The sequence below is a fragment of the Loxodonta africana genome, chromosome 26 (genome assembly GCF_030014295.1).
Source record: "Loxodonta africana isolate mLoxAfr1 chromosome 26, mLoxAfr1.hap2, whole genome shotgun sequence".
NCBI lineage: Eukaryota > Metazoa > Chordata > Mammalia > Proboscidea > Elephantidae > Loxodonta > Loxodonta africana.
The window spans coordinates 6,146,176-6,290,354 of NC_087367.1; the positions used below are offsets into that span (position 1 = coordinate 6,146,176).

General features: G+C 41.9%; 1 protein-coding gene across 1 annotated transcript; it reads left to right on the forward strand.

Annotated features, from left to right (window-relative positions):
• The first annotated feature begins 22,387 nt into the window (after nucleotides 1-22,387).
• Nucleotides 22,388-91,820, forward strand: EFEMP1 (EGF containing fibulin extracellular matrix protein 1). Its single transcript, XM_003417594.3, has 10 exons — nucleotides 22,388-22,523; nucleotides 26,822-26,870; nucleotides 27,040-27,444; nucleotides 70,095-70,217; nucleotides 74,807-74,926; nucleotides 75,929-76,048; nucleotides 77,539-77,658; nucleotides 83,129-83,252; nucleotides 83,338-83,533; nucleotides 91,095-91,820. Exons 1-10 carry the CDS (start codon nucleotides 22,443-22,445, stop codon nucleotides 91,254-91,256), a joined length of 1,500 nt encoding a protein of 499 aa, XP_003417642.1. The 5' UTR covers nucleotides 22,388-22,442; the 3' UTR covers nucleotides 91,257-91,820.
• The last annotated feature ends 52,359 nt before the right edge of the window (nucleotides 91,821-144,179 follow it).

Sequence of the window (144,179 nt, forward strand, 5' to 3'; positions counted from 1 at the left end):
TTACTCTCAGTGTAGGCCTGCTGTGGTCTGGAGCAAGTTCTGCAACAAAGAAACTAACAGACCAGTCCTGCCCTCTGGGTAAAGAGGCTCAGGCTGGCTAATCCTGCTCTCCCAGCAGCGGGGCTAAACACTCTGCACTCCTGGACCACTAACTTACTGTGCCTAGGCCTCTACTTCTTCACTTCTCTTTAATAAACATACAGAGCACCAACCAGAGCCACTCTCCTGAGTGCTGGGGATTTACATGTTAATATGACCTGGTCCCCAAAGGACTTTTGTTGGTTCCATCGGGTAAACAGACACACAAATGTGCACACCCGTGGAAAACATAGGCTGTAGGTACATGTAACGATAAAGGAAATCCACATGGTGCTGCTGCAGAGTAGACAAGCATCTACCCCCATCCGGAAGGGTCAGAAGCGAGAAGGATAATTTTCCTATGAAAGTCAGATTTTCAATTAAAGGAAAGTATGATTATTCTCCAGGAAAGCAGAACAGTCCAGTTCATAATGATCAGAACCCAGGGCTGGAAGTTGTTCATAGAGAAGATCAAACACAAGCATTATAAGACCATTACACAAGATGGGGAAATGCTTAAGAAGCAATGTTGAGCAAAAAATCAAACAATATACAGATGTTGTGTATATATAAATGTATAAGCTCCAAAATAACATCATTGCATCTATATCTGTATATATATTTATAATAAATATGGAGAGAAAGAGCATCCACATAAAGTCTGGAAAGAAATATGACAAAATGCTAACAGCAATTACCACTTACCCAACCCACTTAGGAAGTGGTAATATTTAAGTCATTTTCATTATGGATGATTTTAATTACATCTTCATATTTTTCTATATTTTATAAAATGTCCACATTGGACATGGATTACTTTTATAATCAGGAAAAACAAACATTATTGTTAAAAAGAGTCACTAGGAAGAAGGAAGCTACAGACTGTTTAGAAACATAAATTCATTTTTAAATGTTAGCAAGCCACTGAAAATAAGCCTTCTAATCAAGATTGTCATTTTTAACCTATTCTTACACTCTTTAAATATACTTCTGCAGAAGAAAAATAACTACTATTTCGTCTAAAATACAGCTATTCACACATTTTTAAATTGCTCCTTATTAGTTAGTAATTAACTCCAGCCCAGAATTTCTGAAAGTGTTTAAAAGAAGACTAAGTAAGAGAAACTTAGCATGTGTATATAGCACAACCCTATTTTCTTCACACTGATTAAATATTTCCTTGGAGAGAAGAGAAAATAGTCCCTTAATATATTCAGACTAAGCTTCCACTATAGAGAGAGGAGAAACATAACCAGGTTTTCATAGAATTTGCCTCTTATTTAAACCACCCTTCGGGAGGTTCAAGGCTAAGAGTAGGTTATATTCATGTATCCGATTGTGATCAATTGAACCATGAGCTACTGTACAATCACGTGGCATTTAACGTATTTCCAAGCTGAACATTCAATGAAAAGATGGGGAGGACGAGATGATACTTTCAAGTGTCTTTACTACTCATTCCACAAACATCTGTTGATCATGCACCAACTGCCATGTTATATACTCGTCCAAGGCAATACAATGATGGTCGTTGTTAGCTGCCATTGAGTTTGCCCCTACTCGTGCAACCTCATGTACAACAGAACAAAACTGTTGTGGTCCAAAGGGTGTTCACTGGCAGATTTTCGGAAACATCCTAGCAACACACAAGCTTCCACTGACAGAAAGGTTGTGGTTGCCCATGAAGTACACTGGCCGGGAATCAAGCCCAGGTCTCCTGCATGGGAGCTGAGAATTCTACCACTAAACCACTAGTGCCCTCAATACAAAGATGAGACTGTCAATTTCAGCTCTCAGGCAGGTGAGATCCTGGGGCATTAGTGTGGACTGGGGGCAGTGTCCTGGACGCTTGCAGGAGGGGCAGACACGAGTCACTTGCCAAGGGCTGTAGGGCATGGTGTTGAGGAGAAATAATGTAAAAGATCATCTCTAGGAAAGACACCAACATCAGAGCCAAGCTGACCAAGTTAATCGTCGGTTCAAAGGAGTTATAGGCCAAGAGGACTCCTAGTAGGAAGCAATAGGACAAAAATTAGAACAGACAAGAGCATTTAAAGTATAGGAGAGGTGGAGAAATTTTGTGAAGCAAGTGCATTTTGCATAAGGCTTGGTAGAGCATATTGTGCAACGTGGGCAGGATGGGAGGTGAACAAACACAGTCCCTGCCCTAGGGAAGACCATCGCCTGGCAGAAGAGGGGGAAAATCCATTTCGTTCTGCACATTTACACTTTGGCCTCACCCAACAGCTCCCTGAGAGCTGGGAACTTGCCTTGGTCAAGTTCTATGCTTGGAAGATGGTAATAAAGATTAGTTACATTAAATTAAAAAAGGAGGTTGTATGTAAAGAGACAGGACAGGGAAGTGGAACATTCCAAAGACAGGGAGTCAAGACAACTGGTTCTCGTCCTTGGTTCTGCCACCAGTTACGCAGTGGTGTTAAGTTGGACAAGTCATCTAACTCCAAGTTTCATGAAGGAACTGGAGCAGATGATTGCTAAGACCTCCTCTTTGCCTTCTTTTTCCTTTTTACCATTAAATAACTTCATCTATTCTTAAATCAGATTGGAAAGTCCTTTCTGACGCTACCATTTTTCCAACTGAATTGAACAAATTCAACAATGTTTTATAACTCTTGGCCCTTTTAGAGATTAATTACAATTGAAGCATCTGCTTGAACAGTTATTAAAAAGAAAAAAAAAGGTAAAAACACGAAATCCAAGCAATATCCTTTCAATATCTCCTTTCTGGATACGTAAACTTTCAACCTCTTACCTTAGAGTTTCCACATTTGCTCTGTTTAATCAGCAATGAAAGTCAGATATGTCATTCCTTATATTTTAACAACATACTGCAAATTCCAAGTAGACAGTTTTTTTCAGCCTTTCCACATTCTATAGTGAGAAAGTCAGTGTTACTTTATTAAAATAATTTATGCTTTAAAATTCCTCTAAGTGTAGAAAGAAAATAATGTCCATTCCATTTTAGGCTTTGGTTTCAGCAATTCTTTTGATGTAGAATGTGACATAAAAATCATAAATTAGTCCTACTAATGCTATTACATATTCTTTAAATTCTAGACTTCAATATACACAAAGTCGCTACGATTTTGTTTAAAGATTGTTCCCTAAAAAAATGAATTCAAATTTTTCAAAGAGATTTTAAAACCTGTTTTATTATCTATCATCAGTATCAAAATACAAGTTTAAGTTTTCACAAAAGGGCAGATGAGTAGCATTTCTATTTTAATAAAAAGAAGGAAAAGTTGTTTTGTCTTTTCATTAAGTTGTAAACATTTTACATATTTGTTGGATATATGGGTTCCTGAAGATTTTGTCCGAATCTGTAGGTTGTCTCTTCGCTTTTTTGATAAAGTCCTTTGATCAACAAAGGTATTTAATTTTTATGAGGTCCCGTTTCTCTATTTTGTCTTTTGCTGCTCATACTTTCACTATAATTAAAATTAAAAATTATAATTAAAAATGGTCAAAGGACTTGAACAGATATTTCATCAAAGAGGATATTCAGATGGGCAACAGGCACATGAACAATGCTCAATGTCAATTAAAAAAAAAAAAAAGAGAGATGCAAATCAAAACCACAATGAGATAACAGGTTACTCCCACTAGAATGACTAAGATTAAACACACACACACACACACACACAAAAAAAAAAATAACAAATGTTGGCAAGGATATGGAGAAATTGAAAACCTTATCCATTCCTGGCGGGAATGCAAAATGATACAGCCGCTGTGGAAGACAGTTTGGCAGTTCCTCAAAAAGTTAAACATAGCTACCATTTTCTTTTTTTTTTTTTTAATATGACCCCGCAATTCCACTCCTAGGTGTATACCCAAGAGACTTGAAAGCAGCAACATGAACAGACGCAGGTACGCCAGTGTTCACTGCAGCACTCTTCACAATAGCCATCAACAAACAAATGAATAGAATGTAGTATAGACATACAGTGGAATACTATTTAGCCATAAAGAGAAATGAAGTCCTGAGCCATGCTACAACACGGATGAACCTTGAAAACCTCATGCCCAGTGAAATAAGTCAATCACAATAAGGATAAATATTGTATGATCTCATTTATATGAAATAACGAGAACAGGCAAATGAATACAGACCAAAGTTTATTAGTGACTACCAGGGTCAGGAGGAAGGAGGAAAGGGAGAACCATTGTTTAGAATGAAGTGTGAGTGTTTGTTTATGGTGATGGGAAGTTAGGCAATAATTATTCGTGGTGGTTGCATAATATAATTAATACAATTGATATCACTAAATTGTACACCTGAAAAATGTTGAATGGGCAAATGTTGTTTTATAAATATTTTTACACCAATAAAAAAAGGAGGAAAGATCTCAGATAAGGTAAAGTTCATAAGAGGAACATAAAAAATTCTAAATGTCAATAAAATATTATGGAAATGTTTCAAATGGGCAGAAGTGGAAGAGTGATGACCCAGTTTTTTAAATTACATATTGAAATAAAATTACTAACTTTCAAAGGGTATTATTTATAATTTCATACTCCATAATACAATCATCTTGAAACCCCATCATCCCTGATTAGCCAAATAAAGTTTCCAGAAAAGCTAAGTTTGAAAGAGAAAAGAAAGGAACTTGTAGTCAAAAACAAAATAAAGCTCCACATCTGTGTCCACGTCTGAAGTTGCTCTGTAGGATCTGATAACTTGTTAGTGAGCAGTCTTTTTTCCAAGGCAGTGAATTTACATCATACATTTTATCTCTCCAAGGAAATTATAATTACTGGGTCCAATCATTTCTGATTGATTGGCTTTTTATTTATCCAAGGTATTCTCTACTCTATGATGAAATCAAGCCTCCAAGAAAATTCCTAAAATTTCAGAACAATTTACAGGCTCCAGATGACTGAAAGTTTGTTCACGTCCATTTAGCATTCAGGAAAAGAGTTTCACCAATATATTCTAAAGAAGAATACATCTGGCACTCACTCACCAACAATATATGTTCAGCAAATGAATGTCATATAATGCAAATTTGCCAGTATTCTTTGAGGCTAAAGCTGCAATCCAAAATGAATATACTTTACTTCTTCTAAAGCACATGGGTTAATGTTGGGGTGGGGGGCTGTATTTTAACAATGAATATTATCTTCCATGTACAAGTTTATAATTACATTTATAGATGTGTGTGTATATGTGTGTACATACGTATGTGGGTTTTTTTGTTTGTTTTTTTAAGAAAGACAGTACCTCCCAAAGTTCAGTTAAGTTCATCTTTTCTCTTGGCCTGATGTTGATTCCAATTCAGTGATGGATGAAACAATGAAAGACAACATAGAATCAAAGAATTTTAGCACTGAAAAGAACATAAGGAACTATCTCTTCCACATGTACACAACTGTGTTCCAGTAATGGCAAGTGTATCAGAAAAAAAAAGCCATATGTGTATTCACCACAAGAATGTTTTCACAGACAGTAATGGTAAACTTAACTATTCAAAAATGTTGAATTTTTAAGCATCAGGAGGAAATTGTTCGAGAAAATAATTTAATTGGCATTATTCTTGCAGTAGTACATACAGGGATATCAGTAGTCAACAATCAATTTTTACCATGTCATCAAGAATGCTGGTATTTAACAAATAAACTCTTTGTATAAAAGAGAGTAATTTCTTCCATCAACTCTGGCTCCAGCCTTGTCTTCTCTTTCAACAGCTTCATAACAGAATATTTACAAGCTTAGCGGACCCAAATGTTGCCTGAAGCTTGGCCACATGACCAGAAATTGTGGATTAATTGTGCAATTTGTATCTTGGTCTCTAGAATGCCAGGGATACTCTTGGGTCCCTGTTAGGCATAGTTGGCCTACACTTCAATCAGTTGCTCTTAGAATTAAGCCACACTGAAGGGACGCTCTTGGCTCAGACACACACACCAAAGGATACAAACACTTAAAAGCACAATTCACGGTCATTGATATCCGTGAATCTCTTCTGAAATTGTGAACTGTTTACCACCAAACAGATCTTCAAGTCTTTAAAATCTCAGATCCCGCTGAGCTCAGAGAAATTTAGCAAGAAAAATTTAGTGCAGTCTCCAGTTGTAGTTTGTTAATCTATGTACCCAGTTTGAATCTCCAATTATGCAATACCTTGAGGAAATTATCCATGTTCTTCCCTAACCAAAAAAAAAAAAAAAAAACTCTTTGCCATCAAGTCAATTCCGACTCATAGTAACCCTATAAGACAGAGTAGAACTGCCGCATAGGGTTTCCAAAGAGCTGCTGGTGGATTTGAACTGCTGACCTTCTGGTTAGCAGCTGAGCTCTTAGCCATTGAGCCATCAGGGCTCTGTTCTTTCCCTACAACTCTACATTCAATTGGGGGTGAGGATGGAATAGCTTAAAGAAACATTTTTTATTTGTTTTTATTTTTATTGTACTTTAAGTGAAAGTTTACAAATCAAGTCAGTCTCTCATACAAAAATTTATATACACCTTGTAATATACTCCTACTTGCTTTCCCCCTAATGAAACAGCACACTCCTTCTCTCCACCCTGTATTCCTGTGTCCATTCATCCAGCTTCTGTCCCCCTCTGCCTTCTCATCTCCCCTCCAGACAGGAGCTGTCCACATACTCTCATATGTCTGCTTGAGCCAAGAAGCTCACTCCTCACCATTATCATTTTCTGTCTTATAATCCAGTCCAATCCCTGTCTGAAGAGTTTGCTCTGGGAATGGTTCCAGTCTTGGGCTAACAGAAGGTCTGGGGACCACGACCTCTGGGGTCCTTCTAGTCTCAGTCAGGCCATTAAGTCTGGTCTTTTTACAAGAATTTGAGGTCTGCATCCCACTGCTCTCCAGCTCCCTCAGAGGTTCTCTGTTGTGTTCCCTGTCAGGACAGTCATTGGTTGTGGCCGGGTACCATCTAGTTCTTTTGATCTGAGGCTGATGTAGTCTCTGATTTATGTGGCCCTTTCTGTCACTTGGGCTCATAATTACCTTGTGTCTTTGGTGTTCTTCATTCTCCTTTGCTCCAGGTGGGTTGAGACCAACTAATGCATCTTAGATGGCCGCTTGCTAGCATTTAAGATCCCAGACGACACTCACCAAAGTGGGTTGCAGAATGTTTTCTTGATAGATTTTATTATGCCAATTGACCTAGATGGCCCCTGAAACCGTGGCCCCCAAACCCCTGACCCTGCTACACTGGCCTTTGAAGTGTTTGGCTTATTCAGGAAACTTCTTTGTTTTGGCTTAGTCCAGTGGTGCTGACCTCTCCTGTATTGTGTTGTCTATCCCTTCACCTAAATTAGTTCTTGTCTACTATCTAATTAGTGTATACCCCTCTTCCTCCCTCCCTCCCCACCCTTGTAACCATCAAAGGATATTTTCTTCTGTTTAAACTATTTCTTGAGTTTTTATAATAGGGGTCTCACACAATATTTGTTCTTTTGCAACTGACTAATTTCACTCAGTGTAAAACCTTCCAGTATCATAATGACATGTGCAAAGGGCTGGAGATGGAAAACCAAAAGGGAAGAACACGCTCAGCATTTCTCAAGCTGAAAGAACTGAAGAAAAAGTTCAAATCTCAAGTTGCAATACTGAAAGATTCCATGGGGAAAATATTAAACAACGCAGGAAGCATCAAAAGAAGATGGAAGGAATACACAGAGTCATTATACCAAAAAGAATTAGTCGATGTTCAACCATTTCAAGAGGTGGCATATGATCAGGAACTGATGGTACTGAAGGAAGAAGTCCAAGCTGCTCTAAAGGCGTTGGCAAAAAACAAGGCTCCAGGAGTTCATGGAATTTCAGTTGAGATGTTTCAACAAACAGATGCAGTGCTGGAGATGCTCACTCATCTATGCCAAGAAATATGGAAGACAGCTCCCTGGCCAACTGACTGGAAGACATCCATATTTATGCCTATTCCCAAGAAAGGTGATCCAACCAAATGTGGAAATTATTGAACAATATCATTAATATCACATGCAAGCAAAATTTTGCTGAAGATCATTCAAAAATGGCTACAGCAGTATATTGACAAGGAACTGCCAGAAATTCAGGCCGGTTTCAGAAGAGGACATGGAACCAGGGATATCATTGCTGATGTCAGATGGATCCTGGCTGAAAGCAGAGAATACCAGAAGGATGTTTACCTGTGTTTTATTGACTATACAAGGGCATTTAACTGTGTGGATCATAACAAATTATGGATAACATTGCAGTAATGCTTTACTTATCTGGGCCTCTTTCCTTCTATTTGAAGTTGGTGATTTGTTTCTCCATCTCATTAAAAATAGAGGAACATTTTCAGCAGGTGTTCTGGTACCAGACCCCTGCTTTAGAGCCCCCACTCTGCTGCTCCTTAGCTAAGTGACTTGGAGCAAGTTACTTCACTGCTCTGTGCCTCAATTTCCTTTTTAGTAAAATGTGAATAATAATAGCGCTATTCAGTTAACACATGTAAAATGCCTACTACAGTTTCTGGCACAGTGTAAGTGCTATGTAAGTATTAACTATTACTATTTACTATCAGTAAGGAAGCATAATTCCATAAGCCACTTGAAATTCAGAAAGATCTCTGAGAGCCATTTTTTCCAAAAATACTTTCGTTTCAGAACGCTGCTAAGTCTGAGGCCACATGTTACCATGACCCAGCCACCATGACTACAGGAGGCAAAGTTCTGAGACCTTGTTCCATCTAAATATCCCATAAACTAGAGATGGTTAGGAACAAAAATGCAGACACTTTTTTTCAACGATGACAACTTTTTTTATCCTATCATACAATAAATCTGATTTACTAAGCTCATGGCACAGACTGATGAATGATGGGCCTCCATGAGCAATTACCATAACAACACCACCAATAGCTCCGTGCACAGATCTCTACTTACGGCTTTATATGTTTTCCTTTGTTTAATCCTCATAAAAATTCTATGAGATAAGAATTATTGTTATCCCCATTTTACATACATAACTACAGGTAAGTACAATATCATAACTACAGTTAAGTACAATACCAGAATTACAGGTAAGCACAAGATCACAACTACAGGTAAGTACAGTATGATACCTACAGGTAAGTACAGCATCATCACAACTACAGGTAAGTACAATATCATAACTACAGGCAAGTACAGTATCACAGCTACAGGTAAGTACAGTATCACAAGTACAGGAAGTACAATATGATAATTATAGAAAAGTACAATGTGATAACTACAGGTAAGAAGAGTATCACAACTATGGGTAAGTACAATATCATAATTACAGGTAAGTACAGTATCACAACTACAGGTAAATACAGTATAACAACTACAGGTAAGAACAGTATCACAACTATAAAAAAAGGAAGTACAATATGATAATTACAGGTCAGTACAATATGATAACTATAGGTAAGTACAGTATCATAACTACAGGTAAGTGCTATTACATGGGCTAAAATCTGTGCAAATCTGACTCAAAGAAATGGAGTGACTGCCACGGCTATCCGGCCAGAGCTTGGCAAAGTCCAGATAAGAACTCCGACTACCTGTCTCATTTTCTTTCCACAACACCTTTAAGGTGAAAAACTGTCCCAGTTTGCCTGGAACCGAGGCATTTCTCAGGACATCAGACTTTCAGCACAAAAACTGAGACAGTCCCAGGCAAACCAGGACGAGTCAGCCACCCTACTATTAACCCCCATGTAACTGTCCCATCTTCACTGCCTTCTCTCTGAATTCGCTTTTGCACGGACCTCATTTTCCAATCCACTAAATACCAATGAATATTCTCAGCCAAGTTTTAACCACAGGACTGACTGGCTCCATGACTCAATTAACTAAAGATCCAGACTTTTAATGATTTTCAGGGAATTTTTAACAAAGGAAATAGTAAAGAAAACATAATAATATATTTTTTTAACTTGTGATACATATTGTTACGGATTGAATTGTGTACCTCCCAAAATACATCTTGGAATCCTAACCCCTACACTTGTGGATGTAATCTAATCTAACATAATGTAATTACCTTCAGTAATTCAATCTGATGTAATACAATAAATCAATTAAGGTTATACCAGTGCAGGGTGGATCCTAACCCTGATCACTTCTGACTCAGGAGGAAGAGGAAGACAGACAGGGGCAGGCTCACTGACGAGCCCAGCAACTCCAAGGACTGTCGGAAGCTATAAGAAGCTGAAATGTTGTTGTTGTTGTTAGGGTGCTATTGAGTTGCTTCTGACTCAGAGCGACCCTACCTACAACAGAACGAAACACCGCCAGGTCCTGTGCCATCCTCACAATCCTTGTTACGCTTGACACCGTTATTGCAGCCACTGTGTCAATCCATCTCTTTGAGGGTCTTTCTTTCTTTTGCTGATCGTCTATTTTACCAAGAAGCTGAAATAGGCAAGGAAAGACTTCCTCCTAGAGCTAAGGCCTGGATTTGAATTTCTAGCCTTCTAAACTCTGAGAAAATAAAATTCTGTTTTTTAAAGCCACCTACTGGTTTTACTGGTGGCTTTTCTGAAAGGCAGCATTAGGAAACTAAGACACACATAATATCTCAAACTGAGTTGCAGAGGGCTCCTTATAAAAGCCGTTCCCTCGTTACTTTCCAGGCACATGAAGAGAAGCCGAGGCTGTTTTCTACAGGCAGTGACTATTCAGGACAGAATTCACATCTTACGTCTTCGAAAATCACACGTACACACAAAACCTGGCCTCAAAGTTGATCAGAGTAGGAGTAGCTGGAACACTCAGCTCACCCAGGGACGGAAGCATTGGGAATTTCTCACACAGCCTCTCCTGAGAAAAACTACAGGTAAGTACAATATCATAACTACAGGTAAGTACAGTAAGTGTACTTTAGCCCTTTCATTACTTTTTAATTTTATTTTTAAAAAATTTTTAACGGCATGTGTTTGCAGTATTGGAATGCATGCTTACTAATTCAGTGTGTTAAAATTTTTTTGCTAGTAATAAGGATTTCTGGAAATATGATCTGGTAATGCTTGCCACCAATAAGGCGAGTGGCACTCTGGCGCCACTGATCTGTGGTATGACAATATACCAATAAGAACTAAATAGGGAGTTTATTGCAGGTACCTGTCCATTAAGTTACATGGGTGACCTGTGGTTTTCCAAACATGAGACAGAAAAACCAAAATAAACCCATCAGGGCTCCCTAACTATCACACAGGAAAGTCATAATTATGTTTATAAGCCTTATCTCATTTTTTTTAATCTCACAGAAATAAAGGGGAAAAAGGCAAAAGTTTACAAAACTAACCCATCCAGGAAGCATCACCTAATAGAATGCTCAGCCTACACAATAATGAGGCTCCAACTCCAGACTACTGAGTTTCACGCATTTCAAAAGGGACCCACCTAGACACCAAATGCATTGTTGTGTTGGCAGGTGCCACGTGAGTTGGTTTGGACTCATCTCGACCCTATAAGACAGAGTAGAACTACCCCATAGAGTGTCCAAGGAGCAACTGGTGGATTTGAACTGCTGACCTTCTGGTTTAGCAGCTGAGCTCTTAACCACTGCTCCACGAGGGCTCTGCTAAATGCATTAGAACCAGAATAACATACTACCTACAAGGTCCAGGGCATAAAACGTGGCTGATATACCATTAAACCAGCACCAGGGCAGAGCTCCCAGCACAGGAGGCTGCCTCATGCCATCACTGAATGTCTCCTCTGATGCAAGCAAGTGAAAACATGACTCAGCCTAGCTTGAGCCACAAGCAAATATACTATCTCACAAAACTGGACTGCAGAGGTAGGACGGGGTGCAGGTTTGGTTGATTCAGAAGCTCAATGATCAGGCCCACACTATGACTTCCATGGGCCCTAAACCCTCTTGTCTTCATGGGCCCCTTCTTCCTCCACAAAAAATAACAACAAAATGATATTTTATAACTACAATAGTACAGAGGTAAATATAACTCAGGCTGGATGATACTTACTCTTTTCTTCTGATTTTCTGAAATTAAAACATTTGGAGGGCCTAAAAGTATCCCAAGCTCCAGGCATGGAATGTCTAGTGTGCCTACCGCACCTAGTGGATCAGTCAGCCTGTGAATAATACCATCAAGGTTCCCCCTTGGCCATGGACAGTGTGTATCACCTGTGTGCTCAGACCAGCTACCCTCCCTCTGTGACATGGCTGCCAGCAGCAAGTGGGGCAACGGGAGTCACTGTTCTCTCCAGCATAAGCCTTTCTCTAACTATAGAAAACAGATTCTTCCTTTCGGTTCCAATTTGTCCCAAATGGGACAATTACCTACCCCAAAGCAATAGCATTGCTGTAGACTAGTTAGGAGACACCCCTAGAGCTAGGAATCGGGAAAACAAAAGGTGGCCCTCAAGTCAATTCCAACTCACGACAGCCCCATGTGTGTTAGCAGAACTGCGCTTCACAGGGTTTTCGATGACTTATTTTTTGGAAGTAGATCCCAGGCCTTTCTTCCTAGATACCTCTCAAACCACCAACTTTTTGGTTAGCATCTGAGCACGTTAACTGTTCGCACTACCCAAGGACCCCGAGGAATGGACAGCCTGCCTAAGTAACATTGGTTTATGCTAAAAAAATTGCCTACTATACCCACCTAGGCAATGCCTTCTAATAGCTGATATCATTTAAAAACATTTACGATTTTCCTGCTGGTGTAGTGGTTAACTGCTACAGCTGCGGTTCAAATCCACCAGGTGCTCCTTGGAAACTCTGTGGGGCAGTTCTACTCTGTCCTATGGGGTCGCTATGAGTCGGAATTGACTCGACGGCAGTGGGTTTGGTTTGGCATTTGCCTTGGGTCTTTCATTCAATTCTTACAACAGCCTTAAGAAGTAGAGTCTGTATTATCCTGCCCAGAACCAGTCACTGAGGTTGACAGATCTTACAGGATTTGCTTGACAGAAGACTTCTTAGATGGGACATAAGAAGCAAAAACCATAAAAGAAAACAATTAATAAATTAGACTTCATCAAAATTTTCAATGTTTTCAAAAGACAGCATTAAGAAAATAAAAAAGCAAGCCAAAAACCGGGAGATAATATTCAAAACATATATACCTGACAAAAGACTTGTACCAGTACCAGAACATACTGAGTCAAGTCGATTCCAACTCATAGCAACCTTATAAGACAGAGTAGAACTGCCCCATAGGGTTTCCAAGGAGTGCCTAGTGGATTCGAACAGCTCACCTTTAGTTAACAGCCATAGCTCTTTACCACTACACCACCAGGGTTTCCAAAGAACTTGTAGGAAGAATATAAATTAAAAAAAAAAAAAAACCCTTACAACTAATAATAAGACAAAAAATGACAACAAAGAAATGGGCAAAAGATTTGAACAGGCATGTAACAAAAGAAGAGATGTGGATGGACAATAAGCATAATAAAAAAATGCTCAACATCACTAGACATCAGAGAAATGTAAGTTAAAACCACAATGAGATACCACGTGCACACCCACCACAATGGCTAACATTAAAAGTGACTGATGATACCAGGCCTTGGCTAGGATGTGGAATAACCAGGATCTCATATTGCTGTGGGAATGTAAAATGGTACAGTCACTTTGGGAAACAGATTGATACTTTCTTATAAAGTTAAATGTACCCCTACCATAAGACCCAGCAATTCTACCCCTAAGTATTTATCTAAAAGAAATTAAGACATGTACCTGCACAAAGATTTTTACTCATATGTTCATGACAGCTTTGTGCATGTTGTTGCTGTTAGGTGCCGACGAGTCGGTTCCCACTCATAGCGACCCTATGCACAACAGAACAAAACACTGCCCGGTCCTGAGCCATCCTTACAATCACTGTTATGCTTGAGCTCATTGTTGCACCCACTGTGTCAATCCACCTTGTTGAGGGTCTTCTCTTTTCTGCTGAACCTGTACTCTGCCAAGCATGATGTCCTTCTCCAGGGACTGATCCCTCCTGACATGTCCGAAGTATGTAAGATGCAGCCTCGCCATCCTTGCCTCTAAGGAGCAAACTGGCCACACTTCTTCCAAGACAGATTTGTTCGTTCTATTGCCAGTCCATGGTATATTCAATATTCTTCGCCAACACCACAATTCAAAGGCGTCAACTCTTCTTCGGTCTTCCTTATTCATTGTCCACTTTTCACATGCATATGGTGTGATTGAAAATACCATGGCTTGGGTCAGGCTCACCTTAGTCTTCAGGGTGACATCTTTGCTCTTCAACACTTTGAAGAGGCCCTTTGCAGCAGATTTATCCAATGCAATGCGTCTTTTCATTTCTTGACTGCCGCTTCCATGGCTGTTGGTTGTGGATCCAAGTCAAATGAAATCCTTGACAACTTCAGTCTTTTCTCCATTTATCATGATGTTGCTCACTGGTCCAGTTGTGAGGATTTTTGTTGTTTTTATTCGGAGGTGTAATCCATACTGAAGGCTGTGGTCTTTGATCTTCATTAGTAAGTGCTTCAAGTCCTCTTCACTTTCAGCAAGCAGGGTTGTGTCATCTGCATAACACAGGTTGTTAATGAATCTTCCTCCAATCCTGATGCCCCGTTCTTCTTCATATAGTCCAGCTTCTCAGGTTATTTGCTCAGCATACAGATTAAATAGGTATGGTGAAAGAATACAGTCCTGAAGCACACCTTTCCTGACTTTAAACCAATCAGTATTCCCTTGTTCTGTCCGAACAACTGCCTCTTGATCTATGTAAAGGTTCCTCATGAGCACAATTAAGTGTTCTGGAATTCACATTCTTCGCAGTGTTATCCATAATTTGTTATGATCCACACAGTCAAATGCCTTTGCATAGTCAATAAAGCACAAGTAAACATCCTTCTGGTATTCTCTGCTTTCAGCCAAGATCCGTCTGACTTCAGCAATGATAACCCTGGTTCCAAGTCCTCTTCTGAAACTGGCCTGAATTTCTGGCAGTTCCCTGTCAATATACTGCTGCAGCCGTTTTTGAATGATCTTCAGCAAAATTTTGCTTGCGTGTGATATTAATGATATCGTTCTATAATTTCCACATTCGGTTGGATCACCTTTCTTGGGAATAGGCATAAATATGGATGTCTTCCAGTCAGTTGGCCAGGAAACTGTCTTCCATACTTCTTGGCACAGATGAGTGAGCACCTCCAGCGCTGCATCTGTTTGTTGAAACATCTCAATTGATATTCCATCAAGTCCTGGAGCCTTGTTTTTTGCCAATGCCTTCAGAGCAGCTTGGACTTCTTCCTTCAGTACCATCGGTTCCTGATCATATGCCACCTCTTGAAATGGTTGAATATCAACTAATTCTTTTTGGTATAATGACTTTGTGTATTCCTTCCATCTTCTTTTGATGCTTCCCGCATCATTTAATATTTTCCCCATGGAATCCTTCACTATTGCAACTTGAGGCTTGAATTTTTTCTTCAGTTCTTTCAGCTTGAGAAACACCAAGCATGTTCTTCCCTTTTGGTTTTCCATCTCCAGCTCTTTGCACATGTTATTATAATACTTTACTTTGTCTTCTCGAGAGGCCCTTTGAAATCTTCTGTTCAGGTCTTTTACTTCATCAATTCTTCCTTTTGCTTTAGCTGCTCGATGCTCAAGAGCAAGTTTCAGAGTTTCCTCTGACATCCATCTTGGTCTTTTCTTTCTTTCCTATCTTTTCAGTGACCTCTTGCTTTCTTCATGGATGATGTCCTTGATGTCATTCCACAACTCATCTGGTCTGCGGTCACTAGTGTTCAATGCATCAAATCTATTCTTCAGATGGTCTCTAAATTCAGGTGGGATATATTCAAGGTCATATTTTGGCTCTCGTGGACTTGCTCTGATTTTCTTCAGTTTCAGCTTGAACCTGCATATGAGCAACTGATGGCCTGTTCCACAGTCGGCCCCTGGCCTTGTTCTGACTGATGATATTGAGCTTTTCCATCATCTCTTTCCACAGATGTAGTCAATTTGATTTCTGTGTGTTCCATCTGGCGGGGTCCATGTGTATAGTCGCAGGTTATGTTGGTGAGAGAAGGTATTTGCAATGAAGAAGTCGTTGGTCTTGCAAAATTCTATCATTCGATCTCTGGCATTGTTTCTATCACCAAGGCCATATTTTCCAACTACTGATCCTTCTTCTTTGTTTCCAACTTTCGCATTCCAATCACCAGTAATTATCAATGCATCTTGATTGCATGTTGGATCAATTTCAGACTACAACAGCTGATAAAAATCTTCTATTTCTTCATCTTTGGCCCTAGTGGTTGGTGGGTAAATTTGAATAATAGTTAAATAATAGTCGTATTAACTCTTCTTCCTTGTAGGCGTATGGATATTATCCTATCACTGACAGCATTATACTTCAGGATAGATCTTGAAATGTTCTTTTTGATGATGAATGCAACACCATTCCTCTTCAAGTTGTCATTCCCAGCATAGTTGACTATATGATTGTCCAATTGAAAATGGCTAATACCAGTCCATTTCAGCTCACTAATGCCTAGGATATTGATGTTTATGTGTTCCATTTCATTTTTGATGATTTCCAATTTTCCTAGACTCATACTTTGTACATTCCAGGTTCCGATTATTAATGGATGTTTGCAGCTCTTTCTTCTCATTTTGAGTCATGCCACATCAGCAAATGAAGGTCCTGAAAGCTTTACTCCATCCACGTCATTAAGGTCGGCTCTACTTTGAGGAGGCAGCTCTTCCCCAGTCATCTTTTGATTGCCTTCCAACCTGGGGGGCTCATCATCCAGCACTATATCAGACAATGTTCTGCTGCTATTCATAAGGTTTTCACTGGCTAATGCTTTTCACAAGTAGACTGCTGGGTCATTCTTCCTAGTCTGTCTTAGTCTGGAAGCTCAGCTAAAACCTATCCTCCATGGGTGACCCTGCTGGTATCTGAATACTGGTGGCATAGCTTTCAGCATCACAGCAACACACAAGCCCCCACAGTACGACAAACTGACAGACATAAATAATCCAAATACCCATCTCCACACAATGGAATACTGCTTAGCAATAAAAAGGAATGAACTCCTGATCTATCTAAGAACAAGGATGAATCTCAAAGGCTGAGTGAAGAAAGCCAGACACAAAAGAGTACACATCCATGTACTTCTAGAAAAGACAAAAAAATTCTCTAGCGAAAGAAAGCAAATAAATGGTTGCCTGGGGCGGGGGACAGACAGGAAGGAGGTTGACAGCAAAGGCACATGAGGAAATTTTGAGGGGGAACTAGAAATACCCTCTACCTTGATTGTGGTGGTGGCTATAAAGGTAAATCCATTTGTCAAAACATGTGAGATTCTAGACTTTAAATGGATACAATTTATTGCACATAAATTATACCTCAGTGAAATTTATTTAAAATAACCAAGATTTGCTCAAGGTACATTGCTAGTAAGTGCAGAAGTCAGGATTCAAATGCAGGTAGTGCAACTCCTCAGCCACCACTGGTAACCACACCCCTGCGCAGTCTCCCAAATCCCTCAGCTCCATCCATCACGAAACCCTCCAGAGGACCTAGCCTCCTTTTCTCTGTCATTGCTGGTGGTTTTGCACTTAATTTAGAGACAAAATATCTTAGTGTTCACTGACGTTAACATTTGAAACAGAAACTCAGAGGAGCCAACTTAGCCCACTTCACCTGGCTGATTAACATCAAGACCAAGACCCAAGCCATGTCTCCGGGCTGCACATTGGGTCTCCCTCCGCTGTGCTAGACAACCAAAGGTCTTTCCTCACTTACAAACTGCACATTAAAGATACTCCATGCATTTGTAATGTGCCATCATGGAAGGACCTTGGGCCTTCAAGAGCTGCCATTACAGGTGTTTTCCTTAACTGTAAAATGTGGCTGCTAATAGTTGGTACCACATGGGGTTACTGTGAGGGTTAGATGAGATAATGAACAACAGCACTTAGCAAAGGGCCTGGGCTGTGGGAAGTGTATAATTACCAGTTCCTTGCTAATAAAGGAACTAACACATGTAGAAATACCTATTGTTTGTGAGGGAATCCATGTACCATGTCTTATTTAGTCTTCAGAGCTCATTATTATCCTCTCTTTAGAGATGAGAAAGCTGGGAGGGGAAGCAGCCTACACCAGGTCACACAGGTGGTAAATGACAGAGCTGGGGCAGGAGCTCTTTCTACTCCGCTCCATGCAGCCTACTACACTGATTGATTCAACACTATGTAGTAATGGCCCTCCATACTCTACACAATGTCTAGGTGCTAGGGCTACACAGGTGAGCAGAATAGGCAAAACTCCCTGCCCCTATAAAGAAAATTAACAGAATAATTTATAGAGGCCATTAAAGAGTGATGTGTGATGTGTGCTAGGCAGAAAAACAAAGTAGAGAAGGTGATTAGGGGGTGCTAAAGGGTGGGGTCACAGTTTTGAATGGAAGGTTAAGGAACCCATTGCTGTCCAGCTGATTCTGACTCACACCAACCCTACAGGACAGAGTCCTGGGGGCACAGAACGGCCCCCAAGGGGTTTCCAAGGCTATAATCTTTATGGAAGTAGACTGCCACAATGTTCTCCTGCAGAGTGGCTGGTGGGTTCCAACCACCAACCTTTTGGTTAGCAGCTGGGTGATATAACCACTGTGCCACCAGGGCTTCTGGTTAAGGAAAGCTTCCCTGAAAAGGTGACATCTGAGCAAAGACTTGAAGGAGGTGAAGGAGGAAGCCATGCAGTAAAGGGGACAGAAGATGAGGGAGACAGGAAGTGATCCAAGAAAAGACCATGGCAACCGTAGAGGCCTGGTGTATTCAAGGAAGCAAGAATGGATGGCTGGATAACAGAGAAGGAGAGGGAAAGAGAGATGAGGTTAGAAGGGTAATGACTGGGGCCTTCTAGATTGTTCTGAGGACTTTGGCTTCTACTCTGAGTGAGCTGGGGAGCCACTAGAAGCTTTGAGCTGAGGAGTAACAAGATCTGACTGAGGTCTGGAAAGGATTGCTGGGACTTTTCTGCTGAGAAAACCTAAGGGGAGCAAGGGTATAAGCTAGGAGACCAATTAGGAGGCTGCTGCAATAATTCAAGTGGAAGATGGTGGAGCAGGGTGGTTGCAAAGGAGGTGATGAGAAGTGGTCCGATGGATATATTTTGAAGGTAGAGCAAACAGGATTTTCTGAAGGATTGAATGCAGATGTGTGAGAAAAAGAGAAATCAAGAATGACTCCATGACCTTGGACCTGAGCAACTGGTAAGATGCAATTGCTGTTAACTCCATGACCTTGGACCTGAGCAACTGGTAAGATGCAATTGCTGTTAACTGAGCTGGTGAAGCTGGTGGGTGGGGTAGGTTTGTGGAGAGGAGAGAATGAGCATTTAAGTTTGAAATCCCCAGTAGACATCCAGATGGAGATACCAAGTCAACAGTTGGATATATAGGAAGAATTCCAGGCTGGAGAAAGAAACGTGGGAATTCTTACCCCACTTTTTCTGGGGAAAAGGCTGAGGACAAACAGAAAGGGTTAAAAGGAAGAAAGGAAAACATTTGAACAGATCTTTTTACTGTAAAAAAACAAAGATCCATTTATTAATTTTTTTAAAGTTTGGACTCACTAGAATTTTGATAGTAAAAATCTTCAATACAATTAGCAAAACTGATATACTCAAGTAAGGTTCAGGGTCATGGGACACCTCTGATCCAATATTCTGTGGCTTGCTACCATCTTGCCAAGTTCAGGCTGCCCGGCTGGCTGTCCCCAGAAATAAGGAGAAAGTCTTCCACCTGACCACCCTCTCTCTTCTACAGTCTACACAGTTCATCTGGGAAAGGTAAGGAAGGAAGCCATTCCTCTTCCTCCTGCTCTCTGCCTCTATTATCATGGACAGAGGCAGGCCTTAGCCTCTTCACTTTGCGGGATGCCTCATTAGTGAAATTGTATTTGGCTGTTGGCTGGCTTCTTAGAAGATATGGCTGCCTTGGATGCAAGCTATTTATCTAACTTCAGAGTGGGAGCCTTCAGAGATACCCACAATCTGTGTGGTATGATTTGACTGAGTATGGTTTCTTTTCTCTCCAGATTCCTGAAATTCCACCATTAGCAAGAAAGGTGAAAGTGAAATGCTCAGCTTTGAATGCTTAGTATTGGGGACCTCAGCAAGTCAACCAGTGGAAAGAAGAGAAGCAACAGATGAGAAAAAATAAATAAACAAACCTGTTGCCGTTGAGTTGATTCTGACTTATAGTGACCCTACAGGACAGAGCAGAACTGCCCCATAGGGTTTCCAAGGAGTGCCTGGTGAATATGAAGGGCTGACTCTTAACCCCTATGCCAGCAGGGTTCCCAAAAGGGGCTTTTAAAAGGAGGCTAGAAAGAGCAAAAACAAACACCAGCCTCACAATTTTGTTAACTGTGAGTTCTTCTTGACCCATTCACAGTAGCTAGCACATAGTAGGCTCACAAATATTTGTTCAATGAATGAATGGATGGATGGATGAATTCTCATTTCTCCCCATTTGAGGAAGGAGACTTCCCTCCCCCCAGGAAGCATCTGAAAGAAAAGGCATAAGGACGGGTTCTGCGAATGGGGTTGATTTCCGCTCCCAGGACTCGCCGGGAAAAAATAAAAATATAAAGCAATTTTTTAGGAACCTCAGAAGCTCTCCAAAAGAGAAGTTTCCCTCTCCACGGGGCACAAGTAAGCGCCCCAGAGGCTAGGGAATCTTCAAGGTTGATTCCAAATCCAGAACATCCCATGCCAAAAGTACCATTTTCAGCTTATCTTTCCTGGCGCCTCAAAAAAAAAAGCGAAGCCCTGTGGGGGTCGCGGCGAGACTGAGAACTGGGGGCGAGAGGGCTAGCAGGAGCCGGCAGGACAGGGACAGCGGAGGGGCCCTTTGCCTCTGGAGGAGGGGGTGCGGAGCCAGCTGCGCCGCGCGCTCTCCTGCCGGGCTTGCTGCGCTTGGCTCAGGCCTCGCGCCTCCCACGGTTCCCTCCTCCGCCCCCCTTCGCCCTCCCTCTTCCCTCCCTTTCTCCTCCCCCTCCTGCGGCTGCAGCCGCTGCCAGACCTCACCAGTTCAGACCCACGGGGCTGCTCTCCCCTGCGCACTCCCCTCGCCGCCCGGGCCCAGAGCGCAGCGCGGCCGCGCAGGTAGGAGCCCCCTGCGCAGGGGGTGTACTGAGCACGCCCAGTGTCCGCGAATCTGCGCGCCGGGGGGTAAGGTGGGGTAGCCTGGAGGGGTCCTGGAGCGCGTGTACCCGAGAACGAGGACCTGCCCTGGGTTGTGCCGGGTCTCTGGCTGAGAGGGAGGAAAAGGTGCGCAGTCTCGGAATGCAATCTGTCAGCTTGTGCGAGTACCGGGGTGACATCTGTTGGGATGGCATGTGTGTGCGCGCCGATAACCAGCTGGCATGGCTTTGACCAGAAACCTGGTTTAGGAAGTTTCAGGAGACCAATGTGATTTAAGACTTAAGACTCACCTGGATTCCGCAGGAGCGGGTTAGAAGCTGGAGCGCTAAGCAGCTCCCGGGTAGTGCTGCCTGTTAATTTACTTTTGAAAAAGGGGACCTCACCTCCCCGCGGACGCCAGGCCGGCCGCCCCGAAACTGGTACCCGGGGCTGCGGTGCGATCCCCCGATTCCAGCTGCAGGCAGCCCCTATCCTAGAGGGTAGCATGTGAGGGGACCGAGGGGCTGATAAAGCATAAGAGAATCGGGCACTGTGAGCTACTCCTCCGAGCGACATGGGATATTTAAACAAAGCTGCGCTCGGAGAACAGCCGGGAAATGCCCCTGTGTGAGCTTGTGCTGGGGGCTGTGAGAAGGTGCTCCAGGGGGGCTGGTATTCCACTTAACCCGGGAGAAGACTGCACTTCAAGTTTTGTTTGGGTGTTTGAACAAAAAGTCTGAGGCCAAGGTAATGCATGTTGGTTCGCAGGTATTTCTGCTGAGCTGTGCGAAGAACTTTAGCTGGAGTGAGGACGTAGGGAGAGCCTTAACTTCCAGGGAAGTACAAGATTTGCGGCCCCACATCCACTCCTGCAAAAAAAAAAAAAAAAAAAAGGCACCGACTCCTTTGAAATTGATCACCTTCCAGCCTTCGCCTTCCACCCGCTTTCTGGAGCCTGCTGTGTAGGCGCAAAATAAAATGCACGCGCGAGCGTCCTTTGTATATGCAGAGCGCGCCCGGATGCAGTCCAATGAAATGCAATTCCGCAGCATTTTACAGTCTCCAGCCTGCTTTGGCAACAGGGAAGGGTCAACAGGGGGAGGGGACGTGGGTACAAGGAGCCGCAGCCTCTCCGGTTCTCCCTCCCTTGCCGGTTCCTTCACAGCTAAAGCTTTGTTCTGACCCCCGCAGCAGACACTAAGCATCGTTCTGTCCTGTTTTCTTTGAGATTCACGATGTTGAGAACCCTTTTCCTGACTATGCTGACTCTGGCGCTGGCCAAGTCACAGGAGACCGAAGAAACCATCACGTACACGGTAAGGGGTGATGGAATTTGAGATAAGTGCGTTCAGCGGGATTCCGTGACACAGGAGAGCCTCTACCCACCCCTGCCAGGGTATGTGGGCTGTCCTCTGCGAAGGGTCATAAATTAAAGGACGCTTGAGCATGGTTCTTGTTTAGAATCCATTGCAAATTGCCCGTGGTCCTTTCAAAAGTTCATTTAGATCACCAATTGAGATAGGTGCCAAAATGCCATGATTTGTCCAAAAAAAAAAAAAGGCAACGCTTTTAAAACTACAACTAAAGTAAGCTACATGTCCCCAACACATTCAATAAACTCATGGATGTGAGAAACCCGAAAGCCTAGGCTCCTACATGCGTCCAGATGAAACCAAAACTTGGAGAATAAGACTCAAGTAAAATAAAAACATTAGACATCATAAAAGCCCATTACCTCATGGCTATGTTCTCATGTAAGTGGCTTTATTGCATTTTTTATAAAGACTGTGTGTTCATTCACAGTGTAGCTGATGACTCTCTAAATGCCCCTCAAATAGACTATGTGTTACTAGGACACAGCATTTGCTTAAAAAAAAAAAAAAAAAGCAGTCTTAAAATGCAGTGTGTGGAGTTTGGTTTTGCATTTTTCTAAGTAGCATATGTGACATTTCCAAGTAGCATCTGATTAATCGGTCAATTGCATGGGCAAAGCTAATGTTTAATAAAATATTGGCAGTATCCTCTGCCACCTCCCTCTGCCAGGAATGGATATGGTGAGAACAGAGGAGGGCAGGACTTACCTCACTGCTGCTGAGTTTGTTTACACCTCTGTTTTGTGTTTTCTAGCCCTTAATCAGTGCTGTGAGGCAAATGACATTTGTCCTGCATTGGAATATGAAAAACACATTTTTCTCCTTGCTCCCAATTTAAAATTAAGTAATCCTAGTTGAAAGAATGTGAAAAAAAAAAAAGGTTTTAAATGAAATTCTTACAAGTGAGCTAATGTCAGTTACTGATAGTAAACATTATCTCACGTTGTGATAGCACATTGTCCCTGGGATGTTCGTGTTCGTCTGGCAAGCACCCCTCCATGTTATTCAGATGATCTACGAATTAAATAGAGTTTAATATAAATATTTTTGTTAACTTAATGTTAAATGTGGTCGCTGCCTCTGCTGAAGATAAATAAAGCCAGAGAAATAAATGCATGAGCTGTTGGTCTTCGAATGGAAATGGTCTGCTGTTCAGGATAAACTGAGCTACCTTCTTCAGGGAGCTCAAATTAAATGAGCCAACCACTTTTATAATCATGTACTATAAGGTTTTATTGCTTTTACAATGCTAATCTCATTCCTCCTTCCCTTTGCTTATCACCTAGATTTTACTCATCTTGAGCAGAGAAAGTTCCCTCAGGTTTAAACACTATAATTTTAAGACCGTAGGCAGGTTCACTCATTGTAATGGATTTTCCAGACATGATACCCCTTTTGTGCTAAGATTAGATGTATTCTTTCTCGAATTGGGTGTGCCTGATAATTCACGGGCAAAGGACAAGAGGTAACTATCTTCGAGTACCCAGCTGTGGAGACAGTACCTCCTGGTAGCCCCACAGCACAGTCTGAGGTAAGTGGCATCATTTGCCTTCTGCTAGTGGTAGAACTGGAAACCCTGGTGGCATAGTGGTTAAGAGCAGCTGCTAACCAAAAGGTCAGCAGTTTGAATCCACCAGACACTCCTTGGAAACTCTATGAGGCAGTTCTACTCTGTGCTATAGGGTCGCTATGAGTCGGAATCGACTCCACGGCAACGAGTTTGTTTTTTGTTTTTGTTTGTTAGTAGAACTGAAGATCAGAGAGGTTGTCTAACTTGCTTAAGGCTACCCAGCTAACAAGCAGCATAGCTAAACACCTAAATTCAGCCCAGGCTTATTTAATAGTCAATCCACATTGAACGTACTTGGAACTAAATACCGAAAACTAACTGCAAGTCTTTTTGATTTACCATACAAATTATTCAAGGGAACTGCCATTTTTCCTGTTTTGAAAGCTAATTTTCAGAAGGATGGCTCATGTCCACAAGATAGCCCCATATTCCCCGTCCTCATTAAAGACAGGATCCATTCAGCTTCTTACTCGCCAAGTATCTGCGGTGTGCATGAGCAACTCTCAGCACTGTCAAAAGAATTCATGCTTATTTGTTTACTGAGAAAATTGGGCTCTAACCTCAGGGAATTTACCCTGGAAAGGCACTGTGGAGAAGGACAAAGTTCCTAAGCAAGTACAGATCATATTATTATTCAGATTATACAAGTTGCTGAAGAAATAGAAAAGCAAGGAGGTGATCAATGTCAGTGCCGGCACACTGGAGGAGCTGGAACTCCATGCTGGTTTCTTAAAGGAAGTGATGACCTTGGATTGACCTAGAAGAGCTGAGGAGGCACCTGAATCACAGAAGTAGCATATGAAAGGGAGGAGGTGGAAACAACTAAGGCAAAGTCTAGGAGATGATAAGGCCAGTCGACTGGAGCTAGGTATTGGGGAGAACCCAGAGATGGTGATCATAGGAGATGAGATGTCTACAGGCCACTGTGAGTTCTTAGATGAAAAGGGACACAAACAAGAGAGGAAGAAAGATCATCATGGAGGCTGTGTATAGAATGCAGAGATGTGGAGACAGCAAAGAAGACTTGTCTAGTCTGGAGCCCAGGAGAACTTACACCAAAGTGGTTGATGTAGAAGTGAACCCAAGGTCAGCAGAACTTGAAGGAAAATAATTGGAAAATTCAGTGCTAATTATAATCGTAAGTCCTGAGAAAGATGGTCTTGGTATTGTTGAGAAAACAAGAAAGAACTAGTTTGGGAGAGAAAGTGAGTTGAGTTTTCACCATGTGAAATGTCAGGTATCAGTAGGACATGTAAACTGATCCCACTGCCTCCGCCTAGCTCCTTACTGGCCATGCATCTGTGGAGTGCATAAGCAACTCTTGGCTCTATTGAAAGAATTTAAGTTTGTTTACTTGTTTATCCCACTTTTACCCAGTCCTTCCAAAGCATCTTCCTTACAGTGACTTTCTCAAATGCACATCTGATCAAGTTTTTTTCTTGAGCTTAAAAATTCTTCAATGGCCTCTCATCAGCTACAGCGAGATTTCTCAAAAGGCTGCCCACAGACCACCTGAATCGAAATCACCTGGGACTTTTTTTTTAGGAATTCGGATTATCAGGTCCCCTACCGACCTACAGAATCAGATCCTTTGGGTAGGCCCAGGAATCTGCATTTTAACAAGCACCCTGGGTGATTCTTAGGCGTAATAAAGCTTTGGAATCACTGTTCTTCAGGGTAGTCCTTCCTTGTTCCAAAGAAAGACTTCCTAGGTTTGGCCCTGCCCACTCCTCTAACCTCATCCCCCACCTCACACTGAACTACCAGCAGCTCCTTCTCCCTTTAATAATTTCATGCCTGTACTCACTATGGTCCCTCTTCCTACCATTCCCACATCTACCTGGAGAAATCCTACTCATCCTGTAAGACCCAGTTCACTTGTCATCTCCTTCCCCTCCACCATGTCAGGCCCACCCAGTCCTAGACAGAGTCCGTAACTCCATCACTACACATACTTCCGACACATGGTGTCTTGTTCAACTTGTCTACCTGCCTGTCTCCTTTCCTGGCCCGTGCTTGAGGACAGAGACAAGGTCTTCGATCATCTGGGTATCCCCAGAGCCTAGTGCTAAGCCTGGCATGAGCAGATACTCAGTAGATGGTTCATTCAGTGGGCAAACCAGACAAGATCTGTAGGAACTGAAGCTAGGAGGAAGGCCAGGGTGTGAGAGAGAAGCGTGGGACTCAGCTGAATAGCAATGGTAAGGAAAGCCATGCGCTTGAATGCTCTAAGAGGATTTAGAAAGAGGGGGAACAGCCAAGGGCTACAAAAAAGAACTTAGTGTAATTTTTTTGGGTAAAATTTACCATGTGGAAGAAAGGGCAAATAAAACAAAACAAAACAAAACAAAAAGCAGCGAGAGGTCGGAGAAGATTAGTAGTAAGACAGAGAAACAAATTCCAAGAAAGTGGTGATGGGCAACCACACCAACCACAAGCCAGAGGAGAGCTGAGGCAGCTGTGATTGGGAAGGGACCCTTGAGACTATCCAGGGCACAGACATGGCGTTAAAAAATAGCCAGAATATGCTAAACTGCCAATCTCATCATATATCTAGGGCTCAAGCTCAAGGATTTGTGCCACAAGAATGCAGCTCTTTAAATTGACTTGTTAGAGAAAGAATTCACCAATTAACTGTTTCCTGGCCCCATCTTTGATGTTTTCTTCACAGCAATGTACGGACGGATACGAGTGGGACCCTGTTAGACAGCAGTGCAAAGGTGAGCTACTTCAAAGTCTTCCCGTTTGAGCCTGGCTCTCAGGCTCCATCCCATGCGCCACTTTTCCTGTCCCGTTTGCAATGTGCCAAAAAGGCATGAGTGTATATTTATTTGCATGCTCGGTTTTCCTTCTGAGAAGATGCCTGACTTATCTTATTACTGACCCCAGATATTGATGAATGCGACATCGTCCCAGACGCTTGCAAAGGCGGAATGAAATGTGTCAACCACTACGGAGGATACCTCTGTCTTCCTAAAACAGCCCAGATTATTGTCAACAATGAACAACCCCAGCAAGAAACACCAGCCCCCTCTGAGACCGTAGGTGCAGCTGCAAATGCAGCCGCCAGCGGTGGAGGGCTCAGTGCCGCGGGCATGGCCGCCAGTGGAGTGGTGCCCGGGGGTGGCTTTATCGCCAGTGCTGCCGCAGTGGCCGGCCCTGAAATGCAGACTGGCCGAAATAACTTTGTCATCCGGAGGAACCCAGCTGACCCTCAACGCATTTCCTCCAGCCCCCCTCACCGCATCCAGTGTGCAGCCGGCTACGAGCAGAGTGAACACAACGTGTGCCAAGGTAAGCGCACTTCTGCTGACAAGAAAGTTTTCACCCAGGCGCGCTTCGTGGCGAGAAGGATAATAGCTTGGGTTCATTGTGGTCTTCCCACGTGCCTGCCATCGTGCTAAGTGCTTTGTCCGCATTGTCATACTTCATCATCACAGTCATCCCAAAAGGTAGTTGTTGGTATGGGCAACATTTTGCAGATGAGGATACTGGCTCGGAGAGTTCGTCCAGGGTTCTCACCCTTAGCTGCACATACTGAGGGGCACCTGGGAAACCCTGGTGGCGCAGTGGTTAAGAGCTCAGCTGCTAACCAAAAGGTCAACAGTTCAAATCCACCAGGTGCTCCTTGGAAACCCTAGAGAGCAGTTCTGCTCTGTCCTATAGGGTTGCTATGAGTTGGAACCAACTCGACGGCAACGATTTGGTTTTGAGGGGAACCTTTAAACTTCCGAATGCCCAAGTCAAATCCCAAGGCAGTTAAATAACAATGTCTTAGGATGGGATCCAGGCAACCGTGGGTTTTTTTTTAAGCTTCTCCCATGGTTCCAGTGTGCAGCCAAATGGGGAACCAGAGGTTGCACAGGTGAGAAGGGCAGGACCTGCCTCCAAGCCCAGGCAGGCGGGCGGGGGCCAGGGTACAGCTGTCAGGAGGAGCCGTCAGGTTATTCACTTGGCATGTGAAACCGTGTCGTCAAGCCACTCCACAAATTGGCCCCTTTGGTTACTCTAGCTTTCTTTTCACTGAACTTGCCACTGACTTATTTTCCTCATTCAGGAATAAAGAAGTGGGGCCCCTGCCTCTTGCTACCTTTTGAGGGAGTCTCCTCTGCTCACTTTGGTCTCTCTTTTAAGGCTCTCATTTGACCATATTTCCCCTGTATCAGTACACCATGGCACTGTCTGCCTGGGCTTTTCTGTTTATTTTCACAAAGAGTACACATCACTGTGTATTCCAGCAACAGCTGTAGACTCTTGCTAGCAAAGTGATAAGAATCTCAGGCTTTGAAGACATGTAGGATATTGGCTAACTGGACTGTGTTAAGGGATTTTGTTTTCATTTTTCTTCTTAGCAAACCCTTGCAGAGTGGCCTGGTGCAGAGATTGTGTTACAGAGATGGGGCCCTAGGAGCCCCAGCTTCCTCTGTTAACTGCCAGGGACTCACTCGGTAGACCCCATATTAAGGGCTTCACCTCACCACCCTGGTAGTGCAGTGGGTAAGAGCTATAGCTGCTAACCAAAAGGCCAGCAGTTCAAATTCACCAGGATGTTCCTTGGAAACCTTATGGGTCAGCTCTACTCTGCTCTGTAGGGTTGGGTTGCTATGAGTCGGAATCGACTCGACGGCACACAACAACAGGTTGCCTGACGGAAAGGGCCTGGGAGTCCTAGTGGTGCAGCGGTTAAAGCAGTCAACTGCCAACCAAAAGTTTGGCTGTTCGAACCTACCAGCAGCTCCACAGAAGAAAGATGTGGCAGTCTGCTTCCGTAAAGATTACAGCCAAGAAAACCCTACAGGGCAGTTCTACTCTGTCATGTGGGGTCGCTGTGCGTAGCCATCAACTAGACGGCACCTAACAACAACAATTCATGAGGGAGGAAGAGGGTACCTTCCTCTCTCCACACTGAGGGGTTCACTTGGGATTACCCAGCTACCACATCAACGAAAGCAGCATCTCCTGGTCCCCCGGGATGCCGCCCCTCATTCACCAATGTTTCATTTTAACTTTTGTGTAAGAGATACTGGATTTTGGATGGCTTACAAAATGAAGTCAGAGAACCTACCATGCTCTGATTTTTATTATTTTATGTTTTGTGTTCAAACGTGAAGTACCGCCACATCAAGAGCAACGCCGTGCTGTGATGGTGTCGCTTTTCAGAGGGCGCACGATATTAGCATCTGTTTCGTGTTACTGTCATGAGTCAGAATTCCAATATTGATGATGAATGCTTCAGCATCTGCTTGATACTGATATTTAATTTAAGAATTATGTCAAGGAGATAAACTGATGAGGTTATAAATACAGAGAGAGAAATATGGATAAAAAATACCTTGCATTTATAACAACTTTTAATTCCGCTATTTAAATATATAATATATAAGTAATTGAAAGGTTTGGTGCTATTTTTTCTAAAACTGAAAATTTTGGTGAAATGTTTCTCGAGTATTGACTTTCATATACAGAATTAGTTTTAGAACTTCAAATGTTTATAGTAGTTGGGGAAAAAACAGATAAATGAATGGGTCACATCCCAAAGTAGTTTATAGTCCACCATTGATCTTGTGGTTGAATTCAAGAACAATGTCTAGAACTGAATGGAGCTCTAGAATAAAACAAATTCAGGACTGTGTTGGCAGTCTTGGTGGCACAGTGGTTAAGAGCTACGGTCAGCTAAGCCTGCTAACCGGAAGGCTGGCAGTTCGAATCCACCAGCCTCTCTTTAGAAACTCTATGAGGCTGTTCTACTCTGTGCTATAGGGTCGCTGAGTCAGAATCAACTCGATGGCAATGGGTTTGGTTTTTTTTCCCGGTTAACATGCATTGATTACAGTAGAAACTATACTATGAATCATGAAAATCAAATCCTAATTAATTTAATTTTCTAGAAAGGCTTTTGAATACATTACAAATAAAACATATTAAAACATTTACAATTCTTAATTCTTGGGGATTTTTTTTTTTTAACCTAGAAGCTAAAACTATTAAACGCTTTTCTTACAGTAGATGCTAAATATGTACTTGTTTGCCTGCACACAGGGCATTTCCAACCCAAATGCTTCTTTATAATCCAACCCATTTCTAAAATTTGGGATTGGGGCCTGTGCCACTGAAAGCAGGGTTAAAAGTTTTTTGGATGACTTCGGCTTAAGTTGGATTTCTTCCCACCTCACAATTTTGCAAAGTGCCCATAAATGTGGCTTTACTTAATTGTTGATAAAAGGGGATTATTTCATATGATAACAACAGGATAATCTGTCTAGGGAATCCGACGAACATAAATCCAGTCACACTTGTACCCGTTTATTATTGAGCTAATCAAACAAGCAGTCCAGCATCTTCTAATTGCCTGCAGATGTATGACATTCTTGCTCCAGGCCAGCAGCACAAAAATAATGTTTTATAACCAGGGTGAAAGTGTGACGACTTCTACCTGAAACAATAATGTGCTCCAAGGACCTGTATGACTGACATCACTGTGGAGTCTGAGGGGCCTTCTGTTTCCATAAAGATCTCTACTCCCTTTTCAGCACTGCACACTTATGCTCAGAAAGCCAAACACATTTACTGGGTTGGCTGGGTTGGAATAAATGAATGCCTACAGATGACTCATATTTGTATAAAAATTATTTCTTTTTTCCACATTTATTTTTCAACAGGTACACTTTATCACTGCATAACTTAAAACGAAAGACATTTGTGTGTGTGTGTAATTGCTGAAATCGGAGCTGTATTTCAGTCTTAAAATATCTGGTGCCTTTGAATGCCTTGTGAGAAGTCGCAGGTGGCGCCTAATAATTTAAATAATGCCATTGGATATTTTTAAGTGTACGTTCTTTTATAAATATGTCTTTTAACCAGCTGTCCGTGTGTTAACAGTTTAATGAAAACAAGATATGTTTACTCCTTTCCTTGTATTTTTCCAGAGTTTTTCAGTTTTGTACAAAAACAAGGAGTTTAAAATGCAATATAACATCCAAAGATCAAGTCGCAACGAGCAGATTTTTTTCAGGTAACAGTTGCCAGTTGAGGGTGATGCTATCTATAGAAGCCAGCTACATTGAGATTTTCAAATGACAGGTGTGAACCTTGACAGGTATAAAGTACCAGGTCATTTCAATATTACAAACCCAGAGTCATATATAAAGTTTCAGAAATCAATTGTTCCTTAGAAATTGCTTCTCCTTAAGATCTCATCTGCATCTGCTGATAAGCATTGGCACCTAGAGGAAATTGGATGGATGGGGACTGTATTATAACCCACTCATAATTCACCATTGTTCCCTACATCTTACTGCATATTCTTGGTGGTGGAATCCTCTTTAATGGACGCGGAGTTAGAAATTGCTAGTTCAAGGCGAGAAAGTTTTTTATCATTATTGTTATTAATAATCTGTAATTTTCTAAGAGTCCCATTCTTGTAGGGAAAAAAAAAATCACTTGGGAGGTGTCAAGTGGTGCAGTGGTTAAGAGCTCGGCTGCTAACCAACAGGTCCATAGTTCGAATCCCTGGAAACCCTATAGGGCAGTTCTACTCTGTCCTGTACGGTCGCTATGAGTCAGAATCGACTTGATGGCAACGGGTTTGGTTTTGGGGGTTTAAGAGAAAGCATCGATTGCCCAATTTGAAGGAATTTGTTCACTTCATTGAACTTTAAGAAATTAAACATAGGATATTTTGTACAGCTGGTAGTTAAACCATTACAAAGCTTGGTTAGGATTGGCAGGTATCGTTAATTACTTGGTAAAGAAACTGCACCATCAAGACATGAACTCGATACAAATGCATAATGAAGTGGATTACAGAGTCCGTCCTGAGTGTGCTACCTGTTTGTGTTATACGAGGTGTAGCTGAAAATGCCCCAGGGTTTCCACCCGAGCTGTCTAGCCGGCGCTGTCCTGGTTTTAAAATTGAAAATCCCTCCCACATCACGGGAAGCGCCCCAGTCCCAGGCAAAGGCGATGGCTGCTCACCCTAACATACACCTGTGCCCAAATTTCCTGCACCTGGCAGCCAAAGACAAGCCCCGACGCTTCAGCCATTCCTTCAGGTGAAAGCACTGTTTGCCCAGTGAGACTTTCTTTAAAATTGGCTTTGAAATTTTAAAAACCAGACTTCACTGATTTTTTAGGTAGTTGGACAGGCCTTTCTTTGCAGTTGTCAGCACCCCCTTGGCTAGTTCGTCAATGGGCTGGTTCGTTTCCACGTTGTTCTAGTCTTTGCATAGGTAGGACACCCCAACGTTAGCACTTGACCAAAAGGTCGGTAGTTCGAATCCACCAGGCTCTCCTTGGAAACTCTATGGGGCAGTTCTACTCTGTCCTTTAGGGTCACTATGAGTCGGAATTGACTCGACGGCACTGGGTTTACTTAGATACACGTCACACCATAGGTAGCTCATCTTTTCACATTTCTGCTCAGAAAAGTTTCACCACATGGCCAAATTCACATACCAGGCATCAACTATAAATATTTAAGTTTGCTAAAAATTTTTATTTTTTTTCTAGTTGTCGGCTGTTTTTCAATGATTCTTTTTTTATCATTATCACCTGTGACACAGGCATAATTAAAAAGCTATGGGAAAAAAGCTTCTTACAAATCCTAAAGGAACAAGCAAGTTATAAAAAAAAAAAAAAAGCTGTATACTCCTGGGACCATGTACCAGCTTCTGCACATTTCTTTATAAACTGCATATTTATGTAAGGATAAATAAAACACTGTTCTGAACAGTAAAGAAGTTGTTATCTATACATCTACCTTTAAAAAAGAGAGACTTGAACTAACATGTACAGCTTCTTAAATGTTAGGGATGTCTTTCTTTGCCTTCTTTCATTTGAAACTTAATGAAACTCATAGCCAAAAGGGGATTTATAAATTATAGTGTAACCAAGTGGCTCAGCATACCTGGCTTTGTCATTACCAACAGCACAGACACTGCCCCTTTGTTCATCCTGGCTAAAGTCATTAGGGTCTCTGGTTGCTTCGGTTAGTTTTGTGAGGAAATGCCTAATTTTTCTTACATATAATTATACAGCCCAGCAAAGAGCTTTGATCTCAGAAAACAGATATTTTGCAAAAGGAATACTATAATTGAGTAAGTTATGATACTAAGAGAAAAAAAAAAAAAGCTTCAAGCAGAAACCAAAATGGGCATTTACCCTTTTTTTTTTTTTTCAGCTGTTCATCGTTTTTAGTTGTTAATGGCCTTCGAGTACCTAAAAATTCTCTAACACCATAGCAATGGAAATGAGTTGAGTTTGTAGGGAAAACTTAATTATGTTTTAACTAAGCTGATGCAAAGTAGTAGAGGTGATTGACTCCTGAAAAAATCTAGTAGTATTTCCTAGTTTGCCTTTCAAAATACCGTAGTCATTTAATTTCTAATCAATTTAAAACTCATTCTTAATATACAGTCGCGGACATATGTATCTGAGTCACGAACAGTCAGAAAGTGTCCTTAAAATTCCTTCATAAAAAGTGAATTACAGCTGTTTAAGGCAGGAGGAATGGAAGAGGGCAGGATGAAAACCCTTACTTCCACAGCAAAATATGCTATACCCATTGCAATAGAGGGGATTCCGACTCATCGCAACCCCATAGGACAGAATATAACCGCCCCGTAGGGTTTCCAAGGAGCGGCTGGCGGATTCAAACTGCTGACCTTTTGGTTAGCAGTCAAGCTCCTTAACCACTGCACCACCAGGGCTTCAAAATATGCTGTATAACTACGTAAATCAGTGGTTTTCAAAGCGTATCCCTGGACCGGCAGCATCATCGTCATCTGGGAACATGTTAGAAATGCAAATTCCTGGGCTCTATCCCAGACCTACAAAATCAGCAACTCTGGAAGTGGGGCCTGGATTCCTGGTGGCTCAGTGGTTAAGAGCTTGGCTGCTAACCAAAAAGGTCAGCAGTTCGCATCCATCAGCCGCTCCTTCGAAGCCCTGTGGGGCAGCTCTACTCTGTCCTGTAGGGTCGCTATGAATCAGAATGGATTCAACTGCAGTGGGTTTGGTGGGTTGTTCGTTTGTTTGTTTTTGGAGATGGGGCCCAGCAGTCTGTGTTTTCACAGCCCCACCAGGCGGTTTTCGTGCCTGCTTAAGTCTGCTTAAGTGCCCTAACTAAACTCCAAGGAGCTGCATCCAGCTACAAAAGTCTGGGGGCAAGGACGGAAATCTTTACATGGAATATGGGAAGCACCGAAGAGAAAGCACCAGAAATATGTCCCTATACATTCTGCTTCTAGAGTAGAATAATATATCTATTTAACTTCTCTCGCCTTTCTTATAATTGTCACCAGTACTCTGATCCCCAGGTACGGATGGTCATGGGCTCTGTTAGGACCGTATCCCTGAACAAAGCATATGACACAGGCAACCTGAGGAGAGGGGGCACTTCAAGAGAAAGGAGGGGAGCCCCAAATCGCTCTATAAACCCTGTATACGTGAAATAACATAATATAAATAACTGTACATAAACTGTCAGTAGGCTATGTGCTAAGTGATACCTGTACCTCACACACAGACCCCATTTAAGCTCCATGGCGCAAACTTGTGTGATGAGAAGGTGCTCTTTGGAGGTTCGTGTAGGGCCAGGAAAGGAAGGGTGGTTGACTCTGACGTTGGCCTAAAAGCACCTTTCAGTTATCAGAGAGATAGGGGACCCTTTCAGTATCAGATACACCGCTGACCACCTCATTCCATTCAGACTCTAAGTCGTCAGGTATTTGAAGAGTATTCACACAAGTGTCTTCTGCTCAATTTAAACTTGATCAAAGATTTGCCTCCCATCAAAGGCTAGGAGATTCTTGTTAAAACTAGTTAACGCTTAATCTGTGGAATGAATTTCCCTCTGCCCATAGAAGCAAAAAAGAAGCAGATCAGAGTAGAATCGCAGGCCTGGGTAACTTCAGGAATGTGCACTGGTACGGGCTCATTATTTCTTTCTCCAGCGGGAAGTCTTGAGCTGTATTTTCTGAAATCAACAAGTGGCCCCTTTTGTAAGGATTGCCTTTGCACTTGTTGAATTACTGGCACAGTTTCATTCTTTGAAACCAAGGAGTAAACAAAATTTGTCCGAAATGTGTTTGATTTTGCACGAATGTACAAATAAGTAATTCACATCACATCTGAAATTTATCAGCATGCTGCTCTTTCCAGGAGGTAACTGCAAACTGCACACTCAGAAATAAAGCTGATCAAGAAAACTGCATTCAAACGTTGGCAGGACAAGACAGCTGTCATTGTAAGCATTTAGCCCCAATTGCAGGCTTGTCGCTTAAACCTAAATTTGTAAACATTCAATAAAGACAAAGTGAAGAAATGAAAGGGAGGCTATGGGCCAAGGTCTTGGCAGCAGAAGGGTACTTTATTGCTGTCAATTTCATGCCACCAGAGATTAAAAGGATGGAGTGTCAGAGACTCAATGCCATGTAAATGTGTACCAAAGAGATGAAAAAACTTGGATGTTTGGCAAAATCAAATTCTAAAACTTGAGCTACCTTTCAAATAAACATACATCTATAATGGAAACCCTGGTGACGCAGTGGTTAACAGTCCGGATGCCAACCAAAAGGTCAGCGGTTTGCATCTGCCAGGCGCTCCTTGGAAACCCTAGGGGGCAGGTCTACTCTGTTGTATTGGGTCGCTATGAGTCGGAACCGACTCAATGGCAATGGGTTTGGTTTGTTTTTTTTAATACTAAGTCAAGGGTGGTGAGGCAACATCATGAGTGAAACTGATCAAACAGAAAACAAAACCATTCAGTTAGGGTTCAATAAATTCAATCAGTAAATAGATATTTAGCTCCACCAGCTGCTCTTTGAAAGCCCTATGGGCAGTTCTACTGTATGCTATAGGGTCACTAGGAGTTGGAGTCGACTCGACAGCAATGGGTTTCTTTTTTTTTTTTTGGTTTTAGTACCAAACACTCTCTGTTGTAAGGTCCTTTAAGAGAATCAAAGGATAAGGAAGCTATGGCCAGAGTCGTTAGGGAAATTGGCATCATTGACCCATGTGTCATCAAATAACAACAAAAGAAACAAATAGCAGTTCAATAAAGTAACACAATGGGCATCACAAGAAGTAAGTGATGAATTGCAAAAAGTGGAAGTAAGAAGAAGGGAGCACCACAATTTACTACAGCCCATATTTGGGCAAAAAAGAAAATATGACTTCAGAAACGTGGTCAAGGACAAAAGTCTGCTTCCTCCCTGGACAAAATGGCAAATTTAGAAGAGACTGATGAGGAGAGGTCGGAGGTCTGATGAAGCAGATTAAGAGCCAAACATCAGAAAAAGCAGTCATCCTGTAGCCAAGCAGGACAGGTAAGAAGCAAATTGTATCCACGTTCCTTCTGTCCAAGAGTGGTTTCCCATGAGAGTCTCCAGAAGCAGTGTCCTGCTGACAGGAATGCTAACGAGGTTAGGATGGGAGAAAGATCAAACCAGGAAGCTCAATGATGCTGACACTGCAGGACAAACAGCTGCCACTGGCTCCATACTCAGTAACACCCCCAACAGAATACAGATGTGCTCATCCAGCTGTCTAAATGCCTTCCTGAACCGTGTTCAGTTGTACTTATTTTTTTAGTAGGCACTCAGTAAATAGATTTTTGTTTGTTTGTTTTTAATCATCAGAGAACTCATGCTGAAAGTTTACTCTGAGTTCCAAAGCCATCCTTGAAAATGACCTATTGGGCACCATAGGTATATTTGTGTGTATAGGGTATATTTCGCAACTATAAATGTTACCAAATTTCAGCGTGGTCCATGAGTAGTTATTGAAAGAAAGCATTCATTCCATCGCGTTAGGATATCGATGGATATCTCAGATGCCTGGCTTCCATTTTAAGCTTAACCCCTTGCCGTCGAGTCGATTCCGACTCATAGCGACTCCACAGGACAGAGTAGAACTGCCCCGGAGGGTTTCCAAGGAGCATGTGGTGGATTTGAACTGCTGACCATTTGGTTAGCAGCCGAGCTCTTAACCACTGTGCCACCAGGGCTCCATTTGAAGCTTAAGCTACTCGAAAAAAAGGAGCTTTAAAACTTATTCTTTACATCCTGGATCACCAGTTTTTAATAACCTTGGTGAATAAACAGGTTGCCATTATTCCCAGAGCAAGACTAGCAATGGAAAACACTAGAATTCTTTTTATTTTCTGAAATGTCACAAAACCAATGGATGCATCTCTGTGTCAAATATATCCTTCCTCAGAAGTCCAGTGATGAGCAATGAAAACACAGTTGGGCTGGGGGGATATTAATATCAATGATAGCTGACATGAGAATATCGTAAGACTGGCAAATATTGACATGAACTCTCTGATTCTGTGAAGAAGCCCAAAGCTTTTGATAAAGCTCTGTGAAATAAGAGTAACAAAGGACAAAGGGATCAGATTAATCCATCTCAGACATTTGCCTGGATTTCAGGCCAGAAATTATGCTCTTAAAAACTATTTGTTCAAATGCTAAAGGGCAGAATCCAGGAAAGTTACTTAGATTTAGGTGACTTAGAGAAGAGCAGATCTGATCTGGTCCCAAGGAAGGAAGAGGTGAACTGCTAGAGAAGTGAGGATCTCAGGGGCCCAGGAAGAAAGAATCTTACTGGGGGAGGGGGGGCCTCTGAGGAGCAAGCAACTAGCTTGTACTTGACCTGCAGGCGATACAAGAGTGAAGTATGGAACAGGACTAGAGACAACCATAAAAGCTGCGTATATAGGTTTATGTGTGCCTGGCAAACTGAGAATCAAGACGAAAGTCTTAACTGTCTTTTGCTTACAGTTAAATATCAAAATGCTCCAGGGACTGGGGTGAAGTGAGTTTTATATACGAAACAGCTGGATGTGCTTGTTGTTATTAGCTGCCAGGGCATTGGCCCCCAACTCATAGTGACCCCATACACAACAGGATGAAATGCTGCCCCATTCTGTGCCATCCCCATATCAGCTGCAAATCGGACCATTGTGACCCACAGGGTATTCATCGCCAGACCTCTCTTCCTAGTCTTTCTTAGTCTGGAAGGTCCACTGAAACCTGCTTAGCATAGCAGGATGCAATCCTCTGCTGACCAATGGGTGGTGGCTGCCCATGAGGCTACATGGACTCCAATCCTACCGCCTTGAGTGAAGCCATGGCACATCATTCAAAGTGAGAAACAAAACAAAGGGCTCCTATTCAGCGTCCACCCTGAAGACCAGGTTAATCACACCCTGGAATAGGAAATAATTTTTATTCAGTTGCAGTTAGATGCAGCAAAGCCCTCCTCTCATACCTACACTCACAAAACGAGTATGCCGTTAAATTGCCATTCACGTTTTTCCTATTCTCTAAAAACTTAACATCCCAATGTTTTCTAATATACCAGCATTGCAGAGAGCAGTATAAATTCTGTTTGTCGGTATGCTCTTGAATCCTCAGAATTTTTTTTGTTTTAATTTGACAAGGCTTCTTAGAGAATTCACTCTCTTTAATTATTCTCCTAAAAATGTGAGTTATTTAGGAATCCGACATCATTTAACTTTGCAAAGTCCACCAATGAACTTTTCTCTAATTGCTGATTTTTATAAGTTAAGACCTGAAGAGATACTATCGTATCAGATGGTTTCCCTCCTTATCCGTGTCTTTTTCTGAGCAGTTTGTGACACCGAAAGATCACTCATCCAAAAAATAAGAGGAGAGATTAAAAGATGCCTTAGAAACCCACCTGTGCTAAATGTCTACTTTCTTGCCTAGATTTAGTTTATTCCAGCTATTTGCACTCACACATGTGTACGCCCATACACACACATGCACACACACACATGCACACACGTACACACACCATTATTTTAGGTGAGAAAGTAACACGTACCAAATTGAACTGATCAAAGCTGAAGGTGTTTCCGAAGAGACTCAGAGCATAGTCTGTCCCCATCATGCCTGTAAAATCTACATTGTAAACTGCTTTCTGAATTCATGTGTTTACCTAACACAAGAGAATAGGGCACCTTGGACAGCTACTGCACTACGGCTCAGCAAAGAATTTTGCTAGACTGAGTACAGAAAGGGTCAACGAAATAGAAGCAAGACCGTTAAGAGGTAACCACTGAGGCTTTGTTATCTTATGATTCTGCAGCTCCATGGCCATGTCTTTACTAATTTTTCTTCAGGATGTGTCTGGATTCTATCTTGGCCCACCTATGTATTCTATACTAAGCAACTGAATTTTTGGCAAAATAAGCATTTTAGATAAACCATCACAGAGTGAGTTAGAAAATACTAACTTATTTGGGACTGACATTGGATCCCCAAGTTCTTTTATTCTTCAGACTTTGGTAAATTATATAGTCAGGAGGCAACTGGGAATAAAACTGCACTCAACAAGCAAGGCAGAAAATTCCAGTCACTCATGATGAATTCAACTTTCCGGTAAAAGCAGTGGGCCCTTTTTGTAGAAACGGTTCATGATCTGTGGTATCAGAAGAATAACAATTCAGGCAGGTAGCCAGAGAAAAAGAAGTCCTCCCACACAAGCTGGTGGAAGGCATATCAGAACGCCAGGAAAGATGCAGGGCTTTTTTCTGAACTTCACGGGTATGACCTCCATTCTTCAGTGATTGAAAAAGGCTAATGATAAAAGCAAGCTAAATGAAAGAAGGAAATTTAATTGTGGTGCAATTTAAGCACCTAACGATAGCTCTGAAAGATTCCTTGGTGAATAGCTGGTTAAAAAAAAATGTTAAATAGCACACATCAAGTAGCAAGATTATAAAGTACGTGTATAAAGAGCCTATTTTCCAGTAGCTAAAAATTTGTGCTTCCCACCAAGAAGCTGATACGTCTAACAATTCTTCACTCTCAATTTTCTGCAGTACTAAAATGTGGTATAATTTGGATAGAATCAAATTCGTGTGTGATGATTTTTCAAAAAGGTATTTTCCTCTTTCAATTAGATACTCGGTTTCTGCAATATAAGTTCCATTGTTACAGCTATGGTTACGGTACACAGACATTTCCCTGGCTTACTAATTGAGAGAATTTTCGTCTTTAGTGGAATGTGTGTATGCTTGAATGCTTAGGAGGATTCCAGAAAGCAGTCTTTGACAGCCAAGATTGGTGGAAACCCCACCAGTCTAAGCAGGAGGCATAGGTTCCCATCTGGGTCTTCCCCTAAGTGACTCTAACTTTATTAAGTCAGTTCATCTCTCTGGGCTTCAGTGTTCCCAGCTGTTAAAATTAAGGGGAGTTCCTTCCACCTCTTATTCGAAATAATTTAAAAAGAATTGGAGAGAGAGCACCCTGCCTAGGTTACAAGCCTTGGAGGTATGGTAACTATATTGTTCCTGATGGATACATGCCAGGCATCTAAACCGTTTCTACTGACAGGAGTTTTTCTTTGACTTTTGGATGGCGTTTTTATCAGGAAAACATACCAAGGCAAGTTATAATCTGCCCTGGGAAAAATCCAGGTGCATTCTGTGGTCTTAACAGCATTAATGACTCAGAAACAAAAAGCCAGACAGCTCTAATGACTTGGAGCCTTATTGACAAAATTGTTCACACCTAGTACTGGTTGTTTGCTGAAAGTCTGGACCGAATCACTCAAGCTTTAAAAGTAGATTGCTCAGTCTTTTCCCCGGGCATGGACACGGGTGATTACTGCGGTTTACGCCACATCCCAGAACTGCGTTTCAATCCTAGCTCCAAAAGGAGTTATTTTTATTTTTGTGCACAGTAGTTACATTTTTGCATATGGTAATACAGACTGCCTTAAAATACAAAGATGCCCTCACTAAATATAGCAGGCCCTCCATTATTTTCTTCATTTTGAATTAAGATGTTCTGTCTCCACTGAGGACATCAGTGCCTTTCAGCAAAGAATGATTCACTTAAAGTCTACAAGTGGGTTCCCACAAAGCCACAGTCATTTCAAGGCTCAGTGGGGAAGGATCTGCTTCCTAGCTCACTCGAGTGGGTTGTGGCACCTCCTGCCTCAGTTCCTCACAAGCTCTTCTTCCTCCAATCCCTTGCCATCTAGGTCTCTCCACAGAGCATCTCCCAACATGGCAGCTTGCTTCATTAGAGTAAGTAGGTTAGGAGGCAAGAGACGGTACCAGCTAGAGGGAGAGTGTGCTAACAAGCAGAAGTCACAGTCTTTTGTGACCTAATTAAGGAAGCGACCCCATTGCTTTTGCCATTTGCTGTTCATTACAAGCAAGTCACTAGGTCCAGCCTACACTCAAGGGCATGAATACCAAGAGGCTGGGATCATTGGGAACCATTTCAGAAGCTGCCTACCCAGTCTGTAATTAAAGTTCTCCCTGAATTGACTTCAGCCAAACCATTACAGTTAAATCTAGAATTTTAAATGGTTTTCAAAAAGCAAAATATGAGCTAAAGCACCCCCCCCCCCAAGTAGTACAGAGGTCTGGATGAGTCACTCAGATACACAGCCCGACGGGTGTGGTTGATATAGGCAAAGCACTGTCTAACGCCTCCTTTAGAGTCAATCTACACAACTGTTCTTCTTCATTGACCCGGGACTTCTAAAATGATATCCATATGCTCCCAAACCACTCCTAAATCATTAGTGCTATCTCCTTTGATTTTAAAAAGCATTTTTGTTGAAATACTCCATTATTCCACTCTACAAATAAATAATATCCATGAAACAAAAACATTATAAGCAAGCACTTAAACACTTATTTTTGTAGATTAACATGTACCCACATGCCTGTTACGTACAGAAATTTAATAAACACTGTTCTGTCTTTACGCTAGCTTTTGTCCTGGAAACCTGTGATATTTGTGTGTCTGTCAGGGAATTGTGGGAAAGGTTCTCCATCTCCCTCACTGAAATCCTCATGTTCTCTTTGATCACGTCTTTCTTCCTGTACCCACTGCCATCGAGTTGATTTCAGCTCATTCTCGCTATACCCTACTCTAAAGCCAGCTCCTAGACTTATCCTTTTTACTTTTAAATGTGTTTACATCTTTTCTTTCACCTCAAAGTTTACTGGAAGACATGCTCTGAACATAACCTATGGTTACAATAAATAGGCTGTGTACGAGTTAAAAATTCAGAAGCAACAAATTCCAAAGAGAACTTTCTTAGGGTCCGGAGGAGTAGGTATCTCAATAAGAGGTGGGGTAATGGCTTATTTATTTATTTATTTTTACAAGAGATCACTAATGAAGCAGGGCAACACTGTAAGGGAAATGGAAAAGAGGAAAGATACATAAGGAAAAACAGAAAAATCACTGAAGGTGGAGACCAAGAAATTGAACAATGTATAGAAAGGTCTGGAAAATCAGATGGTGACATGAAGGGAAGGCCTCCAGCCACACCCAGTCTCCTCCAGAAGAATATTCTAGAAGCCAGGTTGTACATTAAAACCAAACCCGTTGCCACCCAGTCTATTCCAACTCACAGAAACCCTATAGGACAGAGTAGCACTGCCCCATAGGGTTTCCAAGGAGTGGCTGGTAGATTCGAACTGCTGACCTTTTGGTTAGCAGCTGAGCTCTACACCACTGTGCCACCAGATAAGCCAGCAGGAAAGAGCAGAGCAAAGGGTAATTCAGGAATTAAGGAAGAGCAAGTAACTAAAACCCAAAGGAGAGTGTTTTCTTCTCTTTTTTTGGTAAAGAAGATGGAAATGGACCACATGTTCTTAAACTGCTTTCTAAAGCACATCACACAGCCCCGTATGGAGTGCAGTAAGTTTTCTCCTCCGTCCTCTCTCCCCCAGAATTATTTTCCGGGTTTGTCCAGGTGTCTCTGATGCTGATAATAGAAACCTCTACGGGCCTGTTGAGTGGGTTGGAGAATAAATGGGTATGGCAACAGCCAGGTAGAGGCCTGCCTCTGGCCAGGAGCATCCTGGGGAAGCTAGGCTGGTCCATGAAGCAGGCAGTGAGATTTGGGGCAGCCCTCCGGGGTGCTCCCAGTCAGATCTGGTTCCCTTTATGGTGAAGCCCAGAATGGGGAAAATAGCATTATGCTCATGAGACTTCCTCATATCCAGCCATACATTTGCAAACGCATTCTCTTGACATAAGTAGCCCCTCTGAATTCCTCTTTCCTCATCACTAACTCTAAAATGACACCTTAAGGATTATCCTTTCTGCTACTTACCATGAAACACGGCTCCAAACCAGTTTGTTGTAGGTTTCTGCGCTTAACCACATAGCTCACAACTGAGTGGATAATCAATCATTCTATGACTAAATCCATCTGGAACAAATTTGAAGAAGTGGCCATGTAGGTTTCTTTAAAAAAAAAATTAAACTGAAACCAGAGTTGATCTTTTCAAAGGTTCAGAAGAAGAAAAAAAAAAATTATAAAACTCAGAGATGAGTTTTCCCTCCAGAACCCATGCATGCTCTCTGAGTGAGATTCACTCTGTCCCACCCCATCTGCACTGGGTTTGATCCTCCAGAGGCGGTCTGTGAATTCACTGGAGGAGAGCCCATCTCCAAGAGAACGAGGACAGAATCTCGCCCTGAGCAGAGGGGAAGGGGACGTGGTGTGCTCAGGTTGTCACCACCACCTCGTGCTGCTTTTAAATTCACAAGCATGAGGGGCTCCACTGTGGCAATGTGGAGCTGAAAGCGCCTGCTTCCACCCCGGTTCTTGGTGAACCCACTACTCCTTGCTCTGTAGGCATTGAAGGATAATTTAAATACCAACAGCGCTGGCTTTTAAGAGCACAGCCTTTCCTTACTTTGCTAGTCCCTAAATTGTTGCTGCAGTTTTAGGATATATTTCTGCATGTAAACACTGAAATATCACCACTCATGCACTCATTTGTTCAATTATTTTAGTCATTTATTCATCAATCCATGCATCCATGCATTCAGTTTTTTAAAATGTGTTCAAACTGTACTGGCTGCCGAGACACAACACCTTTCTTGCAAGGACTTTTCACTCTATCTGAAAAGACAAGATAAGCTCGGATAAAACACTGAACTGATACAAATAATTCAACTTATTGATTCAAGTCAGCAAATCCCAGTTGAGGGCCTCAGTTCTGGAGTAAGCCAAAAAAAACCAAACCCACTGCCACTGAGTCCGACTCACAGTGATCCTATAGGACAGAGTAGAACTGCCCCATAGAGTTTCCAAGGAGCAGCTGGTGGATTTGAACTGCTGACTTTGTGGTTAGCACTGAGCTCTTCACCACTCTGCCACCAGGGCTCCAGTCCCAGGGTAGTGAATTGTAAATGGTGGTTACAGAAAACACCATAGGAATCCAGAGGGAAGAATGGGCAGTCCAACCCAGGTGATCAGTTAGGGCTGGCTGGGTCTTGAAGGATGAATTGGATGTGGAAAATCTGAGGAGGGAGCCCTGGTGGCGCAGCGGTTAAGAGCACGGCTGCTAACCAGGAGGTCGGCAGTTGGAATCCACCAGCCGCTCCTTGGAAACGCTGTGGAGCAGGAGAGCAGGGTAGGGCCTGCTGGGCCAACACCCTGTGCATAGAATAATGGTGACAGTATTGCATTGCTGTTTGGGGTGAGGAAGAGGGGGCTCCCGTGGAGGCAGTGGGAAACAAGACTGCAAAACTCACTGCAAGACAGCTTTATGTAAGACCCTGAATTCTTGGCGAATCCATGTAGATTTAGTACTGTCATAACCAGTGAAAGATTTTGAGCAAGAAGTGGTAATTCCAGGCAGTTCTAGGATGGGGAATGGAGGGTAAATCTACACACACACGGCTAAATGTGTTAAATCATCCTAACGGGACTGCGAAGAGGGGTGAGGGGAAGGGCCTGAGAGGACATATGTCAGCCTGATTTATCGAAAGGGGAGTGAGTCTATTGAGAAAGAATCACATTGCTTTCAAGTACTCCCTAAGACTGAGATCTGGTGTCACCTTCCCTGGGAAGTCCCTGAATTGTATACATACAGTAACGATGCTAGTAAAAGGCATAAAGGGAGTCCTTGATCCACGAGGACTATTTTTGCGGCCATAATAACTAGCTGAAAACTGTTTCCAATGGACATATTCACTATTTCTCCATACAAGTGCTTTTCCTGAGTCAAAGGGTGCTTGTAAACAAGTTCCACCCCAAGTGGGGTAAACAGTTTAGACTACTGTTTAGCAGTCTTATTATTTGTAGGTACTACAAAAGTAAACATCACATTACAAATTAGTAATGTTTTGGTGCCATTTCAGCTCCCCCATCCCATGAAATACTCAACTAGGAGCCGAATAAACCCTCAAATGATCTTCTGAACAATGAGCCTTTCTGCCTCATGCCCACATCCATTAAACTGTAGAATGTTCATTAGTCATAAAGTATAGCTGAAGGAATATGGAGCAAGTCTCTAGCCATAAACCATGTCTAAACACAGATTGTTAATAGCAGTTACTCTTATTTTAACATGCTTAAGGCTGAGACCCTGCAAAATGCAATGAACTTAAACAGAGCCATGCCCTGATTATGACAAGGTTTTGCAATTATATGAAATTATGGCAAGAGGCAATTATCCATAGGTCCACTGTTCCCCCACAACCCTCCACCATCCGTTCTGCAAACAAGCTTGAACTGAGGAGCAACCTGGTACAGACAGAGGGGAGCAACTGATTCTCCCAGTATGTCTAAGGAAAATGAATTTTACCATTAAAAATCATCTTCGTTTAAAAAATAAATACTTAAAAGGGGAACAGCAAGGAGGAACAGAGGTTTGGGAGGAGGGTGAAGCTAGACTGCTAATGTAATAAAGCAAGAATTTAAGAGCGTAGGAATATATACTTTAGCTTATGGAATAATCCAAAAGAATTTTAACTGGATTTAGGTCTCACTTTACTGAGTCTTGACTCTCTGTTTTTTCTTTGAAGACCTCCCTAGAGCTAGATTTTTGAAAAAGTAAAACGCCTGGTTCGTCCGTTTACCGACCTAAGTTTCCGTTCTAGAACACTCCATGAACACTCACGCCTGTCCTTCCCTTTCTCAAGGGTGGGGTCTGCTGCAGATGATTGGTTGGCTGTCTGGATTTACCTTTTTCATTTCATGTTGGATTTGGGGATAAGAGGATGGAGAAAAAAAATTAACATTTGTTTTGTTACTTACGTTTTGAGAGATGGCACAAGACCACAGATTCGGCATCCTACAGCTGGATCCCTAAAACAATTTCTAAGCACAAGATTACTCAACAAGCCCGAGTCGAGTCACTTCTGTATGCAAAGCACAGTCAGTGCTGAAAACGCAAAGGGAGAAGGCTATGCTGCCTGCCTGGCCTTAAGGAGCTCAGTCTATGAGGAAGCAGACAATAATTATAACGTGGCATTTTGAGTTCCATTGAAGGGACTTACTTCACAGAGAAGGTGACACCAGATCTCAGGCATAGGGAGTTGTGGAAATGAACCCTTGGAGAACCGGGGGAATGAAAGGAGGAAGAAGAATGCTCCAGAGAGAACAGCATTTGTAAGGCTGTGAGTGGAACATGATTAGAAGGGAGTAACTTGTTCTGTCTGACTTCAGTATGGAGCCAGAATTGAGGGTGGCAAAAGTTAAGTCAGGAAGGGCCGTGCATGTCACCCTGAAGACAGTGGGAAGTGACAGAATCTGCTTCCTTTTGTACCAAGTGAAAGACACCCTATACCAATTTGAAACTTAATTACTTACACAAATCCAATTGCGGTCCACCCTCTCTGCTCAGAAAAGTGATTAACGCATGACACACATCATTTGCTTTGAAAACTTATTTCTGAATTCTAAATTTGTTAACCTGGTTAGAGGATTTTATTGTAACTTTATTGGGATGGTTTTATTCTCCTTCTAGAATAGTGCTACAAAGGCAAATTAACTGTGGATTTCATTCTAAAAAATAGCATAACTCTGTTTATAAGCTTACAATTTTACCCAACATAATAAAAAAAAAAAAAAAAAACATAATAGAGTGGGGAAAATATCTTGGCCCAAAGTCACATCCAGACTGAAAAATCCACTCAGGATTTATTGCGCTTTTTCAGACCATTTACAGTCGTTATACACACATAATTTAACTGTAACTCTTCAAGGATTTTTACTATATAGGGCCTGTTCCATTTTCAAGTTTGCATTAAAACATCTTGAAAGACTTGTTTGAAAACAAAATTGTTCCTTAGCCTTTGCAGATGCTATGGAAAGTTCCACACATTCACCTTATTTGGCATGTTGTTGTTGTTGTTAGGTGCTGTCGAGTCAGTTCTGACTCATAGCAACCCTATGTACAACAGAACAAAACACAGTCCAGCCCTGCACTACCCTCACAATCATTTTTATGATTGAGTCCATTGTTGCAGCCCCTTGTGTGTCAATCCGTCTCATTGAGGGTCTTCTTTTTCCCTGACCCTCTACTCTACCAAGCATGATGTCCTTCTCCAGGGACAGGTCCCTCCTGATAACATGTCCAACGTACGTGAGACGAAGTCTCGCATTCCTTGATCCTAAGGAGCATTCTGGCTGTACTTCTTCCAAGACATATTTGGTCATTCAAAATTTTGGCAGTCCATGGTATATTCAATATTCAGTCTTCCTTATTCATTGCCCAGCTTTCCCATGCATATGAGGTGATTGAAAACACCATGGCTTGGGTTAGACATAACATCCCCTGATCTTGTGAAAAATTGCTGTAGTGAGAATATAATTGTATAAATACTATGGAAGCATTTGGAGTCACTTATCTTAATTTTTTTTGCCACCTTATAATATAACAGTACTAGGATTTATACACCAGATCTAATGGAGAGCTCAATTTGGTACCTTCAACACGTTGAGGGTATAAACTTAAATAGGCCCACTAGGGTTGTCTAGTTGTTTTCCTAATGGAGAACACCAGAACTCTGTGTCCAGGACAAAATCGTTTAGGACCCTGAGCCAGGTAATGTACCACAGACCACCCCTTCATCCTTAAGGTGGCCCTAGTTAAAGATGAGGCGGGGAGCAGATATCTCAATGACCTCACCATGTCAGCGAACTTTCCAGAGAGAGCAAGTTTGCTGCTGTTCATCTTTCTTAACAAGGATAATTTGTGAATAAAGCTGTCCCACAAGTCAGTTGGATAAGCTGCTCTCTGTGATGATCTTATGGTGGCCAAAAACAAAACAAAAAAACCAAACCCATTGTCGTCAAGCCAATTCCAACTCATAGCGACCCTATAAGACAGAGTAGAACTGTCCCATAGTGTTTCAAAGGAGCCCCTGGTGGATTCAAACTGCTGACTTTTGGTTAGCAGCCATAGCTCTTAACCACTACACCACCAGGGTTTCCAAGGAACCTAGGAAAAGAAGCCTAAAGAAGATGGATGTGAGCTGGGCCTTACAGGGGAATCTATCCAGGTAAAGTAGAAAGGTTGGAGGGAGACTCATGGGCTAAGGCAGAGGAGAAAATGCGTTGCACATGGCGGTTATGTAGCCTGGGTGATGTGGAGGGCTGTGTAAGACAACACTGAGGAGTTGTGACATTGCACTAAGGTCCAGACCAATCATACAGGGCATTCTGCATTTTATCAACATCTGTGTACCATAATGACAAGGGGAGCAAACAGGTCTTGGAGCTCTGGGAGCCAACAACAGCCCAGCCCTACTAGGGAGGTGAAGATGGTAAGGCAGTCCCGTTGAGCTCCCAGAGGTACCCTGGAGAGCCACAGCATGGGGGTAGAGAAACAGCATTCCCCCACACCGTTGCTGAAGAAACAGGGCCCAAGGCCTACACGCTAGTAGAAGGCAGTCTTCACACCACCTTGGATGTGGCGGCAAACAGAGCTCTCGAGTTAAAAGAATGGTCTGTCTGACCTGAGTGAAGTGGAGAAACAACACATGCAAAATCGAACATTTAAGGAGGAAGAGTCAGAAATGCAGGATGGAGAATGGTGGGGTGAGAAGACGACAGAGAAGGGAGTCAGCCTAGCCGCCTGCTGATTCATCATACCATGACCACAAGCATGGCGAGTTGTCATTTTTTTTTTCCTGATTGTTCTCTCTGTTACACATTTAATATGGGAACAAGAGAGACAATCAGATAGGGTGTTGGCGAAGAATACTGAATATACCATGGACTGCCAAAAGAAGGAACAAATTTGTCTTGGAAGAAGTACAGCCAGAATGCTCCTTAGAAGCAAGGATGGTAGACATGTCTCACATACTTTGAACATGTTATCAGGAGGGATAGTTCCTGAAGATGGACATAATGCTTGGTAAAGTGGAGGGTCATCAAAAAAGAGGAAGACCCTCAATGAGATGGACTGACATAGTGGCTATGACAACGGGCTCGAGCATAGCAACAATCGTGAGGATGGCCCCAGGATGGGGCAGTGTTTCATTCTGTTGTACACAGGGTCACTATGACTAAGAGCCAACTAGACAGTGCCTAACACACACATAATAAAAGCATTTGAGGAGGTCACTTTTGATTTAAGGAAACCAAAATTCTACTAAAGAATATTTTTCTAATTTGCCACAGTTTTACCATATTATTAGCACAGCATTTACAAAAGAAAAATTGCATCCAAATCAAGCTCTCCTGTATGATATGGGGGAGTGGATGCTCCATCAAATACACGCAGCACAGATCACCATTCCATTCTGGGGAGACTCCTCGGGTCCGCATGTTTGGGAAGCCAGCCACCCAGTGTTTCCATCCTGGAGTCTGACTCTGAGTCTTGTCCTTGGGGATACACAAACAGAAACCCACCACTGTTCTTTCTGCTACATTTGACAATATTCCCTGTCTCTATGGAACTTAAAATTTCCAACTGCCTTAAAAGACGGTAACCATAATATCATTGATGTATTCAAGATAATAAAGAAAAACTGCTGCAGAAATTTACATGGGTAAACTTCTGCATAGCATGAACTTCACAGAGAAGCTCTCCCTTGGAGTTACACGTGAATCTTAATGACAGCTCTAGTTTGAGCTACGTTTGCTAAGCAGTCTTTGTAAACATGAGCACTCCATTGCCACGAACGGGTCTTGTAGCCATCAACAGTCCTTTCATACCACAAAATTTTATAAAATGCAAACCATGCTAGATTTGTTTTGTTTTGCTAGATTCCTTTTGTTCACAGTTCCTCTAATAAGAAATAACTTCAAGAGAGAAAGGCGGACTTTTCCTCTTCTTGCATTCATTCCTTCATCTGGGATACACCAAGAGAAGGGAAGATGGTCCAATGCTGTGGCGTTCCCCTGATAGGATTTCAGTCATGGCAGACCACATTCAGAATATGACAGTGAGCCAGGAAAGGACAATGGGATATGTAATGCTATGCAAGTACATAGAAAATTATAAGAAAAGCCCTGACTTTCTGCAGTTCTCTTGCTTCCTTCTGTCTGTACATAATGGAGAAACTGCTCTGACCACTATCAATGTGTAGTCATTTCACACTATTGAGGACAGTCTACTGAGCACTTGCTGTGCACCAGGTACCATTCTGGGCATGGGTTAGTTCATTTAGTCCTCACAGTAATATTACAATATTGCTATTATCCCTTCTTGACAGATGTGGCAGTGAGAATTGAAAAGGTTAAATAATGTCCCGAGACATAAAACTACAACATAGAGTTGCCAGGATTTGAACTGAAACCTACTGGACACTAAACCCGTGATATTACCTCTTCTTGTCTCTCAATCATATTTTATATCTTTCTGTCTGTGAGTTGCTTGAGAAAAAAATTTATTCTGCAGTTCAGAGACATTCTGAAAGACCGAGTCCTCCCTTAAAAACTTGAAATATTAATTCTTAGTGTAATAAGGCTATCAAAAAGCTAGCTTAAGCAACTCAAGAAAAATAGAATCTCAAAACAACTTTGAACTTACTACAGAGAAGAGAACAATATAATTCCTCTAATTCTGAAAACCATAGAAAGAGATCTGTAATTGAAGGTCATGGACAGGGGACCCTTCTACACCTGCCTGGCAGCCTCATAGTTATCCACTTCAACCACATGTGTGCCTGTAGCCAACAGTTTTCACTGAAAGGATTCCATAAACAAATTATTACATTTCTAGGGGAAAGTAATTCTAAGCTAATTTAAAAATTAACAATATGAGTTGCTCAATTTTTCCATTTCTTCCAAAATGAAAACTTGGAATACGATAAACTCCATATGATATGCTCTGTGCAGTAACCATTTTAAGAAGTATATACAACAGATCTTAGAACACAGAGTTGGGGATTTTTTTTTAATCTGTATTTATTCGTGCCAAGAAATTCTCTTTAAGACTGACTTAGTTTGGCGTCTACCTTTAACACATCAACTTCATATCTGGCACAGGTCCACCTTCCTTTATACTTCACAGTCACAGAAACCATGCACAGGGCATATCTTCCCTCGAGATTTTATCAGAGTTTATGCTGCCAGATAGACATTAAGCTACTCTAAATGCCTGACAAGTGTGTGACTTTGCAGGTACACAGTAATGCGTTTAAATGTTGAAGAGAACTTTCTATTCATCCCACTCGGCTAACAGAGCCATTTAATTCTGTCCAGGAAGGCAAATCCATTTTTAGACCCTCCTTTGATTCTACAGGTTAGGGAGAGGGGAAGTCACTGCTGAAGAATGAAAAAAGAGAAAAGAAATGGAGACCTGGGACAGTGGCCCCAAGAAAACGAGAGTATGTTATTCGGGTTTTCCCGGAGCCAACATTTTAAGTCAAAGAGGACAGAAGAGATGACAGCTAGAAAATAAATACTTTTTTTGCCAGCGCATTGAGGAATTTAGCAAGATGAGCCGTAAGTTCATACTCCTGAAACTGCAAGAGATCTCAGAGAATATATAATCCAAATTTATTTCTGACTCCATGGAAATAGAAGATAAAATGCCCCAGGCACATTTAAAAGTCCAGAGTCTATTTTATGTGCTAGTGTTGAGAAGTCTTTTAGAATTGAAACATCCCCTGGATCAGTACTTTTATTGAAGCTTTTTTTCCCCCCCATCTCCTATAGCTTTTAGATACTCCTTGGAATAACACTCTGGAGTTACCTGAATGGGGATACTTGATGAGTAGCTAATCTGAAAGTGTTTTAACACAGAGAGGGAAGAGTAAATAAATTCCACAGAATACGTCAAACACAATTTATCAGCAGATTAAAGCAAAGTATACATGATAACTCTTGGGTAACTGGGGAAAATGATAACTTTAGTATCAATTTGGAACTAAACCAGAGTCAGATCTCACTTGGTTTAATGGCACTTGAAAGATCTGGGTACAAGCTGATAGTTTTTCATATTTAACATTTTGATCACTGACTAGTCGTATGCCTTAACATGATGAAGGCTGCAAAGTCTCCCTCCCTGGAAAACACTTCACACAGGAAAAGGAATAGTTAATCTAGGATATCATAAGTACTTCCCTGTCCAAGGTACAGGGAGGGAATAAATAGTAACTTAAGATGAGGTCTTCCCTTGCTACACTTCATCATTGAGCAAGTTTTTACATGTTAACCCAAATCCATTCCGTTGAGTCAATTCCGACTCATAGCGACCCTACAGGACAGCGTAGAACTCCCCCATAGGGTTTCCAAGGAGCAGCTGGTGGATTCGAACTGTCCCACCAGGGCTCCTTTTATATGTTAGAGGATAGGTTATCAAAGTTTAAAAATTAACTCCACAACTATACAAAAATACACAGTTATGCACCACGTGTCAAATGAGAGAAAGTACAGATAAACGGTTTTGTTGAATCCTCACAATTTTCTGTATTAGGGTGAATGTAGCATCTGTTTTTCAGTTTTTACTGTCAACGTTTTAAAACTGAGAAAAGTTGAATGTATGGTACAGTGACTACTGAACACCCACCATCCAGACTCCAAAATTCCCATGCAGCAGCTTAACATCCTTTTTAAATACAGGAGACTGGTCAGATCCCCCATCCAGGGCTGGGATCCACTTTGCACCAGTTGCATACTTCCAGTGACTGGAATCTCATTAGCTCCTAAGAAGTTAAAAATTCTAACGTCTAGGACTTTTTTTTTTTTTTTTATGTTTAACTAAAATTTGCCGTCCTTGAATTTCTTCCCATTTATCCTAGTTCTGCCCTTTGGAAGGGGCCCTGGTGGTGCAGTGATTAAGAGCTCGGCTGCTGACCAAAAGGTTGGCATTTCAAACCCATCAGCCCCTCCTTGGAAACCCTATGGGCAGTTCTACTCTGTTCTATAAGGTTGCTATGAGTCAGAATGGACTCAGCAGCAGTGGGTTGGGGTTTGGGTTTTCTCGGTCCTTGGGCAAGACATGATTGAGTGCTTTCCTTTTCGCCACCTGGTATTTTCTTCACTTGCAAATTGAAGGCTGTAGGGAAAAGTTTAAGATGACACGAGGACAGAGGGAGGGGGCTAAAAGCCTTGTTATGGGTTGGAATTTTTTCTGACTTTCTTAATGAAATAAAGGATGCATACAGAAAGGTGCACAAATAGTAAACAAACAGCTTTGTGACTTAATACAATGTGAACACCCACATAACCACCACCAGAACAAATAACAATATTACCAGAACCCTGGGGTCCCCCTTTTGCCCCTCCTAATTACCACTCCTTTGTTCTCCCCAGACATAATCACTAACCATCGTTGAGTCGGTTCTGACTGGTGGTGACCACATGCGTGTCCGAGTAGAACTGTGTTCCGTAGAGTTTTCTGTGATTCATTCCTTTTCATTTTGTTTATCAATGACTGACGGACATTGTGCTGATTCCAGTTATGGGCTACTACTATTTTAATAATTTATCTGTGGATTCTTTTGAATTTTCTATGCGCAAGACCATACTATCTGTGAATAATGACAGTTTATTCCATGAAGTACAGTCTACTCCTTTCCAGTTCTTCTAACCATCCCCTCCTTCTCCCCTTTTTTAAATCTTATTATTTTGGCTAGGAATACCAAAATGTAGTGATGCTAAAAATGTAGCAATGACCAGCCTCTTTAGCTCATTCTCAGTCTCAAAGGGAAAATTTCAATTTATCACTATTAATCATAATGTTTTCTAGGAGGTTTTTGAAGATTTATCAGATTAAGAGATTCCCTTCTAAGCTAGGCATGCTGTAATTTTTTGTTTTAATTTTTAACATAAATGAATGCTAAATTTTAGCAAATGCTATTTCTGCATCTATTGAGGTAACAATAAAAATTTTCTCCTGGATTCTGTTCATGTATGAATTACATTGATTGATTTTAGACTTAAATTTCTGGAATAAAACCAACTGGGTCATAAAGTGGAGCCCTGGTGGCACAGTGGTTAAGAGTTCAGCTGTTAACCAAAAAGCAGGAGTTCCATCCACCAGCTGCTCCATGGAAACCCTCTGGGGCAGTTCTACTCTGTCCTACAGGGTCACTACGAGTTTGAATTGACTCCATGCCAACGGGTTTGGTTTTGGGTTTGGATGGTCATTAAGTACATTCATTTTTTTTTTTTTTTTTTTTTTTGCTGCATTCAGTTTGCTAGTATTTAGTTTAAGATGTTTGCAACTATCTTCATGAGTGAGATTAGCCTATAATTGTCCTATCTTGTAATATCCTGACCTTATAAAATGAGTGGCAAAGTGTTTCTGCTTTTCATTTCTCTGGAAGAATTTGAGTGGCATTTTTTTTTTTCTTTCTTTCTTAAATGTTTGGTAAAAATAACCAGTGAAACCATCTGGGCGTGGAATTTTCTTTTTGGGAATCTTTTAAGTATGAATTTAATTTAACGCTTTTAGGACTATTTAGATTTACTATGTCTCCTTGTGTCAGTTATGATAAATTGTGAGAGTTTTTTTCTAGGATCTGTTTATTTCATCTAAATTATTAAATTTACTGGCATAAAGTTGTTTGTAGGAGCCTTTTAATATCTGTTTTTAATATTTGTGGACTCTATACTGATGTCTACTCTTTTATTCCCTTATTGCTTATTTATTTATGCGTTTTTTTTTTAATCGGTCTTGTCAGAGGGGTTTGGCTCTGTTGATCTCCTTTATTGTATGTTTACATTTCATTAATTTCTGCTCTTTATTATGTTCTTCATGTTTATTTAGATAGTCTGTATAAAACTTGAGATATATAAAAAATGCTTGTTATTAATTGCCAGGCTTTCTTCTTTTCGAAACTACACATATAAGGCTGCGAATTTTCCTCTATGCAGCCCTTTCACGACATTCCATGAGTTTTGATATGTAGTGTTTTCATTTTCATTCTATTTAAAGTATTTTCTAATTTCAATTTCGTTATCTTCTTTAAACCATGGGTTGTTTTGACATGTATGTCATTTTTTTCCAAAACAGAGAATTTTTCTAGTTTTATTATTATCAGTTGTTTTAGTCATCTAGTGCTGCTGTAACAGAAATACCACAAGTGGACAGGTGAACAAAGAGAAATTTATTCTCTCACAGACCAGTAGGCTAGAAGTCTGAATTCAGGGTGCAGCTAGCTCCAGGGAAACGCTTTCTCTCTCTGTTGGCTTTGGGGAAAAGTCCTTGTCATTAATCTTCCCCTGGTCTAGGAGATTCTCTGAGCGGGAATCCCAGGTCCAAAGGATGTGCTCTGCTCCCAGCGCTGCCTTCCTGGTGGTATGAGGTCCCCCTGTCTCCACTTGCTTTTCTCTTTTATATCTCAAAAGAGATTGGCTCAAGACATAATCCAATCTTGTAGATCGAGCCCTGCCTCATTAACGTAACTGCCGCTAATTCCACATCATTACATCATACAGATAGGATTTAAACACATAGGAAAATCACATCAGATGACAAAATGTTGGGCAATCACACAATGCTGGGAACCATGGACTAGCCAAGTTGACAGATATTTTGGGGGGACATAATTAAACCGATGACATCAGTAATATTGTTGCTACCATGGTTTCTTATTTTGCATTGTGGTTAGAGAGCATAGTTTGTATATTGCATTCCTTTGAAAATTGTGTTGACTTGCTCTACAGCCAGTATCAAGTAGTTTTCTTTTAATGTTCCTTCAGTACCTGAAAAGATTCTGTGTTCCGTATGGTGCTCTAGATATGACAACGAGGTCATGGTTTTTAATCACATTATCTTCTACTCATTTCTGAAAAGGTGCGTGCTCGTTTTTTCAATCGCTGAGAGAGGTGTGTCAAAATCTCCTGCTGTAATTGTGTTTGCCTATCTTTTCCTTTAGTTCTGTCTGCTTTTGCTTTATCTATATTTAAGCTGTGTGATTAAATGCATTCAAATTTAGAATATCTCCACTTTCCTACTGAGTTAAAACTTTTGTCATTATGTACTTGTCCCTTTTTATTCTCCATTAATTTTTCCCCTTAAAGTCAACTTTGTCTGATACTAATATTTCCCAGCCAATTTTCTTCTTTGTTATTGTTTGTGTAGTATATTTTTCCATCTTTTTCTTTTAATCTATCTCTGTACTTACATTTAAATTGTGTCTCCCGAAGCAGCATGTTTGGGTTTTATTTTTTTAACCAATCTGGTAATTTCTGTTTTTCTGTGAGAGCACTCACATTTACTGTTACCATGTCTGTATTTAAAACTACCATTTTACTATCTGCTGTTAACTTTTCCTGCACATTTGACTTTCCTTTCTTGGGACTATTTTGTATTATTACATTTTCCCCTCTAGGAGCTTCATAGTTTTATATCCTTTTACTATTTATATAGTGTTTTTCCAAGGGAATACTTGAACATGCATCAATGGCATATCGAAGTCTAAAATAAAGTAGTAGTTTTACCTCTTCCAAAATGATGCAAAGGCCTTAAAATAATTAACTCCATTTACCCTTCTGCCAGGGCAGCGGTGGTTCGGTGGTAGAATTCCTGCCTTCCATGTGGGACACTGACATTCCAGTTCAATTTCTGGTCAATGCGTCTCACATGCAGGCAGCCACCACCTGCCTGTCAGTGGAGGCTCCTGTGTTGCTATATGCAGAACAGGTTTCATGAGAGCTTCCAGACTAAGATGGTTGAGAAAGAAAAGCTTGGCAATCTACCATATTTTTACAAAAATAACAAACGTCTTCTATGTTTGCTTGCCAACCACGCCCTCCCCCCATGAGGTGTTTTCGTAAGCATGCTATGCTCATTTTTTACAGCAACATGTAAAAAAAAAAACATTGGCATAGTGGTACTAATGAAAATACCTCACGGAGGAGGGCATGGTTGGCAAACAAATGTAGAAGGTACATGTCATTTGCATAAAAATATGGCACTTGCAAAAATCAGCCAGCGAAAACCTTATGGATCTCAATAGTCTGATCTTATTGTACATGTGGTCACCATGAGTCTGGGGCCAACACTATGGCAGCTAACCATAACAACAACCCTCCTGTCTACTTATATATATGATATTATGCTCATGTATTTTATTTCCATATATTTTAAGAATTCTAAAAGACTTTACTAATATTGTTTTATATAGTCAATATTCATGTAGATTCACCTGCATATTTACCTTGTCATTGCTCTTCATTGTGGTGGACTTTTTTTTTTTTTTTTTTTTGGACTACAGATGAAGATTTACAGAACAAACTAATTTCTCATTAGACAGTACACATATTGGTGTATGACATTGGTTAACAACTCCACAACTTGTCAACACTCTCCCTTCTCAACCCTAGGTTCTCTGTTACCAGCTTTCCTGTTCCTTCTTGCCTTCTAGTCCCTGCACCCCTTTAGTCTTGTTTTGTTCCTTGTTCAATCTTTGGCTGAAGGGTGAACCTCAGGATTGACCTCATTACTGAGCTGAAAGGGTGTCTGGGGGCCATACTTTCAGGGTTTCTCCAGTCTCTGTCAGGCCAGCAAGTCCGGACTTTCTTTTGGAGTTAGAATTTTGTTTTACATTTTTCTCCAGCTCTGTCCAGGACCTTCTATTGTGATCTCTGTCAGAGAAGTCAGTGGTGGTCACCGGGCACCATCTAGTTGTGCTGGACTCAGTCTGGTGGAGGTCTTGGTAGATGTGAGTAGAGGAATTTTGAACCAAAAAAAGAATCCAATGCACATTTGGTGAGTCCTCCCACTTCATCCTACCTCTCTGCTCTGTTTGGACTCCAGAAACAAATAAGGACCCCGAGGCAAATGGAGAAACATTGTGCAGAGACATCATAAGTAGGATGTAATGAAATGGATAGGAAAATCCACACAAGAAGGTAACATGCTCTATGAGCAAGAGGCACAAAGATATACTCCCTTTAAAAAGCCTTAGGCAGTTAATGAGTTAGAGAAGGGTTGCCAAGTTACACTCACCAAACTGAGTAGTGTGCCTCAATTTAGTGGGCACAAAGCTGCTTATTGTTGAACTAACAACAAGTATAATGTAATTGGACTCATACAATTAGAAGGTCACCAGGCCATGCTTGTTATAACTGGCGTTGCCATGGCCAAGGGCTAATGCGACCTCAAGTGATGACTGGCCTGGAAGAGTAAGCCAAGAATGTGTGTTTTCTGGGCTGGGGAGACTGACTAATCTGGCTGTAAGGATTCAGGGAGAGGGGCCAGGAATCAAATCACAGTGCTTATAGGCAAGGCATGGTGAACTCAGTTGAATGTTGTCAACCTCTATTCGGCCCATCAGTCTTCAGGGGTTTGATCTGGTGGGGGTACTAGGGGGTGGGAGGCAAATTTGGGGCATCAGGAAAACACAGTTGAAATGTCAGTGCAAAGGCATCCCATAAAAGGGTAGGATCACGATTCCCCCAAAGGCAATCCAGTTTGAAGCAGGTCCCCAGCCCGTATGGGATGGGCTTGAACCTTCACATTGAGGATCTTTTAATTCCTGGTATTGAGCCACCATGGAGCAAAGGCTGATGGTGCTGGTTGTTTCAAAATACAGTTTTACCTCCACACAGTCATAGATTGATGATTTGTTGTAACAGCATCCCCAATACCAGGGTCAGCTTTCCCCAGGCATTTTTTTATTGGATAATTCAGTTTAAGAAGAAAAGAGAGAGTTTAGCTGGGAATGACATGTTCCCAGAGATGCCAGAGAACACCCCTGACAATCAACAATCTTTTATCAGTAGAAGATGTTTCTTTAAGACTCTAAAAGCAATGTTTCAACTTTGCTGGTATGAAAATGAGCTGAAGAATGAGCATTAAGGCCTTTGTTTGCTTGCTTGTTCTCCTATTTTAGCCAATTGGTTCACTTGTTTTGTGTGTAGCACAGGGTCCTCACAGATCTATCGTTCACACGCACCAACTGATTTTCCTCCCTTTGTTCACAAACTGTATGTCTAACCTCATTCAATCCCCTGAACACCACTGACCACAAAGGAGGCTAGGCGAGAGAAGGTCTATTTGCAGTGCGAATCCATTATCATCGTCTATAAGGCAGCTCCAAGCACATGCAGCTTTATTTTTCAGTGTGGGAACATCATATTACAAGGTTCTGATATAACACAGTGCAATGCCAAGGACTTCCAGGATACTTGATTCACCACTCTCTAAAACAAAGAAATGAACCATCCGGGAGGGTGATATTTGTTGATTTTAGTGATATTTTTGCTTATTATCTAAAGCACACCAAACTATTAACAAGCATTTTGCCAGAACTGATAAGCGTCAAGAACTAGAAATCCACGGCTGGCCACCGTTGAAGACAGTCTTCTTTTGTTACTTAATATCAGGATTTATTTTCTCCACTAGAACTGCTTAGCTTGGGTGAATTCTAGCTGATAATTTCAGAAGGGTGAAAAGCTAACTAGAACTGGGCATTTGGCCCAGATAAATCTGATTCCAGTACTATGAACGAAGCAGCAAGGAAAATAGAAAGTCTTTGACAAAAATTGTTGATAATTGGCTAAGGAGTGGGGAGGGAACCAGAAAACTTAGAGAGTTAGGAATGTTATTCTAATGCGCAAGAAAGACGCAAGGGGGGAATCAAGGTGCTACAGATTAACAACCTTTTTTTTAATTCTAAAAAAGTATTTACAACAATATATAATACAGCAGAACCTCTGCAATCCAAAACTCAGGGGGAAAAAATCTTTCTGGGGACCTAAATTGCAGGGTCAAAATGGAAATCTGGGATTTGAATCTCTGCGCTGTGTGACACTGGACAGGTCACCTCCCCGTCTACATTTCAGTCACATCTTCCTTCCTCATCTGTAAATTGTGGGTGATGCTCTCACCTACCCCGCAAGGATGTTGTTAGGGTTCAGTCAGAGGCTTTGTAAGTCTGGTTTGTGAATCAAATGATAAACCTGGTGGCCTGGTGGTTAAAAGCTACAGCTGCTAAGCAAAAGGTCAGCGGTTCGACACTTCGAAGGCCAGCGTAGCAGGGGCAGGGGTTTGGGGACCATGGTTCTAGGGGACATCTAGGTCAATTGGCATAATAAAATCTATTAAGAAAATGGAGATTGGTGTCTGGGGCCTTAAATGTTAGCAAGTGGCCATCTAAGATGCATCAATTGGTCTCAACCCACCTGGAGCAAAGGAGAATGAAGAACACTAAAGACACAAGGTAATTTTGTGCCCAAGAGACTACATCAGCCTGAGACCAGAAGAACTAGATGGTACCTGGCTATAACCGATGACTGCCCTGACAGAGAACACAACAGAGAACCCGTGAGGGAGCAGAAGAGCAGTGGGATGCAGACCTCAAATTCTTGTTAAAAAACCAGACTTAATGGTCTGACTCAGACTAGAAGGACCCTGGAGGTCATGGTCCCCAGACCGCCTGTTAGCCTAAGGCAGAAACCATTCCCAAAGCCAACTCTTCAGACAGGGATTGCACTGGACTATAAGATAGAAAATGTACTGGTGAGGAGTGAGCTTCTTGGCTCAAGTAGACACATGAAACTATGTGGGTAGCTCCTCTCTGGAGGGGAGATGAAAAGGCAGAGGAGGTCAGATGCTGGCTGAATGGACACAGAAAGACAGGGTGGAGAGAAGGAGTGTGCTGTCTCATCAGGGGGACAGTAACTAGGAGCACATAGCAAGGTGTATATAAATTTTTGTATGAGAGACTGACTTGATTTGTAAAGTTTCACTTAAAGCATAATAAAAATTAAAAAAAAAAAAAAGGTCGGCGGTTCGAATCTACCAGGCGCTCCTCGGAAATCCTATGGGGCAGTTCTACTCTGTCCTATAGGGTTGCTATGAGTCAGAATTGACTCTATGGCAATGGTTTTTTTGTTGTTGTTGTTGTTCATATTGCTAAGCATTTACCTATTTTTGTACCATTAATTTTAGAATTTTAACAAACTTGTCTATGAAGCCATCTAAAATATTACACGTCCTCTTAATCTGATTAAGATCAGCATCGGTTAATCTGTCTTGATTACTCAGATAATCATTACCAAGTGCCATTGCTGGACAAGGGACTAGTGAAAACAATAAGGTCCTCAGCTCTCATTGAAATAGCTCCTGCCTTCCAGGACCTTAGATTGAAAAGTAAGATGAATAGCAAAATAGCTTTAAGATCTCTATCCAGGGAGGCCCTTTTATTTAAAAAGTTTCAGAGAGTAAGGAGAAAGAACACTTGGGTAGGAACTAATTTATTGCCTTGTCATTAGGGAAGATTAGGCCAACTATTCTGAGCAGATGGGTATATGTATAAATCTTTAAGAATGTTTTGAAAAAAAAAAAAAAAGAGGCCAAGAGTCAAGAAACTCCTCCTTCTAGCTAACATGAATGAGAACTTCTCTTTTTCCTACTTTACTACGTTTATGAGATTAATTAAACACGGCTGGGGAAAACGGATGTAAGTTTCTAAATCCACACAGATCAAGAAATATCAGCAACCTGAATTTAACCACTACCTGTTTTAACCACAACAGTTCAAAGAACAGCGCCATGAAATAATATTTCTAAAGCATCCACAGCATCCCACACACAACTAGGAAAGATGTGGTCATTTTACTCTACCGGTTTATAGTCTGAAAACAAAAAGACCTGTTTTGAAGGTCCTGAACATTACTGAATCTGTGCACTATTGTTAACAATCCAACACCAAAAAAAAAAAAAAGGCTTGTTGCCATCGAGTTGATTCCGACTTATACCAACCCTGTAGGACAGAGTAGAACTGCCCCATAGGGTTTCCATGGTGTGCCTGGTAAACTGGAACTGCAGATCTTTCAGTTAGCGGCCAAGCTCTTAACCACTGCCCCACCAGGGCTCCTTGTTAATGACAGACTGTCTGTTTTACAGATGGAGAAGTACAGAGAACAAGAATGGAAACCATGGCCCTGGGTCACAGGGTCAGTGACAGAACCAAAAGAATTTTAATCCCTTTCTGCCTATTTCAATGCATTCTCTTACCTGGTCTGGAGTGGCTTATTAAAAATTTATGGAATAATAAAAATTATTCCATAAATCTCAAAACTCCAGGAATTTAGAAAGTCTACTAGAAGTCAAGGTGCAGATCATTCTTGCCCATGAAAACACTCTAAAGTGACTCCACGTTGTGGTAAATTATCAAATTATGGAAAGAACATTGCAGAGATTAAAATGTTGCATAAGAGAGAGAAAGCAGCATGAGTCAGGGGTTTGGGAAATATGAGTCAGATTTGAGGGAAAGAGCCAAAAGCGCAGAGAGAAGGCCAAGGCAGGGACTTAATGGACACCACGGAGCCGTGGACACAGTGGTCTCCATTGCCTTTGAGGGAAAATCCAGGATGCAGTTCCATGAGACGGGGGGGTCAATGGGTTAAGAGGCTAGAAGTGAGAGCTGAGCAAAGATCAGACTGGATTATTTAAAGCAATTGGTCGTGCCAAAGTCAGCAGGAGAGGGACCTGCAATGGTATAAATCACCAGGAGGGACAGCTTGGGCACATTTTTGAAAAATGAGGGAATCAACAAATTTTGCCATTAGCTATTCTTAATGTAGCAGAATAGTAAGATGTAAATAGATTTCCATGTGGTGGTATTTTAGGAAGCACGATCTATTATTTTGTTCTTTGGTAATGTTTACATTGGACTGTCTACATAGTTTCCGGTTACTTGCTATGGTGTTCAATCCAAACCCTCTACTCCCACCTTTAAGGCCCCGATTTTTGCTCAAGAATTAACCTACCATTTTCTGAGCACCTTCAACCAGGCACTGCACCAGGCTGCTCACGCACAGCCGTTCTTCTCATGAAAACCAAGTTGTCTCATCAGTGTTTTCTGCATATGACCTGTCCCCGTCTAGAAACAGCCTCCTATTTCTGCCAGTTCATGTACCTCACCTTCTTCAAAATGCAGCTCAACACTCACCTCCCCTAGAAAAGCTTCCGCAGTGGCCCACCTCTTACACTTCCTTACACTCTAGGCCCCAGTCCTTAGCAAACCATTACGATTCACTTCTCCATTTATTGAACAAGTATTTTTGAAAAACTGCCAAGTGTTATACACTGTGCTGAACCAAACCAAACCCATCACGTGGAGTCAGTTCTGATGCAGAGCAACCCTACAAGACAGGGTGGAACTTCCCCATAGGGTTTCCAAGGAGCAACTGGTGGACTTGAACCACTGACCTTTTGGTTAGCAGCTGAGCTTTTAACCACTGTGCCATCAGGGCTCCAGATACACGGTGCTCCAGTTGCCATCAAGTCAATTCCAATTCATGGCAACCTCCATGTGTGTCAGATAGAACTGGGCTCCATAGGGTTTTCGATGGCTTTTTTTTTTTGGAAATAGATCACCAGGCCTTTCTTCCAAGGTGCCTCTCTGTGGACTTGAACTTCCAACCTTTCATCTAGCAGCTAAGCACCTTAACTATTCGCACCACCCAGAGGCTCCATGAACATGCTAGGCACTGGGAATACAGAAAAAGGTAAGACATGGGCCCCACGCTCAAGGAGCTTGAGTATTGGCTCAAGGAAGTGTTAACTGACCACCTAAAGAACCTAGTGAGCTTAACTACCTGCCAAGGATAAATTCTAGACAAAACACAAAACAAAGACTCCTCTCCCTTAGAGATTAGATTTTCCTAGATTATCAGGAAAATCATAGCTGACCTGAGTTTTTTCCCTCATGATAGCTAAATAACAGATTGGCTCATAAAATAAAAAATATCACCCATGAGTAATGAGTCCTTTTAAAAATCATCTGTATGAGACCAAATGGTCAAAAAGTACTCTAAGCAAAGTACAGAAGGTAAGGGGGTGGGGAAACTAGAGTACTAGAAATGGTACGACCAGAACGGAACGAATGAGAATGACGACACATTGTGAAAAATGTAACCTATGTCACTGAATAATTCGCGTGGAAACTTAATTTGTTGTGTAAACTTTCACCTTAAACAGAATAAAATATTATTTTTAAAAAAAAACACTATGGAGGTGCCTACAAGGGGCTGTGTCTATACTGTAGGGAGAAGTCCCTGGGTTGTGCAACCAGTTAAGCACTTGGCTACTAACTAAAAGGTTGGTGGTTCGAGTCCACCCAGAGGCATCTCCAAAGAAAGGCCTGGAGACCCACTGCCGAAAGAGCAGAACCACTGAGAACCTTGTGGAGCGCAGCTCTACTCCGACACACGAGGCCACCTTGAGTCTGAACCGACTACCTGGCGACTGGTTTAGTTTAGTTTTGTCTTGTGGATCGCAGCTCTACTCCAACACACGAGGCTACCTTGAGTCTGAACCGACTACCTGGTGACTGGTTTAGTTTAGTTTTGTCTTGTGGAGCGCAGCTCTACTCCGACACACGAGGCCACCTTGAGTCTGAACCGACTACCTGGCGACTGGTTTAGTTTAGTTTTGTTTTTGTTTTTTATGCTGTTGGGTGTCATGAGGAGATGGAGGCAGGGCTGATGTGGGTTTCCACCAACACTCCTGGGAGAGCCAGTGTCCTGTTTCATCTGCACAGGGGTGGGTATTCTGCTTTGGATTTCTGACACAGTTGTGTATTTTAGGTATTTTCTTTTTTTCTCTCTCTCTCTTCTTTTTTTTAATTGTGCTTTAGGGGAAAGTTTACAGCTCAAGTTAATTTCTCATTCAAAAATTTATACACATATTGTTTTGTGACATATTTTAGTAATTTTCTCATCACACTGAACTTTCTAATATTTAAGGCAAATAGAAATGCATACAAGTAGAAATGGCAAGCATAAAAAAGTTTACTAGTGTATAATGGTTTTTGATAGGACTTTGTATAGAGGTTTGAGAAAGCAATAACGGGATCTCAAAGTACAATTTTCAAAATAATACAATCGTGCTACTTAAATAAACCAGCAAATTGACATTTGTACTGAAAATAATTCAAAGAAATTCAGAGTATCTACATCCTTCAACATTAGCTAATCTGCTAACAGCAAGGAAGAGGGCAAATATTCCAAACTTTAGTGAGAAAAGCCATAAATGAAAGTATAAACCAATAAAAAAAAAAAACCCATTGCCTTCGAGTCAATTCCAACTCACAGCAACCCTGCAGGACAGAGTAAGCCACCTCACAGGGTTCCCAAGGAGCAGCTGGTAGATTCGAACTGCCGACCTTTTGGTTAGCTGCTGAGCTCTTAACCGTCAGTTGAATTACTAGCAGATCCAGCTCAAGATATATGGTAAAGCATGCACTCAGCTCCTTTCAAATAATATCTTGAATTGGGATTTCAGACCACTACACTTTGCTGAATTTCAAGAGGTTTCCCATATAAAAAAAATTAAAAGCTCATCAAAAGCCTTCTGATAACAAAGCTAAATTAAAAACTCTGCAAGTAGCAGCCATGTTCAACCAAAATACATATGACCCATAATAAGAACAAAACCCAAACCCACTGCCTTCAAGTCAATTCCGATTCATGGCAACCCTATAGCACAGTCATTCAAATAACATTTATTGAGCTTCTAGTCTACGCAAACATATTGTGGTTCCTACAGAATTAGAAAATATATTCTTTGCCCTTAAGGACTTCCTACCACGTTGGGTAGAAAAGACATATGCAAATAAAAGGGTACAGGTTAAATCTTGATCAGGTAAACAGGCTGCATTCAAGAAGAGATGTGGTTTAGGGGACAGACGAAACTGACTGCGACGTTGTTATAATATCACAGACATGTGTTCTGCAGTGCTTCTGGGAATAGACAGAAAGGGGCAGCTATTCAGAAGAAATACTTATACTACTATAACACTCAGTAGCTGTCACACTAAGTGCTGGCTGATCCTACTGGACCAGTGGACCTTGCTTCTATTTTGCATGTCACTATTAACTCCCCCAGAAGACTACCAGAAATATCTGTTGATCAGACAAAGCTAAGTTTATTAGACTTGCTGCAATAAGGGAGAACGCTACCTTGAGAGTTTTCGTAGTCTCTCAAAGTGAAGAAATTAGGGCAGGACACTGAGTTTTTAGGACTGGGCTGGATGATTGATTTTAAGGTCTAGCAAGGTGGGAAACTGGTTGGGTTTGAGCAGAGATTACAGCATAACAGTCTTGGATATGTGGGCACAGCGCGGTAGGGGTTTCATAGCAAGGCTCAACAAGCAAGCTGTTCATCTTGATAAAGAATTTGCGTTAGTTGATTCACAGTCTTACCTTCTAGGACCACGTATTTCCTGGAGCAAGTAGCTAAGTTATGTTAGCTTGTTCTCAGGATACTTTAGCATAGATTCAAAAAAGTATGTCCATCACAAAATTGTTTAACACAGGAACAGGTAAAAAAAAGACGGTTGGTTCCAGTCTGGTGTAACACAGGTTCCACACCGGTTTCAGGTCTTAGATATGTCTTGCATATACTTTTCTTATCGGGGATTAGGGTGACTTTTGACAGTTTAGCAAGATATAAAAGATCAGTTGTTTTTTTTTTTTAATAAAAACGCACGTGATTGCTTCAGTAGAGAGAGGGGTCACTAATGAAAGCTACTTCCTGGCCTCAGAGGTTGCTTCTTTGACCATGTTAGTGTCAAGTGAGTTGGGTAAGCAGGCAGTGAGAAAAAAATATCACCAGTCACTCATAGGCAAGGTGAATCCTGTGGCAGTTTTGTTTGTTGGTTGGAAGCAAGAAAGGAAAATAACATGGGAGCAGTGGGTGAGGTGTCATTTTTTTGTTTTAATTAAATTACTTTAACCCATGTACTATTTTAATTAAACAATCCTTTCAGAGGCAAGATTTTAACCATGTCACAGTACATTTCCTCTGTCCCCTAGCCCACCTCTCTTCGATGTGTTTACATGATCAAGCTTTGATCTCTACCTTGTAATAATTATCTTTTATTTGTAGATATCCTTCCTACTGGGTTCTTAAGAAGGAGTAGGTCCACGTAGCACTAGTTTTTACTTTTAAAATCTATTTAATGATGTATCAGCCTCACAAGAAGGAAGCCCCGGTGGTCCAAATGGTAAGCACTCGAACGCTAACAGAAAGGTTGGCAGTTCAAACCCACCTAGCGGCTCCTTTCAAGAAAGACCCGGTGATCTGCTTCCATAAATATTACAGCCTAGAAAACCCTGTGGGGCAGTTCTACTCTGCCACATGGGGCCACTATGAGTTGGAATTGACTTGATGGCACCCAACAACAATTGCACAGGATATATAACATAGCCTATTTATCAGGGTGACTTAGATATGAACAATGACAAAGCAGAAGAAGATGGTAGGCCATCAGGAATGTGATGGGGTGGAGGCGGTTTGCAGAGAGATGCCTCAAGAAGAAAAGCCTCAGTCACTGGTGAGGCTTTGCTTAGAAAATGCAGCAGCCTGCCCGAGCCCTTGATCCTCCGCCAGCACGGACTGAGGAAACTTGCCACATCTGAATCTAACGTTGCGGCATCTCTCAGGGCTGTTATCACTGCAAATGCTGGCAAATGTTCTTGACATAAAACAATAGGATTTCAGCTGTCATTGCTGCATTACAGAGTCATAAAACTCTGAAGAAACCCCAGTGGAAATGTTTCCGTCAAGTGCAGATGAGAAAATAATAAAAGATACAACAAAGAGCAAATAATTTCAAAGGGAGATTGGTATACTTTATTTAAAAAAAAAATATCTAAAAAAAGGACAGAGTTTGTGATCACTGACATGAAAATAACAAACAATTGCAAAACAAATTTTTTTTTTAAAAAAATAGCCAAAACTTTAAAACCAGGTTCAAAGAATTATGCAAGTAGATGCTTTTATAGGTTATTATCCAACCATTGGCCAGACTTCACTCAGGGATTTCTCATCCCTCCTCCCTCTTTTTTATGGAAAGAATCTCTCCTCTCTTTCCCACACTCAGCTAATTGAAGCCAATATCGCTGGACAGCCCTCTTACAGTCTCAGTTTCCTACATTATTTCATTCACACAGTGTAACTGTGGCAACTCCACTCGAAAATACAGAAAAATGAAAGACAGACCAACACCAGGGACCAACCTCTAGCATTTGCCACCGAGTCAACCCCGACTCATGATAACCCCATGTGTATCGGAGCAGAGCTGCTCCATAGGGTCTTTAAGCAGAACACCCATGGGGTCTTTAAGCAGAACACCCATAGGGTCTTTGAGCAGAACACCAGGTCTTTCTTCCAAGGCATCCCTGGGTACTCTGCAGTTACTGTCAAACACTTAACCTTCTGTATCACCCAAGGACTCTACTCTGGATATACCAAAAAAACAAACCAAACCCAGTGCCGTCGAGTCAATTCCAACTCATAGTGACTCTGGATATAGAGCTTCTTAAAGGGGAGGCGGGAATTGAGGAGTAAATTCTAATTACTGATGGCTTATTGTTTTATTGATTCTTGGGTCAAAATTGTTTTTGTGTATAGGAGAGCCCATCATTGCTTCCAAAGCACCACCCCGTGTCTGCCACTGTGATGATCTAAGACCCCCATGAGACTGTCTGGGTCTTCATTTTAAATTTGTCACCTAGAAACCACAAGTTCTAAGATATTTTAGAATGAAGCTTACAGTCTTCAGTTGTTGAAGAATGCCAGAATTGCATAATCCTTTCACTGTGCTGTTTACCTTCATAACATGGGAGATTTGAATGAGCACAAAAGCGGTGTAGATAAAGCAAAAAATAAATTCCATTTAGAAATTACTGTAAATATGAATGTACACACACAAATTCACATTGCATTTTGACCACAAAAACAAATTCTTTCTAACAGGTTTATTACGTTTTGACTGAGCTTTTTTTTTTGCTTTACTTTCTAGAACTGTAATCCGCCTGCTCAAAGCACACTAAGCAAATTGTCCCAGAAGTCAAATGGTTTGGGAAAATATTTCCTTGAAACTAACTAACCTGTGTCTTCCAGGAAAACATGACCAGGTTGAATCCTTAGCACTCTGCAATTTGCAGTGAAGGGTTTATACGTACACGTTACCCCCCAAAAGTGCAAAACACAGCAACAGAATTTGCACATCCATGAGGAAACAAACTGAGAAAAAAATGTGTAAGATCAGAGTTTGATTATTCCCAATGTCTGAGAAGAGTTTTAAAGATCTGTCAATAGAAACGATCTCAAAAGCATAATCTTGGGTGAAAAAAGCAAGATCGGACAATTTCTTTTAATTTTAAAACACACAAAACAATACTATATACTCTAATGGATACATCCAGGTATAATTAAAAAAAAAAAAAAACAAACTCGTTGCTCTAGAGTCAATTCCGACCCATAGCAACCCTATAGGACAGAGAAGGACTGCCCCACAGGGTTTCCAAGGAGCGCCTGGTGGAATCAAACTGCTGACCTTTGGTTGGCAGCCAAGATCTTAACCACTGTGCCACCAGGTCTCCATGTATACTAAAAGTATAAAAATACCTTAAGGAAGGAATCACACCTATGAGGATAGTGGTTACCTCTAGGGAAGCGGGTAAAGGAACAGGGTGGAGTGAGACTTTAACTATATCTGAAATGTTTCATTTCTTCACAAAATAAAGTGAGCTAAGGCCAGCATGGCAAGTGTTAGCGGTACACACTGTATCTATGAAATTGCTTTCTGAGCATGTGAAATAATTTAAAACATTTTCCATAAAACCATATCATAAAAAAAAGTATCATAGAGTAACGTTTTAAGGACAAAGTGAAAACTCAATTTCTTTAACAAAAGGGGTGACAGCAAAAAGGAGGCAACGCCAACGTCCGTCACAGTTACAATCCCTTCTGTGCTGTGTGTTGTTTCTAACAGACATAGATGAGTGCACGGCCGGAACTCACAACTGCAGGGCCGACCAACTCTGTGTCAACTTACGAGGCTCCTTCACCTGCCAGTGCCACCCCGGCTATCAGAGTCGAGGCGAGCAGTGTGTTGGTAAGTACCCCGGCACGGCAGGCAAAGTCCTGTAGTGAGCGTCCTGTTTAAATCTCGGCCATTCAAAGCAAGGCACTCACAGTTATTTGAGAAATTACAGCTAACACTTGCTTATTCTTTCATGGACTATCAGTCCATTTTCCCCACTAACATGTTAGACTAAGCAGAAGCAGAAATTTGGGGTATGAATGAGACCCTAAATGGAGCCAAGAAAATACTTTTAAATTAGTTGTTTGGGGGCCACAACACAGGCAATCTGGGCTTCATTCACTGGTTTATAGCGTAGCTTGGTGTTTAGGACACAAGCCCACATCTACCCCTGACTCATTCTGAGGCTTTGGGCAAGTTACTTAAATTTGCTGTATCTCCCTGTTTTCATGTGTAATGCGGAGATAATAAAAATCCCTTCCTTACAGAGCTGTCACTAGGAAGAGACAGCTTCCTGTGTAGGAGGCACTTAGAGCTTAGGACCACTGCCTGGTCCTGTGCCGTATACCATGTGCTATTAGGCAGGGGCGGTGGGGGTTCAGTGGTAGAACTCTCATCTTCCACACAGGCGACCTGGGTTCCATTCCCGGCCAGTGCACCTCAGGCACAGTGGTCACCTGTCCGCGAAGACTTCGAGCTTCCGTCAGTGGAGGCTGGCGTGCTGCTATGATGCCGGACAGGTTTCAGCACAGCTGTGACACGCTGGGAAGAAAGGCCTGGTGACCTGCTTCTAAAAATCAGCCAGTGAAAACCCTATGGGTCACAACGATCCTATCCCATTGTGCATGGGGTCACCATGAGTCAGGGCCCAACTCAGCACCAGCAACAACGTTAGTATGTAGTCATTTAACAGACCTGTACTGAACACCCTTTATGTTGTAAGCCTGTGCCCGGTGCCGGGAATACAAAGCCAAGGACACCATGTATCTCTACTTGAGGGTCCGGGAGCCCGAGATCCCAGAGGGCAGGGGCCAGGTCCCTGAAGACTGCCCGCCACACGACTGTATGGAAGAACATGGAGTAGGGAGGAAGACTGGGAAAAAACAGAGATACAAAATAAAGTGTTTGGGTACAATCCCGAGCCCAGCACTAGCCAGGCAACTCTGCAATTGACTCCCTCTGTCCATTTATTTACATACCACCTCTTACCACAGATCAGCCAGGAATCCTTATTTCTCGTAGCAACAGAGGGTGAGGTCATGAGGACAGGCAGCCTGCATCAGCTTTCTCCTGAGAATGTGAGCTGTTGACATTTGGATGTCAACGTTGTCCTCCCTGTGGGCACCAGCCTGGCTCTGTTGCCATCGGGCCCTGGCTGGAGGCTGGGGTCGGTGCCCAGCCTCGGATGAAGCCCAGCGTTTGGAGTGACTAAAGCTTTGACTCAGGAAAAGATGATGTGGAAAACTCAACAGGCACCAAAGCTTTGCTCACTGTATTAGTCAGGAAAATAAACATTTGAGAGCATAAAAAGTATAGAAGAAGAACTAACTCAACTTACGTTGGGAAGAATCAAAGATGGAACCCGTGGGCACAGCCCTTTATGACATAGCAGGGAGAGCACATTCCCCCATAGGGCACAGAAGGCCTTCACCAAACGGACCCTTGTCCAGCTCTGTTCCATCAGCATCACCCCCCTAAAAAATATTACACTCCATCTTTTTCTCACTAGTTGTAGATCCCCATAAACATCCTGCAATCACACTTTTATGCCTCTAAACAAACTCTTTCCAGCACCAGGAAACTGGAAAACTTCTATTCAACTATCAAGTCCCATCTCAAGGTCACCTCCACTGGGAAGCCTTCTGTGATCCATCCAAGCACAATTAGTTACTCCCTCCTCTGTCAGTACTTTTCAAATTCCACGGAGGGATTCTTTTTTTTATAAATTTCCAATCTGTTACAAAGTAGTATTTTTGTAAAGTACAATAAAACTGTTGTGGTCATGTCAAGGAGACCTGGTGGTGCAGTGGTTAAGAACTAAGGTTGCTAACCAAAAGGTTGGCAGTTCAAATCCACCAGCCACTCCTTGGCAACCCTATGGGGCAGTTCTACTCTGTCCTATAGTATCGCTGTAAGTCAGAATCAACTCAACAACAACAGGTTTTGGTAATGTAAAATTGCTATTCCTAAGCATGTACTCACAATTTCTGTACTTCCTCCTCGCAGAACAATCTGAACAGGCCATGGACTAGCAGCAGTCAGTGGGCCATGGACCGGCAGCAGTCAGGGGGCCGTGGACCGGCAGCAGTCAGGGGGCCACACTAAGAGAAGCATGGCACCCTCTCTGTCCCTTGTACATATTTCTACTCTTGATGCTGTCATACCATGGAGTAATTTGTCACGCCTGTCTTCCAGGCTAGACAGAAGTAAAACGCAGGCATACTTACCGTCCTTATAAAGCTGCAGTGCCTGGCACAATGCTCGCAGTAAACAGTGGTCCAATGACTGCGTGCTGATTAAGGAGATACGCATCATTCGTTCACCAAATATTTACAAAGTGCCAACTGTGTACCAAGCACTGTTCCAGGTGCTGGGCTATAGAAGTGAACAAACAGATTTTACAAAATACAGCCCTCACGGAGCTTTTAGAAACTACCATTTATATAAATTAACTATCGAAACTGGAACCGGGCTAGGAGGAGCCCTAGTGGCAGAGTGGTTAAGCACTCCGCTGCTAACTGAAAGGTCGGTGATTTAAACCCACCAGCAGCTCCACAGGGGAAAAGTCCTGGGGATCTGCTCCCATGAAAATTACAGCCTAGCAAACGCTATGGGGAGTTCTACCCTGTCCCATAGGTCGCCGTGCGTCAGAATTGACTCCACCGCACACAACAATAGGAGGCACTGGGCTAAAACTGCTCTTCATTAGTATGGTGTTTCTATTCGTTCAGCAAACTCACTGAGCACCTGCTACGCCAGGCTCTGTTCTAGGTGTTCAGGATGCGGTAAGGGGCGAACAAACAAAATACCCTTCAACTCCACCTCAGGGAAAGGAGACAGGTCTTACCTGCCATACATTATACTGGGAAAGATAGACAACAGACACATAAACACTTAGCACAATGTCAGGGCATGCCAAGGGCTACGAAGAAACATAAAGCAGGATAAGGGAGAGACGAGGAAGAAAAGTGGCCAGGGATGGCTTCCCTGAGGAGGTGCGTTTGAGTGGAGGCATAGGGAGGAAGCCATGTGACTATGCCTCTTATCATTTATTTCAATATTCATGTTAAATCCATCTTGCAGCTTATTGATAACAACAACAAAAAAAACCCAAATCCATGCTGTTGAGTCGATTCTGACTTGTGGTAACCCCATATGTTTCAGAGTAGAACTGTACATAGGGTTTTCAATGGCTGTTATCGTTTGGAAGTAGGTTGCCAAGTTTTCTTCTGAGGTACCGCTGGGTGGATTCAAACTGCCAGCCTTTAGGTTAGCAGCCAAGCAATTAACCATTTCCTCCACCCAGGGGCTTCTTTATTAGTAACTGATCCTGTCTATTTTTTTTTTATGTGCCAGGAACGTTGCCTGTGTTATTTCATGTAGTCCTCCGGACAACTCCATCACATTGTTGTATTCTTCCTTACAGAAGGGGAATTGGAAGCTCAGAGAGGCTAAGACCAAACTAGTCATTGCCAGAACCTAGATCCAAACTCAAGTTCCCCTGAGGCCACTTGAGCACCCTGCCTCTCCTATCTTTAGCTATTAGAGTACCCAAAGAGCTCAGCATAGTTTTGTTTTGTTATTATTTTCAACATACAACCATGCCACGATATGCTGCTACACTTTACATGCATAATTGTTGTCTGAAATTACATGTGCCATGCTGGAATTGACACAAAGTGTACAGTCATGAATAATGACACTTTATTACGCTTCTAAGGTGTTAGTGTACTCTGCAAGTTCTCACTGAGCATTTGAGAGTTGAAAATGTTTATATGAGAAAGACAGGGGCTGGAATGCTCCATCACTGGGTCAGAAGGGAACTCTCAAGAGGTAACTTGTTAGGTATCCTATTTTTTCCACAGCCTTCTGTCATTTGATGCTCACAGAAACTTCATCAGATAGGCGTGGCAAGCACTGCTTTGCACGTTTTCCAGAAATAAAAACCAAGGTACTCAATGGCCAAGTGCCTCAGTCAAGGTCACCATCTGAACGGCAGCCCACAGCTCCTCTTCCTTAGTCCTGGGCTCACATCGCTCCATTCTTCCGTAGTTCTTTTTCACTTCTGTCATTATAAATAAGCTTTTAGCCCCCTACCCCCAGACTGATGTTTTTACATATATATATGAAATTGCCTTAAGTACTTTTCTCCCTTTAAATCTCAACCCACACAACCAGGTTTCTTTGCCACCGAATGGCGTGAATGTTCAGTCTTCGCTCCTGACATCTAACTTAACTGTAGGATGCAGACCAAAGTGTATTCAAAATACATACACCCTAATTTTAACAACAACAACGTAATCAAGAGAAAGACAGTTACTTTTAAAATGCGGTCTTCCCTAGATAGGCTGTGTAGATAATGCTCTACTGAGAACTCGAAAGCCAGCAGCTGGGGGTAGTCGATAACTTGGTTCTTTCTTTGTGCGTTTGTCACGACGCAGACATAGATGAATGCACCATCACGCCATATTGCCACCAAAGATGTGTGAACACGCCAGGCTCGTTTTATTGCCAGTGCAGTCCTGGGTTCCAGTTGGCAGCAAACAACTACACCTGCGTAGGTAAGCCTTTGGGACCTGCCATCCTGAATCACTGGTTTCTGTCTTCAGGGGAAAAAAAAAAAAAAAGCAAATCCCATGCCACGTTGCAGAATTTCCAAATTTCTACGTTCTCAAGTGAACTGGTTTTTATCAACTCCCCTTAAGCAATCGTAAAGCCGAACAGACAATAACCAATCTGTTTCTTAAAACATATCAAGATGTGAATGGAAAACTTTTTTAACCTTGGTTTTAGTTCTCCTTCATGGGTGTATTAAAAAAAAAAAAAAACTGCAGATCAATTGATATACACACACCAGTTAGTCAACAGTGTGCGATATAAATGCTGGAGGTGCCAAAGGGGTTGCTGCAAGTTCACGTACATAAATGTCCTGCTGAAAAGGCATCCGATTTTTACTTGTTGCTTCTCCCTTTTCAGAATGCAATGTCACGGCACACAGTTTCAAGATTGGCATGACATGGAAAGAATCTAGGGCAGGGAAAATGCCTTTTCACAATATTTTCAGTGCCTCAGATCGTTGCAAAATTCTGTATGGGTCTCAAAGGCTTATGTTATAATTGTAATGGAATTTAACAGAACCCATTTAAAAAGTAATAAATAGCACAGATAAATCTTCGCTACAACATGCTGAGAGACCATATCAGTATGTGTGTCTTATATCAATAATTTATAGACTTGGCATTTGGTATCTGAACAGCAACAAAAGAAAATAATGGGTGGAATGTATATTTATTAGAAGCATTAAATTCTGTTGGAAAGGTTCATCAAACAACATCAAACTAAATGTCATTCCTAGAAAAAAACTGTTGGTGTTTCTAAAAGAAGTATTAGACGTACGTTTGAAGGTTTTCCAGCAAATATGAAACCAGAATGGATATTCTCCAATGAGCTTCTGCAGGGCAAAGAATTCGGCTGGGGAATCACTCACTTATCATCAGATGACATAGGTACAAAAGAGCAAGGATCTATGTACAGATACATGCATCTATAACCTCTCCTTTCAGATATAAATGAATGTGACGCCAGCAACCAATGTGCTCAGCAATGCTACAACATTCTTGGCTCATTCATCTGTCAGTGTAATCAAGGGTACGAGCTCAGCAGTGACAGGCTCAACTGCGAAGGTAAAGGGTTTTCCAAATAATGTGTAATAGACTCCAGTTCAGGGGAGCAATCCCTGTCATTGCTGTTGCTTTTTGTGGTGATGCACCGATTTGTGAAAACAGATATTTATCCATGGAAATTCTATTTTAGGATGCAGTTGATCAGTGGTAACATTAGCTTTCCAGTATGCTACCAAGAGAAAAGAGAAGAAACAAAGTAGGTGAAATGGTAGATGCAGTGTGGGTCTAATGACTAGAAGGGCTGCTCTAGATCTTCACTACAGAGTAGAACTGCCTTACAGGGTTTCCAAGGAGCACCTGGTGGATTCGAACTGCCAACCTTTTGGTTAGCAGCCGTAGCTCTTAACCACTACACCACCAGGGTTTCCATCAAGAGAAGAAACAAAGCAGATGAAATGGCAGATGCAGTGCGGTCTAATCCCTGGAAGGGCTGCTGTGTATTCTCGCTTCTCAAAGTGTGATCAGATGACCCACAGCACTGACGCCTCCTGGGAGCTTGAGAGACATGCAGAATCTCAGGCATAAATCCCAAACCTACAGTCAGGATCTGCATTTGAACAATCTCTCCAGGTGACAGGTGTGCACATTTCAGTGTGAGAAGGGCTGACTGCATATCAGGAACATTAGACTAGAAACCAAGAGACCAGGTCCCTAGTCTCATTCCTGCCATCAAGTGACTTAGGGACACTTCTTAAGCTGCCTGGGCTTCACTTTCCACTGGAGTAGAGAGAGGACCATTTAAGTAGATGGACGACCTTCAGAGACCATTGCATACGCATGTTTCACGGTGTAACTCAAAAGGCATACGACATTCCTGAGACATATTCCACTGACACTTGATTTCCTTGACTTCCTCATGACCCTCCCAGCTTTACTTGAGGGCCACAAAGGTCACACCCCACCCAGAGAGGCCTCACATCATGCTATTGTGCTCAAAACCAAATGGGGCTGGCTCAGAACAGCTGCCTCTGCCCTTCTGAGCAAACTATTGGGACATCACCATTCAGAAATGCAAAGCATTCTTCCCCCGAAGGCCAGACCCTGCCAAGACGTCACCCTCTCTGGAAGCTAGCACAGGGATGGGACTTGGAGTTTGAAGCTCAGATGAACTCAGGCGGCAGAGCCACCCACTTTCTGAGAAGGCAAAAGTGAATCCGCACTATGGGTGGGTCTGCAGAGCCCAAAGTGAAGAGCGTCGACCACAAGCCAACCATTCAGTCTGTTAAGCTAATGTTGAGAGGTCCAGGATTAGCCAAACTGTCAGCAATGATTCAGTAAAACTGATGGCAAGAAAAACTCTTTGTGCTATGAAATCATGGAGGAAATGAGCTGATATGGTTAGAATTTGCCCTTGAGATTCTTATAAAAAACTGGTAACTCTGTTTCAGAGTCTGCAGTGTTTTTACCCTCTTTAGCTCATCTAGAAAAAAAAATCATCAAAGTGTGTAAGTTTTTCAGCTCTGTGTCCTTGCTCTTGTCTAATCCAACAGACATTGATGAATGCAGAACCTCCAGCTACCTGTGTCAATATCAGTGTGTCAATGAACCTGGGAAGTTTTCATGCATGTGCCCCCAGGGATACCAGGTGATGAGAAGTAGAACATGCCAGGGTAAGCTTCATAGTTTCTCATCTGCTCTGATGGTACATTTTATGCCCCTTCTTTTTTTTTTTGACCTTATAATTGAATGGTCATTTAAAGAAAATCTTTTTTTTATTGTACTTTAGATGAAGATTTACAGAACAAACTAGTTTCTCATTGAACAGTTAGTACACATATTGTTTTATGACGTTGGTTAACAACCCCACGACATGTCAGCACTCTCCCTTCTTGACCTTGGGTTCCCTATTACCAGCTTTGCTGTTCCCTCCTATTTTCTAGTCCTTGACCCTAGCCTGGTGTGCTCTTTTAGTCTTGTTTTATGGGCCTATCTAATCTTTGGGTGAAGGGTGAACCTCAGGAGTGACTTCAGTACTGAGCTAAAAGGGTGTCTGGGGGTCATACTCTCAGGGTTTTTCCAGTCTGTCAGATCAGTAAGTCTGGTCTTTTTTTGTGAGTTAGAATTTTGTTCTATATTTTTCTCCAGCTCTGTCCAAGACCCTCTATTGTGATCTCTGTCAGAGCAATCGGTGGTAGTAGCCAGGCACCATCTAGTTGTCTGGTGGAGGCTGTGGTAGATGTGGTCTATTAGTCCTTTGGACTAATTTCCCTTGTATCTTTAGTTTTCTTCATTTTCCCTTGTTCCCGAAGGGGTGAGACCAGTGTTGTATCTTAGATGGCCACTCACAGGCTTTTAAGACCCCAGATGCTGCTCACCAAAGTAGAATGTAGCCCATTTTCTTTATAAATTATATTATGCCAATTGAGCTAGATATTCCCCGAGACCATGGTCCCCACAGCCCTCAACCCAGCAATTTGGTCCCTCAGAAGTTTGGATGTGTCTATGGAGCTTGCATGACCTTGCTTTGTACAAGTTGTGCTGGCTTCCCCAGTATTGTGTACTCATTTTATGCTCCTTTAGAGAGTCCTAACTGATATATCTGTTAAGTGTTCAGTTAGCCAGGAAAAGCAGGATTCTCTACCATGGACTTCCTTTTTCCCACCTTGAATTTGAGCTCTTTCTTCCCCTGTCCATCATGAGGTTTGCACATCTCATAAAGAGGGTACTCAGTGTTAATGACTTTTCTTGAAATTTAGATATCGTCTTTTTTTTCTTGAATATAAATAGTTTTAATAAAATATTGACACCCCTCTTTATAGCCTACATAATCTCGATGATAGGTATCTTCCAATCAACCACCAGAAAAGATTCGATTATTAAAATATTTTACCGTGACTTAAAAAAAAAAAAAATTTTTTTTTTTTTTTTTGAACCTAGAGCCTAAGCTTAACGTGTGTTCCAAGCATTCTTCAAACCATTCTCAATTCTCCAAAACCCCAAGATTATACATTAGGTAGTAGTTTCAGTCCTGAGAAAATCAGCCTAATGTGGACTAAAAAGTGCTTGAGTTCTTTGAAGAAAACTATTGATCCAAATATAGCTAATATCTTTGGATCCAGGTTCAAAATAAGAACACTTGGGTGATCTTCACACCTCCACATTTGTGGAAGAGGCAGCTTTCTACAGGGTGCGAGTTCAGAGTCTTTCAGGGAGATCGGAAAGTACGCACCCTCTTCCCCCACAGCTAATGCTGCGTGTACTTTAAAATTGCTTTAACACAGAAAAGACTGCTTAGTCAATACCAAAAGTGTAAATAACCAAGGCAAAGCTAGAACAACACTTAAATTTACATAAAGCAGTTAGAGAGTGAAAAAAAAAAAAATGACTGAACTTGAAGACATTAATCTGTTTGAGTCCTAGCTCTACTGTGTTCTGTCTGTGCCATCTTGAGCAAATTACCAAACTTCTCTAAGACTCAGCCTTCTCATTTGGAAAAGGGAGTTGAAGGAATGAAATGGAACACAATATGCAAAAATGTTGTGTAAATTATAAAGCCTATACAATTCTAGATGTTACGAAATTTGCCCAGCAATGTAGAAGACTAGTAGCAGATCTTTTCTAGGCAGTTCTTTTTAGTCAGAATTGCAGAGAGGGCACACAAGGGCAGTAAAGAGGGAAGAAAATGTTAACAGAAGGAGACATTGGAAATTCTCAGTCTATACCATGATATTGCAGGGAAAGTGTTAACTTTGAGGAAGATCCATGACCTGGGGTTTTATTAGGCGTACGATTATTCAGCTAGACTCCGACCACTATGTATAAGCATAATCAGAATGGCGTTCATTGCACAATGAACATCTGTATAACTCTTTCCAGGTTGCTAGAGACTCTGTAAATGTTAATTGGAGGAAAACATTGCATATCAATGGTTTTACTTTCTAGATCCTAACTGTGAGAATTTTAACATGAATATTACATGCAGAAGAATGTTAGCCCGTGGGATAGCTTCACCCATTTTCCTGGAGTCCTTAAAACAAGTGTCTGTGCATTTGTGATCATAAATGGATTTGATGCTCAGCAAAAGACGGAAGCAAATTAACATACAATGCTAATTATGCTTATACTTAGTGGTTGGAGTCTAGCTGAATAATCGTACGCCTGATAAAACCCCAGATCATGGATCTTCCTCAAAGTTAACACTTTCCCTGCAAAATCATGGTATAGACTGAGAATTTCCAGTGTCTCCTTCTGTTAACATTTTCTTCCCTCTTTACTGCCCTTGTGTGCCCTCTCTGCAATTCTGACTAAAAAGAACTGTCTAGAAAAGATCTGCTACTAGTCTTCTACATTGCTGGGCCTATGAGTCAGAATCTACTTGATGAGAATTTTTTTTGCCTATATTATATCTGTTGCAATTAAAGGTAAAAAAGACATTAGACTTGCAAATGAGTGCCATGAGTATTATATTTTGAAGACATGCAGCTTCAGAATGCTTGGTTAAGCCAGAGCATTTTTTGTGAAAGAGAGTTACATTCTTTTAAAGTACAACATCATTGCTTTCCCCCACTAAAATCATTCCTTCCCAGCCTCAACCATAGAACTAAATTAAAAACTGGAGAAGTTTGGATTCTTACCTTCCTCCAAAAGGTTTATTTGGAGGATAAAATAATGGTTCTCATTTCCACAGCCTGGCAAAAATAAAAAACACACACACACTCATTGAATATTTTGACACTATTAATAATTTCTGAAAACGCTTCCAAAAGGATTAAGGTATTGATTATGCTATGTTCTAAATTGATAATAAATGAAATTATAACATAAAATTTCCTCTTGCCACTGTTGGACTCTCTATAGCAAACTAGTCTTAGTTTCCCCTGCAACCAAACGGCCCTTAAGAAGCCACGGAAAGGACAAGTCAACTGCAATTTCTTCTGAGGATCTAGGTTTCTTTGCTTAGCCACAACCAGTCCAAAAGAAGACACTTCTTGTAACTGACTCTTGGAAGCTATGTAGCTTTTCCAGTCTCCTCCTGGGCTCAGGATAACTTGAGCCAGTTTGGAGGCCAAAAGAAAATGTTTTGCTCTAAAGACAAGCCATGGAATAATTCTCATTTAGAGGGCGCAGTACCAAAGATACCTCTCCCTAACTGTGTGAACTTGGGCCAGTCACTTAACCCTTATTTGTGTTTCCTCCGTGTCAAATGGAGATTATCTTTCTTGCCTATCTCCGCATGGTTTGTGAGAGAAGCAACTTAGTTCAGTTTAACATTTCTTGAAAACCAGGTGCTCTCAGTGCAGTGATGGTAAGTGATGAAAGGGATAAAAGAAGACTAACTATGATAGCGCCTGCCTTCAAGGAGTCTAGAAGCTAAGAGAAGCGTTAAGACAAACACAGAGATTTCAATAAAGCAAAGCAGAAAACAACAGGGCCTAGAAGAGGAACACAGAGGTATGAGAATTCAGGGAAAAGAAAGAGATCATAACCCAGGCCCATGATCTTGACTGGCTTGTAGCAGAATTCAGTAAGTTATTGAATGTGTAGATGAAAATATCCAACTGTGGGAAGTCATGATTTTGAAAAGGCTTTTACTGGATAAAATAAAAATCACTATTTTATTTGAATGTAAAGGGATGTAGACTATAGATATGGATGTAGATGGGGTCCCCCAGGGGGTACAGTTAACGCACTCGGCTGCTAATCCAAAGGTTAGAGGTTCCATTCCCCCCAGAGACACCTCTGAAGAAAGCCTGGCAATTTGCTTCTGAAAAGTCAGCCATTTGGGAAACCCTATGGAGCAAAGTTTCACTCTGACACACATGGGATTGCCATGAGTCAGAATAAAATTGCCAGCAACTGGTCATGGACATGGATATTGATACCGATTTTTGGTGTTTTAATTGTAATGCATTTCTAATGCAACTGTTCTGGGGGTTCCTAATTACCAAATCCAAAGTCCGTCCTTGTCCAACCTGGTCTATCCCAGTGTGTCTCCTTCCCCGACTCTCCGCCCCTCCGGCTCCCTCAGCACTGCCTTCTCCTTGGCTGCCTCCCTCCACCAACAGCGCCTTTCTCAGCTTCCCTTCTTCCGCCCAGTTCTCACGTGGCTCTGCTCTGGGAGGTGAAACTCTCCATAGCTTCACATCTGGTTCTGTACTAACCTGGAAGGATGTGTAATCCACTCCCAGAGTGGCAGCTCCCACCTGCATGCTGAGGCGTACTAGGGCCACATTCCTAGCCCGCACCTCTCTTTCAAGCTCCTGAGCCAGATGGTAAACTGCCCTCTCAATACTTCTGCTTGCTGCTTTCTCAGCCCGGAAGGCCCTCCCCGCCACAGCCGTGAAAACCCCACAGAACCACCCTTTGAGGTTAAGTTGCGATGCTTCCTCCTTCCTTCAGCCTTCCCTAATCCCCCAAGTAGAATTAATCAAGTCTGCTTCCAATCTTCCAAGGCATTTATCTATCTCTTATGTAATTACACTTTATTTTATAACTAACTGTGGCCATATCTATAACCAAGAAAACAAGCCAGTTGCCGTCAAGTCGATTCTGACTCATGGCAACCCCATGTGTGTCACAGTAGAACTGTGCTCCGTAGAATTGTCAGCGGACGATTTTTCCAAAGTACCTCACCAGGCCCATCTTCCAAGGCACTTCTGGGTGGACTTGAACCTCTGACCTTTTGATTAGCTGCCAAGCCCGTTAACCATTTGCATCACCCAGGGACACGTGCCATATCTATAAAAACCAAAAGCCTCCTGCCACAGAGTCTGTTTGGACTCAAGCGACCCTAAAGTCCCCACTAAACTGTCATCTCTCTGAGGGCAGGAACTGGGTGTCTGTACTTCTACATAAGCAGGGTCAACGGCTGGCATTTGGCTGGCATTTGGCTGGCATTCAACACATGAACAATGCCTGCGCAATAAAATATAACTGAACGATGCATATTCATCCGTCTAAAGTGGCTGCGCTTCACCTGTCCTGAATTCAGTGTGATGGACTCAGGTCCTACTCAGTCTCGTGTGTAAAAGCAGATTAAACACACACCACAGTTCACACACCTCCATCCTGGAAAACCAGAGTATGGCACTTGTACAATCTCCCTAGGTCAGGAAACTCTTTGACCTTATATCTCTACAGATATAAACGAATGCGAGACCACAAACGAATGCCGGGAGGATGAAATGTGTTGGAATTATCACGGCGGCTTCCGTTGTTACCCACGAAATCCTTGTCAAGACCCCTACGTTCTAACATCGGAGAAGTAAGAAAAATCAGAACTTTTGAAAGTGAGAATCTCCTGGTCTTTACCAAGCCAAGCTGGTGAATGTTTACGTTTCTCTCTACAGCCGATGTGTCTGCCCGGTCTCCAGCGCCGTGTGCCGAGAGCTCCCCCAGTCCATAGTCTACAAATACATGAGCATCCGATCTGATAGGTCAGTGCCTTCGGACATCTTCCAGATTCAGGCCACAACTATTTACGCCAACACTATCAATACTTTTCGGATTAAATCTGGAAATGAAAATGGAGAGTTCTACCTAAGAGTAAGTATCCTGAAGGCAGCCTTGGCTGTTGAGAAGGGTGGAAATATCTTTTTTTTTTTTTTTTAAGTATTCCCATGGAAGGGAAGCTAACATTTAAAGAGTTTTTATATATGCAGGCTTTGTGTAACGCCTTTCTGTGTGCGGGGTCCCATGTAATTTTCTCGGTAACACTGTCAAACAGATACTAATATTTATCTCCATTTTTTACAGGGGAAGAAAGTAAGACTCAGGGATGCTATTAGCTTCCTTAAACCAAATCCGTTGCCACTGAGTCTATTCCGACTCACTGCGACCCTATAGGACAGAGTAGAACTGCCCCATAGTTTCTAAGCAGTGCCTGGTGGATTCGAACTGCCAATCTTTCGGTTAGCAGCCATAGCTCTTAACCACTACACCACCAGGGTTTCTGTTAGCTTCCTTAGAGTCACTCAAATACCAACCTGCAGACTCCGATGGAGTCATGTGCTGACCTGTTGGTCACACGCGCTTACACACACACACACACACCCCAAATAACCCAGTGAACCCAGTGCTGTCGAGTCGATTCTGACTCATAGCGACCCCAGATAGCGGCCGCAAATCAGCGGCAGCTATTTAATTGTAGAAACAAGAATTCCTGGACAGCTTTTCAGAAATCCTTAATTCCTTATTATTACACTGACAAGATGGTTCACGTTTGCGCCAAAACTAAAACCCCCCTGTTTCTGAGAAGCGCCCCCACCCACCTCACGTATCGTGTGTGTCAGGGGCCGGAGCGTTCTAGCAAACTTCCAGCCTCTGCCTTTGCTCTCATTGCCTGTATCACACCCTTCTCTGAAGTCGCCCATGTCTTTCTTTCCTTACTTCATCTCTTGGGTTGTCTGGCTTCCCCACGCTTCTTTGTACTGGGTCTCTTTACCTCCCCAATCCCCTCCAGAGGCTTCCTAGCTGATCTCCCTGACTCCAGGTCCTCAGCCTTCCAGTTCCCCCTGCAATATCTCAGCAAGTTCATTTTAGGTTAAAATTCTGACATATTTTAAATACAGCTCATGACTTTATATGAAAATGAGGGCACCCCACCAAGCAGTTTATGGAGGTAACTGTTTAATGCTAAGGATCTTATTCTTCCACCTACAATTTTCTCAAAGCTCCTTTGGGCACCCTTCATTCTTCTCCATATTTTAAAGTCAGTATTTCATCGTGAGAGTATGAAAACTGAATCGGAAAATTCATGCTTGTGGTTGAGGGCAACGAGTTTGGTTTCGGATTTTTTTTTTTTTTTGTAAAGTTTATAGATTGTAAATGTTTACACGTTTATCGTTGTCTTTGAGATATCAAGTTCCCTTCCAGCTACAGAGTTATGTGGCTCTCTGTTTCTTTCCCAGTAAATTAGAAATGATTAATTTCTCCTGACCAACTTCTGAAGAGAAAAACCCAACCCAAAATACAATCTATTAATATTCTTTTTTCTATTAGGAAAGAATAAACTTTAACATTGGATGTTTTAACTTTAAAATATACCAGATATATAAGAAATTTCTTTTAATTGAATTTCACACAGTTCATAATATGCCAATTTAATAATTCTAGCCCAAATAACATTTGTAACTCCATGACAATTAAATAGATTCATCTCAAAATCTTTTCTAAAAATAATTTTCCACTATGAACTCTGAGCCATAACTCAGGAAAATAAAATTTCCTAGCAGAATCAATAAACAGTTAAACAAAGTTTCAGTGCCTTTTTTTCTGTGCAATAAACGTGGCACTTGGAAAGTTGTTTATAATTCCTGTCAGTGCATTTCTCAACCTGATATTGTCAAATATAAATGCTGACAGTGTTTTCCCAAATAAAAAAAATAGAACTCTTTTCTCATTAATGAAATAAAACATTGCCAATTTTGATAATTCCAGAGTTAAATAATTTTAAATTATTTTAAACAAAAGAAACTATTCAAAACAACAAAAAATAGACATTCAAGACTATTTCATATCACATAATTTCAAAAGTAGGTAGATCAAATCCTGCAAAGTTTCTTAGCTGAAATTCCACTTGTACCAAAACGAAAAAAAAACCAACCAGTTGCCATTCAGTCGATTCTACAACCTGGTAGGACAGAGGAGAACTGCCCCGTAGGATTTCCAAGAAGCAGCTGGTGGATTCGAACTGCTGACCTTTTGGTTAGCAGCCATAGTTCCTAACCACTGTACCACCAGGGTTCCTCCACTTGTACAAAGGGCATTTAATATATAAGAATCAACCAGCAGGCCTTACTTAAGCACCTACTGTGTGCTCAACTCCATGCTAGATGCTGTGAGGGATAAAATGCACAGTTCTTGATTTCAGGGAGCTTCAAATGTTACTGGGAGGCAGAAGTTAACACGTACGAAAAAAGGGCACAATTGTGTGCTTACTTCTGTGGTTCAAAGACATCAGTGAATTCATAATAGCTGAAATACAAGGTTTCTTGATGGTCAGGAGACTTGACCTGGTCCTTGAAAGGATACACGGAATATAGAGTTTATATTTCTATTCCCTTTGGGAGAAGACGTAAAAGGGGATGTCTTAGTTATCTAGTGCTGCCACAGCAGAAATACCACAAGTGAATGGCTTTAACAAACAGAAATTTATTCTCTCTGAGTCTAGGAGGCTAGAAGTTCGAATCAGGGTGCCAGCTCAAGGGGAGGGCTTTCTCTCACTATCTGTTCTGGGGGAAGGTCCTTGTCATTAATCTTCCGTGGTCGAGGAGCTTCTCAATGCAGGGACTCTGGGTCCAAAGGATGCGTTATTCTCCTGGCTTTTATTTCTTGGTGGTATGAGGTCCCCCTGTCTCTCTGCTCATTTCTCTCTTTTCTATCTCAAAAGAGATTGGCTCAAGACACAATCCCATCTTGTAGATTGAGCCCTTCCTCATTAACATAACTGCCGCTAATCTCATCTCACCAGCATCACAGAGGTAGGATTTACAACACATAGGAAAATCATAACAGGTCACAAAATGGTAGACAATTACACAATACTGGGAATCATGGCCTAGCCAAATTGACACACATAGTTCTGGGGACATAATTCAATCCATGACAGGGGACATATTGTAAAGAAGTACTACATGAAATTGAAGGTAGACCAGCACCCCCACCTCCATTCTCTATCCCCTTGACCACCCCTTGCTTTTGTTCATCACCCCGTGACCACCTGCCATGCTATTCATTTGTCTCTGTCACCGCTAGAATGTAGGCACCATGACAGCAGACCCTCCGCCTATCTGTTCGCTACTCCCTCCTCAGCAGGTAGAAGAGACCGTGCACATAGCAGGTGCTCAGAAAACATTTCTAAATGGATGGATTAATTCAATCCGCTATTACCTGCAAGGTATCACTGGTACCCACAACTACTGCCTATAAGAGCTCAAGCACCGTGCAAGGTCCTAGAGAAACAGCAGGGAATAAACCCAAGCCAAGCCCTGCCCAGTGGAGCCTAGAGTCCAGACACAGAGTGAGTGCTCACAAGTATGCTGAGCATTACAACAAAGCTGCAAGTTGCTCATGAGTGTATAACGAGGGGACCTAACCAAGAGCAGAGTGGTTGGGGAATCTCCTGGAGGAAGTAGTATTTCAGGGGAAGGGTGGAAGGAATAAAACGCAGTCTAGCAGGAATGAGACACAAAGTGTAGGGTGCAGAACATAAATAAGAACTCTTCGTACTTTCTGCGCAATTTCTCTGTGACCTAAAACTGCTCTAAAACTCTGTTGTTGTTGGTTATTGTTGTCAGCTGCTGTCAAGTCAGCCCTTGACTCACGGCAACAACAAGTGTCACAGAGCTGAAGCAGCTCCGTGCGGTTTTCTTGAGTGTAATCTTTACAGAAACAGTTCACCAGGCTTGACTTGTGCAGCACCACTTGGTGGGTTCAGATTGCCAGCCTTTCAGTTAGCAGCCGGTCACAAACCACTTGCACCGCCCAGGCTCCTGCTCTAAAAAAATAAAGTCTGCTAAAGAAATAACGAAAAAGCACTGTGGTTAGACTGGAACTCGAAGAGCTAGAAGGAGAGTGGCTTGGTAGGAGCTTGGAAAGCTGGCAGGGGCTAGGTCACCCAAGGCCTTACAGGCCACGTTAAGGGTTTAAGCTGAAGAATCACTGTCAGATTTCATGTTAAAAACATGTCTGGCCAAAAAAAAAAAGAAGAAGAAGAGTGAATACTAGCTAATATCTAACAGGAAAAAACAATGAACAAAAACAAAAGCCCCGTTTACCCTTCTATCATATAAGATAATCCTTTTGTGAGTTTAAGTAATAACTAGGCCTTAATTACTGCTGACAGATGGTGGAATGAAAACAGATGAAAAGTTAGATGAGTCCTTGTCTTAGTTTTCTAGCACTGCTATAACAGAAACACCACAAGTGGGTGGCTTTAACAAAGTGAAATTTATTTTCTCACAGTCTAGTAGGTTACAAGTCCAAATTCAGGGCGTCGGCTCCAGGGGAAGGCTTTCTCTCCCTGTTGGTTCTGGAGGAAGGTCATTGTCCTCAATCTTCCCCTGGTCGGGGAACTTCTCAGGCACAGAGACCTCAGGTCCAAAGGACATGCTCTGCTCCTGGTGCTGCTTTCTTGGTGGTAGGAGGTCCCCAACTCTCTGCTTGCTTCTCTTTCATTTTATCTCTTGAGAGATAAAAGGTGGTACAGGCCACACCCCAGGGAAATTCCCTTTACACTGGATCAGGGAGGTGATCTGAGTAAGGATGGTGTTACAATCCCACCCTAATCCTCTCAACATAAGATTACAATCACAAAATGGAGAACAAACACACAATACTGGGAATCATGGCCTAACCAAGTTGGCACATATTTTGGGGGGGACACAATTCAATCCATGACAGTCCTTGACGTGAAATGTGGAAGAATAAAATTCAAAAGTACTTTCAAAACTGGAAAAAAAAAAAAAAAAAAGGTGCCTGGCCACACTGTAGAGCCTGGATTGGAGCTGGGCAAGAATGGCACCGGGGAGAGCAGTGAGGTGTTAAAGAGATGGGAGACTAGGGGGCAGCAGTGGGTCAAAACAAAGTGGACATGTGTATGAAGATGTAGGAAGAACAGGACTTGGTGTTCCATTTGCTAAGCGGGACAAAGGAGGAGGAGGCAACAAGGATAACCCCAAGTCTCTGTCTTGAGAGCTCACATTGAGGGGAAGATGAGTCGTTCAGTTTGGACATATGGGGTCCTGGTCCCCCCGAGGGCAACACACAGCTGGATATGTAGGCTTGGAACACAAAACAGAGATATTTCAAGTCACTGGGAATAATTACATGATGACTGAAGCCATGGACATGGGTGAGATCAACCAGGGAGAGTGCGTAGGAAGTGGATGAGTCACTCAGAAGAGAAGAGGGACTGGGATAAGGTGGGGCTAGATTAAAAAGAGTGTTCCTTTCCGTAACATAATCTGGGCACGCTCAGTATCACCCAGTACCTTGGTCTGCAGATTCCCTGGTCATCTCACTCCCATGACCGCCAGCTTCATGCTACTCTGCCATCAAACCCCTGCCCTCGCTCCCACTCGATCTGCTCTTCACCTCAAAGTGATATTAGTCCCCTGACCCCTCCATTTTATTCCAGTCTGTCAACTTGGTGGACACATGAATTGCTCTGTCACCAACCCCTCAACTCCCTGTCCAGAAACTCTGGATCAATCCCAAAATCCATATCTACTTTCATACCCAACTTGACAATGCAGATGGTAACACTATCAAATCTTGGTCTCCAACTCAGATGAGTCCTCAGTATGCTCCATAATCCTGTTTCTTTTTCTCACTTCTCTCATTCTCCTCAGTCCCTGATCCCAAACCTCCCCTTTCTCTTTAAGTTCCTAAAACCATTTGCCGTCGAGTCCATTCCGACTCATGGCAGCCCCAAGGGTGGCAGAGTAGAACTTTGCTCCACAGGGTTTTTAATGGTTGGTTTTTCAGAAGTAGGTCACCAGGCCTTTCTTTTGAGGTGTCTCTGTGGACTCGAACCACCAACCTTTTGGTTAGTGGCTGAGTGTGTTAACCATTTGCATCATCCAGGGACACCCTTTAAGTCCCTACAGCTTTCATGTTCAGTAGGTGACCTCACCTCTTACTCTTCTGATACCACTGAGCCCAACAGGCAAGAATTACCTGAACTTCTCATCCCACTCCACTACAGGCTAAAATCCATGTGTCCCCTTCTTTTCCCCTTCCTCTAGTTCCCAAAAACAGGGTTTCACTTCTGCCAATCAAGGCCAACCCACCACCTGTATTCTTCATTCCATCTCCTCTGGAATCTTGTTCTGTCAGACTTCCCTCTATCCCTACATAATTCAGTTTCTCCTTCTAGATATGGCCGTCCCTCTCCCCTCCTTTCATAGGAATGCTTTTAAAGAGTCTGTAATCACAGCCTCTGCTTCCTCACTTCATAGTGCCACTTCAGTTTTCTGTTCCCACTACTCTACTGAAGTTATTCTTGAAAAAAGCCACCAACCACACGCATACTGCTAAATCCAGAGGGCATATTGAATTCCCAGTCATCCTCAGCCTCCCCTGACATGAATGGCCACTCAACTGTTCTCCACTTAACCATCTGTTTCTTCTATCTCCTTCAACAGTTTCTCCTCTGCCCACTCCATAAATGTCAGCCTCTCCCAGAAGGGCAGCCTTGTCACATATGCATTCTCTCCCAGGTTTAATGGCCACCAATTCTAATGACTGCAGGATCCTAACCCATGTCTCTCTCCCTGCCCTCTTTATCTTGCATCCACACTCACACATCCACTTACCCGCCCTCCAGCCTCATCCCTCTCCACTCCCCCAGCATCCATCACACTCTTCAACAAAATGAAACCACATCCAGGTCTCCTGAAAATGCTACTTTGCAGAGCTTCTCTTTATCCTGGGTGACTCTCCTTGGGCATTCAAAGCCTTCCTTCAGTGCCACCTCTTTTCCCTGTGTGTGTGCACTTTTACGTGTCTTCACGCATGCTCTGTGTGTCCCTGTAGATCCTAGCATTTGCCACACTCTGCTGCAGTTAACCATTTACATTTCTCTTCAATTACTAAATGTAAGTGAATGCAGTGTTAAGGAGTAGAAAAATGACAACTTTACTAAATGTAAGCGAATGCAGTGTTAAGGAGTAGAAAAATGACAACTTTGTTCGCCATTTCAAAAATTACCAGATTCTGGCTTGAACTCTAGAGAAACGCTACAAGAAAGGGAGGAATGAAAAACAAAGAACTCCCCAGAAAAGTCAGTCCTTGTAACTTGGAGCTGATGACTATGGGTGGCCAAGGGAGAAGGGGACTTGTTGGGATCAAAAAGGGATTAAGGAGTAGCTCTTCTGACTCACAGCGACCCTACAGGACTGAGTAGAGCTGCCCCACAGGGTTTCCAAGGAGCGGCTGGTGGATTCAAACAGCTAACTTATTGGTTAGCAACCGAGTTCTTAACCACTGAGCCACCAAGGCTCCAAAGTTCTTCCCCTAAATCTTACAGGAGGTATACTCACAAATAATAGAAACTCAAATTCAGAAAAATGATCTCCCTTTATTTTTTCTTTTTCTTTTCTAGCAAACAAGTCCTGTAAGTGCAATGCTTGTGCTAGTGAAGCCTCTATCAGGACCCAGAGAATACATCGTGGACCTGGAGATGCTGACAGTGAACAGTATAGGAACTTTCCGCACAAGCTCAGTGTTACGGTTGACGATAATCGTGGGGCCATTTGCATTTTAGTCTTTTTATAAGAGTCCACCACAGGCATTTAAATCAGCCAAAGAATAATGTTACCTTAAAGCACTATTTTATTTATAGACATATCTAGTACATTTACAGCTATATTCTGTACACTCACCCGTAAGTCAAACAATTACACCATGGTATAAAGTGGGCATTTAGTCTGTAAAGATTCAGTTTGTCTTTATTACTGTATGTAAATTAAACATTAATCCACTAAACTGGTCTGATTCAAGAGAGCTAAGCATACATTATCTGGTGAAACTTGGATCCTTTCCTGTAAAAGTGGGACCAAGCAATGGTGATCTTTTGTGGTGCTTACGAAGACTTCTACTACAGCCACTCCAGTCTCCTAAGGAGGCAGCCATCGTGACATTGAATAGCATGCGAGGTCAAGTTTTTTTAACTGCTTTGTAAGAAAATGAAAAAAGTCAATAAAGATATATTTCTTTAGAAAAATGAGGATCTACCATATTTGTGCTGGCTTTTATTTTTTAATCCATCTAACCTAAAGGTGGCTGTTCATTACATAGTAATGAGGCATTATTGTATAACATGCTGATTTCTGTAGGATGTTTTAAATTTTGTATGAAACTTATCATTATGTATATTAAAAAAAATAGTAAACAAAAATTCTCCAAAATGAATAAAGTATCACTACAAAATCATTGTACTGAGAAATCTATGAAAAGGAGGTGAGAGAACAAATTGTTTCTCAGCCACATTGGCACTGGACTGAAGAAGCAAATTCAGTAAATGTAATCCACCCGTTGCCCTCGAATCGATTCCATAGCGACCCTATAGGACAGAGTAGAACTGCCCCATAAGGTTTCCAAGGAGTGACTGGATTCAAGCTGCTGACCTTTTGGTTAGCAGCCAAACGCTTACAGCATCCCCTAAATTCAAGACTTCTACAGGATGTAGAGCAAAATGCAGAGAAGGTTTTTTTTCACTGAGAAAGTTTTAATTTCTGGATAACATTAAAATCCTAACACTTTACTACCTAGAAACTAAAACCTCTCATCTTTGTACTCAATGCTTACAGAGGAAGAAAACTTACTCCTGGCATCCAGAGTGACAGTGAAGTAAACCAAATGACCTTCCCTCCCAACTCCATGAAAAGCTTTTATGTCTTCTTATTTGTTTAAAATGAAACTGCTTCACTTTGATGTATCATATTTTTAAATAAAAAAATGAATAAATATTCTTTTAGAGGATCACCCAATCTCTGGAGGTTTTTTTTCTTAATGTAACCAATAACAGCCAACATAATTTTTGTGTCTGGGGAGAAGAATCAGTTATCAGAACAAGAATGACTTTGATTTTTTTTTTTTCTTAATAAATCAACTAGGAAATAAGGAAACAAAAAGACTTAAGATAATGCCAGAAAAGTGGTGTACAGCCAATTTTTTTCTTACATCCAGTTTCAACGGCCATTACTCATCTGTGCCTCTGACAACCAGGTAACCTTGCTGCTGAAACAAGTGTTTCTCAAAGAGTTGACTAAATTTGCAGTGCTGTAGTTATCAAAAAAAAGGTTCACCAAGAGATCAAGGAACAAAACACAAACTCTTGTGTGAGTAGAGTCAGGGCGGGGTTTTAAAGGGCGAAAGCGCACAGAAACTGAAGAAGAGAAAGCAGGCCTGGCTGAGGGAATCACAGGGGAAGAGAATAAACAACCAGCTGCAACATGGTGGGACTGCTGAGTCTATTCCTTGCATCCTGTCAACATGTCAACATGATTACCTAGGAGTCCAGATCAATTACCCCTTGAGTTAAATGATTCCATGTTTAAGCAATCTTGTGATTTTTCTACATATGGACACGGCTCTCAAGTCAGAGCTGGGAATCCTAACGGTTTTTTTTTTTTTTTTTAAGCCTGCAAGTCTTCCAGCAGATTTTTCGCTTTTAAACAAGAAGGCAGGGGTCCCGCCTACAACTCCATAGGGGGTTGTAGAGGAAACGGGGATCTCTCTGAAATATTTATACATAGGCCCTGACCCTCTGCACCCACCTCTGCACCCACCTCCAAATACATAGTCACATGCCACATAACGTCCGTTTGGGCAACGTCCAACTGCATATACATCCACGTCCCGTAAGGTTATAATAAAACCCTGGTGGCATAGTGGCTAAGTGCTATGGCTGCCAAACAAAAGGTCGGCAGTTCAAATCCACCAGGAGCCCCCTGGAAACCCTGTGGGGCAGTTCTACTCTGTCCTATAGGGTCGCTATGAGTCGGAATCAACTCAATGGCAACAGGTACCCAAAAACAGGTCTTCACAATGTGGAAACATCGAAGACATGAGAAATAATCCAATTTAGCTATATATTTTTTAATTATAATTCAAAATAAATTTTTTTTTCCACAATTCCCTCTTTTTAAATTATGCATGATTACTCGTGTTAAACTGAAAGCCTTTTTGCTTCCTTTCACTGGTGGAAAAAAGGCCAGTCATTGTTTCCCACACTTCCAAACACACTTCCAGGGAAATGCATATATTCTGACTCAGTAAGCCTCGGGAATGAGGACTGACCTAGTCGTTCCCATCATCTCAGCATTCTAACGCCCTAGGCCTGGGCTCTGACACTTCCAGGTACTCTGACTGGACGGAGTTATTTCCTGGCACTGACTAGAAGAGACCTCTTATTTATCAAGCTCTCTCCAAAGGGGTAGTAACGTCCCTCCAGCTACCCCATCTGTCTCTTCCGTAGTTTCTTTGATGGCTTGCAATCTCCTTCCCCTCCAAACATAAACTCTTTCCTATTCCATACCTTTCTTTCTAGTAAGATTCCAGAGCTCAGATGATGCCTTGTCAAACCCACTTATCTTTAAGACTTGCTCAAGGTTGTAATTTATTCAGCAGGAGCGGTACCTAGAATGTAGGTCTTATGACTTAGGTTAGGGCTTTCTTCCACCGGTCTTATTCCAAATTTCAGCATCAATAGGCAATCCCTCCCCTTTCTAAGCCTCTTCCTCAAAGTGTTCACCATGTGGCCCAGCCTTGCTGGCTTCTGTGACCAGCTGTCACTGCTGCTGTCATACCCACCCTCCCCCGCCTCCCGAAAAACCCAATGCCGTCGAGTTGCTTCCGACTCATAGTGACCCTATAGGACTGAGTAGAACCGCCCCATAGAGTTTCCAAGGAGTGTCTGGCGGATTCGAACCGCCGACCTTTTGATTTGTAGCTGAGCTCTTAACCCTTGAGCCACCAGGGCTCCTGTCACACAGCCAGGTTGAAATTATATGGGTTTTGGCCTAATTCTGATTTACTCTCTGTAAAGGCGGCTGATTTGTCATCTTTAACTCCGGAGAAGCAGAAGTAGCTGTCCTAGGCAAAGCACTGCTGACGTGTAGAGAGAGACTGAGACGTAAGGACCAATTGCATAGACCTTACTATACTTGGAAAAAAAACAGTTGTCATGCAGTCGGCTCCAACTCATGGTGATCCCGTGTGTGTCAGAGTAGAGCTGTGCTCCACAGGGTTTTCAATGCCTGATTTTTCAGAAGTAGATCACGAGGCCTTTCTTACAAGGCCCCTCTGGGTGGACCTGAACCTCCAACCTTTGGGTTAGCAGTTGAGTGTGTTAACTGTTGGCACCACCCAGGGACTCCTACTATACTTGAGGGGACAATTTTGAAAAGAGAAAAAGCTTGTTACTAAAGATCCCGCGGAGCTCTCTGCACACGGGGTCTTTGAGAGTGACTGACGGCAGCGAAGACGGTGCCAGGCTGACGCTCCCCTGGCCTCCAGCAGCGGCTGGACCAGAAGGCTTGTGAGTTCTTCCTGCCACAATCTTTCCATGACCGGTGGCATATACAGTTGCCCGTCAACATTTTCCGCCTCTCAGGTTCATTGTTGTTGCTGTTGCTAGGTGCCATCAAGTCCCTTCCGACTCACAGCGACCCTATGTACAACAGAATGAAACACTGCACAGTCCTGCACCATCTCATGGTCGTTATGCTCAAGCTCTCTCTTGTAGCCACTGTGTCAGTTAGTCTCATTGAGAGTCTTCCTCATTTTCGCTGACCCTCTACTTTACCAAGCATGATGTCCTTCTCCAGGGACTAATCTCTCCTGATAACACATCCAAAGTATGTGAGACATAGTCTCACCATCCTCACTTCTAAGGAGCATCCTGTCTATATTTATTCCACGATAGATTTGTTCGTTCTTTTGGTAGTCCATGATATATTCAATATTCTTCACCAACACCATAATTCAAAGGCATCAATTCTTCTTTGGTCTTCTTTGTTCATTGTCCAGCTTTTGCACACATATGAGGTGATTAAAAACACCATGGCTTGGGTCAGGCACACCTTAGTCTTCAGGGTGACATCTTTGAGAGGCTGCTTTCCCACTTATAGTGCACGCTGCCGCAAGGCAGGGGCCTTTACGGCTGTTTGAAGCCAATAAAACAGGCATGTGTTGCAAATTGCTGTTTCTACAGGGTATTGTATGAGGTGTGTGCACTTTGGGCAGGAAAAACAAAATTTTGGAAAAAAAAATTGGGGGACACAAATGTCCTAGTGGACTTGGGGGGTGGCACCTGAGGGGACGCAACTTGTGGGACAATATACGTCCATCTGGACTCTGAGGGTAGGCTTGAGGGAGGGGGCAAGGAAAAAAAATCCATACTACCTACTAAAAATTCAACAACACCCAATGATTCAGCATGCTTCCATTAATGAAAACACATGGAATCAACAAAAAATTCAAAGCAGAAAATAATTGGGTCTTATGAGGGTTAGGTGAAAATGACAAAAAAAGAAAAAAAAATTAATGAAAAAAAGTTTTTAATTGGAGGGTAGAAATGAGCTAGAAACCAATCCCCAAATCTAATAAATGTAGTTATCTCCGCCTCCACAAGGGAGATATTTTTAGTGAATCCAAAAGATGGAAACAGAATGGTTATCTGATACCGTAAGACCACCTGAATACAGCTCAGTGAGGTTATTACTGGGGGTGGGGAGAGGAAGCTTCACAAACACACATTTATTATTGAATTGTTTCCATGACTCCAAGCAATTGCTTATGGTTTGAACAGCCACGGATGCTTCGAACTTTCTGACCCTCCTTTTAAAGTACAGAGCAGCTGCTGGCTGGCTCAGACACTATGCATCAGGAGACCACAAGGGACAAACAAACCCCTCCATTAATATGTCGAATTATTTTTAACATCCTGCTAACTCTATCTCAAATCATCATCTCAGAAAGATGGTGAGTTTCCATCTTCCCAGCTGGAGGCAGCACCTGCGAAGTACAAAACCAAACTATGACACAGCCGTTACCAAAAAAAAAAAAACAATCTTGTTTCATCTAGCCAGCAGACAACCATATCAAGATGGTGGAACAGACACAAGGCAAGAAGGTAACCACCTCTCACACGCAGTCAACGCAGATGTGTAGTTAAGCGATTTATACTGTAATTGTGTGTGTGTGTCAATGACGCACAGGACCCTTTAATAAACCAGAGTTGGAATATAAACGCAAGAGAATTTTAAAGACCTGACTGCAATTCTTCGGTTCTTTCGTATCTTCCCATAGAAACTAATTTCCGCAGAATCTCCGCATTCTCTGTAAGCAGGTGCATATAACACAAATAAATGATTTTGTCGAGTTATTTAGATACCTCCAAATTGTTTATTTATGTCCTTTAAAAACTGTGTACTGTGTTTTTGTGTCGTAATATTTAGACTGTTTCCATAAATGGTAAATTACTTGGACATGGCTTAAACTAGGTGTCTTGGTGTGTTGTGCCCTGAAAACAGACCTGAAACAAGAACTGAATGCAGATACTGTAGTTTGTTTGAAAGATTATCTCAGGAAGCACACGGGACCAATGAGGAATGAGGAAAGCCAGGGAGAGAGGGGAGAAAAACCAATAAAAGAGCGAGTTAATGAGGGGATCGCCTCTGTGGGCAAGCGGGGCTCAGTTCCTTTGTGGATTCTCTCAGCAATCGTCAGCAATATGCCTCAGAATCGTGCCACCAGAAGCTCAATAGGCTGGTGCATTTATCTACCAACTTCCATCTACCTGGAGCCCTGGTGGCAGAGCCCTGCTCGGCTACTAACCAAAAGGCCAGCAGTTCAAATCCACCATCTCCTCCTTGGAAACCCTATGGGAGCAGTTCTACAATGCCCTGTGGGGTCACTATGAGTCGGAATCGACTCAATGGCAACAAGTTTGAGTTTTGTTTGTATGTTTTTGTTTTTTTTTTTTTTTTGGTCCACTCCCCCTGTGGGGAGCACTGACCCCAGGAGCACTAACCCCACATTCAATTGTAACTGCCTGCAGCTGGATGTGCTCCTGGTTCTGGAGAAGGCCCTAGGGCAGAGAAGGGTGACTGAGGCTAGAGATGGGATGCTGTCAGCCAACACTAAACTGTCTACCTCAGCCCCCAGGAAACTCCCATGGGAGAGCTGGTGTGGGCGGGGATGCTTGGTAACTCTGACAATGAAGCATGTGTTGTTGGCTCTATGGCTTCCCAACACATGAACCCCTTCCTGGACTTTTTTCCGCTGGTTCTCCCATCTTCTTTTCTCTCTTCTGCTCACATTGCTTTCTCCTATGGGATTCAATTAGCAAATTCATGACCAAGGCACTCATTACTGACTTGGATTACACACAGTCATATATGATACTATGTGGTATCATGCCGTTAACACCACGGGCCCATCTGATTCCAGAGCCCAACTACATCACAAAGGCCACCTTACAGAGTGCTATGTAAAACGGTTGTTATTTAGAAGTCAATTCTCAGAGAAGCTAATGAAACTTAAGCTTTGGGCCCTCTCCCTTGTACGGGGTCCTTCTAAGGCCCTAGAAGGGACACTAGCAATGTGTTTACGTGGTCATATATTTTTGTAAACTTTGTAAAAGATATTTAGCTGAATTGGTTAGGATTGCTGTCTCTTTCCTCCCCAATTTCCCATGTCACACTTTTCCTCCTGTTGGGTGCACTAAAGTGGTCACAAGCATTTCTGCGATCTAACCAAGGAGGAAATAAATTGAGGGTCCATATGGTTTGGGTTTAGCAGGAAATATTTATATTATTCACCACAGTTGGTTCCACGCATGCACGGAAGTTCAGAACCAGAGGTCTTATCACAATATAATGTACCCTATAGCACCCAGCACGAGAAGTTTGTAGATAGTAGACGAAAAACAAGTTTTAAAATACGTAGAGTCAGAAGCTAATCTACAGGAAATTCTTCCAGTCACCAGAAGTGTAAAATCATAAGCACAAGATTCGATTTTCAATCAATACCTAGTTCAGGAATATACTCAGTTATGTAGCATATAGAATTATAAATGCACCATACAATGGAAATATCCTTCACATATTTCCAAAGAACTCACCAGAAATTATTCTGACACTGAGAAGTGAATTATAACAAGAACAAAAATTTCAGATCATACCAAAAGCAGTAATTTATGGGGAAGAAGAAAAAATTTCAAATAGAACAGATTCTTGGTTTGATGGATGATTAAATTAACGAAGAGGGGTGAATCGTGTGAACACACTGCAAAAGGATCAAAATGTCCTGTTACTTTGATATGAAACAATAACATCAGTGAAGATAACGTAAAACTGGTAACACATCACCACCACAAGGGCATTCAACAACTGAAACTCATTAAACCCAAACCCATTGCCATGGAGTACATCCCAACCCATAGCAACCCTATAGGACAGAACAGAAGTGAACCATAGGGTTTCCAAGGAGCAGCTGGTGGGTTCGAACTATCAACCTTTTGGTTAGTAGCCAAGCTCATAACCACTGCACCACCAGGGCTCCATCGACAACTAACTTTTTCATAAATGCAACCATATCAAAGGGTATTTAAGATTAGCCCCTGCGCAAGAAAACTTGAAAAAACCTTAACTCCTTCTGCTCTTGTGTGATACAAACTTGATCGAGGTTTCCCCAAATTTGACAACAATCCTAAAAATTTGCCTGACATTACTGACAACAACTTGTGAAGCCAAAAAGACTTCTCTAAATGATCAAAAACAAAAAATCATCGACTATGCTAGAGAAAAGACTGAGCTATCTCTTCCTCTAGCAACTACATATTTTTTCTACAGAAAATATTACAAAATTTTTGCCATGGGTCTACATCCCAAAAGTGTAGGAAAAAAACAAGTACTACAAAAGAGTGTAAAGGTGCTGATTAGTAATTCAAAAAAAAAAAAAAAGGGTTTTCCCAGACTTTGTGATATTTGCTGTATGTCAGCTTTTAAATTTTCTAATTTATTATTTCTTTTGTCATTCCAAATAAAAATTCACTTTAGTACCTAATTTTGTATTCTTTTCCTCAAAGTGAGCCACCAAACTTCTATTTCAGGTAAAGAACATGGGCCTTTATCTCAAGTTTACCATCACCACCTTTAAAAAAAAAACAACAACAACAAGCCCATTGCCATCGAGTTATCCATGTGGCAAACTATCCACGTGGCTCATATACATTTTTAACCCTCATCTCCTACTTCTATATAAAAAAAAAAAAACATCGCCATCGAGTCGATTCCGACTTAGAGTGACCCTATAGGACAGAGTAGAACTCCTTCATAGCGTTTCCAAGGAGTGCCTGTTGGATTTGAACTGGCAACCTTTTGGTTAGCAGCCATAGCACTTAACCACTACACCACCAGGGTTTGCTCACCAGCTTTAGGCATCATTTAGTCTTGATAACAGCAATCATAGTTTTAAGATTTGCTAGTTAAAGGAGGAGTCGTGGTGGCACAATAGTTAGGAGCTCACTGCTAACCAAAATGTACTTGGTTCGAACTCACCAGCCAGTCTGTGGGAGAAAAAGACCTGGTGATCTGCTCCTATAAAGATTACAGCCTAGGAAACCCTATGGGGCAGTTTTACTCTGTCCTATAGGGTCGCTACGAGTCAAAATGGACTCAAGAGCACACAATAATGACAACAAGTTAAAGAAAAAATTTCACTTTGACGACTCATGTGCACCTGACCCAAGCCATGGTCTTTTCAATTGCCTTATATGCATGCCAAAGTTGGACAATGAAAAAGGAAAAATAATTGATGCATTTGAACTGTGGCGTTGGCAAAGAATATACCTTGGACCTCCAAAAGAACAAGCAAATCAGTCTTAGAAGAAATGTAACCAGAATGCTCCTTAGATGTGAGGATGGTGAGTCTTCAGCTCGTTTATTTTGAACATATCATCAGGAGAGATCAATCGCTAGAAGAGGACATCATGTTTGGTAAAGTAGAGGGTCTGTGAAAATGAGAGAAACCCTCAATGAGACGCACTGACTCAATAGCCACACCACGGGACACAACATACCAATGATCACAAAGATGGCACAGGTTCCTTGTGTCATACATAACATTGCTGTGAGCTGGAGCAGACTGGATAGCACCTAATAACAAGTTTCTGACTCAAGCTCAAAAGTTGAAAACCCTGATTCACCCTTTGGTCTCCGGAGATGAGTTTCTCTTGCAGTGTCAACATTTTGTTCCCCTACTTCTGTCTTAGCAGTGGTTATCTGCCTTGGTTTCCTCCTAGGATTACTGACTGGCTATTAATAAGAAAGCAGAGGCCTCAAAGAAGTCAACCTGAAGCTATCTAACCCCTCAATTACACCCCAGCTTCTGGATCCTGCTTCGTAACTCTAGTATAATTTACATTCACTGGGTATCCACCATGTGCCAGGTATTGTATTAAGTACTAAGGGAACAAAGATGACTATGACATTGTTCCTAGCCTCAAGGAGATTACAATATGGTTATAAAATTAAATGCAACGTATTAGTTTGAAAATTAAACACAATGTGTTGGGTACAATAGAAAAAAATAGTTGCCATTTACTGAACACTTAGTACGCGTAAGGTATTTTCAGTCCATTATCTCACTCCGAACATTCATCCGATGAGGAAGGAAAATTAGCTCCATTTTACTGGTAAAGAAGCAGAATCAGTGACTTGTTTGGGACCAAACATCAAGCAAGAGCAAAACCAAGACTGGAAACCAGATCCATCTTTCTCCAAAGCCTGATTATTTTCTAATGGAAGCAGAGCAGAGGGCAGCTAACCCTGATTAGGGAGGCCTGAGAAAGCACCCTCAGCTCATTTTAAAATTGAAAAGTGTTTATCAAGGAAAGGCATTCCAGCAGAGGGGGGTTTATGCACAAAGGAAGAAAGTAAAACACAGCAAGGGTCGTGTCAGCCATCTTCATAAACCTCATGGCTCCTAACACTCAGCCGAGATCTTGACTCCTAACGCTCAACTAACCCAGTGCCATCGAGTCGATTCCGACTCATAGCTCAATTATCTGGTGACAAATCTCAATCCATCCATCAATTTTTTCATTTCTCCAATCTTTTTTTTTTCCTTTTTTCATTGCTTCTTCCTTCCTTCCTTTCTTTGTACAAAAAAAAAAAAAATTTTTTTTTTTTTTCTCAGCATAGATAAAATGGATATTTAGACACTATTTCTGCCCTGGGGGAATTTACAGTTTATTGGGGAAACAAATCAATCATATAATCCCATAAATAAATGTAAAACTGCAACTGTGACAGATGCTACAAAAGATAGGAATGTGGCACCTATTAGGAAGAAATAAAACGAGCCGCTGAGACTTCCCTGGAAAAGTGTCTCTTTAAACTGACATCTTAAAGACAAGTAGGGATTAACGATATTTAGAAGTTTTAAAAAGGAGAGAAGAGCATTCCAGAAAAAGGATCTGCTATGCTAAGACCCTCTGGAGCAAGGGTTCGTTTTGTAAAAGGGAACCCATGTGACTGAAATACCAGTGTGGCTGAAGCTAAGAACGTTTAGCAGGTGGCACAGTAGAGGATAAGACTAGAGAGACAGGTAGGTATCATGGAAGGGGTTGTGTCTTTATTGTTAAAGCAATGAAAAGCTATTTAAATATTTTAAGCAGGTAAGTAATATCAATCAGTTTGTAGTTTGGAAAACTTCCTTTGACCTGGAGATGGACTGGAAGGGGGCTAGAAGGGATGCAGGTTAGAAAGGTAATCCAGCAGCCTGGGGAAAGATGATACATTAATTAGGGCAAGAGTGTTATGGCGAGCTTGAAGAGACAGGAATAGATTCTGCATATACACAGGAGGCAAAGTCAAGGACTTAAAATGGATTGGATGTGAAAGGCGAGGGAAAATGATTTGTTGAGAATGAGCCTAGGTTTCTGGTTTGCATGATCCGATAGGCAGGCTATCATTTTCCAGTAGGGATTCAGTAACCCAGGCTCCGTCCATGTCGGGCTCTACCACCTTCATCAGGTGGCTTCTGAGGTCACTGTGTTCATCTGCATCAAGAGGTGAGTGGGAAAAGAGCTTGGAGGACTGAATCTGGGAGCTTAGTATGGGGCAGGCCTGAAAGCGACTTACATCTCTCTGCTCCTTCTCCTTACCACGCCTCACTGCAAGGAAGGCTGGGAAATAGTCTAGCTGTGTGCCCAGGAAGAAGACCAAATGGATTTGGCCGCTAGCTAATAGTCTCGGCCTCAATGGAAAGTTAGAAAATGAGTACAATCTTCATTCTGGAATGAACAGTATTTCACTGGAGCAGAGAAGAGTTTACTAACCCCCAGGTTCATTTGTAATTGTGTGTGTTTTTGTTTTGTTTTGCTTTGCTTTGCTTTTCTATAACCCTTTGGTTTCATGAACTTCTAGTGTTCAAGGGTAAATAGAAGACTTACTTAGTTTGACACTTTCATGTATTTATTTTAATACCTATTAATCCATTCGATCTATATTTAAGTGTATACTGTATCCTCAGAGCCCTGTTGGTACAGTGGTTAAGCTTTTAGCTGCTAACCAAACGGTTGGCAGTTCAAATCCACCAGCTGCTCCTTGAAAACCTATGGGGCAGTTCTGCTCTTCAACCCTATAGGGCTGCTGTGAGTTGGAACTGACTCCACAGCACTGGGCTGATGGTAGTGAGCTTTCCCATCATCTCTGTCCACAGATGCAGTCAATTTGATTTCTATGTTTTCCATCCGGTGAGGTTCACATGTATCATTTATGTTGTTGAGAAAAGGTATTTGCAATGAATAAGACATTGGTCTTGCAAAGTTCTATCATGAGATCTCCGGCGTTGTTTCTATCACCAAAGCCTTATTTTCCAATTACTGTTCCTTCTTGTTTCCAGCTTTTGCATTCCAATCATCAGTAATTATCAATGCATCCTGATTGCATGTTTGATCAATTTCAGACTGCAGAAGTTGGTAATAATCTTCTATTTCATCTTTGGCGTTAGTGGTTGGTGTGTAAGTTTGAATAACAGTCATATTATCTGGTCTTCCTTGTAGGCGTATGGATATTATCCTATCACTGACAGCATTGTTCTTCAGGATAGATCTTGAAATGTTCTTTAGTGTTTTAATATACAGTCCATGAGTCCCATTCACCAAGGCTTTTAACATCTTGGTGTCCTCTCTACAGCTCACATACCAGGTCTGTCAATGCTGACCTGGTCGGGCAAAGCCAAAAATCAGGGGTCAGGCCTGGAGGTCAAGGCTGCGTATATGAGGTGCAGTAACAAAGTCAAACCCCTTGGTAAGAGAGAAATCAGGCTGAGGCTTGGCTACCAAACAACAGAAGCAAGATGTGCCAGATGCCAAGCAAGTACATGCAAGAGGCAAAAACTATGGGAGCGGTTTGGATCCAGAAGTGGTAAGTAAGGCTTGGGAGCCAGGATTGAGGTGCTGGGCAGTCCACATCAATTTCCTAGGATATGATTAGGCCAGTACCTCATTTGAAAAATATAAGGCCCACTTTTTCAGGTTTGCCTTCAAACATCCTAAGGGCGCAGCTTAACGCCAGAAAATCTGTATTAATATTTTCCAAGAAAGGCATTTTTTGAAGCCTAGATATTAAATAGCAGTAATGATAAAAATTAAAAAAAAAATAGCTAACATTAATTGAGCACCGATTATATGCCATACAGTGTGGCCTCGCACTCTGCTAAGTGCTTTGTGTGCTTTACAGATATTATCTCATTTTATGACATGGGAATTTCTATCCAGTTTTAAAGATGAAGAGACTGAGCCTCAGAGAAATAGGAACTGGCCAAACAACACAGCTAGAAAGTGGCAGAGCCAGGTCTGTAGCTCGAGTCAGCTTGACCTGAAAGCCCATGGTCCTTTACCAGTCAGTGGATAGTTCTTTGTGGCCCACGGATGTTTGCTGAACATCTTTTTTACAACAGTTCAGTAAAGGGGAGTGGGGTTGGTAGACACCACGAGTAGGTAAATTGTGTTAAGATCTTTGGTTCCTGTTAAAGAAATATTACTAATAGAAAACTGTCTATGAGAAATGATCTGGGAAATAAGGAAGTCTTCTCAGCACTCCTAACATCGTACCAGAGGGTTTCAAAATGACTCTTCCTCCTTCATCTCTAGCCCAGGTAAATAGGGAGGAAACAGAGAGTTTATACTAGAGGCGTCTAAGGCAGAAGATGTAAAAATTCACCGAGATTCAGGTAGGACCTCAATGGAATAGATAAGGCATTAAGCAGTTAAGATTTCTAATTAAAATTGAAAACTCAGCATAACCCTTATATGATTTTTGGATTACTGAAATATCCCGCCCCACCCCCTCCTTTAGACCAGACATCTAAATATAGGTATACGCTAGATGTATAGCTTATACCCATTGCCATCGAGTCAATTCCCTACAGGACAGCGTAGAGCTGCCTCAGAGAATATCAAGGAGGGCCTGATGGATTTGAACTACCAACCTTTTGGTTATCAGCTATAGCTCTTGACCACTATGCTACCAGGATTTCCAGATAAGAAACAGTGATATTTAAATAAGATATAAACTTTTAAAAAATGTTATAGAGCAGTAAGCATTTCTTTGGATTGAAGTATGTATTCAAATGTGCAAGTTTGAACAATCACTGGAAGAAAGACAATAAATACTCATTTGTTTGCTTCTCAGAGATCAGTGTAGACCCGCTGAATATCACTTGGAACTTAATAATATGCTCATGTTTGGGGATTTTTGTTTGTTTGTTGTAATTGCTCAAGGTTTGGCATGCTTTCTTCTGCTGAGTGAAAGCCATGCAATTAGCTGTGAGGAAAGCTGCAGACACGCTAAGGCCACCTCGCATTAGCACATCATCAATTGCATGCCCTCCATCACTGGTCCCAAAGCCAGCAGGCCATTCCAAAAACAACAAAGGTGCTGCAGCACATATCATTCACCTCCTGCTCCAAAAAAAAAAGGTCAGTCCTCTATGCAGAAATTCTCACCCTTTTTCCCCCAAAATGTTTCAAATACTGTGAGGAAATTATGCCAAAAAAACACACAATATTGTGAATGCTACAGAATGGCAGTGGGAAATCCCCTATCAGTGGCCCATGGTCACCTCTGAGGAGGGTGAAATTAAACACCTGCTCAAAGACACCAGAGAAATTCCTATTTTTTTTAAATGGTCTGACTGCCAATCTCAAGATTCCATTTCGAAGTCACCGAAGTGACATTGAGCTACACTATTTATTCTATGGGTGTGCTCAGAGGAGGGTGGGGCAAGTTTCCATGTCCAACAAAGCAAAGCATATGATAAATGAAAAGTAAGAAATGAAAAGTGATGTAATACAAAGCTCAGTAGCTCCGCCAGAGGCTTCCATAGCAAACGTGAGATCCCAACACATCAAATACATGCCCTGTTGTCTTCCCAATAGTTTCAGTAAAGAGCTACTTGGTGTGGAAGCAAGGTTGGGCCCCAGTTCTTGAGAGTTTTATAATCCTTGGTCAAAGTTTTCAACAGCATTTGGGGCAGACGTGACTAGGCAGCTAGATTACACACACCGACTTTCCACTTGCAGATACACAATATTTACTTTTAAGGGTGAGTTAGTAAACCAGTGACCAATGAGGCTGCAGACGCTCTGCACCTGGTGAAAGCTAAGCAAAGACTGGAAGCAAAAGCCCCAGAAGCACAGGCAGTCTGGGTTTGCCCATAATGTGCCTTCATATAATCTCCAGGAAGAAGAATGCCGACAACCAGTAGTCTTTACCGCATAGCCACTTCGGTGTAAAGAACACAAAGAGTGCCTCTGGAGTGAAAGGTTGTAGTTCTATTGGTTTACAGAGCCCGCATTCAGGAGGCGCACAACCAAATAGGATCAAACTTCAGAAACAGTGGCAAAGCTTTACAAAGCGTCTTCTAAACCCCTCTAACCTTCCTATCATCTGTCCTGTCATTCAGGTCCCTCCACAATAAATTTTCCAACTTTTTAACCAATATTGCCTTAAAGGAATCCTCTGTTCTAGCCAAACTGATCAACTGATCTTTCCATGGCCCCTTGAACATGTCATATGTATTAATACCTCTCTCTCTGCTCAAAACATTGCCTCACTTAGAATGTCATCTTCCCACCTTTGGATCTCTCCTTCATCCATCAAAACTCCCCCATCTCCTCCAGACCCCACTCAGAGCCCACCTCTTCCATGAAGACTTCTTGGCCACACAGATTTCTCTCTTCTCTGACCATCTTTAGTGCCAATTGTTTATACTTTCATTTGATACTTACACTGCTGTGAGGCCATTCTCATCAGTATGTAACTTTTTTTATTTGTGTGTATTTGGCCCCCAAAAAAAAAAAAATCGCCTAGCCACTTCTGTTTGCCCACTTCTATTTGGATGTCTGCTCCACGGCAAATTCCAACAAATCCACAAACAAACCTTCTTTATTTCTATTACCAGCGCCATCATGTTTACATTTCAGCCAGGCTCAAAGCCTTGGAGCCACCTTTGAGTCTGCTTCCTCTTCCTTACTTCCCATATTCAACCAGTTTCCAAGGCCAGTGAATTCCAGTATTGTCATATCTCTTGCAACCACCCTACTTTTTCCATTTCCACTGCCAAAACCCTTGTCCAGGCCTTATTTTCTCACCTGGGCTATTTCAAAAGCCTCCCGCTGGCCTCTCTGTCTCCAGTTCCCCCACTTCCAATCCAATCTAAACAGCTCGGCCAGATTAATCTTCCTAAATACAGCTCTGAATCATGCTCTCTGTGCAAACACCTTCAATGGCATCCCAAAGCCTACCAAATAAAGTATAAATCCCTCAGTCTGGCATGCACTCGGCCCAGGCTAGTGGGTGCTGTGGTGGGCCACTCTGACTCCCTCCAGTATAGGTGCTCATTCCCCCAGATGCCAGCACTGTTGGCTTCTGACAAGTCCCAGTTGAATCCCACTCCAGAAATTGTCCTTGGCCAAATAGAGCTGTTTGACCCTAGTTTTTTCTTCCCCAGAGGCAGCCCATATCCAGTGATTGATTCAGAACAACTTTGCAGGGCAGTGCTAGCTTCTACAGGCCCTATTACAGCTTCACTTCAGTTCAATTTCTCCTTCTGCCTGATTCTACCTTCTTCACCACCTCACAGGCTTTGCTCCCAAGGCTGCTTCCCAACAACTGTCTGCACTCAAATTTCCATCTCAGAGCCTGTATTCAGGGAACCCAAACTAAGACAGCCAACCATCTTTTCTCATATCTTTCACTAACACCTTTCATATACCCTACACTCCAGTCTAACTGGGTGATCTGCCATTCTTTAAAGCACTTCATATATTCCCATTCATGTATTTATCTGAAAAGTATCTATTGAATGCAGTATGTTCCTGGCTTTGCAAGAGGTATTAGAGATAAACAGCAATTGGGGCAGTCTCTACCTAGAACCTAAAGGGATACAGGCAAGTAAACCGGCCATCAGAATACAGTATGAACAGTGATTTCCTACTGGGACCAGCAGAAGAGCAAGGGAAAAGGGTGTACTAGATGGGGGACAATATGCCTGGAATCCCAGGGACCTGACAAACTCTGGTGAGTCGGGAACTTCAAGTGCACTTGAGAATAATTGAAGCTCAGGTCTGGGGTCTTAAAAGCCAGTAAGCAACAATCTAGGACACTCCACTGGTCTCACCCCTTTGGGAGCAAGGAAGAATGAAGAAAACTAGACACACAAGGGAAAGATTAGTCCAAAGGACTAATGGACCACATCTACCATGGCCTCCACCAGACTGAGTTCAGTACAACAAGGTGGTGCCCGGCTACCACCACTGACTGCTCTGACAGGGATCACAATAGAGGGTCCCAAACAGAACTGGAGAAAAATGTAGTGCAAAATTCTAACTCAAAAAGAAAGACCAGGCTTGCTGGCCTGACAGAGACTGGAGAAACCCTGAGAGTATGGCCCCCAGATACCCTTTCAGCTCAGCAATGATGTCACTCCTGAGGTTCACCCTTCAGCCAAAGATTAAATGGGCCCATGGAACAAAACAAAACTAAAGGGGCACACCAGCCCTGGGGCAGGGACTGGAAGCCAGGAAGGAACAGGAAAGCTGGTAATAGGGAACCCAGGGTTGAGAAGGGAGAGTGTTGGCATGTCGTGGGGTTATTAACCAATGTCATACAACAATGTGTGTACTGTTTGATGAGAAACTAGTTTGTTCTGTAAACCTTCATCTAAAGTTCAATTAAAAAAAAAAAAAGAATAACTGAAGCGCAGGGGGTCTGAGTGGTGCTGGCAAGAGATGAGGCAAGAGAAGCCTTTTGGGGCCAGGCAAGAAAGGCAAGTAAGCCTACTCCCTTAGGGCAAAGGGAAGCTAATAGAGAGCTGTAAGGAAAGAAGTCACATGGTCATATTTGGCTTTAGGAAGACTCCTCTGTCTGCATGCAGAGAAAGCTTTAGCTCAAGAAAAGACTGAAGGCAGGTAGTTACAGCAGTAGTCCAAGCAAAAGGTGATGGTAGGCTGACCCAAGGAGGTAACAACGGGGAGAAAGAGACCTGGACAGGTTCAAAAGCTGTTAAGGAAGTGGAATATAAGGAACATGTTGGTTTATTCTATGGAGTCAAGGATTATGCCACGTTTCTGACTTTAATAGCTGGATGTATGTTACTCACTGAGGCAGGAAACACTGAGGAAGCTGCAGATCTGGGGGCATTTAAGTAAGAACTGGATCTTTGGGTCTGAATTTTAGAAAAGTGGCCGAGCTAGAAGAACAGGCAAGGCATCACCACCACATTCATGGTCACAGAAACCGGAGGGAGGCTTAAAGAGAACAACCATCAGAAAAGCAGGAGGAAACTCAGGGGAGATCCTGGGTGGCACAAACATTTTATGCTTGGCTACTAAGCAAAAGTTCCTGGGTGGCACCAACAGTTTTCACTCAACTACTGACCTAAAGGTTGGTGGTTCAAATCCACAGGGTGCTTCAGAAGGACAGTGTCACTTCCATAAGATTACAGCCGTTGAGAACCCAATGGAGTACAGTTCTACTCTGACACACATGGAGTCACAATGAGTCAGGATCAACTCAGGATAACTGGTTTGTTTTGATTTGGTGCTCTTTTATGGTATCACAGAAGCCAGGAAAACACTTCAAGATGAAGCAAGTGGTCAACAGGATAGAACGTTGCTCAGGTCAAATAAAATAAGGGCGAAAGAGAGTGCCCAGTGATTAGAAACACATCCTGTACTTTCCTCCAACTATTTCCTCACTTTGGAATGTCCTTTCTCACAATCAGAGACCATAAAAACATTTTCCATCTTTCAAGGCTCAGCTCAAATTACCTCACATTTGCATGGCCATTTACCGAACACCATCACACGTTACCTCATTTACTGACTGTAAGATTTCAAGGGTTAAAACCAGCTCTTATGTATCCTGGCAGCCCTCAGCTCATTAAATTGCAGATCCTGCAGGTTCAGAAGAGGAGCCAAATCTGCAGGGAAAGTTTCATGAAAGGAGAGAACCTAAGGATGGGATCCACGGGCCAGAGTTGCTTGTCCCTGTCATCAAGAATAGTACAGCCAGGTCAAGCCTGTGTCTATGTGGGAAAGTCACGAAGAAATGTCCTTGGCTGTTGGGAAAGGAACACGGGGTATTCAGTATCTGTTCTTACATGCAGTTCGTGAATGAAATGATGGTGACAAGACCACCTTACAGTTTCACTGTGACATTGCCACCATGGGCCAGTTGAGTGCTACTCTGGGGCAAAATGCCTACATCTTCCTGGGCCTGACTAACCTCACTCACCTCATGAAGGAGGCCGTGAGCAGCCACTGAGAAACAGGCATTTGTCTTCTATTCTTTTTTCTGGAGTATAAGTGGAGTGGTTAAGAGCCTGGCTGCTAACCAAACGGTCAGCAGTTCAAATCCACCAGTTGCTCCTTGAAAACCGTATATGGTGGTTCTACTCTGTCCTATAGGGTCGCTGTGAGTCGGAATTGGCTAGATGGCAATGGGTTTGGGTTTTTTTTTTTATTTGTTTGTTTTTTATAAACATCTAAGAGGAAAAGGCTCCTTGAGTAGGTATAACTGCCAACATCATTTACCCCCCCCCATTTTTAACGAGCCTATTTTGTTTTATGGGTGCTTCGAAATCACCGACAGAAAGGAGACAGCTAGAAACAGAAAACATGAAGCAACTTGCTGAACCTTCATTGTACGGTCAACGGCTTACTTTGGTGAGCCCCTACAGACCTACGTTTCCGTGATTCCTTTTCAAACCTAGGTCAAATCCCAAAATGGAGTAGGAGAATCCTTGCCCTCCTCATAGGAGAGAGAGAGAGAATTTCAAAGGAGCTTGAAGGAGATGCGGGCCCCCAACACAGTAATTGTTAAAGCGATAGCAGTGTGGTACATTTTCAGGAGACATTCAGTACCCCCTAAAAAAAAACAAAGTTGTTGCTGTCGAGTCAATCCCAACTCACAGCAAGCCTACAGGACAGAGTAGAACTGCCCCGTAGGGTTTTCAAGGAGCACCTGGTGGATTCAAACTGCCACCTGCCGACCTTTTGGTGAGCAGCCATAGCTCTTAGCCACTACGCTACCAGGGTTTCCACATTCAGCCCAGACCTCCAAAATTGGCTGCACAGCTGCAGGACAGGAATTATTCTGCCTTTCCCTCTTCCCTGCCTAAACAACATTCCTCTTAAGTTTTCAAGAGATGCTGGCATTCAAACATCAGCAAGTATTTACTCAGCACCCAGCAAAGTACCTTGAAAATGGTGGGCTCTCGGTGGTGGCAACACTCATCAACACTGGTCACAAACAGCCCCTTCAGCAGAGAGTTTTATAAATGGAGAGAGGGCAGAGTGGTGAAGACAGACATTAACTAAGGTAGAAATCCCCTGCAGCTTCTCTCTGGGGTATGTAGCCTGAAGAAACTTCAACTCAGTAAGGAGTTATTAAACACCTACTAGCATTAGCTCCACAGGAGTCCAGGCGGCCCCTGCTTTTCATCACTTCATCTTTTTCCCTCAGCATTGCCTCCATATTAACATTGCCTATGAAGCTCTGTGCTTCCCTTCCAGACACCTTTGCCTCTTATGCTGGGTTTCCACTGACAACCCGGAGAGGGTTAAAACCAGGTGACGCACTCTTTACAGTGATCCAAGGATCCAAGTGCCCAAGGATCCTAAAAATGGGACCAACTGCACAAGGGGAACATTTTCAGACGGGGAAAGGCTATTGTAAATCTGACGCTCAGGAAGGAATTTAGGGATTTAGTCCAATGCCCGCATTCTACATGCTAAAAAATATTTTTAAACAAGCTGAGACATGAGAGAGAGTTTTGCCAAGGTCACATAGTTATAAGTACTTTCTGAGAATTCGTTTTATCCTCAGTGAGTTTCTGCTGTTTTTAATACCAGCGCTATTAGAACTGATTGCCATGAGTCGACTTTAAGGCAGCTAACAACAACAACATCACAATAGGATAGCATGCTACATCACATGACCTTAGTCACCCAAACACACACACACATACACACAGAGCCCACGGCTGTCTAGGGGCTTTCAGGAAGAAAGTGGACATGGAAGTTAAGAACAATTTAGGTAGGAAAGGAACTTCCAACTGTACATTAAAATGAGAGAAGTTTATTTGGATTAGGCCAGAAAATTCCTGTAGATAAGAAGAAGAAAAAGAATTTGAAAGAGAAGAGGCAGAAGAAGGAGAAGGAAGATCAGGGGGAGAAGGGAGAGGAGGAGAAGGAGAGGAAGGAGAAGGTAGGGTAAGGGGGGCAAGGTGGGAAGGAGAAGTGGAAGGAAGAATAGGAAGAGGAAGGAGAAAGGAATTTTTTTGATATGTTAGCACATCTAATCCTGACAACGCTCCTATGAAGTAGCACTGTTGTTAACCCCATTTTACAAATAGAGAAACCAGGGCTGGAAGCAATTTCCCTAAGGTCCTAGAGACCCCATAGCTGATAAGGAGAAAGCAGGGACTTGAACCCAAGCTGGCAGCTCCAGAGATTGCCCTTGTAACCACTACGCTGCATTGCCTAGATTTAGGCTTAACATCTACAACCATAAACTACATAAGACTGATTTGCAAAAAGATTCCCCAGAGCTTAAAAAAGGTTTTCATTATACATACAGGATTCAAGGTTTTTCTTCTTTTATACTGTGATCTAAAACAGTAGAATAAATCAACATAGCACAATTTTTAAGTCACCCTTTCCACCAACATGTTGCATTTCATTTCACTAATTTTTATAATTAATGTAATTGCTTTTAGCTCAAGAACTATAGTTATGCACTTGTTCTGGTATTTTTCAAGAACCTGGATTTTTTTTCTCTAGAAGATTGCTTATTTTTTAACTAAACATTTAGCATCTGTCTCTTCTGGTACAAGGAGCCCTGGTAACACAGTGGTTAAGCACTTAGCTGCTAACCGAAATGTTGGTGGTTCCAATCCACCAGAGGCACCACGGGAGAGATGTGGCAGCCTGCTTCCACAAGCATTTACAGCCTCAGCAGCCCTGTGGGGCAGCTCTACTCTGTCCTATACAGTCACTAAGAGTTGAAATAGGCTGAATGGCAATGGGTTTGGTCATCAGTCGTAACTTGTTCCATTCATCATAATTTATTAGTGAAAATTATGCTTGGTTTTAGAACATCCCATGCAGATTGGAAATGGGGCAGTTTCCACTAAGGGTAAATGAAAGATATCGAGCATACATCTTTCCAGTGGGAGATTAACCATAACTTCAGGTGAGCCCTTTTTAAAACACAATCGCATTTTTTTCTTAATGGTAAAAATAGGAGATGATTTATTTGTTAAATATTGATCTCACCCTTTAAATTGATCAAAATTCTCCAGACTAGCGAGTTACAAATCACTGTCAGAAGTTGCCAGTTTATAAATTTGTGTCACAAATCACAAATCGCAAAGTACAGTCACTGTCAAATTGTAAATTAATTTAATTGAGTGTTTGCATTCAGCAGACCTTACGAGGTGACTGTGATGCGGCTAAACAGTACCAATTTCAAACAAGTACCCGTATTATTTACAGGCAGAGTTGTTTATTGATTAAAATAAATAAAAGGGCTGTTGATTGATTAAATATGAAAAATCAACCTCTTTTTAGCTCTTCCTTTCCCACATGACATATGGGCTCCAACGGCTAATTTTTCACTAGTTTTCAAAAAAAATTAAGGTAAAATTTGATTTAAAGAAAGACAATGAAACTAAGCACATTAATTAGTGAAGTTTCTATAATGAACAGACCCAATATTAGACACTGATAAGATATACCTAAAAAATGAGAACAGGTCTCAGGCATTTCTACCCGTCTATTTTGACCACATTTTTATGGGAAGAGATATTCTGAAGTTAATTTCATTAAGTCATTATAAATATCTGAATATGTTCATATTCACATACTTATAATATTTCTAATTTTTTAACTTTATATTTTCTAATACTACTTTCATCAAGATCAATTATTTTGGGGGTAAATCTTAAAATGAAGATTTTATTCATTTATCAGGTTTTCATCTATTATCAAATTCTACTGATTATACCTTCGACAATTTCAAGTTGCCTTTTTGTGGCCATTTTTTCAAACCAACTAAAAATTTCGCAATCTAAATTTTGCCAAGAATACTTTATTCTTATGTTATAAAAAAAAAGTTAAATTTGGTAAATAACACGTCTTGCATTGTGAAGTTTTATCATTTTTATTTCTTACTGGTTATTTATATCTATAATACTCATTATGATGTTGAGTTTTAAGCAACAGAGGAAGGAGAGTCAGGAACGGGAGAAGGATACAAAATGTGTGGCTAATTGCCTCCGTGAACAACTGCCACGTTTGTCATGAGGCCAGAACTGGACAGTGCCTGGCTACCATTAGTCAACATTTTGATCAAGGATTATATACAGCAACACTGATTAAAAGGGGGGAATTGCAGAACGGCATTTCAAATTTTCATGGACTCCAGACTTTCTGGAGCCATGGGGGCTGGGTGAATCCCTGAAACTAGTACCCGGATATAATCTTTAAACCTTAAGCCAAAAATATTCCCTGAAACCTTCTTTAAACCAATCATTTAGCTTAACTAGCGAAAAATATCTGCCTTGAGCATTACGCTCTTTTAAAAACTATCTATAGGACTAAATTCACAACACCAACTTTAAATATCAGATAGGAACCTTAAGGGGCAGTAAGTTTATGTCAATGGGGGAGAAACAACTCAGAAAGGGAGGGTGAGAATGGTTGTACAACTCGGATGCTGTATTCAATGTCATTGAATGTTGAGTTGGTGTATGTTTTGTGGTGTACATTCTCAATAACAACAAAACAAATAAAATTTTAAAAAAAAAAAACCTGGTTACCAATTCATGAGAATATATGAGTAATTTCTCTCAGATAATCTAGGATTGATCTATTATTAAGGGTTGGCCAGTTGTATGGTTTGTATACTTCTAATCACTGCTGTATTCACGGACTGTCTGCATCATAACCTTGGTCAAATTGCTTAACATGGCTCTTTGACTATTTCCTAGTATGCTCATCTATAAAATCAGAATTATAACATCGTATACTTCGTCAAATTACTATACGTATTACAAAAAAGAATACATGTAAAGCACCTAGAACAGGGCTTGGCACTTAGTTAGCAATAAATAAATATTAAACCTGTTGCCATCGAATCAATTCCGACTCATGGTGACCCTCTAGGACAGAGCAGAACTGCCTCAGAGGGTTTTTAAGGAGTAGCTGGTAGATTCAAACTGTCAACACTTTGGTTAGCAGCCAAGCTCTTAACCACTGCACCACCAGGGCCCCGCAATAAATATTAGCTTTTGTAATTTATACTACTGTTATTAGTGGCAGAGAAAAGAGCAGACAAGGGATCAAAATATCCTTGATGTCATGATAGAGTCAAGATGGCAAGATCAAAACAGCAAGATCAAAAGGTGGGGTCAGGAGATGCTGTTTCATCTACACAGGGTATTTAACTCAACTGCAACTCCACCCTGAAAGAAAGACAGAAGAAACTCTCATTATTAATGCTGACAGAATTCCCTATCGTAATTTAACAACCATTCCACAGTTTCAAGAACACCTTTGTACTAAGTTCATTCAGGTGAAAATATAACACAATGCTACGTAATTCATAGCAAAGACTGCTATCTTCTCCTGTTTTGTTTTGTTTTGTTTTTAATTTGCTGAAATGATTGCTCATGGTTCTCAAAAATTACAAAGTTAATTTTATTTGTTTAGCAACCTACCCTTCTCAACACGTTTTCACATCTACTGCCTAAGGTGACCCTCACAATCACCCTGAAAAGTTGGCTAGGAAATCATATAGATATGATAGCTGGGGCACGAAGAGAATGAAGGATTTGTCCAAGATACACAGCTACCTAGGAGGTGAGCCAGAACTAGATGTTAACCCTTTGAAAATATACCTCAGTTTTAAATATTTGAGATCTTCTACTTAGACACACCACCACCCATCTGTCAGTTTGTCATACTGTGGTGGCTGGCCTGTTGCTATGCCACCAGTATTTCAAATAACAGCAGGGTCACCCATGTTGGACAGGTTTCAGTGGAGCTACCAGACTAAAACAGACTAGGAAGAAAGGCGTGGCAATCTACTTCCAAAAATTAGTAAATAAAAACCCTATGGATCACAGCAGAATATTGTCCAGTACAGTGCCAGAAGTTTCAATTGAAGTTGTCAAGGATTTTATTCTACTTGGAGCAACAATCAATGCCCATGGAAGCAGCAGTCAAGAAGTGAAACAAAGCATTGCATTGGGAAAAGCCGCTGCAAAACACTCTTAGCGTTAAAAAGCAAAGATGCCACTTTGAGGGCTAAGGTGCACCTGACCCAAGCTACGGTGTTTTTAATCACCTCACATGCATTTGAAAGCTGGAAAATGAATAAAAAAGACAGAAGAATTGATGCCTTTGAATTGTGGCGTTGGAGAAAAACAGTGAATATACCATGGACTGCCCGAGAATGAATAAATCGTCTTGGAAGAAGCACATCCTTAGAAGTGAGGATGGTGAGATTTCGTCTCACTTACTTTGGACACAACATAAGGAGGGACCAATCGCTTAAAAAGGACAACATGCTTGGTGAGCCAAAAAAAAAAAAAAAAAAAACCCTGTTGCCATTGAGTTGATTCTGACTCACAGCAACCCTATAGGACAGAGTAGAACTGCCCTATAGGGTTTCCATGGAGGCTCGTGGATTCAAACTACCATTTGGTTAGCAGCTGAGCTCTTAACCCCTTCATCGCCAGGGCTTCTGGTAAAGTAAAGGGTCAGCAAAAACAAGTGAAACCTTCCCAGAGAAGAATTGACCCAATAGCTGCAACAATGGGCTCCAGCACAGCAACCGTTGGGAAGACGGTGCAGCACCGGGCAGCGTTTCACCCTGTTATACGTAAGGTCAGCACGAGTCAGAGCTGACTTGATGGCAACTAGCAGCAAAAATAATACAGCGCCAGAGGATGGGTCCCCTAGGTTGGAAGGTATTCAAAACACACGGTGGCCTCCACAATGGAGTCGAGTACACCAACAAAGATGAGGACAGTGCAGGGCCAGGCAAAGTTTCCTTCTGTGGTACGTGGGGTCACCATGAGTCAGAACGGACTCAATGGCTGCTAACGACGACTATGCTGGACACGGTGCTTATTATGGTATCTAAATGAATTACGTTCCATACGTAAGTCTGATCTCCCCAACTGCCCCACCCTGAAAACATTCTGATGGTTTCCCATTGTTCTTAGAATTAAAGACCAACATCATCTGTAGCCTGATCTCTGACGGCCTGGGAGATACGGCCCTGCTGCCCACTCCTGTATTGCCCTCCTGCTGCCTCATCCTCCGTGGACTCCAGCCACACTAGCTTTTAGTTGTCACCTCTCGGGAATTGCTCTCCCCATCCCACCACCAAGTAACTTCTCTTCCTCCTTCAGCTCTCCTCTTACCTCATAAGATGCCAAACCCACCTATTTCATGCTCTTGTAGCCACACGTACTTCTCCTTTTGAGCACATATTACTGATACAGTCTTAAATGCCTCTTTGTGATCGCGCAATTACTGTCATCTTCCCCACTGGTCCATACACTCCACAAGGTTACGAGCTCCATATCTGGCTTTGCTCACCACTGTTCTCCAATGTTTACGAGTGTGCCTAGAACATACCAAGTGAACTATGAAACAAAAAACAAACAAGTGCACAAATGTGGCCTAGTAAGTATATTTGAATTTATGCTTATTGTTTGTGACATGCCACCTTGTAGCCTCACTTTTCACTGGCTCCCATACAGGGCATGGTTCCATAGAGGCCACAGCTTTTTCACCCAAATAAAGCCCTGGCCACAGGAATCCCAGGGAGGGCATGGGTTCTTACACATATCGGGGACTGCTAGTTCCCCTGGGAAGGTTTAAGTTGCCATTAAAAAAAAAAGAATAAACCAAACCAGTTGCCACGGAGTCAATTCCAATTCATGGCAGCTCCGTGTGTGTCAGAGAACTGTGTTCCACAGGGTTTTCAGTGGCTGATTTTTTGGAAGTACAGTGTCAGGCCCTTCTTCCGAGGCACTTCTGGGTGGAGAAGAACCTCCAACCTTTTGGTTATCAGCTGAGTGTGCTAACTTTTTGCACCATCCTGTTACCATACGTGTGAGGGGAGCCAACGTGTGCCAGTGAAAGACCCAACCCTTTTTTAGATGCATTAGGAGTTAATCCCTCCAGTTAATCTCTCTACTTCTTCTTCTTTTAATTTTATTGTGCCTTAAGGTGGAAGTTTACAGCATAAATTAATTTCTCATTCAAAAATTTATACACAGGCTGTCTTGTGACATTGGTTGCAATCCCTGCAATATGTCCGCATTCTCCCCCTTTCCCTTTCCACCCCAGGTTCCTTGTGTCCATTGTCCAGGTTTCCTGTACCTTCCTGCCTTCTCGTCTTCCCCTTGAGCAGGAGTTGCCCATCTGGTCTCATACACTTGATTGAACTAAGAAGCACGTTCCTCACATGTGCTACTGTTTGTTTTATAGGCCTGTCTAATCTTTGGCTGAAAGGTAGATTTCGGGAGTAGCTTCAGTTCTGAGTTGGGAAGGTGTTCCGGTGCCATAGTCTCGGGAATTCCTCCAGTTTCTGTTACACCAGTAAGTCTGGTCTTTGTATGTGTATGTGAATTTGAATTTCTACATTTTTCTCCCACTCTGTCTGGGACCCTCTACTGTGATCCCTGTCAGAGTGGTTGGTGGTGGGAGCCGGGCACCATCTAGTTGTTCTGGGCTCTAACCTCCATTCTGAGAATTAATCTCTTCTCAGATGATACAAAGATTTCTGGCCACCTGTCAATCTTGACCTTTTGACCTCTCTGGAAACAGTCACATTTTTTATTGGGAATTTTCCTGCTGTTTCCCGGCTCAGCTTGTTAACTTCGAACTATAATATTTGAGTTGGAAACTCTAAATGCACAAAAAGAGGATGAATTAATCTGGCCTGATCTACCGATCCCAAGAGTATCTCTTCATGGAATGATGGCATCCTAAGGGAGGGATGGACCTGGGAGACGGCATAACCCATCCTCCTTCATAGCAACTCCGAGTCATTCCAGGTCTCCCAGTGTAGCAATCCCTTGAGCTAGGGCAATCTGTTCGGTACACATTAAGGGGACTTGGAGCAGAACCTCAGGAATGTCCTGTGATAATAGAACGAAGAAGGTTGAATCTCTCTACAAAGGCCTAGAGAAATAGGAAGAGATGGCGGAGAAAAGGGAGAACCTATGAAAATAGGAGCTGGGGAGGGAAATAGATAATGAGAAAAAGAAGAATTAGGAAAAAAAGATGAAAATGGGGAAAAAAAAAAGACAAATTCTGGAAACGTGCAAATTAAGATAGCCCAGGAAATGAGTCAGAAAAGGCTTGGTAAAAAGAAAACTGAAGGAAAATGAGGATGGCTTTGCTGATTCTGCTGCTGCTCTCTTTACAACAGAGCTACAACAGTAACTCTTACACTTATGGAATAAGGCAAAAATCAGATTTGTTATAATCCACTGTATTTTTTGGGAAAGAAATTTCTGAGGTAAGAGAGGGGAGTCCAAGGGGGTAAGCAAATCAGATAAAAAGACTCAAGATGCAATGTAAAGCATACCTGTAATTTGTTTTTTAAAAAAATATCACATTAAGCAGCTAAAAGAACCCTTCCAAAATGTTTAATTTTCCTTCTTTTGCCCATTGCCTCAGTGCGTTCATCCAGACACCCTGAGGTTACCATAAAAAACGAAACCCATTGCCGTTGAGTTGATTCCAACTCGTGGAGACCCTATAGAACAGAGTAGAACTGCCCCATAGGGTTTCTAAGGCTATAAATCTTTAAGGAAACAGAACTGCTACATCTTTCCCCCACGAACAGCTGATGGGCTCGAAACACCAGCCTTGGGGTTAGCAGCCAAGCACTTAACTGCTGCACCACCAGGGATCTTTAATCTAATGTTATGGGCACATAAATCAATACTTGGGTAAAAATCAGAAATAAGAAAATACATGAGCACAGGAGGTTCCTGATTTTGGCAAGACTCCAATATACACAGATTCCTGGCCTGATCCACTAACATACTTTAAGGAGCACGTTTGTCCTTAGTTCAGTGATGGGCAAGGTGCTACCAGCCTTAATTTACATATACTAACACACTCTCTAAAGGGAGCCCTGGTGGCGCAGTGGTTAAGCACTTGGCAGCTAACCGAAAGGTCGGCAGTTCCAACTCACCAGTCTGCTTCTGGAAAGATCTACAGCCTCAGAAACCCGATGGGGCAGTTCTACTCTGTCCTATAGGGTGGCTATGAATTGGCATCAACTCAATGGCAATGGGTTTTTTTTTATTTTTGACTTTGGAATGTACTCTCTAGACGGCAGTGGTGGCTCAGTGGTAGAGCTCTCGCCTTCCATGTAGGAGACCCAGGTTTGATTCCTGGCCAATGAACCTCATGCAGAGCCACCACCTGTCTGTCAGCGGAGGCTTGCGTGTTGCTATGGTAGGCAACAGGCTTCCACAGAGCTTCCAGACTCAGACAGATTAGGAAGAAAGGCTTAGCGACCTACCTCTGAAAACCAGCCAGTGAAAACCCAGTGGATCACAATGGTCTGAGCCCAGCCAAGCCTGAGGATGGCACAGGGCTGGGCAGCATTTAGTCCTGTTATGTGTGGGGCCACCACGAGTCAGAAGCCAAGTCCATGGCAGCTAACAGCAACAATGTGCTCTCTCTGAGGAACAAGGTTTCTCCAACAAACGTCTTTAGACTGTCGTATGAGACTCTGCTGCGGAGTGTGGAAACTCTTCCTGACCACAAATCTGCCACCAGGCAGGGACTGAAGCCCCAGGAAATTTGGAAAAGCTGGCTCCGTGCACTTGTGATGAGCAGGATGTGGCCAGGATGCACCGTGGCTTCGGCTGTGACATCTGCAGCTCAGAAACCATCTCAGGACGAGAAACTGGCCTGTGATACGGGACACCTCACCTCAGGACGATCTAGTGCTGATCAACAATAATGCAGATGATAAAGCCAATTAAGTCCTGCGGGCTCTCCCGGGGGTGGGGAGTCTTGGAAAGGGGCACGCTGCAGATCATACAGGCTAATCTCAGCCGAAAACAGTGTCAACGAGGAGCTACAGTATCTCCCTTTCTGCCAGAGGCTGACTCCCTGGGAGGGGCTCCCAGAGCAGTCTTCAAGTCTGTTGACTTGTTTTTTCAAGCTGTGAGTGTAACTCGCAGCTACATCGGTTTGTTTTGTTGTTGTGACATGGTCTCCATAGATGTGTGCTGAAATTGTGCCCAGCTGCACCGAAGCCAAGAACCATGCAATCTGGAGGTTGTGCAAGCGAGATTACAAGGCTCCAAGGTATCCAGCGCCTGAGCTGCTCATCTCTTCCACTTACCTCCAGGCTTTGCTCGTCCAGCCCAGGCAACAGAATGCTACCCGGGAACCAGGTCCAAACGCTGTAGGGAAATGGCTGTACCTGCAGAGCAGAAACACAACTTTGTCTTCAAATCAAGGGCCTCCTTCGCATGTCAATCATAACCAGGGTCAGTTGAGGGTTTGGCTTTTTTCAGTCGCCCCTCTTCCTTTCTGCACGGAGGCCAAGTTGCTCACCCTTATTCCTGTCACAGGGCTCCATCGCCCTCAGGATTTCCTTATCCCTTGACCCTCTCAAGAAAGGTATTCTCAAGAAAATAGCTTCATCCGCTCATTCACACCAGATTTAACAAATACAAATATAGGATGCCCTGTTAAATTTCAATGTCGAATAAACAACAAACTTTTTTTTAGTACAAGTATGTCCCATGCAACATTTGGGACATACTTACACTAAAATTTTATTTATAGTTGCCATCGAGTCGGTTCTGACTCATAGTGACCCTACAGGACAGAGTAGAACTGCCCCACGGGAGTGGCTGGTGGATTCAAACTGCTAACGTTTTGGTTAACAGTGAGTTCCTAACCACTGCACCACCAGGTCTCCTATAGTAAAGTCTGTCACTGTTAGACTTTTCAGATCTAACTGGTGTCCTGCATTTTATCTGGTAGCCCTACTCTAAAGAGTTAGGATGCTTTCACCACTCGGGATGTTTCTACCTCTCCCAGGATGTTCGGTAAATTTTCACTTATGGTCAAAGTCCCCATAGCTTAAACCATGGTAATTATCAGGAGATTGGAACAAGACACTGGAAGAAATACATATTCCACCAGGTAAGCAATCATCTATTACTCCCAACCATAAGAAGTGACCTTTTCAAAGGTGTGAAAGCCTATACCCCAGAGATAGAAGGCACTGTTTGATTCTTACCTGCTTGGACTCAAAGCTACTGATCACTGTACATTAAATCAGAGAATGTGATCGTTCACGTTCACTGGTGCTCTGTTCTTCTAGCCGGAGAAAACACAATTCGAAGATACAAGACCCTGCCCCCTAAACCTCCATTTTCACAGTGTCTTCAGGGGGCTGGAGACATGGATAATGACAGCGGAGTACTCTAGGTCTCAGCTCACATGTCATCAACAAAGACTTCTCACATGGCATGCACACTGATGGAGCCAAGTGTGAAATACACATGCTTCAAAAATCAGAAAACCTAGAGTTTAGCACAGGGAGAGGAAAGAAGTGGGGAAAGAATGAAGAGAAAAAAAAAGACTAGAGCACAGAAAACAAGGAGAAAATTAACTCAATACAAAAAACCTAAACAGGGAGTAAGGAGGGCAGAAGCCCTGGTGGCACAGTGGTTAAGAGCTCAACTGCTCATCAAAAGGTCAGCAGTTCAAATCCACCAGCCGCTCCTTGGAAACCCTATGGGGCAGTTCTACTCTGTCCTCAGGGGGCGCTATGAGTCAGAATCAACTCAACAGCAATGAGTTTGGTTTGATTTAGGGCCGACCCCAGTTGCCTGGAAGAGGTGAGTGCCTGGTGGTGAGTTAAGGGTCTCCGGAGAGAACCCTGTGGCAGACACTAGATGGACTCATTCTGCATCTGCTCCAGCCTCCTCTGGAAGGCCTCCCTGTCTATTTCCCTAGTGAGTGAAAAACTACTTTTTCCAAACTTCCTTGCAACTAGGAGTATGATTTAGGCTCCTCCATCAATTGCGCTCTTAAAATTTGAATTCAGAACTGAGTGTAATGGGAAGAAAGGCTGGATAGGAGGCATCGTTCTGCTGGTCCAGATGGACTGTTGACTCCCTAATTTAGCAGAAGTGGCTTTGTGACAGCAGCTTCTCCATTTGACAGGCAACATCATGGTCAAGGCAAGGACAGCAGTTCCTTTGATGGCTCAGTTATGGTGTGGCTTTGGGACTCTGCTTCTTCAGCCTGAAGACCAATTCTGTAGACGCCTGAAACATCTCAGCCTATGCCAGCTCAAGTGGGGTCTATTCTCAGCAACTGAACACCATCGGATACAAGCTACTGCCTGCAATATATGGATTCCGCTAGCCCAGTGGTTTTCAACCAGGAGTAATTTTGCCACCTGCCCAGGGGACATTTGGAGATATTTTTGGTTGTCACAACAGAGAATGAAAGTTCTCCTGACATCTAATAAGTAGAGGCCGGAGCAGCTGCTGAACATCTTATGACGCACAAGAGAGCCCCAAGCAACAAAGAACCACCCAACCCCAAATGTCAACAGTGCTGAGGTTGAGAAGCCCTTCTCTGTCGTTGTTGTTAGTTGCTGTCCAGTCGATTCCTACTCACGGCGACCCCATGTGTGCAAAGTAGAACTGCCCCACAGGGTTTCAAGGCTGTCACCTTTGAGAAGCAGATCACCAGGCCTTACTTCCGGAGCCTCTGAGTGTGTTTGAACTGCCATCCTTTCAGTTACCTGTCCAGCACTTAACCTTTTGTGCCACCCAGGAACTCCCAACCCTTCCTTGAATAGCCCAGTTCAAAAATGCATCATTAAGAAAGCAATATGCCAACGGGTCACGCAAGGAGGAAGGGATGAATAGGAGGATTACAGGGCATTTTTAGGGCAGTGGAACCATCATGTACTGTAATGGTGGACACATGATGTTACACATTTGTCAAAACCCACAGGGCTGCACAACACAAAGTGAGCCCTGATGGAAACTACAGACTTCAGTTACGACGTCACTATCGGTTCATGAATTGTAACACACGTACCACAGGAGTGTAAGACGTTAATGAGGGAAATAATGTGGGAGGCGGAGGGGTAAATGAGAACTTTCTGTACTTTCTGCAAAATTTTTCTGTAAACGTAAAACTGCTCTCAAAAAAACAGTCTTTTAATAAGTTTTAATGAAATACTTGCAATATTTTGGCTTTGCAATCATCTTCTTTTTCAATGCAAATAGCCCTCAAGAAAATTAACAGGTAAAATCTGGCTATCAACCAACCAGGTGTCAAAAACTATATTCTCTCTGCATTCTAAGATTTACATGATTTTCACCTTGTAATATTTCTGAAATCACATCATGGCCCACAATTAAGGTGTGCTTTTGAGGCAGCGAAAGTTTTTCTTATTTCCTATCAGAAAGTGGCAATTAAATCTATGGTGAACCTTAAAACTGGTGACACCTCGGAATCGAAGTACTAGGGTAACTTAAACTGGTACTTTACTGAGGAAGGAATCCTCATGGCACAGTGGTTAAGCACTCAGCTGCTGACTGAAAGGTCGACAGATCAAACCCACCCAGCTGCCCTGAAGGAGAAAGGACCTGGTGATCTACTTCTGTAAAGACTACAGTCTAGGAAACCCCATGGGCAGTTCTGTTCTGTCACATTGGGTCACTATGAGTCGAAAATCTGTGACACCTAACAATACCAACAACTTAACTGGGGGAAAATGAAGCAACTTGCACACAGAGGAGGAGTGCTGGAGGTGGGCTGGGTGGCATGGTCTCCACCCTGGCTGCACGTTAGAATCACTGGGAAACCCCATTGGCTTAGGGTGAAGCCCAAGCATCAGTATTTTTTCAATTCCCTGCAGCCAGGGTCAAGAACCACTAATCTAGGGCACCTTAGAGAATCTGGAACCCTTGGAGATAGCAAACGGGAAGAAAGGGGGTCCCGCTATTAGAAAAAATAAATAAAAAGGCATGGCAGATAAGCAGATGGCCTTCAGGATGGCATGCTCCTGCCCAGGATCAGGCCTGGTTACCATCACCAGGCAATTTGCTAACACACGAGCCTGACAGTTCCTGAGTAACTTTAACAAACTCTCTAGGGCCCAAAGAAAACCACAACCAGAGAATTCAACCAATAATGGATCCTGACAAAAAGAAGCTGAAGATTCTTTGATCTACTTCAAACCCAGCCCGTATTCAAAAACAAGATGTATCTTATAAACACATTTCCTGTAACTTATAAATACCTCATTGTCCTCATAAAGTCGAGTTCCTGCCTCAAATGAAGAGGTGCTCAGTATTTCCTAAACTGATTTAAATCCACCCTCTAAGTGCTGATGGGAACCCTGGTGGCGTAGTGGTTAAGAGCTATGGCTGCTAACCAAAGGGTCACAGTTCGAATCTGCCAGGCACTCCTTGGAAACTCTATGAGGCAGTTCTACCCTGTCCTGTAGGGTCGCTATGAGTCAGAATCGACTGGACGGCACTGGGCTTTTTTAAAGTGCTGATATTGTTGTTAGCTGCTGTCCAATCGATTCCAACTCCTGCTCACCCCATGTGTAGAACTGCCCCACAGGGTTTTCAAGGCTGTAGCCTTTCAGAAACAGATTGCCAGGCCTTACTTCCAAGATGCCTCTTGGTGGGTGTGAACTGCCGACTTGTTGGTTAGCAGTCCAGCATTTAACCATTTGCGCCACTCGGGGACCCTTTCTAAAAGTGCTACTGACTTAAAATGTACGGGGAAGAAAGATGAGCCCCTTTCAATGCAAAAATTTCAGAGACAAAGAAACTAGCACATTCCAACTATTCCTTTCTCCAGCACTAGAAAGAGACCTACGCTTGTCCAATAAATGTTGCCTCAGAAATTTGCTACAATTGCCAATCCAGCATCCCTACCATTTCCTTATTAAATAACAAAGAAGTAAAAATCGACACAATAGATTCTATGGTTTCCCCAACTGCCTCAAGACCCAGGGTGCAAACTTCTAAAGACAGACCCTGGATCAGATCCCAAAGCCATCCTCTTGTACACCCAAAGGGTGTGTCTAGGTGACGGCCGTAGTATTGCCCAGGAGTTCCTTTCAAGCAGTAGTTACTGCCGGGAGCCTTAATCTATCTCTTCAGAGACAATCACTCTCATCATTCCAGCAGGGCCAGTTTTTCCCTGTTCTACATTTATTTATTCAGAGACTTCTAAATATATGCTGGTCTGTTGAAACAGCCTCTGGGACCAAGTACAATGAAAACATTAATTAAAACACACGATTAGAAATACCCAGCGGGGAGCCTGGAATAGCATCAAATGGACTCTGCCTTGTGTCAGTCGTGGGAGATGAAGCTGCCTGGGGGTGACCTGCCACACAGCCCCTGGCTTCTCTGAGGATTCCTGAAGGGGCGCGCTTAGGTGGGCACTCTGCAGATGGAGCTCACGTCCAATTCGTCCATTTCTCAGCAAACCCTGGGCTTGGCACAGCCTCACCCTGCCTCATCTCTCATTCTGCAATAAACTAATGAGAAAATCACAGAACCTCCAGGTTTGGCAGAGGATCTGGGCGCCGGAACCTTGCATAACAGTCGGGCTTTGGCAAGGCAGGACCCGAGGGCTGGGTGCTCTTGGCTGAAACGTGCTCCTGCCCTTTGTGGGCAGCGCAATGCTGGCTGAGACGGTTTGCCCTTGCTGCTGGCTCTGAACACTTCTGAATCCAGACGCAGCAACAGAGTGAATGTAGAACACACCGCACAGGGCCAGCAGGAGCACGCTGGGGAACGGCATGGATTTTAGACTGTGGGTTTTTGTTTCGTTTCGTTTTGTTTGACTAGTTCTCCTTGAGTTGCTCCAACACTCGGTGATGCCACGTGTGTCGGAATAGAACTGTGCTTCTAGGGTTTTCAATGGCTCTCATCTTTCAGAAGTAGATTGCCAGGCCTTTCTTCCAAGGTGCTTCTGGGTGGACTTAAACCTCCTACCTTTCGGTTAGCAGCCAAGCTTGTTAACCATTTGTACTACCCAGAGACTCCTTTGATAGTGTACCCATTGATGTCGAGTCGATTCTGACTCATAGAGACCCTAGAGGACAGAGCAGAACTGCCTCATAGGGTTTCCAAGAAGAGGCCAGCGGATTTGAACTGCCGACCTTTTGATTAGCAGCTAAACACTTAACAACTGCACCACCAGGGCTCCTAAATAGTGTAAAAAAAAAAAAATAGTGTAGACACTTCTAAATTGGGGACAAGTCTATCTACTAAGTAAAGGTGATAAACCTTAACTCTCTTGTGACAGAAAATTCCCTAAATTCCACATTTGTTTACACAACTAATTAAGAGTGAAAAAATCTGAATCTGGTACAGACCTGTTAGGGAGTAAGATCTTGTTATATGCAAACATGTTCTGTCAGAGGCTTGTCTCCAGAGAGGGATGCCATCAAAGGGAGAAATGACTTTATTATACATTCTACTCTTTTCTTAAAGGTTCTCAAGTAAAACAAAAGCAACGAATCTTGGCTTCCTGCTTTTATGTAGGACTTTCCCACAAATCTCCCATCTTAGAAAAATAAGAAAAGAGATTTGAAAGAAAACAATAGCAGATCAATGCTAGGTAGGAACAGTGTTTCTAAAGTGGTGGGAACATATTATTTACAGTCCCACTGGATTCTGTATTATTCATTCTTTTCTTTTTTTCCTTAAATGACAAATGAGCCAATACCTTATTACAAAAAGGCTGCCACCAAAGTAGATAAAACTGCCTTTTATCATACATCTGGCCCAAATTATGTCTCTGGAACCCCTTTTCAATCGGATGTGGTGCTTTTTACAATTTTGTGAGTTTGTCAAATTGGCTGAGCCCCCTGTGCTGCCGGCTACTACATTCTGAAGTGCCAGGCTGGTACCTAAGAGGAAAAATAATATTCTTCTTCACTCTTAACCCACATTCTGCCTTCTCACGCTGAATTCAACCCGCAGCTAATTAGCTCAAGAGCAGCAACTTTAACCAAGATTCGGCATTACTTTCCTGTTCCTGGGAGTTGGGATTCCCCCAAATGTAGTGCTCTTGTTACCCTCTGCATTTTAAGTAAGTCATTTCGGAGCTTGGCTCTTGTCTTCTCTTTAATATATGCATCCCTTGGGGCTGGAACGGAGCTTGGGGTGGCTCTCTGCCGGCAGTCAGGGCGACAGAATTCGGCAAGATCCTGCTTGGTCCTGCAGTTGGCGTCATTTATGCAGCCCCAGCTGAATAGGGAGGTTGCAAGATGGTTTTCTCAGAAATGCAAGGTCCCCACCAACAGAGTCCTGGATCGCACTTAGAGTCCTTCATTTTGTTAGTTTTAAACAGGCAGTAACATTTTCCTTAGTGATAGCTTGTGGAAAAAAATATTCTACGAGATTGGAGTTTTCAGACAACTGAAGACTTGTTAACGTGAGTGTATGATGGGAACTGTTTCTAAATGTTAATTAGTTCTGTGTCACAAACAAGGCATACTAAATGTATTTGACTTTTTCTTCATTATTTAAGACCATAGTTAGACCATCAATCATTATATTGGGGTATAAAACAAGAATTACTTGTTCCCACATAAAGTCATCCCAGGCCACTAAGCTTTTTTGGATACTTTGGCAAATTCATATATATATTTATACATATATATATAAGCCCTGGTGGCACAGTAGGTAAAGCGATTGACTGCTAACTGAAAGGTTAGCAGTTCAAAACCACCAGCAGCTCCATAGGAGAAAGATGTGGCAGCCTGCTTCTGTAAAGATTAACAGCCTTAGAAACCCTATGGGGTCGCTATAAGTCAGAATCAACTGGACGGCAGTGGGTTAGTGTTATATATATATGTGTGTGTATATATATATATTCTCATTCCATACTATTAAACTACCAGTGGCCACTTTGCACTGATGTCCCTATGTCTGTCCCTAGAGGCAACCTGTGTGTTGTATTGCTTCCAATTTGCAGACGGCTGGAAACCCAAATAAGAACAATTGTTTTAACATCTACATTAAAAGTACATTGATTCTGCTGTGAAACATTTCATAACATGGAAGAATCTGGAAGGCATTATGCTCAGTGAAATTAGTCAGTTGCAAAAGGGCAAGTATTGTATGGGACCACTATTATAAAAACCCTAGATAAAGTTTAAACACAGAAGAAAATATTCTTTGATGGTTATGAAGGTGGGGAGGGAGGGAGAGGGGTATTCACTGATTAGATAGTATGCAAGAACTATTTTAGGTGAAGCGAAAGACAACACACAATACAGGGGAGGTCAGCACAACTGGACTAAACCAAAAGCAAAGAAGTTTCCTGAATAAACCGAACGCTTCAAAGGCCAGAGTAGCAGGGGCAGGGGTCTGGGGACCATGGTTTCAGGGGACATCTAGGTCAATTGGCATAATAAAATCTATTAAGAAAACATCCTGCATCACACTTTGATGAGTGGCATCTGGGGTCTTAAGATGCATCAATTGGTCTCAACCCACCTGGAGCAAAAGACAATAAAGAACACCAAAGACACAAGTTAATTAAAAGCCCAAGAGACAGAAAGGGCCACATAAATCAGAGACTACATCAGCCTGAGACCAGAAGAACTAGATGGTGCCCGGATACAACTGATGACTGCCCTGACAGGGAACACAACAAAGAACCCCTGAGGGAGCTGGAGAGCAGTGGGATGCAGATCTCAAATTCTCATAAAAAGACCAGACTTAATGGCCTGACTGAGACTAGAAGGACCCCGGAGGTCATGGTCCCCAGACCTTCTGTTAGCCCAAGACAGGAACCATTCCCAGATCCAACTCTTCAGAAAGGGATTGGATTGGACTATAAAATAGAAAATGATACTGGTGAGGAGTGAGCTTCTTGGATCAAGTAGACACATAAGACTATGTTGGCATCTCCTGTCTGGAGGGCAGATGAGAGAGCAGGGGGGTCAGAAGCTGGCTGAATGGACATGAAAATAGAGAGTGGAGAGAAGGAGTGTGCTGTCTCATTAGGGGAAGACCAACTAGGAGTACATAGCAAGGTGTATATAAATTTTTATATGAGAGACTGACTTGATTTGTAAACATTCACCTAAAACACAATAAAAAGAAAAAGCACATCGATTCTGGATGACACTCTGAGGCTCTCCCTTCTGATCTAAACGCATAAGCACCAGCACATGAACGTGAAGCATCTATTCTGGTTGCTCGAAGGCCTTTGGGGTCTCATTCCAGCTCTTCATGGGTATCCCCCCGAGTCACCAAGCCAAGGAGGTCTAGGAGCAGACACAAAAAACCAGCTGTGCTCTAGCATGGCACAGTAACGTTTCCATGATCAGCAATTTGTTCATCTTCAGGCGTCTTCTTTCCTCTTTGTTCCTGTCTTCTCTTTGCCCCCTTGGATTCCTGCTTTGAGCCAGTTCAAAGAACATTAAATCTTCACTAAATGGAACAAAAGCATAAAGGAAAGAGCAAAACATTTTCATCTATGCAAACTGACTTCTGATTTTTTTCTGGGAGGAGGTGAAGGGATGAAGGGGTCGGTGGAAGGAAGATGAAGTTACATGGAAATTAGAGATTATTGCAACATTTTACTTTTTAACTTTGCCTCCCATCAAAATGAAAACCTGAAGGTCAGCTACACTCACATAGGCACCTGCCACTTTTATTTGTGGCAGTCTCCCTCAATTAGAAAAACACTCAACCTCTCTTACTATAATCCCTCAGCTGTTTGAAATGCCTGTTCAAGATAACCCAGGCAAAGTTGAATTGAAGTGTCAAAAGAGTCCCCCAAACGCTCTTACCCATCACCATGCTAAGTGACATTGGCATTGGTTGGGGATAGGGTGACCACTCGTCCTTGTTTGCTGAGGACTTCTCCCGAGAGCTTTCTCAGTCCTAGGCAATCAGGACAGTTGGTGACCCCAGTGGCGATCCCTCAGAGACCTCTCAGGTTTTCCCTAGCTGGTCCCTTTTATCTTCAAAGCAAAACCTTTTAGAACATTTCTCAAAATTTAAAGACTCCTCCCTTTCACCCTCTGCCCAGTCAGTATGGCCAATTCTTTCTTAGTAACATCTCTAGCGCCGCCGATTTTTTTTTTTTTTGCCACCAACTTGGACCTCAATCCCCTGATTCTGGGCTCTTACAAAACTTCCACGAAGTCTCCCAGCCAGTTTATATGCCATTTTCAGATGAATCCTCTTATATCCCTGCTTTGTACATGGTTCAGTAGAAGTCCCACCTCCTCCATGAAGTCTGGCATCTTCCCAGGCAGGAGAGGAAGCATGGTCAGTACTGGTAGGACTTCTGTGGAGCAGTGGAGGGGCTCCCAGAAGCTGCTAAGGGGCGAAATCAAGAGAAGCTGCAGAGGGAGGGACAGGCAGGGTACTGAGATCACTAATCCAGAAAAGGTTATCAGAGTCAGTCACCAAGCCAAGGAGGCTTAGTGGCAGACACAGAACTCATGGAAATGTGGACATCCAAGAGCCAGGGTGCTCAGCAAGCTAGAAGCAAATAAATCCCTAGGAGAGAGGACTTCCTGCCACCACTCATTCAAGGAAGGGCTGGCCACATGCGAAGGCAAAGGAAGCTGCAGTGGTAGGAACTACCTGCAACATCCTTTCAGCAGTTAAAAAAAATGTTACCGTTGAATCGATCCCAACTCACATCAATCCCACGTGTGTCAGAGTTGGACTGTGCTCTGCAGGGCTTTCAGTGGCTGATTTTTCAGAAATAGATACCAGGCCTTTCTTCTGAGTACGGTACCTCTAGGGTGGACCTCAACCTCCAACCTTTCAGTTAGCAGCCGAGCTTGTTAACTGTTTGCACCACCCAGGCAGTTACTAATTTGGAAAGCTGTTTATACTTTAACATATGCATCCCTTAAATGTAAAAATTACACCTTAGAATCTGTTTATCCCTGGCATATAGTGCAATATGTAGTCCATAAATACTTGATTTAAATGATACTGAAGTGTCCTCCCATCTTCCGAAAGCCCTGTGTGTAGGAAACCATAAGAAGGCTGCAGTAACTCCACTTCTTTCTAGGAAATCCGGAAGCCATCTGTCTCGTTGGGTTTAAGATACCCTAATCAGCCATGAGTCAGGGTCAGCTCGACAGCAGCAACAACAAATCAGCAAATACAGAGTGGACAAAAATCCTCGTTTTTTCTCTTTTTAAAACTCCAGGGCAAAGCAACTGTCCTACTTCCTATGTTAGTTCAAATCCTAAGCACGGAAAGAAAAAAAGACAAACTACCTTCCACCCAGACTGCAAATCAAGCCCCAGACCCAAAATGCCTCCCTGTTTTCATGCTATGGTATTAGTACTTGGTGTTTAACCAGAGGGAATGAAAAGGTAATCTTGTGACCCAATTTCTCAACTTAAGGGTTTCAAGTTCCCAGAGCACGTGCTCAACCACTTCTCCAGCACGTGTCTTGGTGTATTCACGCTGAGAATCCCTTTAAAATGGTCAATAACATTAAGAAAAATCCAAGTTAAAATGAGGCCGTAGGGTCCCTACGAGTTGGAATCAACTCGACAGCAACGGGTTTGGTTTTTTTTTTTTTATTATGATAGCTTTACAAATGCAATCTCCTTTCTTTATTGACAGATTGATGAAGTCCCTTGGGTAAACAGGAAAAAAAAAGTGATAGTTAAGACTGACAAATAATGTACTTATTGGCAACAGCCTCAAGCGAAAGCCTTGTTTAAATGCCAAAGTAAACATCTGCACCTACAAAAGGGGGCTACTGTATTTTACTTTCTATTAAAAAACAAAGACAAAAAACCCAAGTGGTATCCCTTAAACAGGTGTAATTTTGGAGAAAGGAGCCCTGGTGGCACAATGGCTACACGCTTAGCTGCCTACCAGAAGGTCGGCAGTTGAAGCTTACCAGCACCTCCACAGGGGAAAGGACCTGGTGATCCACTCCCATAAAGATTACAGCCTGGGAGACCCTATAGGGCAGGTCAACTTTATCCTATCCAGTCATTATGAGTCAGAATCAACAGCACACAACAACAACAACAAATTTTGGAAAGTCTCTAGAGAAAACAAAAAAACCAAATAAACCAAACCCAGTGAGGTCGAGTCGATGCCGACTCATAGAGACCCTATAGGACAGAGTAGACCTGCCCCATAGAGTTTCCAAGGAGTGCCTGGCAGATTTGAACCTCCGGCCCTTTGGTTAGCAGCCGTAGCACTTAACCACTACGCCACCAGGGTTTCAGAAAACAAACAAGGAGGATGTAAATACAAATCAGTGATAGGACTCTGGGTGACACACATAATGCTGGAGATAGTACTGGTGGAGAATAAGTAAACCGATGAATGCGAAACAGTGGTACTAGCTACTATTTCACAGACTGTTCTTTTAAGGACCAGTAGTCTGTGAAGGACAACTCTAAACTTCGTAAATGGTCTAAAGCAGGGTTTCTCAACCTTGGCACCATTGACACGGGCTGGGTGATTCTCTGTTGGGGAGGGGTCGTCCTGTGCATTGTAGGATATTAAGGAGCATCCTTGGTCTCCACTCACTAGATGCCAGTGGCAGCCCTCCCCCAGCTGAGACAGTCAAAAATGTTTGCAGACATTGCCAAAAAAAAGTCTGCAGATATTGCCAAATGTTCCTTAGGGGGCAAACCACCCCCTCAGTTGAGAACCACTGGTCTAAAGATTTTTTTTTTTTTTTTTAAGTGAAGGCTCTTAACACAGCAACCTAGGAAGAGCCCAGCAAAGAATCGGGAATGCCAAGGAGAAGCCGCGCGAACAAGACAGCAGCTGAGACAAGCTGAGAAGAAACGATGCACAGGACCAGACACACCTGAAAAACGGACCCATACGTTCCCACTTGCAAAAGCAAAGGCATGCTGAGGAAAACAGGAAAAGCCAGCAAAAATGGAATATTCGCAAAATCTTTTTGCCTAAAAAGGTGTATGTATGAAGAAAGCCCATCAGTTTCACCAAGAAACATTCTGTAAAGGCTGATGCTTCCCCCCACCCCATAAACTATGCTTGTCAAGTGTTTATCATTAAAGGATAACCGTTTACAACTTTCCAAGAAGTCAGTAGTAATTTGGAAAGCAACTTATATTTGTACGTATGCATCCTTCAATGTGAAGACTCTACCTAGAGCTCTACCCTGTATCCCCCACACCTACCATAATAGGTACTCAATACATGTTTGACTTACTAAACTGTGCCCTTGTGTTCTAAAGGGCTTTAAAGAAGGCATTTCAAAGTGTAGCAGTGAGAATGATTGTGGCACCTTATCTGAACAGCCCTGGTGGCATAGTGGCTAAGAGCTTGGCTGCTAACCAAAAATGGTTGGCAGTTTGAATCCACCAGCCACTCCTTCGAAACCCTATGGGGCAGTTCTATTCTGTACTATAGGGTGATGACTATGAGTCAGAATGGACTCAAGGGCAACAGGTTTGGTTCTTATTTTTTTTGGGTTCTATATGGAAAAACTCAGACAACGTTCAGATGAAATATTGATAGCGGGAAAAGCAAATGTCAGGGGTTGGAAAGACCTGAGTTAGCTTCACTGGTCCCAGCTATGATAGCTATGTGACCTGGACTCTATCTTCTATAGAATGAGTACAATAATCCTACCTTCTAGGGCTGTTAAGGTAATTGTATAAGATAAAGTACACATGTTGTTGTTGTTAGGTGCCGTCGAGTCGGTTCCAACTCATAGAGACTCTATGCACAACAGAGTGAAACACTGCCCAGTCCTGCGCCATCCTCAAAATTGTTGTTATGCTTGAGCTCATTGTTGCAGCCACTGTGCCCATCTACCTCGTTGAGGATCTTCCTCTTTTCTGCTGACCCTGTACTCTGCCAAGCATGATGTCCTTCTCCAGGGACTGATCCCTCCTGACAACATGTCCAAAGTATGTAAGACGCAGTCTCGCCATCCTTGCCTCTAAGGAGCATTCTGGCCGCACTTCTTCCAAGACAGATTTGTTCGTTCTTTTGGCAGTCCATGGTATATTCAATATTCTTCACCAACACCACAATTCAAAGGTGTCAACTCTTTTTCAGTCTTGCTTATTCATTGTCCAGCTTTCACACGCATATGATGCGATTGAAAATACCATGGCTTGGGTCAGGCACACCTTAGTCTTCAGGGTGACATCTTTGCTCTTCAACACTTTAAAGAGGTCCTTTGCAGCAGATTTGCCCAATGCAATGCGTCTTTTCATTTCTTGACTGCTGCTTCCATGGCTGTTGATTGTGGATCCAAGTAAAATGAAATCCCTGACAACTTTAATCTTTTCTCCGTTTATCATGATGTTGCTCATTGGTCCAGTTGTGAGGATTTTTGTTTTCTTTATGTTGAGGCGTAATCCATACTGAAGGCTGTGGTCTTTGATCTAAATTAGCAAGTGCTTCAAGTCCTCTTCACTTTCAGCAAGCAAGGTAGTGTCATCTGCATAACGCAGGTTGTTAATAAGTCTTCCTCCAATTCTGATGCCCCGTTCTTCTTCATATAGTCCAGCTTGTCAGATTGTTTGTTCAGCATACAGATTGAATAGGTATGGTGAAAGAATAAAACCCTGACGCACACCTTTCCTGACTTTAAACCAATCAGTATCCCCTTGTTCTGTCCAAACAACTGCCTCTTGATCTGTGTAAAGTTTCCTCAAGAGCAAAATTAAGTGTTCTGGAATTCCCATTCTTTGCAGTGTTATCCATAGTTTGTTATGATCCACACAGTCGAATGCCTTTGCGTAGTCAATAAAACACAGGTAAACATCCTTCTGGTATTCTCTGCTTTCAGCCAGGATCCATCTGACATCAGCAATGATATCCCTGGTTCCACGTTCCCTTCTGAAACCGGCCTGAATTTCTGGCAGTTCCCTGTCAATATACTGCTGCAGCCGTTTTTGAATGATCTTCAGCAAAATTTTGCTTGCGTGTGATATTAATGATATTGTTCAATAATTTCCACATTCGTTTGGATCACCTTTCTTGGGAATAGGCATAAATATGGATCTCTTCCAATCAGTTGGCCAGGAAGGTGTCTTCCATATTCCTTGGCATAGATGAGTGAGCACCTCCACCACTGCATCTGTTTGTTGAAACATCTCAATTGATATTCCATCAATTCCTGAAGATTTGTTTTTCGCCAATGCCTTCAGAGCAGCTTGGACTTCTTCCTTCAGTACCATCGGTTCCTGATAATATGCCACCTCTTGAAATGGTTGAATATCGACTAATTCTTTTTGGTATAATGACTTTGTGTATTCCTTCCATCTTCTTTTGATCCTTCCTGCGTCGTTTAATATTTTCCCCATGGAATCCTTCACTACTGGAACTTGAGGCTTGAATTTTTTCTTCAGTTCTTTCAGCTTGAGAAACACTGAGCATGTTCTTCCCTTTTGGTTTTCCATTTGCAGCTCTTTGCACATGTTGTTATAATACTTTGTCTTCTCAAGATGCCCTTTGAAATCTTCTGCTCAGTTCTTTTACTTCATCACATAGTAATAACCAAAACTCAAACCCATTGCTGTGAAGTTGATTCCAACTTATAGCCACCCTACAGGACACAGTAGACCTGTCCCGTAGGGTTTCCAAGACTGTAAATCTTTATGAAAGCAGACCGCCACATCTTTCTCCTGCAGAGAGGCTGGTGGGTTTGAATCGCCAACCTTTCAGTTAGCAGCCAAGCACTTAATGATTCTACCACCAGGCTCCTATGGTAACAATAACAAAAAAATCAGCTTTTTGAAATTCCTCTGAGGGAAATGAGATTCTAAGGACAAGTGCAGTACCCAGCCAAGTTAATTTTTCTCTTTGAACTCAGAAAGAGAAAAATCTCAAATCATTGTAGACTTAAAAGAATGTGTCGGCAAAGTCCCACACTAACAACAACAAAGCAAAAAAAAAAAAATCAAAGAGTACCACAAAGATGACAGACACTTGGCAATATATGGATAGAATATTAACAGAATACTGTTGATAGAAAGTCATCTAAGAGCATCAGTAATCCAACCCCTAAAAAAAAAAAAACCAAACCCACTGCCGTCGAGTCGACTCCAACTCATAGTTTCCCTATAGGACAGAGTAGAACTACCCCATAGGGTTTCCAAGGAGCACCTGGCAGATTTGAACTGCTAACCTCTTGGTTAGCAGCTGTAGCACTTAACCACTATACCACTGGGGTTTCCAGTAATCCAACATGGAAACTAAAATATAAAGAGGAAATTATGGCTAAACAAAACCCAATGTCCTTAAGAGTGATGACTGAACAAGATGAACATAACTAAGGTTCTAAATTGTACACTTGAAGAGTACTGAAGTGGTAGATGTTTTTGTTACATATGTATTTACCACAGTAAAAAAAAAGTCTTAATCCTCTTACAAGGTATTCAAATGTTTACTCATTTAATAGTAGAATTTATTAATCTTTAAAAAAAAAACACAATTCTGTGTATCTGTGTTAATTTTTTTTTAAAGAAGATTAAATTAATTCAGTTAAAATTATCTTCCAACTTTGTTTTTTTAAAGTTTTTAAACTGAAGGCTATTTCTGGGGTCACGGAAATATTCTGTATCTAAATTGGGATGCTGGTTACGCAAATTTGTACATTTTTCAAAACTCATCAACTGTTCACCTAAAATCTTGTGAAAAACTAGGTATTTGTGAACAAAGATCTTTAGATTTTAATATCTTTGTGAAAAGTATATGTGTGGGCATGTGTATACATTTGTGTACATACACGTTTGTGTGTATATACATATATGTACAGATACATGTCTGTATATGACTGTTTAGTTTTTTTTTTTAATATAGCTGTAAATTTATGTGGTCCAAATGTTCTTCCTCTCCCTCAAGCTGGTCTCTTTTAATGGTCAACACAATACAGAAAGTTCACAGAAACCATGTAAATTTTAAAAAGGAGAGTAAAGAATACACACAACAGCCTTAGCTCCTGAAAGCACTGGCTAGGTTAAAAGATAAGATTTCTGTGATTGTTGGGTTTTGTTGTTTTATTTTTGTTACCTACAAAAGAAACATTTACACCCAAGATACATTAGCTGTGGTTATTTGGGAGTCAAAGACCTTTTGAGTCAAGGTGGAGAAATGTATATAAGCATAGACAGAAAATATGGAGTACAATTCTAGACAGTTTATACCCAAAACCAAACCCACTACTGTCAAGTCAATTCCGACTCACAGTGACCCTACAGAACAGAGTAGAACTGCCCCATAAGGTTTCCAAGGAGCAGCTGGTGGATTGGATGCCAGCTCTTAACCACTAGGCCACCAGGGCTCCATAGACCGTTTACAGGACAGGTTAAAAACCTCTCAACTAAAAGTTACCAAATTGTCAAAGGCCTGTTATGTCTGTACGGCTATAAAAGAAGCACAGGTTATTTTCCTGGCAGCCAATAAAGGTGATTCCTTAGCTCACATTATTAATGAAAATAAACATGGCATTATACAATAGTTAATACAGATTAACAATGAAGTCTCTCAATGCTAAATGTATTTACCTAAAACTACATAGCAAAAGCACGCATAAGAGAAATTCTGACAAAAATGCAAGAACAAATCAAAATGAAATTATAACTCCAGGCAGACAAATCAATTTAAATAATAATAAGGAATGAATTATTGCAGGATAATAGTGAATGTAAGTGGTACCAGTCATATGAAGAAATCGTCAGCTCAGGTTGATATACTTTCTTTTCAAGGGCACACAGATTTTTTACAAAAACTAATCGTGCAGTGAGACACAAAGACATAACAGACAGGTGAAAATTGGCAGAAATCCCACCTGCCACACCTTCACATTTTCAGGCCAACATGCATGAAAAGTAATGACCAATATCAGAGTTAAAGATGTTCAAACACAAGAAAAATATATCAAAATAACTACCAAGAATAAAAACTATAAAATGAAAGAAAAGAAACCAAAAAAGAGATAGAAAATAAAACAATTTTAAAGAAGAGTATAAAACCAAGGGGGAAAAAAATCACCTAGAGGGGGTATATGGAACTCTTTGTACTTTCTGTATAATTTTTCTGTTCTGTAAACCTAAAACTGCTCTAAAAAATAAAGTATAGTAATTAAAAAAAAAAGAGACTTATAAACCCATTGCCTAAAGAGATACAAGATACAACAACAAAATATTTTTTAAACAGGGAATATATAAATGTAGTAACATATTAACATTTGCAGAATGCTGTCCAAGAAGAAATTAGAAAAATGGTACACTCTAAATGGTTTATTACATTTCTAAGTATGTACTTAAATCGTGTATCCCATTACTTATAAAAGAGGTTTATAAAAGATTTAGGTTCACATACAAAAAACTTAGATTTATAATTAAATTAATGTTATACTATTTATAGAAGATTTAGCTTTAGAAAAGAAACAAATAAAAACCTTAAAAAGTTTTCAAATGGAAATTTTAAAGTCTCAGAAGTGCATATAAACAAAATTGAAAAAGAAGTAAGAATAGAATTGAAAAGACCAATAGTTGCTGGAAAACAGCCTTTTGTGTCTTTTCTCCAGTTACTTCTGCAACCTCATTGCCTCCTGCCCCCACAAAGCCAATCTACCAGCAACCCTGAACTCTTCCAGAGATCTGGCCAAAATATCATAGCAGAAAACAACTTGCCAAAGTAATTTGGTGAAAAGAGAATTGTTCAATGCAACAATGTACGCTAAGAACTAGTTGAACAGAAAACATTCTGCTTACTGTTTGGTGTTTTTGTTTAATTGTCATATTAGCTGCGGGACGGCAGAAGGGTCTTGCAGCCTTTCCTGCAGGTTTAAGCTCTTTAGCCTGTTTTTCAGAACTTAAGAGTTTCTCTTTTCTTAGTTGTTGTTCTTTTTTTTCCAGTTTTAATTCATCTTCAGCCCTTTGTTTTGTTTTGTTTTGTTTTTTTTTAAGTGAAAAGTTGAAGCAACCAACTGAATGTTGAACAGTAGGGGGCTAGTTGGTAAATAAAAAAATAACCAAACCCACTGCCCTCAAGTCTGTTCTGACTCATAGCAACCCTACAGAACAGAGCAAAACTGCCCCGTATGGTTTACAAGGAGCATCTAGTGGATTCGAACTGCCTACCGTTTGGTTAGCAGCCGTAGCTCTTAACCACTGCATCACCAGGGTTTCCAAGTTGGTAAATATTATATACCAAAAAATGTCAGATTGTAACAGGTTGTAAAATACTATATACAATATGATGTTTTTGTATGAAAGACGAGTATACCTGCAAATATGTGTGGTTAATGGTATAGAAGGATATACTGAGGTGTTAACCTTGGTTTTCTCTGGGGGAGGTGGGGTCATGGATATTTATATTACTCTATATTTTATTATTTTTCCACAATAAGTATGGCATATAATTAGACCTTTAGGTTATTAGGATAAATCTTCATTTTTTAACAACCTCATGGAAAAAATTGAGTGAAAATGAATTGGAAATTTTAAAAAGACTAAGAAAACAAAAAAGAAAAAGGATCCCTGTACTTGAAAAACTCTGAAATCAATATCTTGGGAATATTTATTTCAAGATAACCCATCATTTTTACCAAAATGCTTTTAGTTGAGCCAAAGAGTAGGCTTCCATATTAATTTTGAACTCTCCCAAAGCATGTTAATTCATATATCCGTATGTTTGCATATGTGCTTTTCTCTGCTTGAAACTGCCTCCAAGTGAGTCAGAACTAACTCAACCAAAATGGGTTTGGTTTTGCAGTTTATTTGTTCTATAGAACCCAAGTCAAATGTTACCTCCCTCAAGAAGTATCTCTTCATTAATGAAGAAATAATTTTTCCTTCTCTAAAAACCAAACCCATTGCCATCAAGTAGATTCTGACTCATAGCGACCCTAAAGGACAGAGTAGAACTGTCCCATAGGGTTTCCAAGGAGCAGCTGGTAGATTTGAATGGCAAAACTTCTGGTTAGCAGCCGTAGCTCTTAACTGCTGTGCCACCAGGGCTCATGCCTCCTCTGAGTATCTCTAAATATCTTCTGTTTTTCTATGTTTGAGATGTAATAGGACGCTAAATGGTATTTATTTCTTTTCATGTCTATTAATCTCTGTATTCCAAGTGCCAAACACAATTCCAATATACATAATATTTGAATCGATGGAACAAGACATTGAAAATATGAATACATCAGAAACATACGAATAAATGGAGTAAGTATATTAACAAAGAATTGCTCCTCCAAAAAAGGGTCTTTCGTAGAGTTACTATCCCAAGATATAATAGAGGTCATTATTTTTAACCTAATTTAGTAATATAAAACAAATATGGTTTCAATTTTAAAACTGCATAAAATTATACTTGAAATCAAATTTATCAGTCACTATGATAAAAATTTCAAATTAACTTTTTAACTCTAATATTCAAATTAACTTTTTAACTCTAATATTATCTAATAATATTCATACAGGTTGAAAAATCTTAAATAAAACTTACCAAACAAAAATAACATTGTAAAAATTAACCACTATAACCAAATAAAGTTTATTCTATAAGTAAGTGGTATTTATGCTGGGAATACAAGGCTCCTACAGCACAGGAAAGCTCAAAATAAAGTTAAAATATTAAAATAAAAAAATAATAGAACTAACATAATTATGTCCATGGATCCCCAAAAGATATTCAGCAAAATTCAATTTTTATGTCTAATGAATACACAACAATATGGGTATTAAAGATCTCTTTCTTAACCTTATTAAGAAGAAGGAGAAAAGAAAGTTTCAATATACTCAACAAGGCACATTTATAGCTATAAAATGGCAGAGGAAAGGGATTTCCATTCCCTTCTTCTCAAAAAAATGAAAAACTGTATATATATGAAAACCTTCCACAGATACAAATATAAAACTTTATCTTCATAGAAGGTAAGAAACATCTTCCACTTTACTTCAAAGCACAACATGTGAAGATGGAAAGTAGATGGAGCTGCAGTAAATGACCTAGCAGAGGGGAAGAAGGAGAGACCTAAGTGTCCCCGGAAAGAAGGGAGTAGCAGCGAAAAGCAGGCCAATTTGCTACCCAATGACAGAATCCTAGAAAAAATTCCAGAACTGGAGAAACCATGTATTGCAAAAGAAGGGGCTGAGGCAAGAAAATTGAAAACAGGCCATGTCTTAGTTACCTAGTGCTGCTGTAACACAAATACCACACCTGGGTGGCTTTAAAGAACAGAAATTTATTTTCTCACAGCTCTGGAGGCTAAAAGTTCAAACCAGAGTCTCAGTCATGTCAGTTCTTTCCTTGTCAGTAGCCTTGGTTCCTTAGTTCCTGGGTGTTCCTTGCTTCCTTTGTTCCTAGGTGTTCCTTTGTTCCTTGGTCCTGTGTATTCCTTGGTTCCTTTTCTCCTGGGTGTTCCTTGGTTCTTCGGTTCCTGAGTGTTCCTTGGCTCCTTGGTCCCAGGTGTTCCTTGCTTCCTTTGCTTCTGGGTGTTCCTTGGTTCCTGGGTGTTCCTTGGCTCCTTGGTCCTGTGTATTCCTTGGTTCCTTTGTTTGTGGGTGTTCCTTGGCTCTTTGGTTCCTGAGTGTTCCTTCGCTCCTTGGTTCCTTAGTCCTGGGTGTTCCTTGCTTCCTTTGTTCCTGGGTGTTCCCTGGTTCCTTGGTTCCTGGGTATTCCTTGGTTCCTGCGTGTTTCTTGGTTCCTGGGTGTTCCTTGCTTCCTTGGTTCCTGGGCGTTCCTTGCTTCCTTGGCTTGTAGATGATCCTCACATGGCATCTATCTTCTCTGTATGTGTCTCTGTGTCTATTCTGGTCTTTTTATAACTCAGAAGTGATTAGGTTTAGGATCCACCCTACAGAGGTATGACCTTACTAACATAACAAAAGAAACCCTCTATTTCTAAACGAGATCGCATCCACAGGTACAAGGGCCAGGAAACATATTTTGGGGTGGCACAATTCAATCCACCACAAGGGGGTTATATGAAAGTCCCAAAAGGGTCAATTAATATCCTCAGGTCTCCAGCCCAAACCCACGCAAACAAGTGTCACATTGTCCCATTGCCATAGATGCTCCTGATTCATTTTTTTTTTCATAGATCATGTATAAAATAAACAACACATATAGTTTATGTTGTTGTTAAGTGCCATTGAGTTGGTTCCGACTCATAGTGACCCTATGTACAACACAAGGAAACACCACCCGGTCCTGTGCCATCCTCATGATCGTTGTTATCCTTGAGCCCCTTGTTGCAGCCACTCTGTCAATCCATCTCATTGAGGGTCTTCCTCTTTTTCGCTGACCCTCTACTTTACCAAGGATGATGTCCTTCTCCAGGGACCGGTCCCTCCTGATAATATGTCCAAAGTACGTGAAACAAAGTCTTGCTATCCTCCTTTCTGAGGAGTTTATACTACATATAAACTGTTACATAACTCTTATTTTATCGTCCTTACCTTTTGAGTGATTAACATGGAAAAAAGTTGTTTTCTGGGCCACTTCACAGACAAACCATCTCCCAGCAGAAAGAGACAAGCAAATAGGCCTGAGCATGTGATGGACTTGGAAAGCAATGAATCTCAGCAAATTTGCAGTTGAATTATTGACCTAATTAATACTGCAGAATTAAACAGAAAAGATTTAGGTGAATAAATGGGTTTTTTGTTACCTTTGTTCCTTCCTTAATTTTGTTTGTTGCAGCTGCTTGTTGCCATGAGCACAAGATGTTATGACACTGCAACTCACATTGAGGATTTGTATTTGCAGAACAAGGCGGCAGTTACGTAGCTGAGATTCATCAACCACATAAACTGGGAGTGGAGGTTTGCACACACACCATAGGTTCGTTTGTTAAACCACTGATCTTGTTTATTTTTAGATGAACTGCAAAACAGTGGTTCTTTAGTTTACAGTGTTTTCACTCAACAAATATTTTTTGAGTAACTATTGCGTGCCATGGTCTGTGCTAGGTGCTAGATATAAAGCAGTGAAATACAAAGAACTTACAATCCAGTGAGTTAAGTAGACAATTAAACAATGAAACAAGCAATTACAGGAAGATGAGTTGAGTGTTTGGAAT

Coding starts and splice junctions, on each gene's coding strand:
- EFEMP1 (XM_003417594.3), top strand. CDS start 22,443: ATGTTGAGAACCCTTTTCCTGACTATGCTGACTCTGGCGCTGGCCAAG. Junction 70,218..74,806: donor TCGAGGCGAGCAGTGTGTTG/GTAAGTACCCCG, acceptor GTCACGACGCAG/ACATAGATGAATGCACCATC. Junction 74,927..75,928: donor AAACAACTACACCTGCGTAG/GTAAGCCTTTGG, acceptor CTCTCCTTTCAG/ATATAAATGAATGTGACGCC.